Here is a 144,179-nt window from a genome sequence, read left to right as displayed (position 1 = left end):
TAGTGGACCTTTGAAGTACCTTTTTGGCCAAAAGGCTTTCTCAACTCCACAAGTGCTGGCTGCTGACCAACGCTTGCTGAGCTTGCTCAAAGCCCTTAGATTCAGAAACCGAATTCACGAAGCCTGGGCAAGTTTTGTTCGTTCATAGCCTGATGAAATTTTTAATAATAGTGCTTTTTTTAATTCCACGTCCTTTCAAAATTTGACGACCCTGCTGAGACCAGGTACCCAGAAAATTTTAATAAGGAAGTTGCTTGATACTACATGTACTCATTAACTAGCTTTGAGCTTACTGCCGTTCAATCTGCGCTCCCTTAAGGGCTGAAAAGGTGAATCATAAGTTAAGAAGAAAAAAATAGGGGGTTCCTCAGGCTGTGGCTCTCTCCCCGCTACTGTTTCTACATTTCAAAACTCTTTCAAGTAGCATAGGGAATTTTCATGACGTAGATAATTATACGATATTGACGTCAGGCAATGGACGATGACATGTAGTATTCTAAAGTGAACAGCAATCAATCATTCTCGCTTATTCACTGCTTGACACTTTCCATCACTAAAATCACAGCATCTATATGCAGTAATTGGGCGAAGGAGTACAGACTGTATCTTAAAGCTTAAGATTTTAGGTGTTAAACCTGACAGCCTGTGCTCGTTCAGTCCAATTTTCGCTGAAAGTATTCTCAAAGTGCTTGAAGCGTAGTCGCCCCTCAGGAGCATCCAGAGGTCTTTCCTTCATTAAGTTGACGACACGCACTGAATGCCACGTACAGTGAAGCCATTAACACCTTCATCGACTCCTTCTCAGTGAATGGGGTACTTGGAGTCAAACCACCACCAATAACAGACGAATAGCTCGAGTTCCCCCGATAATGTAGAGTGACTCTTGCGCAACTACGTTAAACTCCTAGTTATTCAGAATCGATTCCGAATTACCAAATATTTGTCCAATAAGCAATGAATCCTGGCATGATGCCAAACACCTCTTGGCATGCCCGCGAATGGTACGACCCGTCGAAACTGCCCGATTCCTAGAATATTTTTCAGTATTTACACGAAAAACGAATGCCCAACTTAGATGAGATATTCTTTTATGTCAAGGTACTGCTATAACTGGTTTCTCAGTAAAAATTTGGAATTAATTTAAGGAGTGTCTGACGCTGTAACATTTCGCTGTCCATAGTTGAACCTTTTTTTCATCCACAATAGTCGGTCTACCAGAAATTAGGTTAGGTTAGGTTAGGTTGCTAAATCCAAGAGAAGTAGTCATCCTTTAGGATACCTGCGCTTGACGCGAATTTTAATAGAATCTGCGGCCTCACTATCGATACCTCCTCTAGTGTATAATACCGTGAAGACCCCATGGTCTCCCTGGTGCCCTACTCAACACAAATCCTGCAGTCTACTCGTTCTGTCAGCCCCGTCCTACGGGCATGTGTCGCCACCAGTCAGTTGCCAGTTAGTATTCCCTTCATGTTCCTACAGTCTCTTCAATGGAGTGCCAATAGGAATTTTCTGTCCTTCCGATCTACTGTTTTGCACATGACTTAGCAGTTTTGCACCCAGATAGCTCGTTTCATCGGGTTTGGTTACAAGAAATCAACTCAAACACATCTTTTTCTTGCTCTTATCTAAAGAAATTGCTGTGACCAAAGTTAAAGTTATGACATTTCCTGCAAATCCATAATTCAAAGAAGAGAAAGAGAGACAAATGTCAATGAAAATATTGCTGAAATTTTGAATGTGAAACAAATTTGATGCCGCCTCCGAGCCACCTACTAGGTCACCAAATTTACGACCACTCACAAACACATATTTGGCTGTTGTTTGTATGTATTTTTAGCGATGTACATGTGTATGCACAAATATCTATGCTTGCATGACATGACCATTAAACTGTTTTGTGTTGCAAATAACATCAAATGCAACGAATGCTTACCGTAATCCTCGTACTTATTCGTTCAACAGCGAATTCGTGCGCAACCACTTCATACTGGGCCGTGAATGCGGCGACCTTAACCCTTTTATGTGTGTGTGTGTGTGCCTCTGAGTGTTTGTGGGAGTGTGTGTGTGTGTGTATTTTAGTGCACGGCGCTGTGTTATGTGTCTAAGGCCGCTGGTGTTGTCGCCGACGTTGATGACCAGCACCTCAGCGCAACAACAGCAATAAGACGTGTCCAACAAATGCTACGAAAACAACAGCAATAACAAGCAGCAGTCAGTATTCATCAGCAACGACACGAATGCCATCAAACTATATTACAGCTATTTGCGCCGCCAACAATACGGTATATACGGGCCTATATAATGCTGTTTGTGTGTGTATGGGTGTATGGCTTGATGTGCAAAGGCTGCCATGCCGCTGGAGAGACAAAAATGCTGTGTTGCTGATAAATGTGAAAATTGAAATTATAACGGCATCGCGCGGCACCCATGAAAAATAATGCTTACACACTGAGTACCGTTAGTTAAGAAGTGTTGAATAAAGATTTTACACGAAAAGTCAGCGGAAACTCCCGGCGTGTAATAAGCGTAAAAAATATGCTAAACAATTTTTGTTGTTGTTGTACCTTTTCGCGGCGAAAAAAGTCAAGTTTGACCCAATGCGGAAATGAAATCAAACCAAATTATACCATTATTGCATACATATGTATATGTACGTCTGTAGTTATATGTTTAAGTAGGGGTGTCCTTTTGAATATGAAACTTGAAACCGGCTGTTATTGAAATTATAACGGTTAATAAGCTTGGTTAAGCAGAATTCGGTAACTTAGCAGGATTTGGTAAGCAATAAAGCTCAGCATTGACTTCAACGCATGGCTTGTGACAGAACTGAAATTTAATTTTTTTATGATTTTGTCTATTATGGCTGATTCTTTAACCTATACCTATTTTCGAGCCGAATCAGGTATATTTTTGCCAATACATACTATCGACTCAGGTTTGATCATTTGGTTGCTATTGATATTGATATATTATATAAGAGGTTTCATTAGAGGAAACCACATAGATTTCCCTTGGTATATTAGTAAAAGGAGAAAAAGAGGAAATTGGGGGTTAACATTTCATTTCATGTAGTAAGAATAGTTTACCCAATAGAGGTAAAAAAAAATTGTAAATTATTATTTGAAAACATGGTACAATTTACTCATTGTTCGATCAGCATAAGATTTAGTGCGGATTAAAGTTCCACACAGACAAGGGGTTCAGGCTTTCCATACTTCCTGCTTGTAAATGGAAAACTCTCCAACAACATCTATAAAATCAGTTCATTTAATATAAATTTTCATACTTTTATACATGTACTCCTAAATACATCCCTAATGCAGTTTTCGGTGTAAACAAAATTGACTTGGCCAACTGTTGAAGGATTCGTAGCACCCACAAATGCCATAAAACACAGTGATAGTGTAAAAGCAACAATAACAAAGCCGCAATAGGCACTAACTTGGACGACGTCTAAGCAGTCATTGAAAAAGGTTACACAAATGCTCTTAAAGTTGATAGATAATGCGTAGTCGCTGTTGCTATTGCTTGTCAGTGTGAGTTGGCAATAAAACGGTGCTTTAAACTGGGCCAACAAAAATATCTACTTTAATACAAACCAAATAAGTTAAAAGACTTTGGTTTATGTAACAGACGTCTTGTTATGTTGTGGTATTATTCAAACAAAACAAAAAAGACTAAAGAGTCACTGAAGCTATAAACCATACATAAATAGACTCCATACAAGAATTTGATTTTGATGGCAGCTATATGCTAAAGTCGTACGTTCTGAGCAATTTCTTTGGAGTTTATTTGGTTGCCTTATTCAATATTTCATTCCAAATTGCGAGAAGATTTCTCTTCAAATAAAAAAGTTTTCCATACAAGGACTTAAACCTTTTAGCTTATATGGCAGCTAGTAAGAGTCTGATCTGAATATTTCTTCATACTCAATACTAAAGCGTTGCTCCAAGCACTAATCTCTACCAAATTTCAGGAAGATATCTTTTCAAATAAAAAGTTTTTCATATTAGAGCTTTATTTTGATCGATCAGTTTGTATGGCAACTGTATGTTATAGTGGTCCGATATCGGCGGTTCCGAGCAGTTTCCTGAGAGAATGAAGGACGCGTGTTTAGACACGTAGACGGGTGTACTGACAGAGAAACATAGCGGTCTCAACTGCTGATATTTTTTATATATAAAAATTACGTATCATATTGTTTGTCCGTGATGGACTCCTAAATTACTGAACCGATTTTAGAAAAATTTAGCACACTTTGTCCAGTTTGAGGCAATTTAGAAGATAGGATAGAGAAAGCAATACATAAATAAGAAATACAGAGAAAACTGTATTAAATGAAGGCTTTATTGAATGGAGGCTCTATTAAGTGGACATCTCCATTATCATATTCCACATTTGGTTGATATTTATTAAGTACAATCAATTAAGCGGACAACTCTGCACAGAAAGGCTGGTTCGTCAGTGTCTGTTTATGGGATATTTCACTGTATATATTTGTAAGCATACGCTGTGAATACATGCCTCCCCCCAAAAAATATAATACATTTGAACTTCCATTACTCAAACTTCTATAACTCGAAATTCCCCATAACTTAAACTCTTGAATTAGCAATATAAGTCAAATTCCACACAAATTTCCAGCCATAACTCGAAGCTTCTTTTGTGGATTATGTGATTCGAGTTATGAAAGTTCAACTGTAATTATAATTTTCAGTAAAATGCCAAATCTTAATGGCCATTTTCTCTATGTCTGGTTAGCAGCCATTTGTCAGTTAAGTTCTGGTAAACTTAACCAATATTCCTTCTTTCGGTAAAGAACCTTTTTTAACTAGAACTGTTAACTTTACTGAGACAATAGCCATAACTTCGTTGAACATATTCAAAATTAAACCTCAACTACAATACCCTGGATTCTTATACCATCAAGAAATGAAATTTTCACTGTATTGTATAGTTTGTTATTTGTGGTCTACGGAAAGGGGGCTTAGGTGTCAAAAACAGGAGAACAATTAATGATATAACGAGAAACTGACGATTATTTTTAACAGCTTTTCCCAGAAAACTAGTTTTCGCACGTTAGCTCCCTTTTCGTAGATCAGGTCACATATGAATAATAGTACAAAATGTATAAAAAAAAATTAACAAAACACACATACATTGTTACTGTTTCAAGCATTTTAAGCAGATAATATATAAAAAAAGTAAACCGAAACTTTTAACTTTAGAAATAAACCAAGAATATCATAAGAATATATTTCATACACATTGATACCAATTTTGCTACAACAAAGATAATGAAAAAGATAATATAATAATTTCTTAAATTTTTTATTCTCCATGAACATTTAACTGCACGCTCACTGTATATATGTGGTTTACAACATGGCTAAAGCTTATAGTCAAGTTGCGCACCAATAAGCTCAGCTTCCTGGAGAAACAGGGTGAATCAGCTACATTATTTTTTCGAGCCGGAATTAGTTGGGCAACGAACCTAAAACTCCGAAAAATTTAAAGTAAAACCAATGATGGTGTAAAATAATCGATTATATCGACATTTTTCTTTGAGCAATATTTAAATTATCGAAATTGGCTTAGCGGAGTTTTAGTTTGTCATTATTACCTTTTTAAATAAAATAGATAGAAGAAAAGATAATATTTTCTATATACATATATAGTACATTTGTAATGGGAAACAAACTCTATGAGGAAATTCTGAAATTTGCTCAGTTTAACATTCATATTGAGATATCGTGAAATTATTATCAGTCCTCTCTTTGATGACTAATCACTTTATGTTGATAACTTAAGAGTTTTCAACGCCGCACTATCTATTTTTATAAAAGCACTATACTAAAACTTTCAAAATGCTATTTTTTGCTTAGAGCCTAAATGTAGGCAACGCTTTTGAAAAATATAAGATATTTTTTTTATTTATTTATTAAAAGAAAAATACAATTATTATTTTACAGGATAAGAAGAACTAGCAGATAGAGCTTACGGCTTTCATATCAGATAATTTGAAAACAATTCTTAAAAAACTAAATTTGTATATGTACCTAAACTTAGGCAACATTTTCGATACATTTCCACCATAGTCAGAGGCACTTTAAAGACTTATAATTTCCGACATTTTAAAAATGTAAAACAATTGCTCAACTTCCTTGAATAGCAACCTAATTGCGCTTTCATCAGTTAGTAAGCACATTTAACATCGGGCTCATATACACCTTTGTATATACATACATAAGTACGTCCATTCACGAATACCGTTGGCAGGTGTGCAGGTGTGCAGGACAACTGAAATGCCAATGAAAGAGGGTTTCTGTTGTCGTAGTCCCTTTTATTGTTATTACCCTCACTTAATTATGCTTATAAAGCAACAAGAATAATGTGGTACAACAAGTGCGACGCGCGAAGCACAACAAAATCATAAAATAATGCAAAAAGTTAAAAGTGCGTAGAACAAAACAGTAGAAATATTAACAACAACCACTATAATTATGTTCGACACCGGAGCAATTCATTCAAATTAGCGTTAAAATAAATCACGACGGTCAGAAAGCCTGGCCGTGATGGCTAAATGCCTAAAAGTATGCTAAATGAAAGGCCAAAATGTAGCGGAATATTTATAAGAATGTTATTAAAGTCAAAAACAGAAAAAAATGAGAAAAGGAAAAGCAAAACTCATTGCAGCATGCAGCTGATTGAAGGCACAGTGGAGAGCTACAGCGCGAGAGAGCGAGAGGAATTTGAAATATTTCTGCTTTGCTGCCTTTTAATGGCTGCCGCTGTGGAGTAGAAAAGTTTTTTGTGTGTAGGCGAAATTAAGATTGAAAGGTGGCACATAAACTTAATCATAATGGGAAAATGAGCAATGCGCGACGTGTAACGAGCAGCGGTACGCCTCGCCACGCATAGTTAGCGCCCACGGCGATTGAGGTGTGTCGAGGCGTTGAAATGCTCGTACAACGCCACGCTACATTGCCTAGCGACTAAGTATGGCGTTGAAGTGCCGAGGCGTTGCGCATTGTCATCGTTGCAGGCTTTTCTTTTCAAAGTGAGCTGTGGCCAACGTCATCGATGAATATTAGACTGTTTCCCTGGAACTTGCAGCGTTTTCTTATTCTTTTGCTTTTTTGTTGAAAGTACTCCTACGGTGGCGTTTATGATGCGTTACAGGCAAGTGCGACAATAGTGACTTAATGAAGCATTGAAGTGTGTGCTTATTAAAGACGCTGTTGCTGGCGCGAATCGAACACGAACTTAGTAGCTGTTGTTATGAGTATTAGTATCTTTGTGTGTGTTTTTTTTTAATGTTATTGTAAATAGTTCGTTATTTATATAAAGGCAGACGCCTAGACGCCTGATTGCTATAGAAGATCCAGTCAGAAATATTTTTCAAAAAATATTTTTTTAAAAAATATAAAATAGAAACTTTGATCCTATCGGATCTGTAGAGCTGATAGCAGCTACACTTAAGCAAGCAAATTATAATTTATTATAGTCGCTGGAGAAGAGGCGTAGCGAACTTTTTCACGAATGGATCGAAGCTTAAGGAGAAGTTTGAAAGAGTAGTCTTCTCCGAGAACTCTCAATCAACTCTTCTTCTCAGAATGCCTGACCACTTTGATATCTTTCAAGTAGATGGACATTAAGATGTAGAGGTTAGGATATCCGATAGGATAACTGCTATAAAGACCTTGAGCTCACTGACAATGCGCTCAAAGAGTAAAGAAATGCAGGACTTTACTAGCAGTAGCATTTCCTATTAAACTTGTGTGGGTGGGTCCCTAATCGTATCGAAATTATCGGAAATTGATGAGTTTACAATAAAAGTAATTTATATCCAAATTGCATCAGGATGGGGACGAGCAGGTTTTTCCCTGTCTTTGGCATTCGCTGGACTTATGGGCTGTCGCGAGCTCAGCAAGTGGTCGTTTTTCTTTTGCAGTAAAATTTTCCACCGTGAGACTACCTCCAAGTGTGGTTTTCAGGTCCTTTATACTTGAAAAGCGAGGGCAATTATAGAGTACATGTTCAGAGTCTTCTACCCTGTATAAAATGGACTAAAGTCATGACGATAGGTAGCTTCTATAACACCCACGGCAACTGAGTGTTTGGGTCAGGTGGAAATCCAAGTCCCCTTGTTGTTTATCTATCCACGAATATATGTCGGGAATCTGTCTGTGGGTCCACCGTTCTTTGCATGAAGTTTGCCACCATTGCCGCCACATTGCAATGATTTTTTGATTCTCTCCTTTCTTTTTGCTGCGGTAGACGCCTCTGATAAGTTATATGTATATTCGTACGAACTCGTCTATCTGGATGTCAATCGACGCCATACTAACTAATACCTCAGCAGCGTCATTTGATATGCTTCGGAAAGCACTTATCACGCGTATTGCAGAAAGCCTATGCACTGTGTTAATTGGTCTAGCATATGATTTTATGTCCAGCGCTGGTATATTCAAGCGGCATATACATAGTATAACTGAACTCATTACCTTAGCTACTAAAAAATCGTCGGCCGGAACGAACACAGCCTTTATTTGTCATCATTCTAGATAAAGCATTATATATTTTATTTCTTTTACATGTTGTATTTTAGAAGTGTTCCTTGAATTTGAGCCTTAAGGCCGCTATTACACTAAGGTACTTCAACTGTGGCTATTAAGTAATTTCACACTCACCTATGCTGAGCGTTATCTTTTCTCCAATTTTCCTGGAGCTTAAGAGCTAGAACACTGTTTTCTGCTCAGCCTGCTCTAGACTCATGGTAGCAAAACTGTCTTTGCATTTGATCCGGAGCTCATACAGATTGGTAGCCACTTCTACCACTATGCGGTCATCTGCATATGCGATTGTTTTCACATTTTTTGGTTGCGGTATTCTTAGCACCCCGTCATACATCCGGTTTCATAGTAGTGAGCTTAAAATCGAGCCTTGCGGCACACACTGGAGATAGTGTAGCTCTAAGAGCACTGTGTCGGATAACAATTTGCCCACTTTGCGGTGTTGAACGCATTAACCACATCCATGGTTATTGGAGCGCAGTATTTAATTGTATCACCTCTTCATCTTTTCCCACTTATTGCACATTTCACAGTATCAACTACATCTCTTAAAAATATGAAATGTATCTTACTTTAATTTGACCCTTAACTTCGCTTCTAGTTACAACTAAATTTCACTCAAGGTGCCGTTATTGTTACACAAAAAAGTTTTTGTGAGCTAACCTTTTATAAGCGACTTTCTTTCCCTTCGACTCTTCAAAAAAAATAATTTCATCATATCGCTCCACTGTATAAGTATACTGTATGTATCAGTCAAAAAAATTAATATATATATGTTTATACTTCAACCGTACCTTCATTTTCAAAATTATGACTTTCACACTTGTTTCAAAATTAGTTTTTGATTTTCAATCCCAAATCAAAATCGAAATGCTTCCAATTCAATACATTCTTTCATTCATTCAGTTTTGTTTTCTTTTTGTTTTCACTTTTTCCATTCAAAAGTCTGCAGCAGCAATTAACCCAGTCACTGACCTGAAAATCCTTAAAACTCTGCTAATTTGTATAATTGGCCGCCTCACTTTCAAACTGACGAGCGCATTATTGTTTTGTGAACAATAAAGGCAACAATTGCGTATGTAAAACTTTCACATCCTGACTGACACTCAACCTCTCAGCAGCAGCCGAATTCGACAAACAGACGAAAATCTCCTCAAGTGGAAACAACAATTCATTTGCATGCCATACGCTTTGAATGGCAACTTTGAAGCACAAAAGACAAGCCAAAAAGACAAGCTAAGCGAAGGAGAACAAAAAGTAATCCCACAAAGGAAGAATTATGATGAGCGACCTTTTTTTTGGTTTGGAGTAAAGTGAGTCTTTGCCAATTGGACAGTCACAAAATGATACAGAAAATTTTGATGCTCCACATCGCTGCATTTTTTTTTTCACATTAATTGCTGATATAACCAGAAATCTTGTTTCAGTGAGTATTCCTTGCCACATTTGCTTAATTTTCGTACAAAAATTCCAGAAACTCTTTTCGAATGATCAATTCGACTTCTGTTTTGTAGGTACATTATACATATACATACATATGTATAACTTTGCGTTAAGTATTTATATACTGTATATGTGTTCATGCGCATTTCGCCGACTGTCATATAATTGAAAAAGTTTTCCAACTACGAGCGAAATTTAATGTATTTGTGTTTAAGGTCATCACTCGTATTTTCAGCTAAATCAATTTTGATTGCGCTCCTACATTTGATTTTCCAGCGCAAACTCTCGAAAAGTTTCATTCGTATTAATTTCAAAATGTTTACTCTTCATTGCTCATTTAGCTCTCCAATTGAGTGTATATGCCTGAGTGTGTGTGTGTATGTGACTATGTTTGCAGTTTCCACAACTAAAAGTCAAACACAGCATTTATACGACGCATTTGCGAACATAAATTTGTACATGCACACATACATACCTACATACAAACATATTTACATATATACTCATATAAACTCATACATATAAACAATTCTGGTAGTTGGGCGCGTTTGTATTTGAAAAGCCTGTTTTGAACTTTTGTGGCAATGAACTTGCGTTGCTGCAACATAAATGTGGCCAGTGAGAAAAAGTAATAATTTTATGTTTATCAATTTTTTAAGTTTAAGTAAAATTTTTGCTTGTTTGCTCTCTACCCATTCTGGACCTTTGTGAATGTATATGTACATATGATGGCAGGTAGGGCACAGTAGACCATTAATCGCGGTGTAAACCTCAATTAAATTTGTATTCTATTCTTGCTCTCTATGCCAAAGAGAAACCGCTGTAAAATATCTGTGAATTTAAATATAACCTGTATATAACCAGTATATGAGCAATATATAACCACTTTATAACCATTTTATAACCGTTTTATAAAAACTCAATATTTTTTGCAATATGAGTGGTTTCTATTATGTCGTTTTTCCTTCGCCTGTAAACTTATGAAAAATGATGTTACGTTATTTTGCATTTTCGGTGACGATATGTACGAATTCGTCAAAAGAGCTTTTCCCACAAACCATGCTTACCATATTCAGGGAATAAGATCATTAGAAAAAATTTTTTTTTGCTTCTTGTTCAACTGACCGATTTTTTGTCAAATCATATTTCATATCATATTTCATCATATTTTCATCATTTCTCACTTTCGATCAAATATATATCTCAAACCGAGCTTTTCAGAGCTCCAACTTGGAACTACTTGATCTGACTGTGTATCAATAATATGATATCGTTTGATCTATTGATTCCAATCAGCGTCAACCGTTGCAATTATCAAGATGAACCGGTACTAACAAATCTTAGACTTAGGCTTTATGCTTAGAATCCACGATTACCTACCATACCGTGTTAAGAGTTTTTTCCGTACTGAAAATGGATAATTCATGGCAGATCTTCTTTTAGATTTGCTGAATCGGAAATTATACATAAGTATTTGACTATACTCACTCTTTCACTATTTTCACACCTCAAGCAAAGAGATGTTTATTACTTATGACTTCACTGGAAGGTCTTTTATTATATGGTTTGTATGATGAAAGTCGATCGGAATCAAAAGCCGTTCGATTTACTTTGAATTATCAATTCAGAGAAAAATTTTGACTACTTTGATCTTCATTAATAAATTTTAATATAATAGAGATTTCTCTCAATTGAATTCTATCTGTAAATGCCTATTTCGAAGATAGGCGTGTAAATTTAGACTATCGCCGGGCAATCGAACCAATTGTTCAACTATTGCCTCACAGAAGACTCACACTTACTTTGTACCCTGATAGAGGAAAGCAAATTATAATAAATTTTATTAACTAAAACTAGGATAGAGAGTAATCGTAAGGGGTTACATGGGTTTGCCTTTTTTCAACCACTTTTTTTCATATAAAAAATTAAATATTTTAATAAAAATTTTTTATTGTCACAAATATACGCTATTAACAAAGAAATTCTGAAATTTTTGAAAAAAAAATAGTTTAAGCTCGGCCATCGCGACGACATTTCCGGTGACCCTTCGGAAAAAAGATGCACCCGTGTTGGCAGGATAACTCCTTACAGGATAATCTAAGGTGAAAACATGTATTTAGTTAAAAATCTTAATTAAAAACTTGGACAAACTGAAAATGTTTTTACATGAAGATTCTCGAAAAATTTCGCCAACCGACTTCAGAAACACAGTTTCGAGAAAAACACGTTTAAAGGCGGCGCACTTAGCCTAGCTAGCCTCGAGCGCACAAGTTCTCAAGGCTGTATCTCCGGAACCATTACTCGGATCAACTTGAAAATTTAGGACAACATTCTAGAGGTCTTGTAGAATTTAATAAGACAATAATTCAATTCGATTTTTTGAAACCCGTAAACCAATTTAACCCCATAATTTAAGTCTGTTTGTTTTAGATACTACTAATACCGTAGAAGTGCCTCTGGCAATGTCATTGCCTCACAGACATTGCATAGTTATCGCCTCAACATTCCATTACAACTCTTTACTGTTATATTTACTAACACTAGCTGTCATTTTCACTCTAAAGCTCTCAGGGTTACAATTCTTTTTTCTGGAGTCTTTTTTTTAATAATCTTATTTAACATTATTTTTCTGCTTTCCTCGCTTTCTAATCCCAATGGGGTTTTTTAAAATAACAGCCAAATAAACGTTTTATACACCAGTGTGTGCATAAAAACATAAATATAGCTGAGAGCTGAGTGTAAACCGTGTGTACAAATAACGGTAAACTAAAATAAACCCATACAAGGTAAACAACGTGGCTATTATTTTTTACTACGGCCTCCACAGTGTGCCACAGAAGTCTGGCAGCTCGGCGTAATTTCATAGAAACAAAGTTATATAAAAGAGTAAATACACACACATCCACACACATACATGTATGTATTTACAGGTTTCTGTGCATTGAATTGAGTTAGTTCAAGTTTTACTTCGGGCGTTTACCTTCAAATAACGCTCAATTGGTCAATTGGTTTAGTGTGCTTTTCGGCGCAAATGACTTTGTTTTCTCTAATTTACCGACATTTCAATTTGTTTTCGATTTCGAGTGGTTTGTGGGTGTGTGCCGTTTCACGCCGTTACGAGCAGAGTAAATAAATAAACGCTAGGTGTATGTATATATAAACAAATGTACTCAGTAGTTGTAAATATCACATGAGTAGTCTGTCCGAAATGTGCTTTTGATTGAGTTTTGAGAAATGTGGTTGTGTTTACTATAAATACAACTATTGTGTTTTGGAAGAGACACTTTTGATAATGTGTCTGTGAGTGTGAGGATTTTTAGACCAGGTACTAACCTCATATTCCAAATTCACACATACATATACATACATTGTAGAAGAAATACAGTGTCTACCAGTCACCTATTTATAATTATATACAGCGTCTACCAGTAAGGATGTCGTGTCAGTATATTCAGTAAGGTTTGCCATTTCATCATGTCACGCTTGGAAATTCTCCAAAAGTATTTACGACGTAAATTCTCGTTTTACGATGGCTACTGTAATAGCTCTTCAGGTAAAACATGGTTCTCATAAAGCTTTCTCTGAGCGCATTATTCAATACCTAACTGCAAAATTCGAAAACTATTATAATCTCAACGATAGTGTGTCACCATCCCCTAGGAAATATCACTGCGTTCAGACTAGTGTTGAGGCCGATTCGTATCAGTCGGTTCAACGTTGTTCTGCACAGTTGGGTCTTTCATGACAATATGGCGAATTTTGCGATTGTATTTGACGATTTCCTGCGAAAAATCATCTTCTCAGATGAACTCCATTACTGACATAATGGTTTTGCCAACAAAAAAATCGAAAGTTTACGCCAATCAACGTTCGAGGAGCTCAAAGAAAACATTTAGCGCACTATGGCGAAATGCCGTACCGGGTCATCGAAAATTTACGTAAACGGTTGAGTATTTTATTTCATTTTTATCTCATGTCGTTCTTGTTGGTAGACCCTTTATATTTACTTTTAGTTTCAAACCTCAGGGTTTTTGTCAAGTCACAACTTGATTCATTGACTTTGATTGCTTACTTTTACTATTTCGAATTGAGTGAAGTTTTATTGTTCGAAATGAGTTTGATTTACTCATTTGGTGAACTGAAAGGTGGTGTCATTAAGCATTGAACGCATTTAATGGTTTGTGAAATATTATAGTGTGCAAGTAGACCGTATTGTGAGGGGTTTGAAGGTGTTAAATGAACAGACTAAATTATCTTTGAAATAAAAAACAGATGTAAGGAAGGGCTAAGTTCATTATTTTGCAACTTGCAAGAATAAATGCTGGAATAACAAAAATCAATAAATAAAAATCAGTTATAATAGTAGTTATAATATAATAGTCTGTAGTTTTTTTATTAAGCTTATCGATACATAGAGATTTACTGATCCGGTCCAGCCATTTTTGACACAGTGTCATATTATTATCACATAAGAATTTCCTCTGACTATCTATAAAATATCTCACAGATTGATTTGCAATAGGAACTTGGATCAAACTACTCGGTACCTAGAAGCTCAACAGTTTTAGTCCGATTTGAATAAGTTTTTGTCATAAGCTGGAACTTATCAAAGGCAGTATTCGAGCAAAATTTTATCTAAATACATTCATTGTAAATTTATTTTTGTACTGAAAAGTGAAGGAACATGTGGAATTCGCAATTGTGTTATACGAGCAGTAGGCGGGCAATATAGTTCGATTTCGCCTATTTTCTCACTGCAACATTGGAATATCAATGTCACAACATATGTCAAATTTGGTCGATATCGATCGAGGTGGTTCTGAGATATGACTTTTCACCTAATGTGAACAGTGCCACGCTCACCACCGATTTTTGACTTCGGCTCCTATAAAGCTCTCTTATGCTATCTTGGACATAAAATTTAATTTCTCTGACGCATTTAGTTGTAATCGCGGTTTAAATAGTTTTTGACAAAAATGTTGTATCAACCGACTTCACTCATTTTTAGACTGACGATAAAGGGAATTGTTTTGAGTTATTTTGGTTGTTATAGCTTATAGCAGCTGACCGTTATTGGTTTTCGTCTCGTCAGCCAAATCACTTACACAAAGCTCTTAAAGTTGAGACTACTGGCTCCGAGTTTCGGTAGTAAATTTTAACAATTTCGTCTCGTTGTTGGATCGTATATCTTTTCACGATGAAATGGAAAACCTTACTGAAGAGAAATGTTAAGAGAACGGGAAAAATATGGCGTCGTTTATTGTCCCTATCGGTCTATTTTTGTAGCGCCCCTATTGAAAAATCCGTTAAACCCTGTCTAACTCGATTAGTTTGAGATGATATAAATAATCGTTAGGTGAATGAAGCTATAAAGTGCTATTTACTGATTTAATCCTAATGTCAATCCTTAAGCAATATTATAGCTTAATCTATAGTTGAATAATAGTTTTGGAGACACTTTAGAAGATTTTCTTTAAAATATAGTAAAAATGTATGTTATAAGTACACTGAGTTATCAATAAAATTGTTGTAGATGTTTTAAGAGGTATAGTAGGTAGAGTGTGGAGGCATCAACAAGAAAGTTGTAATGGACAAATAGACGGAGGGGCGGTAAAAATTAAGTTAAACTTAAAATTTAAACTTATGCAATGTATTATGCTTTTTCTGATGATAGTCAGGCACTCGAAGTGTAACCAACTTAATCGTAGTAAGTCATCGGCTGGCTACCAGGAGGCAGCACCCGCCACAAATAATGGTTTGGGCCGCTGTCACCGCAGATGGACGCTCTCCAATTGTTTTCATCGAGCCTGGCGTCAAAGCAAATGCGACATATTATCGGGAAAGTGTTCTGGAGGCTGCTTTGAAGCCGTGGGCAAACAAACATTTCGGTCGCAAACCATGGACGTTTCAACAAGGCTCAGCACCATCTCACAAACCGCGAGTGAACCAAGAATGGCTGAAAAACAAGGTTTCGAACTTCATTACGACCACACAATGGCTCTCAAATTCACCAGATGCGAATTCAATGGATTATTCTCTCTGGGCCATTTTGGAGAGCAAGGTCCGAAGTAAAAAATACACCAGTCTCGAGATGCTGAAGAAAACGTATGGCTGTTTTAAGTGTTAAGTGCCGGACCCTGTAGAATGAAATACAATAAACTGTTGAAAAACTTTTATTTAAAAAATTCAAAAGGGGCACTAAGACACAATTAAAAATTACTGCTTTATTTCAAATAAGCTCTAACTGAGCATTCTGCGAGGCAAAACAAAAGCAACGCTGTAAAACCAATAACCTCAAATGGCACAAAGCGCAAATAAAATCAAAATCCAATCAAAACATAAAAATATTTTGTCACTGATTCGTGGGGGTAAGGGAAAATTTATGACCCCACGCGGACACCACGATAAAAAGCACGCATAAGCAAAGCGCAAATACACAGACATACAAAACATACGCTACAAGTTATGTTGCGAAGGAAGCGGGCGTTATAAAAGAAGTCATTATAGCAACAATCGAATGATTATGCAATTCACACACACATACATATATATATTTATGTTTGTATATGAACATATCAAAGCGTACATAGAAACAAGTTGGGGCATTGGGGAAATGGCTGATAATGTAAACATGCTGCTTGGCGATAACGTGTCGGTAATGGCGTCAAAACAGCTTTGCTCGTTATAACTTTTTGTTGTGTTTCAATGTGGATAATAAAAATATATGACAACAACACAATCTAGTAGCTCAATAGAAGAATTTAATTGAAATTATGCATTCGCTGACATCAACAATAAATACGCATTTGGATATAAATTTAAGGATTACCATGAAGGGAGTGATAAGCAACTCTTCACAGCAGCGGTTAAGGCTCCAAAAAACCTTTAAAAAACCTTTTTTAGCATTTGACTGCAAATATGGTTTCAGATTATTCTGCTGAAAATGCGAATGCGTTTCAATACCATAATATTGTATTTACTGCCCCCTTCAATATAAATATTTATTTAGATCATTAGAAGAAGTTGTTAGTAATACGACATTTTCACCCCAGAGGCGTCTATGTAACGAAATACAAATAGCCTAATTAATAAAACCACACATCTACAATGAAATTACGCGCAACCGAATTTATGTTGCTCATATTGTCGCCTGCTAGTGAGCGCAAATTAATAAAAACCGCATTTGCCACAAGTGCAGCATATAATGCGAATAAATGCATGAAAGGTTATGTAGTAGTGTAAAAAACACTCTGTGGGAAATACTTAGCGAATATTATTAAGTTATTTTCTTTATGCCAGACAAACTCATATTCTCTAGTACAGACTATCCTATTCTATATAACAATTAGCGTCAAGATTGCAATTGAGCTATGGTGTTTACTGGCGAAACACTCACGAAAATCGAGGCTAAGTCGAGGTTTCCAAAAAATTTAATTCAAAATAAAGCTTTAGTACAGGTCCCTTGACATAAGCCACAAATAGGATAGAAACTTAGTCCTTACAGCATTAAGATGTTGATTTTACGTTTGAACGCATCATCTATACAATACATGTTTTAAATCAAAAGATGTTATGAGGATCTCCGAAGAAGGACACGCCGAAACTCCATTCTTGAAAACTTAGATCAATGCGTTGCTACTCGTGGCGGCTTTTTCTCTGCTTATATACTGACGAGGATATGTGGATAGGGAGGAGTCGCTGGAGAAGAGGTGCAGTGAGATTTTTCGCCGATGGGTAGAAGTTAGGATGGAAGATGGTAGGAGTTTTTTACAGACTGATCCATTCCGAGGTTCCCAAACGTTTATTATCATTCAAACAAATATACTTTGGCATTTATTTTTTGAGGATTATCTCTTTCAAATGTCAGCCATAGCTATGTCTGAGATGGTCCATCCATTGAGTCCATTTTTCGATGACTCGTTCGAGCATTTCGATTGGTAACTAGTGTGATGATTTGTTTCAAGGCCTGAATCGAAGTGGATTTGTTCGGATAGACTTTAGACTTTACATATTCCCACCAGTTAAAGTCTAATGGTGTCACATGATCTTGGTGGTCAATCGACCGGCTTAAAACGTGAAATTATCTGCTCACCTAAGTGTTATGTCAATAAATCCATTGACTGATGCGATGTGTGGGAAGTGACCCCAAATGTCGTCGAGATCACAAGTTTCAATTTCAGGAATCAAATAGTCGGTTTTCATGCCGTGATTGACAGTCGCCATTGACAGTTGCGATCTCAGCGGCATCAGTTTGAAAGAAATGTCTCCTGTACACTCTCAGCTACGGCTGCTATATTTTCTTCACTGCGTGCTGGACGTGGTCTTTTCGATCGAATATTATCCAATCCCAGCATTCATCGTCTCAAGATGGGTGATGATTTTGCGAATATTTCGCTCAGTAGGTCATAGTAGTAATAGAAATTTCCATAATAAAGTTTAACGATTTGTTAACGCTGTTTAGGCGTAGGTCTTTGCATGATAAAATGCTATACACCCGTTATAAGGAGCTCTTCATCCGTCTTAGCTTTAAACTACCTGATCAAAGTAGTGTCTTTCAGGTTAAAGGTGGCGATAGACGTACTGCTAGGAGTATAACCTCTTTCAGAGAGGTGAACATTAACTCTAACATCAGAGCGGTGATGTAAAACTAGCGCTGAGTTCGCTAACTATGCGCTCAAAGCTAGTTAAGGAGTATTTGTCCTCTTTAGAAATACCATCAAGCTATTTAATCATCAGACTCGAAGCCAAACTAGAAGACATAACTCAAACTGGCATTAGACGTCTCAACAAATTTATCGATTTGTAAAGCCCTTATGATCTATTATATAGGAGTTTTAGTTAACAGAACAAACCAGTAGCTTATGCTGTCCATCTGAACTCCCTGTTTGAATCAACCTATTAATCTAACCAAACTTACGATACCTTTGTCTTCTTTTGGAAGAGTACACAAAGCTCTTTATTCAAGTATATTAACTAATCTGTACCACCCGAAAACAGAAATAAGCCAATGACTTACCAAGTGAAGTCGTTTCGGGCATACAAAATTGTGTGATAATACCGGTTTCTCTATGGAAGGTGCTTAGGTGGAGTAATATAGAAGTTTTTCAGAAATCCATCTCTGAGCACGATTTACCTTTGATTCTTCTTTTTTTAAGAAAGGATTTTTCTGTACTAGGTATATTTACTATTCATACTGTGATTCAAAAAATATTAAATAAGTAAAGTAGAGCACTTGCAATCCACGAAAATTTCCTCCATGACCTCCACCAACAACAGCAACTGTATTGCAATACGAAAAGCAAATGAAAGAGCAAAGCAGCTGGCAAAATATGCACAATAACATTTGAGTACGTATGTATGTATGTATGTATATCCAGTTCGTCCTTGGTTGTGGTCGTAACTACTCGTATTATTAAATTTCATATTTCACTGCTTACGACTTCATCGACGAGACTCAATTTGGTGCTTTTGTGCTTTGGCGCACTTCATATTTGACTCAATATTTGCGAATGTCAAAAACCAATAAGCATAATTTTGTGCAAATACTCATTTGGGCGCATGCATTGAGTCAGTGTGGGGCGTTTCGAATTTCCATATATGCATATGTATGCGATCGAATATGTAAATGTGTATGTAAATGTAATAAACAAAGTTGGTCGATTTGCTGCACGTGCCAGAGCATGCATTTTTATTTGTGGCTTTCATTGTGTTTTTTGGGATGATGTGTGTGAGGGAGTTCGTGGAAATTATGAGGTCTGACTAAAATGTTTTTTTATAAAGAATTTCGTTGGTATTTAAGATATTTCTATTTTACGTATCGTCACTTAAAATATAAAATAACGTAACATCACTTTTCATAAGTTTACAGGTGAAGGAAAAACGATATAATAAAAACCTCTCATTTTGAAACAAAATTTGAGTTTGGGTTATAAAATGGTTATATATTGCTTGTGTATTGGTTATATATTGGTTATATCTGCCAGCGGAAGCTGAAAATATTATGCTACATATTTATGTGCAATTCTTTCATAACAAAATATTTCATATGCAAGTCGCTGTATAAGCACGTATTTCTAAGTTGCCACACTTATGAAAGAGCATGATTTATGTGCATACATAACAAAAGTACTATATCCATATATTTTCATACGTACATACATACATATGTATATGTGTTAGAATATTTGTATAATTTTTCTTTTTTTTTGCCAACGTCTCTTGCATTTGTTTTATTTTACGAGCAAAGTTAGCAAATAACCAAAATGAATGAGATATTTGTGACACACATACTCACGAATAAATAAGTACTTAGATCAGAAGTGTGTGCCCCATAGAACCTGCAATCCAGTTAGGATTATTGGATTTCCTTTGTTTTTCTTCTCTGCCTCACACTTGCAGGAAATCGGTTGATGATTTAACAAACTTTGCACTTTTCGGAATTCACAACTTTTCGCACACAATCAAATACGCTCGGCCTTGAATTGGGAGCAGACACGGTAATAACTTTCACACTTATGATTTCAAGTAGATATTTATGTATGTACCATAAAACAAACATATGAGTATGTACGGAAACCTCTTTTCATATGCACCTTAGTTCAAAAATTGAGGAAAATTTATTATTACGAGGAATACAAAAGACAGACAGTGTTTTAAAAAAGTCTTGAAAGCGATTTTTATTATTATTGTCTCAGGTAATAGTTTAAGTATTTGTTCACAGGGTAAATTGGTAATTTCTTAGCATTCTGAAAATATCTCTAATAAAGCTCAAAATACCGAAAATATTATATCAAACTCAAATTCGACCGATCATGTGCCAATACAAGATTTGTGTTGCTAGCAACATTCATTCATCCCTTTTAATGTTGCTAGCTACTCGCAACAAATAATTTCCCGCTTACAAATAAAATCTTTGCATATTTTCAGGAGACTGTAAATTTGTGCTCAACATTGAATCAGACATAAGCTGCGCCTTTATTGTAAGTGAATTCAGTGCATCGGGTTAATCGCAGCGAAAACAATGTGTGACGACGTGCTTGGCTTTTGTGTCGGTTCAAAAGAAAAGTGATCATAATTAATGTGTTTTAATGTTTTGATGTAGTTCGAAATCGCGCAGAAAACGAAAGTGTGTGTTAATTAGTAAAATTAATTATGATCTTGTGTGCAAAATGTGTTCTGTGCAAAATTTAAAGCGCCGCTGATGTTGCTTTGCACAATTAGTGTAAATAAGTGAGTTATTAATATAAGAAAGTGCTGCAGTGCTTCATTGAAATTCGCGAAATAGTTCATTATTGTTGTTTTTGCAATTTAAATGTTTTTTGATATAAAAATAGAATATATGTATGTATGTATGTACATAAGTATGTTGAAAAATCGAAGTGATCATTCATGTTTTTGCATGCATCGATTCGTTCGTTCACTTCAGCTCGTTTCGTTCGGTTCGTTGTCGATCGCCTTGTTACGTGTGTTTACATTTGCATGCGCGTGCATGTACGCGTTTGCACTAGTGCGGGTAGTGTTCTGTTCTTCGTGGTCGGTTTTGATTAAAGTGTGCTTGGGTATGAAAAAAATTAGTAAAATAAATGAAGTGAAATAAAATATATAGCAGAGTATAAAAAAAATAAAAATAAATAATGTGCGTAGTAAATTATAAATAAAAGTGATGTGGAAAATGTGTGTAGAAAATTAAAATAATTATAAAAAATATAAATTCGTTCGTTCGCTTTAGCTCGTTTCGTTCGGTTCGTTGTCGATCGCCTTGTTACGTGTGTTCATATTTGCATGCGCGTGCATGTACACGTTTGCACTAGTGCGGTTGGTGTTCTGTTCTTCGTGGTCGGTTTCGATTAAAGTGTGTTTGGGTATGAAAAAAATCAGTAAAATAAATGAAGTGAAGTGTAAATAAATAAAATATAAAGCAGAGTAATCAAAAATAAAAATAAATAATGTAAAAAATTTGTGTAGTAAATTCTAAATATAAAATTGATATGAAAAATATGTGTTAAAAATGAAGCAATTATATAAGATGACAATTTAGAACGATGTACCGAATTTAATGGGTAAGTCACAGCAAAACTTCTCCAATGTAGTACTTATATTAACAATTATTTAAATATATATGCATATATATATACATATTTACTTATGTATTTATTATCACCCTACTTCGGGAAGGATCTCTCCTATCAGTTTGACACCATGTCACTTTTGGCAGTCATAACTTCAAAGTTGTAGATAATTTCGTATATCCCTAATAACACCATCAGTAATGCCAGCCTTAAAATCCAACGCAGAATCACCCTTGACAACAGGTGCTACTATGGACTATAGATAGGTGGGTAAATGTCATCATGGGCTCAAAAAATGCTAGATGTATCGTTTTGATGCACTATCGTAGGTCCTTTTAATCTTGCTCTCACGGTAAATTTCTGCACTTAAACCATTTGGTGCTCTCAATGAAACTAATTACATATATCTTTTATGCATTTTGTAGACGGTTATTCTAGATTTGGTTCCTGATTAATTCCAAGTATTTTGTGTCGAGTTTGTAATAGAGCTTGACCTTGAAAGAGAAAGTGGTAAATAGTTTCCGTGTTTAATTCAAGTTTACTGCTACGAAAGATATTAATGTAAGGCAGGCCCTTTTGTAGCGCATGCTCTCAAAAAATCCAGTCACCTGAGCCTGTAAGTCTGTATATATGTACTATATACTATACCTATCATACTTGTACCATATCTATTTTGTTATCTTGCGGCTTGTTACTGATTTCCTTTTACTCTGAACCATTTGTTCAAAATTAATATAAAACTTCTCTTTGTGACGATACCTTCAGGTGTGGCATAACCTCCCGTTTGGATTAATCTAAAGAAGCTCCCAGCTCTACCAACCCGTCTGCCTTTTCGTTGCTGAAAATATTCATGAGACCGGGAACCCAAATTATGGGTGAGTTGAGTTGACACGCCCTAATCTGCAGTCCATTTAGAACCCATTTTTATAGATAAAGGTAGTAGCCACTTAGCCACCTTACGATTGAAATCTCACCTTGGGAAGATATATTCTGATTATATTGGGATTAGTTGGTTCAGCATTGCGCGATGTCCACAATTTTTCCAGTCTCAACCTGCTCATTCCTTCATTCTGATAGCGGAACTTGCTGCTACTTGCCGAGAATACACGTCTGTGAGAAGTTCACGCAGGAACATATTCAATGCATTATTGAGACATGACTTAAGCCCCGGTAAAACCCACACAGGCTAGAATACACCCATTCCACTTTGGTCTGAGTAAGCAATGGAAAAGTAAAGTGCTCTTAATGAAGAAAGATCAAGATCTTAAAGCACTCCTGTCCTGCTATATTGTGCGAAGGTATAGACAATTACAATATCTGATGAGTTGGTGTTAGGAGTTTACGAGAGAAAAATTTTCGACGTGCTATAAGGACATTTGTAAATTGGCAAGGACGAATACCTAGTCTATGGAACCATGAGTTGTACCTGATATCCGGCGATATTGGCATAGTTCAGCGAATCAATGGACAGTGGCTACGCTGGCTTTGTCATGATGTCCGGATGGATGAGCACCCTCCAGCTTTAAAAGTCTTCGATGCAGTACCTGCAGTGGAAGCAAAAAGGAGACCACCCCGTTGGTGAAAAGATCGAAAAGGCTCTGGCTGCACTTGGTATCTCCAATTGACGCCAAATATTCTTCTTCTTTATTGACGTATGTAGATACCGCTCACGCGGTTATACCCGAGTTTCTGCTTACAAGCTCAAGCTCTTCGTCCTCATGCATTTCGGCCCTCTTTCTTTTTTTGTCTGCAAATAAGTCTCCTTTTCCTCTTGAACACCACAATAGCGAAATAAAAACACAACTGCCCTTTTGATGTTTATATAGTCGCAAAAGTTGTATATACATACGTCAGTACAGTTATGAACACCTTTATTGATTATTGCCGAAAAAGTGTATTTTATACTCCCTAAAATAAGGAACAAAATCCCAACTTTAAAATTCCTGAGAATCAATGTCAAGAGGATCAATATATACTTCGATAGCTAGGCGGCAATTAACGCAATAATCCCAGGGCAACGAAGGAATTCCGGGAAATGAAATAGCTATGAAATTGTCAAAAGTGCCATCCGTCTGACTACCAAATAAGTACAGGAAGTACTAAAAACGATATATGAATGCAGTTTCCGAATAGGCTGACATGGGCGAGGTAGTATGACTTAAGGACATGCAGGTTCGCTATCATTATGTGCAAGAGTTTCGGGAATATTTATTAAAGCTGTATTGAAAGGACTTTAGGAGAGTTGTTTGCTTAATGACAGAGGTCACAACCTATTGGCTCAACATGCACGTCTGATGGGCATAAGTAACGACGATTCAAACAGACATGAACTCTTCTTAAATATCTAGGAGCTTCGCAGTGAAAGGGTATGTATGACGACACTTCAGTTAGAAACTCCATTTGACATTACTAAGTACCAGAAGGTATACATATATATGGCGTGAAAGTGGGCCTAACCTAACCTTTATTCACTATTAAATAATTGGCTTCAATGAAAACTTTTTATGAGTTGATAAGAAAGTAAAGAAATTATTTCGGATATATCATTTCTTGGAAATTAGGTTAGTTCTTGTAAATTTTTGAAAACTTTGACCCACTAACTATACCATTTTCAAATCTACTTTCTAATATTCAAATTAATAAAACCACAAAGCACTGCATACTTCCGCAATTGATGCAAACATGCAGTCTAGTAATACATGCCACACGTTCCAACAACACTTTGTTCAACAAAATTCTACCAAAAATATGCCTTCCTTGACAGCGGCAATAGCAAACTTGCCAAACTTGCCACTCAACTGAGTAATAAAAGCCAAAACAACTGACAACACAACAAACAAAAAATCTTGCAGACATAATAATAATAACAATGACAACAAACACATGACCGAAATGTGGAACCACCTCGAGCACAAAAGGCACTACGAAATTGCCCTGCCAGCCAGCCAGCCAGCTGAAGCGCATATGCTTTTTGCTGCCCAAATGTGTGATGCAACGCCGGCAGCGAGGCGGGCAAATATTGCCTATTTGGTAGACATTCAAATTGTACATTCCACCAGCTAAGGGACGGATGACACATACTTACACCCATACATATACCATATATGTATGTATGCGAAGCAATGTAGGCTAGTTACATGCTAGACGAATGGGTGAGGACGACAAAGAGGGAGAAGGCCAAAAGCAGACAGGACATAAGCATATGCTGCCCGGCGCTTGACACTCTGAAACAACAAAAGCAAAACAAAAAATTTGGTGAATGAGCAATCAGTGAATGATGCTCTGTAAAGGCGAAGAGCAACGACAACAATAATAACAACGATGATGCGAAAATATTGTCACAAATAAAATAGCTGTAGCGCCACACGGAGCAAAAACTACAAGTAGACGACTAGCTGACGAGGCTACTAAAAGTTTGAAAGTAAAAAGTTAGCTCGAGAGGCTGCTCTCATTGACAATGCTTGCAAACAAATAAATACACAGCCGCATATATCTATAAACGCTTACACACACACATACAAACACACATACCTCCATGTGTGGCTTCATTTAAGGCAACTGTGTTTGCTTCCCTTTCGTCGAAATTTCGTAAGAATATAAACAATTCTTTTTGCTCGTTTTTGTTTTTGTTGACTGCACTCTGCTGCTCTCGCAATATTGCATGTAAATTTTCGAAAGCAGGCAGCCAGCATATTGACGTGGGTAAGTGTGTGCTCATGCCTTTCGAATCGCGCGGGTGCATATGCTGCATTACTTTGGTTAATATACATATGTATATATTTCATATTATTTCATATATACTTATATTAGGGTGTTACTTTGGTATAAAAGTGAACCTTATGGAAGAATAAATTGGAAGGATTGTGCCAAGAAGTTTATCACCTTTCACGATATTTTATGTAATATAATGTTCATCGGGTGTTTTTGTAATAAGTGAATGTATTTTTTAATCCGGTCAATGTCAAAAATATCTATTAAGAGTTTACAAACAATTATTCCAAAAAAAAATATAAATGGTATATATTCTGTCCCAATTTCTACTCTGCTGCTCATCTTAAAACAAAAAAGGGTACGCTTTCAACAAATACAAAAATCATTGTTACTGGAAGCTTACATACTGAAGAAATTTCGGCCACTTACAAAACTTAAAGATTTTCCAGTAATTACATTCCCTATTTTCTTTATAAAAAAACTTCATTTCGAATTTGAAATAAATCGAATGAGTATATTCTTTTGAAAGAAAAATGCGCTAAAATTTCAGCAGACTTTTGTAAGGTTCATTCCGACCAAATTAGCTGAGTTATCTGCTTCTTCCTGGGCACCATAAACGTTGGTGTACCTGGACCGAAAGCACAAAACTTCGCCAGTTATCTCTATCCTTTGCAATGTAGCCAGTCTCAAGTGCAGAAAGGTGGCTATGCATTTGGTTCTTGCATTAGATATGTGGGCGTCCTTGCCTTGGTTGTCTACCAATGAGCCTCCAATGAAAGGAAATTTTCACTGGAGGACCATTTTTCATGCGAACGAGCGCTTAAAACTATACTCATGTTGCCGTAGAGCTCACAGAGTTCGTGGTTCCATCTTCTTCGATTTCTTTGCGAATTTACTGTGGTCGTCAACTTAGAAAGGCTATTATCCGAGGCTTTCGTTTTCTTTACATAGGGATTATATTTTTACTGGGCGAGTCCCAAACCCAGCGCACAACCCCTGTTGGAGAGAAAGTTTCATTGAACTTGTTTATACAGCGAGCCGCTTGCTACAAGACAGACGCGCCTGCTTGCAGCCACACCTCTTGGTAAGCAGATGCTGCAACCTTGTTGAGCTCTTAAACCGATTACCTCATCATTACCTTACTTTTTGTTCCACACAGGTTTGTTACCTCATTTCACTCAAAGTTGTTCACGATGACTGAGGTGTTCGATGCAGGAGTAGGGTCTCTTAACTATGGTTGGATACTCAGAGTAACTAGGATATAACATAAAAAGCCGAATATCTCCAAAAGAATTAATGATGTCGATTTTGACCTTGGACTTTTTTGTAGCAAATAAAATTTCCTACAAGTCTGGAATTTAAGTTTTTTCTATAGCTATATACGTGATATATGAACAACAAAAAGCGAATTTCGTAGAAAAATCGGGTTTAGAGCACCCTACTACCTCGCCGGTGTTCGACTTTGTTGCAATGACCACTTTTGTAGAGTGTTCAATTCTGAGGAATATGTGTTTAAAATCAAAGCGATGCCATAAAATGCCTCTAAGCTATAGAAATTTAAAGATAAAAAATCATTATTGTCGTGAATTTTCAATGGAAAAATTTTTACATACCTTGATCCAGTCCTTAATGTTAATATTAAGGGCTCAAATTTTCAGGAATTTTTTTTAGGGTATCTCCAAGGAAATTTCATAAGGGGATTGAAAAAATGAATTGGTGAAAAAAACACCCTAATGTACATATTTAAAAGCGTTCTAAGATTCTTAGAAAACTCAAAAAACAAAAAAAAAAACAGAGTGTCCTAGGGGCTCGGTAACCACCACTTTCAATCCTCATCGAATTACGGAATTTTCTATTTACATTGTCTGGATTTATCACAAAAAGAACGCCCTAATGATCCTTCCGCTGATTTGTAGATATGCACCGACAGTGTGTTGGCTAGCGGCTGCCATTGCGCTTCCCCAGCCAGGCACGTTTGCCAATATATTTATGCACGTCCTGTTCGCGCTGCAAAGTCAGCCAGCAGCATCAATTTTAATATTAAAAACATTTTGTCGAAAAAATTTCTTGCTAGTTGACAATTCAATTGAAATGTGATGGAAATTCATTTCTAGGCGAAAACGTGCCAAGTCGAGAGTTAGTAGTTAAGGCAGTGTGTACACACATCTTGCATGATCAAGAAATGTGCATATATAAGTTTTATAAAATATTACATATTTGTATTATGATTCCTGACAATTCTCGACAATATTCATAAGTGGGGTTTCTGCTAGCGATTTGACTAAAATATAGTTTCAAAATCCTTTCCGTTTTTTATAACTGAGATCGTATTAATTAAGGTATTTTTATGATCCTTATAAATTCCTCAAGGTAGTCGCCACACTCTAAAAACTTTTTTCATGAAGGTTCCAACCGAAAATCCTAATAATAGTAGGTGTATTTTTTTTTTGTTAGGCACTAAATCCACTGTGTAAAGCCAGCTTATGAAATTATAACTATTAGGCAACCTTCTTAGCAACTTTTTTAGCATCTCTCCAACCAAATGGATTTCTAAGTGTATAGTAAGAACTGTAGCACGTTTTATTTCAGTAATTTGTGCATTTAAGTGAGCAATTACATAATACATTTTTTCTCTCACTTACCCCAATCTCTTGATCCCGTTTTACTTTTCATAAGCAAACAAACTAATATCGCTTTAAATGCATCTATTCATGCATGTTTGTTTGTCAGTCTGCCTGCGTTTTAAAGTTAAGTGAACTTCTCAAGGGACATAAGAGCGCTTCGCCACTACAGTTACTACTTCAGTGGTGCCACCAACAAGATACGCATGTGTCTGTGCATTCTCTAGACGAGCATAAACCAGCACTTAAGCACTCAATTTGTGTCCAAAGTGTGGTGTATTTATGTGGTTTAGTTTTAATACTTAAATTGCTACTTATTTACTTAAATAACAGCTTTGAAGTGCATTCTAGGAAAACAAAAGCTTGAGGTTTTATTACTCCCTTAAGATGATGTTACTGAAATTATACAAAATTTAATGGCTACACCGAAACTATAATACCCAACACAGGTGTATTTTTTATAGCATGAAAGGGTACTGCAAGATATTTAGCCTGATCTGACTGGTGACTTGCAGTACTTGCAGTACTATATAATTCTAGTTCGATCTGAACAATATGTTTGCAGATCAAAGCGTTACCTTGGATAATAATCTATGCCAATTATCGCGAAAATTTCTTCTCAAATACAAAGTTTTTCATATACAGACTTAATTTTGATCGTTCAGTTTGTATCACAGCTAATTGCTATAGTGATCCGATATCGATGGTTTTGAGAAATAGGATCTCCCGACATTTCCTTCTGGATATTATGAACATTGTGGAAAACTTAATATGTCCTGTTTAGTATATAAACATTAATAATACTGGCACTTTTTTATTTTGAAATCTCAAATTTCCATATAATTAAAAAGTGTTGCCTACATTTTGGCGTAATTTCTAGCTAAGACGCATACCTTAAGCGACAATAAATTAAACAGGAATATACTATTTCTCTGCAGTAACACTTTTTAAAGCCTAGAGAGAATTTTCGCCATTATAGATGAAAAACTTGAGATTCAATTTTATTAAATAATAACAATAAATAGAATAAAATATGATAATCAAAAGGAAGACTGCCATAAATAAATATTTTTATAATAGTGCGTAATATAGTAAAAAAATATATATGCAGAGTCACTTTGCTACCATTATTTGCTACCCCAAGAAAATGAAAATACATCTTATTTCTCATATAAAAAGCGTAGTCGTTATATTCAGACCTACGTTCACCTGGTATGTCCACTAATAAATCTTATTTCTCTTTTCAAGCTCATATTTTGCAACTGTATTAAATTCCAGGCAATCTGGCTGAAAAATAAACAGACGAATGAAATGTGGAAAAGGCTTGGCGAAAAGTATGAAAAAGGAGCGTGCGAAAATTATAGGCCCAAAGACGTTGGCAGGCCAAAACGTAATGCGCAATTGCAATTGCAACAGCGCACGGCAAAAGCACACTGATTAATAAAAATAAAAATAAAATAAAAAATAAAAATGTAAAAGCGAATAAATCTACACTTTATGCCTTTTCCTCACTTCCACTTTCTTCTGCTCATACTTAAATGTTGATAAATTGAAACGAAACTGCTTTACAGAAATTAAATGCAACGCAATGAAATGAAATTAAAAGTGTTGCCAACCAGCTCAACGCTTCGCTCATTTCGCCTCCAGTAGCAGAGCAGAGCGATTAAATGCAAGTAAAGCAGGACGCTTTAAAAGGAATTTCAATTAAATTGTTATAAAAAAGATAAAAATTGAAGATACGTTGGATTTTCGAGTTGAGCACGGTTTAAGTGGTTACTTATGTGCGGATAAATGCTGAATACCATCATGCATTTAAGCGAAGGCCATCAATTTGAAACGAAAAATTACGCGTTGGCCAATGGTGACAGTGCGATGAAGGGGAAATTAAATATGAGTGCAATGCACTGTGAGTATTTGCGATTGCAGACGCTCTTTAATTGAAATAAGTACGCGGCAATGTTGAGTGATTATTATGGTATTATATATTTTCATGCATAATTTGTTTATATACCAAAATTTTGATGTGTGAGGGCATAATGTGCTTGTTTATGAGCGCTTGGGTAATTGCGATATTTTTTTACAGCAGACTTATTTTTAATTTGTTCTCAGATTATTTGCTCGATTACTTTTCAGATATATGAGTAAATATTTTAATTTCTTTTTATTTAATGCTATATTTTTCTAAAAAAGAAAAAAATATTTTTTATATACAAAGAACTTGCTTCAATTTCTTTTAATCTATTTTTTTTTATTTTGTTTTATTAATTGTATCTTGTTGAACATAATTTTAATACTTTTATTTTATTTTGTTTATCTTTTTTGATTAAATTTAAATGTTCTGTTTTTTATTTTTGTTATATTATTGTTTTTTTACTAAAATTATTATTTTATTATTCTATTTATTAAAAATATTTGAAACCATATTTTTTTAATTTTTAAATAAACAAAAATAACTTGTTTAACTCTCTTATTAACTTTTCGTATATATAATTTATTTAAATTTTTTATTGTTAAATTTCTTTCTAAAATTAAAATAAAATGTTATATGTGTTTTCTCCTTGCAAAGGAGTTGCCTAATTTTTTAATTTTATTTCATATTTGTAATTTACTTAATTTTATTTTGTTATAAAATTGAATAAAATACTTTTTTACTTATAAAATACAATTTATTTTATTTTATTATTTTATTTTGTTTTATTTTATTTTATTGTACTAATGCTATTTTCCAAATTAATTTTTTTTCTATTTACTTAATTTATTTATTTTTTTCAAATTATGTAAGCAAATATACTTAATTTTGTATTAATATATATTAATAAAATATTATTTTAATTATTGGATTTAGGTTAAAGCAATTTAAGTTACTTTAGTTTATTAAAGCGTTTTTCTTATATATTTTATTTTATCTTTACATTTTATATAATTTTTATTAACTTAATATTTAATTTATTTTCGTTTAATTTTTTTTTGTTTTGTTTTATTTCATTTTACTTACTTCTTTAATTTTAATTTTATTTTTTTATTTATTTAATTAATTTTTTTTTCAAATTATATAATTTAACTAATTCAATTTTTTATTTATTTTCATTTCGTTTAACTTTTTTGTTTGCATGTTTTTTACATATATAATTTATTCAATTCTTTTACTCCATTTATATTAATTTGTTTGGATATATATTTTTTTATCTAAGTGGTTGTTATTATATTTTATTTAATTTCATTATATTTTGTTGTTGTTTTATATATTTTATTTTATTTGAATTTTTCATTTTAGTAGTAATTACTATCTATTTGTTTGTTACTTATTTTTTTTTTTGTTAATTTAAATTTTTTTCATTTATTTTATTGTTATTTTGTTTTATGCTTCATCCTACTTGCTGCTGGGTAAGGGATTTCGTACTATTAAATGTCGCTGCAGAAATTTAATATTTCCTTTTTAATACCACATTTTTTTGTTTTATTATTTTTTTTTTTTGTAACTGCCAACCAAACTTTAACGGAAAACAAACAGCAATATGCAAATAACTCGCCTTAAATGCAATAAATGTTACAAATGTTACGTATACGCCAAGGTAACTGTGACATTAATTCACAAGCCGAAGGGGCGTAAGCAGAGAAATCACTTGCGGAATGTAAACAGTTTTGCTTGCAGCAACGACTCGCTTTAAGCAAAAATATGTGTGTGCATATGTGTTTGTGCACTCACCAATATTCATATAAAATGCATGTGGTAGCTGGTGCATATGCACACATATGTATGTATGTGGCGGCAGGTATGCTTGTGTGCAGTTTGTTCAGCATGCACGTGATGTATGTCACAGCACTTGCTTTGGTTAACAAGTTCACACCCCTTTGGACTAATTAAATTTTAATTACTTTTCATTACACATACACTCGTACAATGTCAACGATATGCTGTGTGGGCGATATGGTTTATATTGCATGTGTGTTTTTTTAATTTATTTTGGCTTTTGGGTTGTGTAATGAAAGTAGTAAGTTTGAAAATTAATACATGCACTTTAAATTACTTTCGATACGGTTGAATGTTCATGCGGGTGTTGTCACTTTTGGCATCGTAATTATAATAATATTGTGCAACCGTTTAACTTTGTGGTTTTCATTTGTGGTTTATATGTGCGGGTAGTGTTATTGTTACTGGATGCTCGTTTCCAATGCAAGCAAATGCATGTAACGATGTTAGTAGGCGCTTATATTTCGAAAGATATGGAAATATTGTGTAAAACATAAAAAAAATAAAATAAAATAACAAATTATAATAAAACACAACATAAAGTAGGTTTACTTAACATAACACAATACAACATACGCAACATAAGCAACAGAACATGACATACTATAACACAATATTATTTGGTTTAACTTAACTTAACATAACTTAAGGAACATAACTTAACGTAACATATCATAATAAACATTGACAACAAATTATGATATACGATAACATAGTATTACTTTGTTTAACTTAACTTACCATAACGTTACGTAACATAACATAACAAGACGCAATGTAATGCGTTATAACATAACACAATGAAGCATAGACAACAATGTGTGATACACCATAATATAAGATTACTTGGTTTAACTTAACTTAACATAAAGTTCGGTAACATAACTTAATTCAACATAACGTAATGCAACATGTACAACAAAGTATGAAATACGATAACAAAATATTACTTGGTTTGAATTAACTTAACATAACGTAACGCATCATAACTTAACGTAACATAACAAAACATAAAATATCTTGACATAACAAAACATGAGCAAAATAAATAAAAAATGCATACGGAAGTAATTGAAGAGAATAACATACTATTACTTAGCGTACCTTAACCAAACATAACGTAACGTAACAAAACATAACGTATATAGCATAATTTACTTTAAGTAAGTTAACTTAAAATTGCGTAAAATAAAGGAATATAACGTAACATACCATAACTTAACGTTATTTAAACTAAAATGCTTACGGAAGTAAGTAATATCAGCCGAATAGCCTTAAATTGATCTTCCTCTGTACCTTCACATGACATAATTTCAGCTAAACTGTATTAAAACGCACCACTGCCTTCAATCCCCTCGACTACTCGATACTTATTATAACAATTAAGTTGGTTGTTTTATTATTATTCTAGCAAATCCAATCAGACTCAAGGTTTCTCGCAAGAAACCGTCAAAAATATATATTTCGTTCACTTTGCGCACACACAATTAACTTAATTCTCACGCACACAAGTGCATTAAGAAAATAACCACAAAATGCAATATTTGTGGGTAGTCACTTAACGCTTGAAGAACGCGTGCGGCAGTTGCCGTCCAGGAGTGCAGGGTGCAGGCATTATTTGACACTTGAAATTGTACAAAAGTGTTGCCATTTTTATGGCTTCAACTTGACAATATTGCAAAGCGTTGCATAACAACGCGTCGTTCGAAAATATATAGTATAGCTGCAGCGCATTGAATTGAAAGTTTTCGCTGATTTCTTTTATAGCTCAGCAAATTTCCTTAAGAATACTTTGGTCATTTTTCACTAACGGTAGGGCCATAAAATGAGTGAAAAGTATGTGACACTAACAATTTGCATGTAATGAGCAAGGAAATTATACGGTAATGGCTTTGCGAATTTTCGTCTGCAAGTGTTTGACACTTTTAATGACATTGTAAGCTTCTTAGAGTGTGTAATTTAGTTGAGTGAGCTTAACAAGTAAAGACTTTAACGTAAAATATTTGATAAATATCTTTTAAATGCTTTCAAGAATATAAACCTGTGATATTTTTCTTGGGAAAGTCAAGCCGTAAGTCATTAAAGATTGAGCTTTTTATGAATAATTTGCTTTCAGAGTGATCTTCTTTTCATTAACTTTAAAATAATATAGTTTTATTAGGCATCTGAAGTGTTACTTCACATTTTTCCTAGAGTCATCCAACAATAGTAAGAGAAAGCGCAATGCGAGCAGTAAAGCAGAGGAAAAAATCAGTATGAAAAGTGGTATAAGTTTATATCTATAAATAGAAGCAACGTGCTGTTAGATCAAATTTGGCCCAGACTGCAACAAATACATTTTAATACAAATTTTTGTTATCGCTTATAAAACCAACACTCGCTTTTCAACGTTTAATTCAGTCTTCCATACACTTCTTATAAGCTTCAGCTGGAATTTAATTTGGTAATGGCAGCGCTAGCCAGTACCTCTTTTGCGACCTCTACTCAACGTTATTTTTCTAAAATATTCAGGTCTTTCGGTAGAGTTTAGTATTGGCTAGCTTTATACCCAATACATTAACCGAAATGTCTTGAGCCGGTCTATAAGAGATGTTTAGATTCTCTGATATCTTTCTTATGAGAACACAATGTTTTTCATGTTTTTCAAGAACTCTTTCTTTAGCTTCTTCGTTGTTATCGTCATTAATAGACGATTGCTGAAGCAAGTTTTCAATGAAATCACGATCTTCGCTGAATTTAAAACACAAAATTCCAATCAAACTCGTATCTTAAGTGAAGAAAGAAGTATTGCGTCATAAATACAAGAAGGATAGGGCTACTACAGTTTTTGTTATACAATGGGTTTCGTACAAGATTCCTATATGTATTCCTACAGCAATAACAACACCCAGAAAGTCACGGTTACTAAAACTCCTAAATAGATAAAAAGAATTAGCGTGGAAACTAACATATACAAGCCATGTAACTCATAAGGTATTTGCATAAGAAAGGATGGACGATCACTCGTATACAAAAGTTTCGGTTCGAATCGTAAAAAGGCCCCTAAGAAATTCATAGAAACATTTAACAGAAATCTTTGGTAGGGCTGTTGCTTAGTTAACCGCTAACTTAACCGCTAGGAATCTGTAGAATAAGGTAAGTTTCGGTTAGAATTGTCAATAAGCCCTTAAAAAACTCATAGAAACTTTAAAAGAAATCTTTGGTAGGGCTGATGATGAGGAAAAAGGGAGATCTGGTAGAAAAATCAAATCAAAAATGCTGATATCAATTATCTTTGGCAGTCAAAAAGAAGAAGCATTGTATTTGATGCATTTCATTTCCACTCTTCACATTCACCACTGGGTTAATAACCAACTACAATCATTGCACACACTAATGTTGCAATGGCAAAGTTCATATTATTGCATTGCGTGTTGTTGCTTTGCTTTATTGCTTGCACTCGTGTCCACAGGAAGTAAGCAAGTAAGTGTAGTAAGTGCAGAAACAACGGGATTAGTGTCTGTGTGCATTGTAATGATAGTGAGTGCTTGCCGTAAGTGTTGTTAGGGCTCTTACTGCTATTGATGGTGTGCTTTGTTGTCTTCTTGTATTCTGTATGTGCTTTAATGTGTTCATTTTTATTGCTGTTTGTGCTGCTGTTTCTATTGTTCAACATCAATTGCAAGCTGCTGCAAATGCAAATGACGAACTCACACCCACACATGCTCATGCACATGTGATGCCACAGAGTTGTATTGATGCGGTTAATATTTCCATATAAATGTGGTTATGTAGTGGCAGCAAAATGTTGCACCGAACACCATGCAATGTGGCAAGTGTATACGGTATTTGAGGCCTTCACGGTAACACAAATTAATATGTGCAAGTATTTTATGTGCTTCTTTGACTGTATATAAATTTTCATGTTATATTGGCTGAATTCAATTTCTTAATGCTCTAAAAAATATACCGTAAAGGCTAATTTAAGTCAGTGGTTTCGTTTCGAAATTAAGTTTTATTAAAGCTTACTATTTTCGAAAATTAATTCAAGATCTTTGAAGCTGGGATCACAGCATAAAGCTGCCATGTAAACTGATCAATCAAAATCTAGTCTTTGTGTGGAAAACCCATCTATCTGGCAATATATCCCTACGAAATTTAGCACAGGTTACTATTTCAAGTATAGCTACTACCTCTCAATATATTGTTAGGATCGGACCTCTATAGCATATAGCTGTCATACAAACTGATCGTTCAAATTCAAGTTCTTATATGGAAAGCTGTTTTATTTGACAAGTAATCCTGCCGAAAATTGGCACATGTTATTCCCTCTAAAATCGCTATAATCTTCGAAAATATGGTTCAGATCGGCCTACTATAACATATAGCTGCCAAGCAAACTCTCCGATTGAAATCAAAATTAATATTTCTTATACCCTTTTATGCTGTAAAAAATGCACCTTCGATAGGTAAATTTGACATCGTTTTTTGTTCGTTTTTTTATTCCTTTAAATTACTTCAAAATTGCTTAACCCCTCTCTGTACATTGTGAAATTAGGAAAACCGCAGTCAGGATAACTACAAATATTGCCAAAGGCCATTTTGCCGGCACATTAACGAGGTGTAAACGAGCATATTTATTACTACTAACAAGAAAGCGATTAGCACAGGCAAATAGGTACACCAATTGCTTAAGGCGTTATAGCAACTGTAAGCTAGTAGTTGTTGCAAATTGGCAATTTCGTAAGGATAACGCTAGCATGTTCATTACGCTTCAAGTTTATTAAAATCATCAGAAAATGGCATGCTTTTTTTTCAACGAAAAATAAAGTCGAAAAAAATTTGCTAGAAAAACCAAAATTCCATTAAGTTATTATTTAAGCAGTATATTTTACAGAATTTCAACCAAAAAGTAATTCAAAACTAGAAAAATTTATTCTTAATAACTCGTTTACATTCACTGTCTAACAGTTTCATTCAAAATAATTGCGAACGTGTGAATGAAATTCTCCAAAGCGTAATTTCTTATGCAGATATTTTAATACCTTTGCTAGTGCTGTGTTGTATACGATATTTTTATATACATACATATGTATGTGTACATATATCTACATGTTTATACATACTTATGTACCACCACTGCAAAGCTGCAAATAATAGTGCTGCTTAAAACAGCTGATGCTGTGCAGAACTGAAATAAAAAAGTAAACAAAAAAATCTGTTAAGTAACATATACAAATTACTCTCTGTTATGTTATATATTTAACATTAAAAAATTAAACCAAAATTTCGAAATAGTTTAATAAAAAGATGTGTTATTAAAAAATTGAATCAATGCTTGCGAAAAATTATTATTTTTTTCCTTAAAAAGCTGCTGATTTCGGACCACTGTCAAATATAAATAGCTGCCAAAAATCAAGTTCTTGAATGGAAAACTTTTTTATTTAACTAATTGCACCATAAACTCATTATAAATAATTAAGATCAGAGCAGTATGGCATCGAAATAAAGATCTTTGCATATACATTTATGCTACACAAAAAATCACCTCTGAAGTGTTTGAATTTGTTACAGCGAAGTAAACGTTTTTTTTTATTTTTGTACTAAATTTACACTGAAAAGTAAAATATAGTCCGTCATACTTAGCATTTTTTTATAATAATATAAATTTTCCAACATTTACTCAAAATTTGCTTACAAAGCACTATTATATCTACTAAATAATCATCAGTTCACTGCTTAACATAACATTAACACCGCACTGTTATAATAGATTCTGAATATCACATTTCGGCAGTGGTCACTCATACGCACTATACCGATTACAACAGACAGCTGTCTGCTATGAAAAGTAAAAGTGTTCCAACAGTCTGTTCACTGCTCAACATTACAGCGCACTGTTATAATCACTGCTGAATATCACATTTTGTCAGTGGTCACTCATACGCACGGTATCACTTTTAACAGACAGTACGATGCTATGAAAAGTAAAAGTGTTCCAACAGTCTGTTAACCACAGTAGCTTGTGCGCAGCTGCCAATGAATGCTGCAAAAACAAAAACAAAACATACTTGCATACAAAGCCATTAGCACAGCTGATATGTTGCGTACAAACAACCCCCCAGAAATACTAAACACACACGCAAGCTCCTATTAGTATGAGCGTATGTATGTCTGTGTATATATTTCAGTGGGCTGCATGTATTTCGGTTCACGTTCATATTGTTAATGGGCTGTCTGTGCAACGCGGTCTGTTAGTCTCACGTGTGCGGCCAAAGCGTCAACAACTCGAAACGGAAACAGTGAAAGCGCTCGCAGAGAAGTTAGTAAATTAGTAAAAAATCATAAGCGAACACCCACGCGTGAATAATTATTGTTGAGTTATTGTGTATGTAATATTGCTTGATTGAAAAGTTGAAAAGTGAAAAAAATTTTAGAAAAATTAACAAAATATATACAAATACATACATGCATATTGTAACGGCGCATAATTCGAAATCGCAATAGACGCCTAGCTCAGCTCTCCAAGCGGTAATTTTCACCTACTTATTATTATTTATTTATATATTCCTTTGTTATGTTATGTAGTCGTTCATGCAGACGACCTGTTGTGTTGACAAGTCTCCCATTTTTGTGGCACGTACACCCGAAATAAACAAGCAAATACACGCTGGTGTTAAATAAATATGAGCAAGCGCGCAAATTAAGTGTGGAAACATAAAAATAAAAGAAGATAAGTCGAACAACAACAATCAACTGTAGCACAAATGAAGCTATAAAAATCGGTGAGTGTGTGTGCGTGCATGTGACAAAATGAGTGGCGTATAATTTTTGCTGCCAGCAAGCGAGGGGCCAGCGGTGTGCGCTGTGCGTGACATTTCGTGTCTCTTCTGGCAAATTATCCACGTGAAGCCCCAACGCCGCAATGCCGCACATCATCTAGAAATAGATAAGCAGCAAAAAAGCAAAATGCATGTGTATATATGTGTATGTGAGCAAACATGTTGACAATACATACGGAAGCAGATACAGTTTCACCTACTGGTACTGCGTCAAAAACAAAAACGCCATTAAATAACAAAACGTGTAAGAAATAAAACTGTGTGCGCCGGAAATGTAACATAAATGAGACAGTTACCAAAGACAAAGCGTGGCGTAAAAGTACAAAAAAAAACAACAACTCAAAAGAATGTAAATAAAATGTATAAAAACAAAATACACACAAAGTGTCCTCAATATGTGAAAAAAAGAAATAAATTAAATGCGCAGCTCCTGCTGTTCAGGCGTCGACTTCCTGCCAGCACGTGCATGTCGTCTCCAGTGACATGTATACCTATGTCTACTATATATATACACAAACACACATGTATACATGATTAGAATGTTTTAAGCAGCTTCGCAAATAGTTAGCGCACATTTTTGGGCAAACTGCTAATTAAGTTGGCATAATTTGGTTTTGGAAATAATATACTTTCAGGGGCATTTTATGAAGAAGGAGGAAAGTAATTGGATAATTCAAGGAAAAACTTAATTAAGTTTAGTTTAAAAAAAAATATTAAAATGCTAAAAAATATGAAGAAAACCTTAAGAATAAATTAAACAGGGAATAAAGTAAAGTAGAATAATATTGAAAAAAACAGAAGCAACTCCTTATATCCTTCATAGTGTACATTTCTTATAGCACAAGAGGATGAAAATGATCTTTAACATGATTTGATCAGTCAGTTTGTATGGCAGCTATATGGTATAGTAGTCCCATCTGAACAATCTGAAGATTGTAGCGTTGCGTTCTCCAAATCTAGTTAAGATATCTTGTCAAATGAAAAAGTTTTCTTTACAAGAACTTGATTTTGATTACTCCTTTACATGGTAGTCCGATCTGAAAATTTTTTTCAAATATTTTCTAAAGAACAACTTGCTTCCGATCATTCAGTTTGCATGGTGATTGTCTGAAATGTGATGTGATGTGAGCATTTTTTTTTCGGAGTTTGCTTCATTGCCTCGGGCAATAACCCTTGTCAAATTTGCTGAAGACCTTTCGTCAAATAAAAACGTTTTCCTTACTAGATTCCGATCGTTCAGTTTGTATGACAGCTATATGCTGTAGTGGTCCGGTATCGGCGGTCTCAATAAATGAGCAGCTTCTTAGTGAGAGAAAGACCGTAACAAAACTTGAGATCGATATTTCAAAAACAAGTTCGAATATACATATACAGGCAGACAAAAGCACTCGGCTACATCGGCGTTGATCATATAAGTAAAAATACCTTAAACGGTATTCGATATTTCCTTTTGAGTATTCAAAACTATGTGGTATGCTCTCTGTTTAGGATATAAAAAATATAAATGGCGCTGACCTTCATTAAAAAACTTAATTCAGACATTTCAATAATTTATTTTCTTTGAGTAAAATCCTTGTTCTCGTGAGCAAATCCGTATTATGTAAAAATTATATACCACACAAATTGTTCAACTAGAATTACAAAAAAGGTGTCTGTCTTCGATAATTTAGTCTAATTGTAGGCAAGACTTTTGTTTGACCCCACTGTGTTGTTATTTCAATTATCTCAATAAACTTTTGTAAATTATACATTATAATTTTTTATATTGGACATAATTTATTGAAATAAGAATCTTATATTTTTATCTATCTTCACTAAAATTACAAAAAAAGGTGTGTGTCTTCGATAAAATCAGCCAAAATGTTGGCATCATATGAGTTTGGCTCTCATTTTCCTTATGCTGTTAATGGAATTATCTTAATAAACTTTAAAAAATTATGCGATATACTTCTATATATTGGAAATAATATATTGAAATAAGAATCTTATATTTATATTTAAATTATTCACTAATATTACAAAAAAGGTGTGTGTCTTCGATAAAAACAGCCTAAATGTAGGCATCATATGAGTTTTGTCTCTAAATGTCCCTATATTGTTATTTGAATTATCTCAGTTTGGTCCTTCTATATTATTATTTTAATTATATGAATACAATTTCGCAAAAATTTCACTCTTTTCGTGATATTAAAAAAAGTTAATTACAAAATTAATAACAACACAAACTTTATGTATAGATAATATTATAAGAATAGGAGAAATTTAAAAATATGTAGTACTTTAAGCCAAAATACTTTTTTTCGAATATTCTTTATTTTTCTGTTACTTTTTATATTAAGCCAACACTAAACGTATATTTCTGGTAAATATTCATTTTTATTTCTAAATCGAGTCAATTATTGTGTTTTCTCTCAAAGCGCCAAGCCCCAACTACCCACTAGCTACTGCATTCTACATAAAAATAAACTGATTTTGTTATTTTCCAGTTGCTTTATTTGCTCTGTGACCATGAGCAATTATTTTGTTTTTCAATTTCGTTTTATATTCCGTTTGCCAGCACCCTGTCCATGCATTTGTTTGCTCTGTTTGTTGCCAATTTGTTAGCTTGCATTGTCACAAGCGTTAATTTGTACAAGATTTTAATTTGCTTTTTTGTCCGTTTTCCCCACTTCTAAGCATATATGTATGTGGCATGTGCACGTATGTACTTAATATAGACATACAGATTATTTCATTTTGCCTTCACGCTTGCCTGCACAGCTATTAAGCGGTCAGCTCCTTCAGCTACCTTACCCACTCGCTCAGCCGTTGTCTAATGTTTGCTTAGCTCGCACCTCGTCGGCTATTTGCCATATTCTTAATGTGTCGTGGGTACCACCGTCAAGCTGCCAAGTAACTGAGATGCCCGTCACTGATAGTCTCTAGTGGGTCTTTCACTTTGGGGGCACGCTGTCGCCTGCGCCCATTACGCTGTGGTGACCGGCAGTGTCCTGCTATGTCAAGCTATGGCCTGCTTGGTTTATTGTTGTCATTTATTGTGCTGTAACTAAAACTAATTGAATCATTTCTTTGTTTGCTCGGCTGCATTATCTGTGTGCTTTGCTCAGTTTAACTGCTAGTTTGCTGTTGCCATTGCTGCTATTGTTGTTGTGTGTTATTTTCGTTCTGCTTTATTGCCATTTTGTAGCCATTCTATTGCTACCTAATTACACCAGCAACAATTCCGGCTGTCGTGCAAATGCGCGAGAAATTAAGACAACATTGCGTCGCAGGTTTTTATCGTTTTGCGCTGGTGTTGCATAAACAAAGGCGCTGCCATCGCGCCCACCACCGCCGCAAACATAGTAAATTGCTTTACGCATGCCTGGCTTCATATTTTAATCTTTATTTAATACCAAAATGCGTCTTAAGAGGCAAGGACAAATAAGAAAGTGTTGTCATGTGCGCCTTTGTTTGCACTCAACTCACTTGGGCGGGAAGGATATCAAGTAAAATGGCTGTAAATACGTAGCAGCGCTTATGCACAAACTAAAGCTGAGCAATTTTTAGCTCAACTTCCATGGACACAGGCACAATGTACGCTACTAAAGTTCAGTTCAAAAGGAAGGCAAATATTGAAGGAAAGTTTCTGAATTAATATTTTGAATGGAAAAAAGTTAAGTGTCATTAATACACGGCCATGAATAGAGCACTCGAACTGTTTGATTGTATTTTATATGATTTTAATAAGGACTTATTATAAGAAGAAGAAATTGTATAAGCAGAAACCCAATGAGTTGTCAGTTTGTGTTTAGAATTATATATTAGATTCGAAAATTGAGAAAACTGCCAGAAGCACCAATGGATGACTACTTCGAAGCCTAAGGACCGACGACATGAACACTAAAATGTATTCAGTCGAGGAATAAAAGCTAAGTAGGGATTTATGATTCCTAACTATAGTTTGCTCTTGTTTGTTCAAATATTTTGAAAGGATTTTGAAAACGTGGAAAAATAGAGAGATCATCATTATGTTTGTTTAGCGTGAGGAATGGGAGGTAAATAACAGGAAACAAACCGTGCACACACCTTTCACGTTCCAAAGTAAACAGGTCTTACAAAAAAAACAGAACTAAATCAATTTATTTAATTCAAATGTTCGGTCAAAATGCGATAAATCGATGTTTTGGAGATATTTAATTCCATTTCCATGAACTTCAATGATAATTTCGGCTGATTTTTGATGAATTCACCCAGAGTTTCGATGGAATTTACTGTGATCATGGATTTTGATTGGACCATATGTTGATCGTCATTTTTGTCCTCACGACCACTTTGAAAACGGGGAAACCACTCGTGCACTCTGCTACGGGATAGACAATCATCGCCATAAACTTGTTTCATCAATTGAAACGTTTCGGTAAAAGTTTTACCAATTTTAAAACAAAATTTAATGTTGGCTCTTTGTTCGATGCTCATTTTCGCACCGTTAACACAAACATATTGACACTTAAAAGGCAACAATTTCACTTCCAATTTATGAAATGTTATGAAATTCTCACTGGACAATCGATAAAGATAGCAGATTCTTACGCACCAGTCGACGTATACATAGATGGCGCCACCAGGGCGCTAGATTCAAAAAGTCCTGTTTACTTTGGAAGACACCTTGTATTATATAATATATCCTTTGTTCAACTCATTGCCCAAACGCGGGTGAAGTAAGCATTTACTTATAGCGTTTTCTTTTCTCACAAAAATGTTTCATTTATGCTGCCCTATGCTTGGGCTGTCAAAATTGCGTGCTCTTTTCTCAACATGTTTTCAAGTTCAATTGTTCTCTTCACAAAGTCTTTTCTCTAAACAAGCCAAAGTGCAATATTTTCTACCCGCTCAAAACGTAAGAGTCTCAGTTAACCCCTTGAATTATTTTTATTAATGGTGTCTGAAAGTTTCAAAGTATTTTAATTTTGCCCAAAGTAAAATGAATTTAATAAAAATCATTATTGTATATTACATATGAATTGGTCGATTCATCCTCAGCATCATTAGAGACCGAAATGAGGATCCAAGTTGTTGAAAGATATTCCCTACCTAGGATGTAAGATTCATAGAAGACGTTGTGAATGCTCAACCCAGTCTCAGATGTAAAAGGAAATGTGTTAAATGAGAAGCGTATTTTCATTAGTTTGTTGCCATTTTTTGTTCTTTTATCATTTAATAAATATAATATTTTCTCGTCTCGTGCAAATTGGTCTGCTTGATGACAGGAGAAAATAATCTCTTACTCCTAATTTCGAAAATGATGACAAAGTTGATACCAGAAAATATAGTTCAGTCTCTAGAGCATAGACATTTCTTTCTCAGTTGAAGGTATCAGTCTGTAAAGCTGATGGAGGCGATTAAACAGATTATATTCGTGAGGAGAATCAAGTCCGTTGCGATTGTAGTTTTTCAGTTTCATTAGGTTAAGTAGTAAATAAATATGCCTTATAAAAATCTGAACAAATGTATTAAATCATCAAAAAAAGAAATTATTCCATGATTTGACAATTGGATGACTCTATATTTGTACCTTGATTAATAAGTGTAGAAGTGAAGTCTCTTACCTCTGGCAACACTTTACACTGCTGCGCTGCTTCCTAAGACACTGCTGGCCAATATGCGATACAAGGACGATGCCTTGATTGGTGCCCAGTTGTCTACGTAGATATTGGCTCTGGAATTGTTATGTACTGCGTAGGTAGCCTCTGAACCCTTTCCATTGGCTTTCGTTAGGAAAAACTGATAAAAAGGAGACATTTAAAAAAAGTTGTATTTTACCCACCAAATTTTGGTTGTTTTTTGACCTACCAAAATTACATCTTTGATCGGATGAAAAACCGATTAGTATGTAAAATTATCCGAGGCTGGTTATACTTATTCACTGGGGGTGTTTTTTTAACGTGGCGGGTCCCAAACCCAGCGCACAACCCTATGCTGGGGATGTTTCGCCTTCTCACTTTAGCTCGCCTTCAAACGCTACCCAGAGGATACTTAGTCAAAGACCGGAAGTAGTGAGCTGCTTGAGCCATGTGTAAAAGAATCGTTTCTCTCCACTCCCAAGTGAATGGCGATCAGAGACTTTCCGCACTTGCGTGAACTTCTACACATGACTCCATCCTCCAATCCTAAAATTATAGACAGAACAAACAGAATCAGATTTCATTATGAATTATATTATTTATCTTGGAGTTATCACTGCAGCAAATTTGAAAAATGATTGGACTAAGCGGCTACACTTTAAATGGCTGTAACTAAAAATTTAATTGAGATATTAGTTTGAGTTTTTAGAACATTATTTTTAAAGGTATAGGCTATCGAAATATGAAAACACAATTCAATTTATTTTTTTAAATATTTTATACTATGTGTGCCCCTTTAAACTGTAATTTAATTTTTTCTCTTGTCCAAAATACATTTAGATTTAAATAATGTGGTAAACAATAAAGATAAAATGTTGTTTTAGGAATTTCTTTATTAAACGCTCTTTCAATTGCCCCCTTTAACTTGTATGCTCTTCTAAATTAACATGTTGCACACAATTTTCTCCGAACTGCACTCAAATCGATTTAGTTTTTCACCGACCACAATTAATTCTTGATAATTCTGTATAATAAATATTAACAAATAGTCTGTCTCTTTAAATTAAATGTATATATCCATTTGTTTATTATCACATCAAAGTTTTTGTTATTGTATTTCGATATGACTTCTGCAGCATAAATCCACGTGGTGTTAAGATGTCACAAAATGACTTTTGAGCTTGAAAATAAATATAATTTTATGTAGAAAACAAATTTAAAACGAAGCGAATGAATAATAAATCGTATCAATGCATTTCGAATGACAACATCAAATCTGCATATCTAACTGTACTCTATGTGAACGCATAATGCAATTGCATTGCATGCCACAAATAACAAAACACCCACATGGTTACATACATAGGTGTGTATGTATGTGTGCTGATATGCACAATACTTTTATGTGGTTGTATTTGTGGGTGTATATGTGTGTTTATTAATGTGATTATTTGCGTAGACCATGGATATCAATGATGAGAATAAAGCATATAAATTATTTTTATATGAATTAGAAAATGAAATGCCAGATTTCTGAATTTTTTTATATAAATAAACAATTTAATTAGAAATTGAACAAATTGACAATTCGCTTTATGCTGGCTATCAGTTTACGAAAAAATAATGAATACAAAATATAATTTTTTCCAACTATTTTTCTATTTATGTGTATTATGCATGCAAGTTTTTTGATGAATATTACAGTTCTGTACTGAATACTCAGTAAAAAAAATTAGTATTTAAATAAGTAAGGAGGAGTTTTGTTCGAAAGAAACCAAGACTTAAACACACAGGGAATATTAAGGTTTGTAGAGAGTGGACAATATCTGAAATGAAAAAAATATCATTCAAAACACTTTTCTAATATTTATCAATTGATTAAGTAAAAACCGATTGCACTTACTGTGGTACTAATTTGTTTTAGCTCAACGTCTATGAATCACTTTATATTTATGTACATAAATCCGATTTCACCTGTTTTCAAGCCTTTCATCCACCTAGTATCACTAAATATTTTTGCCAATCTTCGCTTTGATATCTCATTTTTATGTAATTTGAAAGTCCGTATAAAAAACCATAATATCCGTATCAACAAAGTAATTATATCCCGCTCAACATGTTGCGTGGTGTATAGCAATGCACGTAGCCTACACCGCGCAAATCATAATAAAAGTATCAAGCAAAGTGTGAATGAAATGCATTTTTTTATTTTTATAGCGGGTTTTTATTCCATTTACTGATTGGCAATTTTTTTTAAAGCCCCACAACTCACAGCGCTAATAATAATTTTGATTGCAACGCGTTTGATGTGCGAAGTGTTGAATGCAGTGTAGATTTATTGGATTTTTGCTGCTTAAAACCTTAAAGTAGCGCATATTTTCAGCAAAAATATGATTTCAAATTAAATGCTTCTGCATTTTTATGCATTTTGCAGACAATTGAAGTGATAGCGTAAAATGTGTTTATAAGCTTTGCGGAGATTAATGGTATTTTATAGCTCTTTTTAATTGATACCAAAATATAAACACATTAAAAGATTTATTGTAATAAATTTATTTGGTTGTAGTAATTGATTTTATTTATCACGAAAATATGTGCAAAATTTGGTTTTGTTTGATATTCAATAAGCTTGTTGGTCATGGCGTATACGTAACTTTTAGCTGCTTAATGTAATTACGTTCATGTTGTCACGGTTTCTACCTTTATTCTCATTTCAAAAATAAAATAACTGCCAGATTTCTAATTACTACAATTATCGATTTTTTTTACTAAATTTGGAACAATAAGAAAAGTTTTTGAAATATTACAAATTATAAACTTTTTTTTGATTTCTTGCAAAAAATGTTTATGTAATATTTGTGACAAATTGTAGGTAAATCGTCTAATTAGTACTTGAGATATCGTGAGGAAGGAACGGCTAAATTCGGTTGTAACCCAACATTTTATACTCCCGCACCTTGTAAGAAGAAATACTTTGAGGTGTTGATATTCAATTAGAGAAGTATTGCACTAATTTCTTCTACTTGTAGAAAGAGGTTATTTAAGAATAAGAATATGTACTTGACCGACAGATGCGGTATAAAATTAACCGAAAGTTCCAAAATATTTGTATTATGTATGTGGAGGCTGAGGAAAATATTGTCTCGATTTTAGCCGTAAAAATATTCTCCCTGAAGTTTAATGCTAGAGCCCACATATTGTTCGTTAAAAGTCTGTCGTGTTCACTGGGGTTAACAAATTTGATGCCTTGAAAAGTTATAGTCCGATTTTGACAACTTTTGGGCGTAAGGTTCCTTGAGAAAATTAAAAGTTTGTTACATGGAAAGAATGCCTGGTTATAATCCACATTATAAAATGCGAATGTTTAGATAACCACACACACTATAGTACTTGTTTGAAAGTGATTAAGTAGTACCTTAGGTATAGAATTTCACCTACAGGTGGTTGCTGCCACACCACACGTCCACTTTTTAAACCGGGTTCTATACGGCCTTTTCTTACCATCTTGGTTGTGCAATTTACTGCTTGGGGCGCATTTCTTCACTTATTTATCGCACTTATAATAGTTTTTAACTTAAGCGTTATTGGTGAATGGACATCGTTATCATCTGATTTTATCCATTTGCGTTTTATCAAAAAATTTTGTTGTCCCTTGCTACTGCAATCCCATGTACCAAATTATAGTTTCATATCATAATTTAGTGCTAAGTTACGAAACTTTATATTTAACGATGTTATTTCCATTGAATGCTAGCGAACACGCGTACTAAGTCTCATTAGATTAGATTAGATAAGTTAATGAGAATTGCACCGCGACCCACGGCCTATTGTGTCCTCCCCTCAGGCACAACGTCTCAACTAGCACCAGAAAATTGATAAATTCCAATATACTGCTAAGGGGTGTTGAGGAAATGTGATCCTTATTTTGAAACATGGATTCAAGGGCATTTATCCTGCGTCATACTACAAGTCGCAGAACCCGCAATTCGCACAAGAAGCTAGACCCATGTCAAATAAGTGCTTCTTGAACTTACAATGGCCAGTGCATAAGGCGACAAGTATCCTGAGTTTTACCCTTATGAGGTTGATTAGATATTTGAACCTTTCAAGCTTGTAACCACCCATTAGCAACTTGGCTTGGTGCATGCCTAGGAGTTGTTGTCAATGCTTCTCCCTTCCCACCGCTTTATTCTTGCGGATCAGCTCCTTTATGGTGTGGGGAGCAATCACAATGAAAGGTTCATACAGTCGTTCCATACACTCCTGCACCAATAGCGTTTGTTCTCGTATGCAGAAATCGCTTTCAGTGCTGCTTGACTATCGCTTAGTATAGCTACATATATGTTCATTGCGATAGCTGCGTTGGAGGTATAACTCTACAAACCGACTTATAACAAAGACCTCTGCTTGGAATATGCTCGGATAACTACTCATAGGTATAGAGAGTTTTGTGCATGCTCCTGTGACCTCTACGAAACTATTATTTTCTGTAGTAATATGTTGTAAGAGAATTAAAAATATTTTCAGAAAGATATTTTCGAAAACTTCAACTAACGAAATTTGGAAAAAAATAAATTATAATTTCTAGACCCGAATTGGGGGGTATTCTACCTATTTAAGAAAACTAAGATAATTATACTAATGATTTCGTGACAAATAGTATATTTAAAAAGTAACTATATCAATTGAACTGAACTGATTATAAGTGAGCACAATATAGACATTTTTTAACTAGTTTGCAAAAGCAAGTGAGACTTTCTCTATTATTTTTCAAAAATATCAGAATATTCGTTGGTTGACTTTCTTCTGTGAGCTCAGATTCTATTCTTATTAAAAGGGGTGGAGGAATTCAATAAGTTTGTTAGAAACGTAGTAGATAAAGATTCGAATTCTGACAATACATAAATATCCTCTATATGTTTAGCATCCTAGATGCTTTAAGGCCTCTGGGATTAAACGAAACAATGTAAAGGAATCAGAGGTCACAATAGACCTATGATCGGTGTGCATATCCTTCCAATTTATCTATCTATCCTACCTTTAAAATCAAAAAATATAGAAGGAGAAGTTCACTGCTCCCTTATTACGAATTGCGTAATCCTCTGAATCTGAATCGCTTTCACAAAAGTACTTGGTAGTCTGAAATTAACTCCAAGATCTTGTCAAACTTAAATGCCGTGAGATATTACCAAGCGTCATTGTGTATTCATAAATAAAGCAACTCTAGCCATACATGTATAAATTTGCTTTTATGCTTGACTAAAACTCTTGAAGAGATAGAAGAAGAATACAAAATTTGATTGAAGCTACAATGGACTACATAATCATAAATATCTATCTGCTGCTTCAAAAGCAAATACCTTAAGGTATTTGTAAATAATTTGTTGTAAACATTGAGAGCGCACACCCTCAAAACCTGCTCCATTACAATAACAAATATAATTACATGCTTAAAACTAAAATAATGCATTGTGCTGACCACAAGGAAGCAATGTGTAGCTAGAGTATTATTACTACTGTTGCCAAAAATATATACTGTTATGCTGCAAGTAACAATTAGTGTAGTGTTGGTGACATTACCAGCTATCTCATCTTTTTCTCTAACTAAAACACCTGCGTGTGGCTTGCAGCTCCCCTTTGTTTTATGTTAATAATTTAATTTACTAATTAAAAGAGAGAATATTGGTGCAACTTAACCGCAGGGAAACCGGTAACCAGTTACAGAGTCCATTAATGCTCAGCAACTTTGCTCCCGTGCCGAAGCTTAAAATGTTCCATGTCCGTATGTATGTATGTATGACTGTGTGTATATATGTTTATGGTTGTATGTTGTAGTTCAATGCCAGGTGAGGGAATTCGAAATAATGAAATATAAAAGAATTATTAATTCAACCACAAAATGACGCAGTGTGACCTTTTGCGACTGCATTGTTTCGCTGTGCGTATGAAAGGGCGCAAAAGCATTAAAATAATATGGAACGAAATAAAATATAAAAAGCGTGAACAAAAGAACTTCCGCTAAGAGAGTTGCTGAAATTTTAATGAGCACAATGGGAACAAAAAAACAACAACAAAAACGAAAAATGAGTAATATTTATATATGCGAATGCAAATATGGGTGCTTAATTATGATGGCCGCTGGGGAAAACACATATTCCTGTTCACTTCGAAAAAAATCTAACAAAGCAAACAATGAGTGTGTGCCAATTATACAGGGAGAGCGAAGGAAAATTGTTGCTAAAGGGCGTTCAAAGTCTTCAGTTAAAAACTAAATTTTTCATACAGAAATTTGGAAGAGACGCTGGAACCTTTGGATAATTATATAAATAATTTCAAAAAAATAAAATAAATTAGCTTCGGCTTCAGTGAAGTTAGTATACCCTTCACAGATGCATTTTTTTAACATAAAATGGTATAAAAATGTATTTATTTTGATTTGAATCGTTCAGTTTGTAGGGCAGGTATATTATATAATTGACCAATCTAAACAAGTTCCTCGAATATTGTAGCGATGTCTTAGTTTATTATCTGTGTGAAATTTCGTAAAGATATCTGGTCAAATAAAGAAGTTTTCCATATAAGGGCTTTAGCCGGATCGGTCAGTTTGTATGGCAGCTATGTACTATAGTGGTCCGATATCTACGGTTTGAGCAAATAGGCAGCCTCATTGGGAAAAATAAACGAATGCGAAAATTCAGAGCGATATATTCAAAACTGAGGGGTATATCGCATATATATATGCAGTCATACCGACGAAAAATTAACGTGACTGAATCGTTGATCATTTATATATATAATATATATGGTATCGGACGTTTACTTTCTACACACATCGTGAGAAACTTATTATATCGTGTTGAGGATATACATACATATACTTCATGTTAGACGTTAGCTTGTAAGGCTAACCTAATAAGCGGTTACCTAAGCTCTTTAAGGATCTCATATACTTAGTACTATATATGATTCTTTAAGATTTTTCATTTCATAAATGAAATCTCTATATTTTTTTTCGAGCCTGTAGACTAACGGTTGGCATTCTATGTTGTTGTTGTAGAGTTGTCAAATTTCTCCAAACAATTGTAAGGAATCCAGCCGATTTGGCAGTTCTTGGCCGGTTATAAATCCTGGTCCGTTCAGGTTACACAGATTAAACTGTTGTAAAACCTGATATTATAGTATCTTCAAGACTTCTAGGATAGCGTTAAGCATTTTTAAAAACCACAGATCATTCTGCGTGTCTCTCGACATCATTCTTGAAATATGCGTTATCTTCTAAAACTACTTGGAAACTTGAAGAAGATCGTTTGGTCCTTTTAGTTTTTAAAGGAAATTTGCTTTCACGGTTGGAGCGTACAGTTCATATCTATTTCACAGCTTACTACCGAATAAATCAAGGAAATTTTGGTGATAATCTTAAAGAGATAAATAATTAAAATTTTATGGCAACTTGCATCAAAAACCAAATAAATTTCCTCAAAATTCCCATTAAATGACAATAGATGCATATCTAGTAAGAGAGAAGCAGCAAAGAGAGGGGTTAAACCTTTAACTGATTTTATTGATTGAGGTTCGGCTCTAGTCATAGCTGTATGTCGCCTTTTTAAACATTTTCTTATATATTATTATATTAAAAGTTGAGCCTAAAGCCTCTGCCCTCCACTTTCTTTCTCTTCGCTTCATTTACGCTACGTACTGCAAATATTTGGAGTAGTGAATCCTCATTGTGCTTCGTTGCGCACGTTCAAATTCAATTATGTTGCGTCAATAAGTGAAATTATTATTATAGGTCTGTGTTCAGTTCAACATTCTAGGGTCACTTACTATACCCTCTCACAAGTAACAAACATATTCATGTAACTAGAATGGGGTTAATACAATATCAGCGGACTGGTGCGGGCCTGTGTGTGTTCTTTTCAACTATTTTATTTATTTGTAACAAAAATGCTGATATGCATACAGATTACAAATAACATTATTACACAGATTTCTGTCATACATATGTACATATAGCACGCATTAAGATTCAACAGAGTCGCACGCAGCCAATTCACCCAAAACGATTTCACTTTATTTTATTTCTCGTTTATTTTATGAGTTTATTGGCAGGGCAAATAATATTTATATATGTATAATTGTATAAATGTATAGAAACATGTATGTATGTATATATAGTGGAATTTATGTATAAAAAATATATATATGTACATACATGTGCATATAATAAACCAAACTTACATTCGAGCACCCTGTTGCCATAAGTACCGTTCTGTAGTATTGCTCAAATTCTTTCATGTACATATTTTACAGTACAATGCTCACAAACCTATTAAATTGGAGTTTTATTGATTACAGGAATTTTTACTATTTGTACGAAAATGTTCATCAGATATCCAATCCAGCTTAAGTATGTTTACCCGTACATTGCTTATTCTCATATAAAAAAAGGTGTCACTTTAGCATAATCGTTTTCATAATAAAATGTCTTCTTCTATTCTTCCCCAAAATAAATGCCTTTGTATTCATTACCTCGCAGGAATCCTCATCGTATTTCAATAATTCTGACCGACTATCAGTGGTTCTCTCATTATCTATCGTCCTTATTGGCTCTCAATGATTCTCACCAGCTGTCAGTGTTTCTCTTTTCTTTATTGACAGCGCGCTAGTCGTTCTTCCTTTTCGCTATTTGGCGCCAATTGGATGTTCCAAGTATAGTCAGGTCCTTCTCCATCTAGTCTTTCCAACAGAGTTGAGGTCTTCCTCTTCCCCTGCTTCCCCCGACGGGTACTGCGTCGAACACTCTCTGAGCAGGAGTGTTTTCATCCATTCGGACGACCTAGCCAGCGTCTCTTAATTTGCCGTTGCCAATGCGCAAAGGACCATAAACCTTTCTCACTAAAATTCGTAACGCCGACTGAACAGATGTTGTCATCGTCCATTCCTCTGCACTATACATATATCAGGACGGGAATAGTTAATATGTGATTTTTAGAGTTTGGCTTTTGTTCTCTGATAGAGGAATTTACTTCTCAATCGCCTACTCCGAAGTAACATTTGGTATGAGTTATTATGTGTTGGATTTCGAAGCTAACATTGTTGTTGATATTAATATTAGTCCCAAGATAGACAAAATTATAGATTAAGGCCAATGATACTATATATACATACATATGTCATCGGCGTACGCCAGCAGCTGTACACTCTTATAGATTGTATCTGCTCGATCAAGTTCTGTAGCTGGAATTATTTTCTCCAGCAATAGGGGGTCGCCTTGTCTGAAACATCGTTTGGTATCAAACAGCTCGGAGAAGCCCTTCCCATTCCTGACGGAGCTAAAAGTCAGTTTAAACATTCGTTTTAGTTTTGCGGGGATACCAAGTTCAAACATGGCGGCAGAAAGGCAGCTCCTTTTCGAGCTATCAAAAGCAGCTTTGAAATCGACGAAGAGGTGGGGTGTGTCGATACTCTTTTGAGCTGGATATTTTAAGCTTTTATTGGTTCTCACCATCTATGTATCGCTGTATTTCACTGACTCTCCTGAACACCTACTAGCTATAGTTTTCACAGCATTTAAGGTTCTTACTGGCTCTCAGTGGATTTCTCGGCCTCTTACCGGCTCTAATGTACTCTCACTCACTCTCATTGGTTCCCACTAACTCTCACATATTTTCATCGGCTATTGACGATTCTCACACGCTTTCAGAGCTTCTCTCCAGCTTTGAATGTATATTCCAGGCTTTCACTGGTTCCTATCAAGCTTGCACTGTTTCCTATCGGGCTTTAGTTGACTCTCGATAGTTTTGTGAGGTTTCCACAAGCTCGTGGGGAGGGTCAACGCTTATTTTTCACTAACTCGAACTCATTCTCACCCAAATTTACTGTTTCTTGCTCATTTTTTAAGACTACTGTCTTTCTGTTGGTATGAGAACATTGTACATTTTTCAAACTCTTAACGCATATACATAGCATCGACAATCTGTAATTTTGAATTTTCTATTTTAGTGGGTGGGAAGTGTGCAATTAAATGAACGTATAACTATTGGCATTGATCCACATCGCTCGCCTTCTCTCTGAACTCTGTTTAAAATAATTAACCGTTAACTTTTATGCTTGCACTCAGCTAACGACGACGTAAAACGAACCGAATAAGATATATATTTTCCCACAATTTTTGCATCTGCTCAATGCTATCTAATATTTTTTTTTTATTTCAGTATTTTACTGCTTTATTTCATCACAATTTTTTTGCATGATTTATTGTTGTTCATGTAAGTTCCGGCGTAGTAACTGTGCGTGGGCAGATTAGGTGTACTCGTATTTATAATACATGTGCATATTTATAGCCACACTTATACATATACATATATATGTGTGTACTGTTATGTGTATTAGTTTTTCAACAAATTGGCCATACTTTAGCTTCCGACAGTTTCCTGCTGCGTTTTGGGCTTTGACTTCGGCTTTCGCTAACGAACTGAGAATAGCATTGTCTCCACATGCGAAATGCTTAAATGCATACTTAACGGTATTAGGCAAGATTTATGCATACACCCCAAGCCCGAAGCTGCCGTGTAGCTTAGTTGGCTGCTCTAACAAATTTTTTTTTTGGTTTTTCCCTACGAAATTGTTGAGTGTGTGCAAATTCCTTGTAACGCCACACAGCCACAGTTGTAAATTAGCGAATGTGTTTGGGTTTAAGCGCGTTTGCGAGTGTGTGTGTGTGTGTGTGTGCGAATATGCCTGTTCGTGGGTGTTAGAATGGCATTCTCAAGTACTGTGGGTGCATGAGCAGCGCTTAAAAGCTGATATCTCTAGAGATATTTGCAGGCATCACCATGACATACATAAGTACATGCATGTGTGTGCGTATGTATGCAACTAAGCATTCATAGAAATTGTGTGCAAATCCATATAAATACTTACATATATTATATTTATAGCATATCTGTATTACTTCCGCCTTGCTAAGCGCTCGCTTTGTCTGTCTGCCTCTGTCTCTGCTCTATAGCACTTGCTGCCCACATTCGTTTTGCCACTTTCAACAAATACAAGTGAAATAAATTTCTTCGAGTCTCTTGTGGTAATACCCACTTGACACATTGAGTTTAGCGAAATTTCTGTATTTGCGGTTTTGCCACACAATATATTTATTTAGTTTCAAAAAAATAGGTATAAATATTTGTGTGTTGCAAAAATAGTATTGTTTCTATCTTTGTTATGTGCACCTATTTGGTATATCTGTATTAAGTTTGCATAGTTAAACTCTCGGTGGTTTTACACATGAATTTATTTGCTTTTTTCGAAACTCATAAATTTCAGATAACCAAAGCCGCTTGATTACCCATAACCAAAGCATAAACCAGGTGCTTTTTTATGGTTAAAAAGCAAAAGAGCCAGAGGTAAAAAGGTCAGACAATAACTTAAATTTGCATTTGCTTTGGGCAAGTTGAGTCAGGTCATAGATGTGGCTGCCTAATAAATCATTTTCATATTTTTAAAAACAATATTCAGGTGTTAACATAAACATGAAGTTTTTCAGAAATATTTTTTAAATTGACAATTATTAAAAGAACAGTTTAGAGAAGGTAATGGAAGAAAAAAAATCACAGGTGGGAAAAAATATCCCCTTCTGAGTAATATAACTCAAATAAGTCTCTAAAGTGCATATAAAATCTCAGAGCTTACCTCTGACGCACCTATTCTGAACATCATCCAAATAAATATTCATAATTCTTAAGTATTTAAAATTTTAAGTATTCTGAGTACTAGTTTCATTTCTCTAATACCATACATTAAGTTATAAAGTATATACATTTACGTGTATATAAGTTCAGCGTGAGTAACTGAGTAGATTTACCTGGCTTTGTACGTCTGTATACCAGCGAACTAGTCCACAGTTTCTGAGATATCAACCTGAAATTTCGCACACGCCCTTTTCTACCATAGAAAATTCTCATTTCTCGAAACCATCGTTATCGGACTACTATAACATATAGCTGTCATACAAACTGAACAATCAGAATCAAGTGCTTGTATGGAAACATTTTTCATTTGGCAAGATATCTTCTACAAATTCAGCAGGGATTATTGCATAAGCCAATAATGCAAACTGAAAAGAAATCATTTAGATCGCAACACTATAGCATATAGCTGTCATAGAAACTGACCAATCGTGCGCAAGTCCTTGTATGGAAAACTTTTTTTATTTGACACACTATCTTCACGAAATTCGACACAGATTATTATTTAGTATATCGCTATAACATCCAAAGGAATTGTTCAGATTGAACTACTTTAGCATATAGCTGCAATAAGATAATGTTATTTTTATACTCCTTAGTGCTCTAAATTATGCACCCGTGAAGGGTATTATTACTTCTATGCAGCTTAAATTAACGTTTTTTTTATAATAAATCCAAATCTAGGTAGATATTTGCCATGCCAATATTTTCAGCGATGTACTTGTAAATCTTATAGCTTATACTTGTATTGAGACCACATCATATATTACAACAATCTTCAAAATAGTAAAAGCTGTAAGATTCCATAATTATTCAGCCACATTTATTCAGTAAAACTATCATAAATTTTCAGTTGCTTTATCAAAGAATATTATAATAATTATTTATTGCCTACTCACCGATTTTTTAAATTATTGCTGAAAGCATAATTTTATCATATCTCCCATAATTTGTTGCCAACTTGAAAACACTACTGCGATCACAATTAAATAATTGGCCAATAACCACCTTAAACGCATTAAAAAATATCTACAATCAACATTACGCACTGAGCAGCTTACTGTGCATTCAGCAATTGGAATGGCCACCACTGCGTATGAGCAACCTTAATTAAGTATTATCCACTGTAAGCACTATTCATGCCCACAACTGCATTTATGCGCACATAATTGAATTATTTGCATATTTTTACACACACACATAAACACACGCGCATACATGCACACTCGTTAAACGCTCTAACAACTATAGTTTTATTATGAGTTTATAATGGCAATTGCGGTTTGCATTAAAAATAAGAGAACAAAAGCCCGCTCGCCTTTTCTGCATACAATTTATGTTCATGTGGCATGTGCATTTGTGCTGTGCGCTTGTGTTGCTGCATATAATAAGTTAATTTTCATTTAAATGGCTGTTATATGTACATATATGTGTACTGTGTGGTTAGTTTGTGTGTGTGTGTCCTTGAATGTGAGTAGATGCAATTTCTCTTTTATGCACACCTTTGTAATTATGGTAATGAATAGGTGTGCTTTAATTTTATGCTGGATATGCACGTTTTGATTATGACCACCACATACGTGTCCATGTGCGTGTGCGCTTGCCGAGGCATGAAAATATCACATAAATATTTGTATAGAAAGCAACTGGAAATTATGCGTGATATGTTGTAGAGACCACAGGTTTAATTTACTCGTTTGTTATGACGTTACTGCCCAAGTAATGAAGACTTGGATGAAAAGTGAAGGTTTATTTGTAGAAATTATAATTTTTTATATATCAAATAATAATTTGACAAATAACAAAAATATTAAAAAAATAATTAAATTTAAGGTTGAGGTCGAAGTTAATCTTAAGTATATCATCAATATCCTTTACGACAGAACGGGGAAGTTCTCAGTTAGACTTCGGAAAGTAAATAGGTTCAGACGCCCTTTGCTCTAGGTCCGAGTAGAAAATAGCCTTTTGAGGAAACTTGAGAAACGTTGCTACGAAGAGGTTGCCTAAGCATGAAACCGTAGTTAAGCCAATAACAATATATACTGATTTTGAGGTAGTCTTTGTCAGTTAGAATGCATTAAGGACCAAGACACTCAATGCTATAATACACCTTATATCTATAAATATTGCTGGTAGGCTGCTATTAGACTTAAAGAAAGTATGAGTTGCTCCGGGCAGCGACATACTGAAATTAATTGTATCGCAAACCTTCTCCTGGCGGTTCCTTCCGTGCTCAAATACCTGCTAGTGATTTGTGCAAAGCCGTTGGAGAAGATGTGTACTGAGATTATTTTGGTGTCTTTTATCGGAATCTCTCCATCATTTCTGGTATCAGACAAAATTGATGAGCTGGCTATGGATCCCCCCGAAATAAATGTCTTTGATTATGGTTTTCATTACCTCGCGGTAATCCTCATCGTATTTATTTCAATAATTCTCACCGGTTATCAGTGGTTCTCACCATCTCTATCAAGTTCTTATTTCATATCTCTGATTTTCACCGACTATGTATCGATGAACTTCACTGACTCTCCCAAATTCCCGCTAGCTATAATTTTCACTGCTTTTTTTATATAAAAAAAATCTACGGATATTTAATTTTGTTTATTTTTTTCTTTCTATTTTACCTAATAAATAACCTATAAAATTTTTGTGAGATGGCAACTCTGTTTCGTATACATAGTATGAAAACAACACTATTTGATAGATGACAAGACTATTTCAGTTTATTATAATTTTTCTTTAATTTCTTTGATTTCTTATCGTTTTTGCCAACATATTTTTGTTTACTTAAAATAACTTGGCAACTCTGTTATATACATATATACTGATGTATATCTTTTACTAAATTTTAACACGTTGATTTATGTGCTTAGTTATGTTATGTGTGTATGTAAAAATATCTTTTTCGGATTTTGAAACAAGTGTCGAAACATCTGGCAGCTCTAATTCGAAATAAGGCAGAGTTCAAACGCAATTGACGCAGAAATACTTGGAATTGTTATATTTGTAAAACATAAGTAGCAGCTTACCAAGCATTAATTTTTCTCGGCACTGTATGTGAATGGAATAACTGTAAATACCATATTGATGAAGCTGACTCGCTTAGTTAGGGCAATGGCGAAAACCAGTCGAATCGCGCAATGTGCAAGCATTTCGACAGTCATACCCACACACATACAAATCCACACAAAACCGCATTGGCGAGCGAACTGCAACGTATTTATAAGCACGCATACATTTATAGTATATAGTATATACTATATACATATATATATGTTATGACATTTCAATGTATGTGCATGTATGTATTTACAGTTGTGCTTAAATACTAGTGCCTTACAGCACATGTAACTGTCAGCATTGCGGTTGACAAGCGACCATTTATCGTTGACTCCTTGACATGCATGTGCTCGCCCCCTGCATACATGTTGCTCAAACGCGTACATATGTTATGTGTATGTGTGTGCATGCGTGCCACATGAAGTGCACTCGTCAGCTGCCGACATTTTGCCGCAAATAATTCAACAAAAACAAGCATTTATTATGTTTAGCTCGAATGCAACCGCTCTTTCATGTTATTTCATTTTATTCCATTTTGTTTTATCTTTTGCAGTGCATTTGCTGCTCGTGCCGGCATCGTGACTACGACCAGCGCATATGTGAGTGCGTGTGTGTGCGTGCAAGTGCAACGTTGCTGCCAGAATATCCGTTATGCTGACAATGCAATTTGCGCAAAGACTGTTTGTGCACAAATAAGCTCTAAAATCTTTGTTGTGATAAATAATAATAATATTATTATTACCCGATGCGAGATTATATGAAATATTTTGAGAGCTGTGTAAATAAAGTGAGAGTGTTGTGAGTTTTATTTACGAGTAAATAAATATAAAACGAGTGCTTTTTGGAATTGTTGTTGGCACACAACAACTGTACAACGTAAGCGGGTAGAAAAGCTCTTAGCAACATGTTGACAACACATCATTTGCCACATCTGCATCATCATCGTGGCAGCACAGCTGTGGAGTTTCATACAGTCACAAATCCGAGTACGGTGAGTACTGAGTGTAATTAATTTTTGTTTTTAATAAATATAAAATTTATTAGTTTTTATAACATTTTGTTTGACTTTGGGGAGATTTCGCATAGAGAGTAGGTCGGTTGAAGTAGATTTGATATGGAAATACTGGGCCATATATAACTTCAAAGCTTGAAAATCTGAACTGGACCAAAAAGTTTATCTTGACCGAAGCTATTGCCAGCTCGTAGTTGTATTATTGGTAGTTGTATGACTACGAATTGACAAGAGCTTCGATCAAACTAAAATTTTCGATTAAGTTCAGATTTTCAAGCCTTGAAATTTTTCAGATTTTTTAAATCATAAAAATTTTGTGTAACTAGACACAGGGAAATTAGTTTTAGTCAATATTTTGCCTGGTGTAGGCCGAAGTTTTCTTATTCAGTACTCAAGATAATTCCGGCCGAATGGCAGGATCATTCCATTAAACACTTTTTTATAACCGACGGACGGCTGTTTTTATTTACGGGAACTAGTCCCCCAATTATTGAGATATCGGTCCGAAATTTTGCACACATCTTTTCTCCCCGAGGGGCTGCTTAGTTGTCGGAACCGTCGAAATTGAACGACTATAGCATATAGCTGTCATACAAACTGAATAATTGGAATCAAGTGCTTGTATGGAAAACTTTTGCATTTAAAAATCTTCACGAAATTTACTACAAATTATGTGTGATCCATTTCGAAGATCCCTTTTTCTTAAAAAAAAAACACATAAACTTCAAATTTTATAAGAAATTTATTTTTTGAAAATTATCTTTTTCAGTTGTTGGCCGTGGTTAAGTCTCAGATGGTAACTAGCGAGTGACATGCGTGATGCTTTGCTCCAAGTCCTGAATCGAAGCGGAATTTTTTGCATTGACTTTAGACTTTACAAATCCCCACAGGAAGTCTAATGGGAAATGGCGTCGTCTTGTTGAAACCAAATGTCGCCGAGATAACGATCTCAATATTCGGTTACCCTGGCACGATGACGGTCGCCATTGCCTGTTACGTTCTCACCTTTATCATTTCTGAATAAATATGGACCAATGATTCCACCGGCTTACAACTCACACTAAAACGTTGTTTTTTTTTAATCACTTCAGGTTGCTCTTCGTCCCAAATACGGCAACTTTAATTGTTTACATACCCATTGATTGAGGCCTAATCGCTGAACAACATTTGGCTCAAAAATGTAGGATTTTCTTGGAACTTTTCAAAAGCTCATAGAGCGAAGCGATGTCACTTGTGACCGTCGAGCGACTTCAGCGTTAATAGTATTTGGGTTTCGGTTCACCCGAAGTTAAGGTTGTTTCTTGTTTGCTCTCTTTTTTACTCCTACTCCTCTTTAATCTACTCAGCAAAGCGTCAAATGTCGATCTTCAACTGATTAGATGAAATTGGCATAACAGCATAAACCACTGACACGAAACAAATATACAAAAAGCGGTTTTCAGAACCTTGGTTCAATAAAGTTGTGGGAGAAAACCTGGGAAGTATCTTTAAACTGCGACTATTCTTCCTATCTGTTTACCCGTCAAGCCGGAAGTATGTCTCACCGCTGAGTTTACGTTCTTCTTTTTCTTTTTTGGCACTAAATGCGTTGGTTCGTTGTAGGAATTCGCCTTTTGCCTCTCTCCTTTGAAAATTAACGCCTGTTTTACATCCGAAGGCCGGACAGATCCTTATGCACTTGGTCCTTCTATTTGATGCATGGGTTCTCTTGCTTCCGTTGTGTACCCATGCGTCTCGAATTGAAGAAGCTTTTCGCAGGAGCGTCATTTTCCTTGCGAACGACATGGGCCAAACCACCGCATCATAACATCACTTCTTCTTCTTTATTGGCGTAGACACCGCTTACGCGATTATAGCCGAGTTAACAACAGCGCGCCAGTCGTTTCTTCTTTTCGCTACGAGGCGCCAATTGGATATTCCAAGCGTCAAACATCACTTGGGTAAAAAAATTTTGATAATTTTACCTGTGGAATCTCTGCACTTTCGTCAAGTATGCTGAGCATAAATGTCAAACTCCTGGCATTGCTTTGCCAGCAAGTATAATAGACCTGCCTCCAAGAAATTATAATACCCCAAAGATTCGTTGTGATATCGAGATCTTTGTCGCAGCTTCAGTTGTTAATTAGAAAATCAAAAAGTGTAGCAAAACTCAAAACGGCTTACTTCAGAAAAGATGAAGTTGTAGTCCCAAAGTCCCTATTTTAAAGATGGATTTTGAGAAAATGTAAAATAGAGAAAATTTAAAGAAGGATTCTGCTAATCTCTCTTAATCTTACATATTCTTAGCAAACATGTAAAAGCTTCGAAAAAATTTTTGTGAAAAAAGAGCGGAAAAAGAAAGAGCCTAGAAAAGGGCTAAACTAATGTACTTCGGATGGAGCGTTCTTCTGAACAGATCTTCTCACAACGTACTGAGAAGAACTCCAAAGTGATCTTTATCGTTTGAGACAGTTGCAAAAGAACAAAATTTTATTCTATCACCGTGTACTAAAGAGAGCATGCACCACATATGACATGCTGCTTCCTTAACAATCGCAACTTCTGCCTCTGCTTGAGCCACACAAAAATAAACTTTCCGGCATATAATATCTTCACCAACACATTCTTGAAAGCACTTTTGTTTTTTATCATTCGTTCGCAATTCGTTTAATGAAAAAATCCATACCCCAGCATTCGAGTACATTGCAATCATTTTACATTTTTAATGGCGCATAGTAAAAATATTGAAAGGAACAATTTCGCTAAAAGCACCAACCGAAACACACTCACATATACGCCCACAGCACAACCGCAGCATACAAAATATCACAAAGTTATGACATATGCCACAACCATTGCCACATTCCCAGCCGCTTCCGCTGTGACTGCTGCTTCCTTTCACGCTCTCGCAAAACAATTCAAGTCAAGCGAAGTCGCGTTAAATTCGCTACTCAATTCAGATGCCATTACCGCACATGTACTCGTATGTGCTCGTAAGAAATGTTTACGCCGCACATTTGTCGCAATAAAAATTCAAGAATTCGCAAGTCTGCGGCAGTGGCAAGCATCCTAAGTGGAAGATCCACTGGGGCATGCGTTCATCATTGACATTTTAGCTGAGTAAATGGTAATCGATAAAGAGTCTTACAGTTGTCAGGCGTTGTGCTTCCTCAGCTTTGTGTTGATTGACAAGCCTTCAATTGAAATGACAGCTCTGAGTGCTGCAGTTGCTAACAAAAATCGAACAAAGTAAGCAATTCCAAAATGGAGAGAAGTACAAAAACTGCTCCATAAAATGGCGGCGAAACAATCGAATTGTAAATATTTGTATGTGGTAAAAAACCAAAAAAGCAAACATCAAAATAAAAAGGTAGGTGGTGGAGCCCACCAGAAAAAGCAAAAAGCGAACATGAAAAAATTTAAAATAAAAGTACCGAAATCTGTCGATAAACGCCTACATGCAAATAATGGCGTACAGTATGTCAGTGTTGTCATTAAACTCGGCATTCTTTCTTACAAATACACATAACATATGTATGTATGTATTTATTAAGTGTATATCATACTTTCATACATACATATGTACATATGTGTATCTAGACATTTTTGCTTTCTACTCAATTTGCACCGCACAGTGGTCTAAATAAAAGAAAATAAGGACATTAATATAAATTATTATTTATTATTATATTATTTCGTTTATTTTCTTATCCTTATCTGTATCCTTATCCTTATTCTTTTATCCTCTTCTATAACCTTAAACTCATACTTATCGTTTTTGTTATCCTTATCCTTGTCTTCATCTTTAGACTTGTCCTTATTCTTATCCTTAACCTTATCCTCATCCTTATTCTTATCCCTATCCTTATTCTTATCTTTATCCTTAACCGTATCCTCATTCTTATCCTTATCCTCATCCTCATCCTTATCCTTATCCATTCATTAGCCTTATCCTAATCCTTTTCCGTATCCTTAACCATATCCGTTTCTTTATCCTCATCCTTGTTTTTATTCTTAAACTTATACTTATCTTTTTCATTTTTATTTATCCTTATCCTTATTATTTTCCTTATCCTTAACCATATCCGTTTTGTTATCCTTATCCTTACAGTTATCATTATTATTATCCTTATCCATACCCTTATCCTTACTCTTATCTCTAACTATATTCGTATTCTTAATTTTTTCCTCATCCTTTTTCTTGCTTTATCTTACGCGTCATCCTTATTTGGATATCTATCCTTATCCGTTATCCTTGTTTCTATATTTATCTCACTCTATCTTTAACCTTACCTTAAGCCTTATCTTTATCCTTGTTCTTATCTTTATACATATCCTTATCCGTACCTTATTCGTGTCACTATCTTCATTCTCAGCCTCAACCTTTTCTTACTCTTTATCCTCATTCATTGTTTTATCCTTATTAGAAGGATACATACTTTCTCTTATTATCCTTATATCCTTATCCGTATCCATTAACTTATCTTTATCCCTAACCATATGCCTATTATTTTTTCATTCCTGCCTTTATTTTTATCCTTACCTTTATATAACCCTTATCCTTGTTCTTATCCTTATCCATAACCTTATTCCTATCCCATCATCAGCTTTATTCTTTCGTTTATTCTTGCCTCATCCATAATTTTATCCCTATCCCTGTCCACATTTTTAACCAGAACCCTTTTCGTTTTCGTATACTTATACTTTCCTTTTCCTTATCCTTATCCATAACCTTTTTCGTATTCCTAGCCCTATCTTAACTCTCAACTATATCCCTGCCATTGTCCTCATCCTTATCTTCATCTCTTTCTTTTTGTTTCAAAATTTTCGTATTTTATCCCACTGTTCGGCATATTTGCCAACATTGAAAACTTTTCATCTTTCATTGCTGCAATGTCTTCAATTTACTGCTGCAAACAAGCTACACGTCGTCACAGCATCCTAACGAACGAACGACGGATGAGCGAGCGCGTGCGACCAAAGCATTCAAAAGTCATTCAAAGCCCATAAAATAAGGGACCATACGCTAGGCAGCGCAACAAAATGGCAAATTCTACTGCCAAATGACAGGATGTACGATGAGTGGTTGGCAGCAGACAGCAAGCAGGACGTCGGCATTTGCGAATGTCGATGGCGGTGTGCATGGAGGGAGGCATTTTTGGCATTGATGGCTGCCAGGGCTGATGAAGCGCGTAATGGTGAAGTGTCAATGAAGCAAGGGCGAGGAGTATTCAAAGTGATATAAGGGTCGCTGAATGTGTACCTAACGGATAAGGAGCTGGCGGGTGGGCTCAGTGAAGTGCGTGTGTATTCTCATTCGCCACAATTACAGCCGAATCTTATAAGCGCGCGCTGAGTCTGCTTCGCACTGTCCTGTTTCTGGTGTATGACGTGGCGAGTGTGAGGCTAAAAGTGATGAATTATTTTCGATGCAGTTTTGTGTGTGTAACTATATATATGTATATATGTGCCACCAGTTTTGATTATATTTACGCAGTGTGTCGAAGGGTGCAGCATGGGGGAGGCTTTGTTGCAAAACGGCTTTCCACTTGAAATAAGTTCAAACAAAGGAATTCCTTCCACCAAAAAGTTCCACGGAACTCTGAAGAAAACAAATATACGAAAATCAGAATGCGCAAATCCCGTTACGATGGCGGAAATTGTTGAATTTTCAAACGGAAATCTGTGGAAAACACTCGCCAAAATGAATCGCCAGCTGGTACGAGCGCTGTCGATGCTACCGGACAGCATAAAAATTAATGAGCTCGATAATGCGGCGATTTTCAGCACGCAAAGCGCGAAAACTTTAAAATTCCAACAACACAACTGTGCTCATTCATTAATATGTCTTTTTTCTTGTTTTCATTTGTTTTCTTTTTGCATGCTCCTTTTGCTATCAAGTGCTCGCGAGCAGCTGCTAATCGCCTCGACGCTCATGAATGCCAACTGCGACGTTGAGCGCTTTCTAAATGATTGCTCATTAATTTGCTGCGATGTCGGACGCCATCGGCGGTACCGTTATGACGCGCGACGCGCATTTGCACTGTTATTATATAAAACAGTTGAAATCCTCTTAAGTTCAAGGTTGCGCGCAGTTACTTACGTAAGCGTTTGTTTACGATTTGTAATTTTGTTAATGCTTTCACTTACACGTAATTACAAATTAATTTAACGTTTCCCGCCCATACAATTGGAGAAACAGATTTACTTAGATTTATTGAATTATTTTGATGTAGAAAAAGTTGTCATTGGGACACTTGATGATTTCGATGATTTGTGGTATGTATCTAGGCTAAAGCATACTAAATTGAGCGATGATGCAAGTTCTTCACTCCCCTAAAGTTTTCTAAAATTTCTTAAAATGATAACATCCTCCTTTGATTCAAATTTCTGTCTGGTCAGAGAATTTTTCCAATTTTGAATAGAAGGACAAGTCACACGGAAACAAATCTTGAGATTACGGTCATAGGGACAGAAATTTGTAACTTAATTGACCATCAACGATGCAATTTGGCATCGACTCGGCCCAATAATTTACACCATTAGAGTTTTTTGACTGCTGACCGACGCTTGTTGAGCTCGTGCTCATAGATCCAGCCCCCGTAGGAACAGAGATAGGATAATCCCTGTTCGTTCCCCATCTGACCGAATTTAGGTATGGAAGCTCTTTTCTATACAATTCCTGATGATTACACTATGGCCAGGCTCCCTGTCAGCGTGCTCAACGCCTGTAGCAATTCTGCTAATGGAGTGGATACATACCTCCATAAAAGAAGCCGCCCTTCGGAGAAGTTCTTCTGTTGCTACCCTGACGGCTTCCACTTTTGCTTGAAAGAAAGTACAGTGGTCTGGTTGTATAAACAATGAGAGCTACCGACAGAAGACGCTCCCCTCCAACGTGTCCGTTGAGCTTCGATCTACCTGTAAATAGGCTCACATCGCCTCTTCTCCAGTGACCCTGCCCCAACCATCTATCTCCCGGAGATGTTAGATCCGCTAGACAGTTGTCGAATTTATAAGGTATGCAGTCGAAAGGAGATTTGGAATGTCTTTCTCTGGGTTCCTTTATGTGGTATCTGTTTACCGGGGTTCAATAGCAACATCAGCAGAAATACATCTGCTGTCTGTGTCCACAGGTGCTATATGCAGAATGGTATTAAGTGTCATCGTTGGTGTTGTATTTAGTGTATCATTGATGCATTGATCATTAATAAACCCTAGAACCCTTGACCGTTCCAGCCGATAAGATAGTCTATGCGTTCTTCGGAACAGGGAAGCCCAGTGGATCCATGTTTTGTCAGTGCTCATTGTAAATAATAGTACAAATAACCGGGCTTTTATTATAACTAGGGAGTCAGTTAACAGCGCCGGCGATTTTCTTTTGCCAATATTTTAATTATGGATTTTCCTCAATCAATAAAAAGTCTTTCATTCAAGCCCTTGCCCATTACATCTCTAAGATCTATGTAAAATTTCATTAAGACCAGTTTAGTGGTTCGCGAGAAATCTTGACAACCGACTTTGAAAACAAAGTTTCGAGAAAAACGCTTTTAAAGTTTAAAGTTACTTCATAGCTAACCTCGAGCGCGCAACTTTTCAAAGATATATCTTCAAAACTATTCCTCGGATCAACTTGAAAATTGAGGACAATATTTCTAAGAAAATAAAAAACGGATAAGGTCCATTGCCTAATACCACTTATACATTTGCAAGGTAACCCAATACTTAAACACTCCGAATACTTTTGCAAAATACCAATGTGTTTCTTTGGAAGCTTTAAGCTGTGAACGGCGAGCAATTTCGTGTTTGCATATGCTAGTATTTTCGTTAGTGCCACAATTTTGCTAAAAGCACGAAGCCAAATATATATGCCACCCACCAATAAGAGTGCCATACTGAGGTAAATTATATTTATTTGCATTGCAAGCATACACCTAAAGCCATATTTGCAGCAACTAACGCTGGCGGGTGTGGCTGGCAAATAATGGCGTCACATAGCACTTAGTTTGCTTTGACGCGCCAAGCGAAGGCGTTAAAAAGGCGCAACGAAGCCAGCGGATCAAAAATAAACAAGAATTTCTCTTTGTTCTGCACATAAATAAAACATTTACGTTCATGGTATATGTAATGCAATGAAAATGCAACGAATTGTAAATTAGAAAAAATACAAGTAACTGTTTGCTCAAGGAAACTCTGCAGACCCACTTTACGTATTGATAAGCACATAAAGGCTACGCCAGCCAGTGAGCTTTCGCACGCCAAACAATAGAGAACTCAGTTACAAAACAAAGAGTGTGAAAATTTCGCCGCGCTTGAGAGTTTCGCTAAAATGCCGGAAATATTGTATTAAATAAAATAAATCACAGCCAACGCAAACATTAAAAAATAAGCATTTCAATGCAACATTCCGTGGGCTGAGCGCCAGGAGCTTGCAACCGAACAGCTCCAGACATTTCGCAGCGCTTACGGCAACTATGCTTGAACGCCCGCAAAAGCTACAGTGGTGTTCACGAAAATAGCAGCACCTCATTACCAGGTTGTTCAATAAGTTTTGTTGTTTGATAAGAAAAATGCAATTTTATGATTCAAAATACACTTTATTATTCAGAATAATCTACCTGAACATTAATACACTTGCTCCAACGATCCTCCAATCTGTGGATCCCATCTCTGAAGTGAGAATCCGGAAGGTCTGCAAAATACGCTTTAGCAGCTTTTACGACCTCTTCATTTGATGAAAAACGCTTGCCACGCATAAATCTTTTGAATTCTGGAAACAAATGAAAGGCGCTGGGGGCCAAATCTGATGAATTTAGAATTAATTGTTTTACCAGTTTGCAAGTAATCCACATTCCAAAAAAGTGATGCCATAACCTTCTTGGCCTATTTCCGGACACGTACTCGTTTCGAAGCCGAACAACTTTTTAGCCTCTTGTTTTGATTCAGGATCATGGTCTCATCCATAGTGATGAATCGACGCACAAAATCCATTTTATTCTTTTTAAAACGCTCCAAATATTGCTGAGATAGTCGTTTTCGAATGTGTTTTTATTGCATTGTTTGCAAATGTGGCACCCATTGTGCACACAGCTTTCTAAGACCCAAAATTTCACTTAACATATGGCTCATACTGACTAATGAGATGTGAAGAGCCTCTACTAAATCTCCCTCAGTTAATCGACGATCTTCCAAAACCATATCCCGTATTTTGGCTAATCCTTCACGTGGATCGTCTTCAAGGCTTGTACGACCACGTTTAAATTCAGCAACTCATCTTTCTACTGTTCTAATTGTAGGTGAACAATCATTATATGGTATTCATCTCGGTCAAAAAATTTTATTAAATCCCGAATAAGTTCACAACTTTCGACGTGTATCGATGAATTTAATTAGTATGATGGTATGATGATAAAAATCAATTGTTGTTCCGGAAACTATAAATGCCGAGCGCAAACCGACATTGCAAGATCGTCATATAACGTATCGTGAGATTGAGACAACTATAGCTAAGTTAGACCAGCACACATCCAAGATTACATGAAAATTTGACTGTAAAAAGATTGCACCTTGGATTTTACACGATTTGTCAATCGCTCAAAAAAAGCTTGTGTCGATTGGTCGAGAGAATTGTTTAAAAAAACACGACAGCGATGCGGTGAAATGTGGATTTACGCGTTTGGGCCTGAAAGTAAACAGAAGGCGACTGTATGGATGTTTCCAGATGAGCCGAAATCAATAAAAGCGTTCCGCGCACGAAGCATTCCAAACAAATAGTTGCCTTTTTTTTTTAAATTGAACATGTCGCAACATTTGTTTGCAATTTGTCAGTAAATCAGATAAAGACAGAACACTCTTCACCACGATAATGCGAACTCTCAAACATCGACTGAAACAATTGCAATTTTGGACACTCTCACCGTCGATTTGATGAGTCATCCACCATATAGTTCTGACTTGGCACCCAATGACTTCTTTTTATTCCCGTGCGTTAAAGATAAACTTAAAGGTCAACGTTTTTCAATACCTGAAGAGGCGGCTGAGACGTTTAGAATGCATGTTTTTGATCAATCAGAGTGGCAAAAGTGCTATGACAATTGGTTCAAATGCTAGCAAAATTGTATAAATCTGAATAGTTTGTGGAAAACAATAAAGCGATTTTCAATAATCAATAAATATAAAAGGAATCCTCCTAACTTCCATCTTAAACTTATGTCGAAACGTAGTTATTTTGCTGCACAACACTGTATCTGCTATATATACAAGTATTTATCTTCCCACAAATAATGCTGAAAAATTGTTGCAGCGCTCGGCAAATATTCAATACACTCGTGTATACATAAATTTGCTGCTTGCATTTTATTATCATTTTTTATTTGTGTCCATTGTTTTGCACCCGTATTCCATTTTTTTAGCAATTTTTTATTTTTCAATATTTTCGTTCTAGTTTTATTTCTATTGTTTAGCAAATATTTCCTTTCGCGCTTTTGCTAACAGTAAACAAGGCCGTTGTAGCAGTGCTGTTTTTTTGTTGTTTTTTATTTTTTGAGTCCGACAATCTTCTTGCCACTCTGAGGCTTTGCCACTGGGCTCTGCGAAAACTTTTGTTTTACATATACCCATATATTTTATTTATAATAATTTTGCTTAGTTCGTGGAAGTCGTAATGCTACTTTTTAACTTGTGCACACTGACTGACCTCTGGCAGATACTTCGCACGCATAATTGAAGCACTTTGCTCTTACGAAATTTTCAACTTTGCGTATCTCTGATTTAGTGTGTAAACTTTGCAATTTTTAAGTTAACTAAATCATTTAAGATTAAGAGAGTGCCGCCTGTATAAAGAGTATATAATTTTGCGCCTTAAAGTTTGTCTTCTATATGGTATAGCGATAAAATAATATTCTTACCGGTATTGAGAGGGTTGAGCAAAATAACAACAGAAAAATTCGTTTCCATGAAATGCATTTTTACATTTCGCCTAATAGAGGGTTTGTAGGCTATATTACCAGCCTTGAACTCTGCTCCATGAGCTACTACATTTTTCATTCTTTTCCATACTATGCGATATTGTTGAGCTTCTTGTTTCTAAGTCTCTAAGCAGTATTTCGCTTTTGTCAAAAAAACTAATTATTTTACTTTATTTTTTGAGTTTTAATTCTTGTACTTGTTTGATTTTCTCTTCTAATGAAATATGTGCCCAATTCTCTAAAATTATACAAAAATATGGCTTTAATGCCGATTCTGACAAACTGACAAACTGTTGCTTTTATGTAGTGAGCAGCAGTACTCAGAAAAGAACAGATATCAAATTTGGGCACACAATTTCGAGTTACTGAGAAATACTGTATCAATATTAATACAAGAAAAGTCTAAAGCATTCATTATTAATTCCAAGTACCTTCAAAATAACCGCAGAATCCATGAAATGTGAGAAGCTTAGAATATTTGCGATGAATTCCACTTATCAATTCAGTGTAATTTATGATTAAATCTGCTTCAGTATTGTTGTTGTTGTGAGTGAGACGCCAATTCTTCCAACCAACGCGCGTACAAAGGCAGATTAAACAATAAATAGTACTAGGAAGGGTATAAAAAATTTTTACTGGTACTGAAACGTTAGATATTCGATAAAATATGGCGTAAAGCTTAATCAAGGTTTTAAACTGTATACACAACTTAGAATCGTGCTTGAGTACTCAAGCCCACAACGTTTGGTATACTTACACTGTAATCCACTTCCAAATGATCGTTGTTTTAAAAGTGATTTTGTGAGCTTTTTTGCAAAACAATTTAACAGGTTATTAAGTTTTGTTGCTTTAGGGTTCAAATAAATTTCTGTTTCTGTTATAGGTTTGAAAAAAATTTTGAAAGCTGTTTAGGAAAGGCTTTACGAGCTTATTAAGTTTTCTTGTTTCGAAGTCGAAATAAGTTACTGTTAATGATAAAGGTTGCAAAAACTTTTGAGAGCTTTTTAGGACAAACTTTATAAGCTTAAAATTTTTTGTAGTTTCGTGGTCGAATACAGTTTTTGATTACGTTTTAGGATTTAGTAATATTTTCAGAGTTTTTTCGAAAGCTTCTCGAGTTCGTTGTTTCATGGTTATAAACATGTTGATGTTTCTGATATAGGTTTAATAAATATTTAGAGAGCTTTTTAGACACAGCTTTATAAGCTTTTTTTTATTTTTTTTTTTTTTAAGAAAGAAGCTTCCGTTTCTGATCAAAGTTTTAAAAATGTTTTGGAAGCTTTCTGGGAAAAGCTTTATAAGTTTTAATTTTTTTGGGAGCTTTTTAAGAAAAACTTTATAAGCTTTTCAAGTTTTGTTGTTTCGAAGACGAAATCAGTTCTATTTCTTGTAAAAGTTTTAAAAATATTTAGAGAGTTTTTTAGGCTTAGACTTTAAGAGTTTTCAAATTATGTTGTATTAAGGATAGATTGTGTTTCAAAAATATATTTTTTAAAAGTGGTTGGAAAGCTTTTTGCGCATAACAAAGAGCTTATCATATTTTTTTAGTTTTAAAAACAAAATAGGTTCTAAGTAAGTATTGCTGATATTGACTTGAAAAGTGAAAAGAGAGGTTTTTAAGAAAAACTTCGAAGTCGAAATGAGTAAGGTTATGTACAATATCGTTCGGAGTAATTGCCTAAGTTATAATATAGATTTTGAAATGTTGCGAGGACGTTAACAAAATGTATGATTAGAGCTTTTCTTAAATGCTTTTTCGCTTGAAGTGCGATTTTTTAGAAGAACTCTACACTATAAGCCTTTTGTTCTTATATTCCTCTTCTTTATTGGCTAATAAAAAAACTAAAGGAAAAATATGCGTCTGATGTGCTTAAGGGTATTTGAAGATACCTGATTACGAATTTGAGTTCAAAAAATTTCCATCACATAGAGCTATTTTTGCCATTTTAGTAATTGGTGGTTTGAACGTTGCACCTCTTGACTACAATACAAGAATCCAACATTTTAGGAAATATTTACAAAATTATCAAGAAACAATCAAGCTCTTGATCAGAGCCTTCATTAGAAACACAAGCCTTTGAAGCCAACATGCGCTTAGCATGTTTGAAGACTTACGGATTACTCAACTTTATAGCTTTCTGAAACTATAATTACTCTCCGTTGTAAGCATTTAACTCTAATTATAACTCACTTAAAGTGAACTTGTTCAAAGTTTGTGAAAAAATATAATTGCGCCAAAAGCTAGTGCAAGACAAATAAAAGTTTTGCCAAAACGATTCTGCAAATATTTGCAAGGAAACCATAAATATCTATATATACATATATATACCGTAAAAAAGTACTTATCATTTAGTGCCGAAAAACCGCGTTTAATCCGCTGCGAAAGCCAGTAAGTACCACCACACAACAGCAAGGCTTGTTTCCCCCCCATTTTTTCCACGCATAAATCTCCATTAAAGCGAGCGTTGCCATGTACTTGAGAAACATTTCGCCTTCCGTTTGGGACAAAAACAAAAGCGTGGAAAAATGTGTAATGAAATGATATACAGCCAACAAATGAGCATATCCGGTTATGCCTGCACACACACACACACGAAGATAGCACGACGGGCAGAGATAAGGCGGACGCACCACTGTGATGATACACGCGCGTGCTTAAATGGACTCGTACTTGGACGAAAGGCACTTAAATGTTTGCTTTTATTTCGTTACTTTGCCATTCTCAGTACATTTGGTTTTTTGGTTATTTCTCTGCGTCACTTAGGACGGACGCGGTGCTTATGTCTACTGCAAACAATTTGTGAACGCTTCATTATGCACACTTCAAAAAAAGGAAAAAACAGCGCAGAAATACATAAAAAGAAATAACAAAAAGGAGAGCGAATTCGTAAATGAGAAAAATGTGAAAATAGAATTGGGCCTAGGCCTTTGGCAGCAATAAATATAAGGTAGACAGTTAATGCGGTATAAATAGCGCAATGCGGCTGCAGCTCTAGGCGTGAGAGCACAACAAACATTAGCAAACAAAAGACAAAAAAAAACCAAAGAAAAATAAACAATGAAAAAACGAAAGACAAACGTGAAATAAAATTACAACCAACCAAGCAAAAGTAAAAGCAATTTCTACAAATGGAAACACATTATCTATGAAACAGCAATTTCGTCTGCGGTCAGTAATAATGCCGTTGGCCCCACATTTGTAACACTGCCGCTCAGCTGCTTAGCTTGCCGCTTGTCAATACTCTTTGATATGCTCGGCGCGTTTCTTCTAGCGAAAAATCTAACGCTTTGTAACTACTTTTGTATGTATGTGTGTATGTATTAGACTCATTGACATTAAGTTTCGAAATACCGCCAGCAATGGCAATGAATTTACCACAATAGTGTTTACAATTTCGTAGCATATCCGCAGGCGCACGCAATGTGTTGGAACAGAAACAAATAAGGATAGACTAAACTCGCTGGAAGTGCGCATCAGTTACTTCCCGGTATATTTTGTATGCTGTCAAAAGAATAAATGAAGGTTGTTATCGTTTAGCGAAGCGTCATAAAGCTATTGAGTGACTGAAGATAGTCTTAACTGGGCAAATTACACTCGATCGCTAGTGGGTTCGAACTCGGCACATGGCAAAATCTACAATTTTTAAATACAAAATTATTGGTATCGACCATGGTGTGCTTTAGTTGCTTTAGCCATTTTCGCATCGCTTTATTATACGCTTGACGCATTCGTCGTAGGCAATACCTGAGCTTCTGCATCATGAAAAATCATAAGCTAACGAATTTGACCACTAAACTGTCTGAACAGTGAGATTTGTTAGTACTAACTGGTCACGGAGTTCTTTTTGTATTTGCCTTGTCGTTAGTTTTCCATTATACTCGTAAGTTTTGGTTGGTGTTGTTGATTTTTCACAAAAAGCTTTGACCAAACTTTGATGACGTTGCTTCGTTAAAGATACTTAAAGTTTCCAAAAAGACTTCTAAGGCCTTTAGTAGATGATTTTTACCACTTTGCTGAAGTTATTTTTTAACTAAGAGGATTTTGCAGCCTTCTTTTTCATCCCTAACAACCTAATTTTCGAATATGGGCTTAAACGGAATTCAACTAATAGGTAGGTAGTTGGGAGAGTGGATGTCTGACGACTCATCTAGGCCTTTAAAAGGTCCACTGTGAATATACAGGAACTAAAACTTCTTCACTCCATTTTGTCCTCTCAGAACCAAAAAGGGCTCTTGAAGTTCATTAGCATCAAAAGTTTTATTTGAGCAACCTCCGGGACATCGTCAAGAAATCATCCCCCAATAATTGCGATTCTTTTCTTGTACATAGCCTTGCATTTGCATGGAAGATATTCAATAGTATCTTTTTCTTGTACTTTCGGATGACTTCAACAATAGTCATAGTGCTGTGTGCCAATTGGGCGAATTCGAAGTTAACTATTTTTTCGAAAGTAATTGAAAAGAGCGACATCTAACGGATGAATGTTTCACACTCTTCGGGTTACCAAAGGAAATGAAAGTTTTTTGTTTTCCACGAAGTCAACAAAACAGCTCCGTTAAAATGTCTCTGCGCGTTATGGCTTGAAAGAGGTTTTCTACGACATAGAATAAAAGCTTAGCATTATATAGTTAACTTGAAACCAGACACACACTTCAAGGTTCCAAAAAAAAATTATATTGCGGGTTGATGACGATTTCTGCTAATGAGGGAATAGTAAAATGTTCTCAAGTTGTGAAATCCTTGCCAATTGCTTAGTAATACCTTACGGTCAATTAAGTATAAAGAAGGATTTTAGGCTTGGAGGCTATTTAGGTTCAAAATATCGGTATTGATTTAATTTTAAAAATAGAGAGGTCTACAGGGTTTGTCCGGAAATTAATAAGATTGATTTTTTTCCACCGCAACTATACTTCGGAGCGTGGGCGCAGTCAGTTGTCTCCGGGCACCTCGAGAGTCAGGACAAACATTTTCGGCGACGTGTTTCTGTGAGTGATGCAAGGCGAAAATGCAGCGTTCGTTAGAGCAGAGGTACGTGATTAAATTCTGTGTGAAACTCGATTAATCTGTGACAGAGACGCTTGATATGATCAAGCAGGCTTACTCAGATTTGGCTTTAGCAAGAAGTGTTTCGGTGACACCAGGCCTTTTTGGATGGCCGGGAAGAGGTAGCTGATGAAGGCTGAGCAAATTCAAAGTGAAACGATGCTCATTGTCTTTTTTGACATCAAAGGGCATCATCCACTATGAATTTGTTCCTCCTGGACAAACCGTCAGACAAACGAAGGGTCAATCGGGTCCGATAAGACCGTAAGTTGCACCACGACAACGCCCGGCTCACACCGCCTTTCGTATGAACAGCCACATATTCAAGGCCGGCATCGCAACGCTTCCGCAGCTGCCCTACAGCCCAGATGTGGCCTCCCGGACGTTTTTTTTTCCTTGCCTGAAAAGCGAAACGCAGGCATTTTGAGGCGACATAGGGAATTCAAGTAGCATCCGTCACGTCTTCAATGCTTGGAAATCGCGCTGGCAGCGCTACATCGAAGCAGAAGGAGCGTATTTTGAAAGTTTTTAAAGAATCGTAACGATTTTTTCAAAAAAATTTTTAAATCGACTCAGTCCTATTACTTTCCGGACAAACCCTGTATGGTGGAGCAAACGCTCACAATTTCAATCAGCTTTTGTATTCAGGACAGATTTAAAAACATATAAGTGGGGCAGTAAAAAAAGTAAATTTTGAGCCCATAATCTAGCTTTTATTCCCATCAAGTGTCCTTAGAACTTCGTAAATTTTAAAATTTCGTGAAGGACTTTAGTCATTAATCATTTCTTGTATAATTCCGAAACGATCGTTCACAATGTTCACCACATCAAATAATTTTTGTGTTCAGTACTTTTCAATTTCCACTAAAGCTCTCAAAAGCAAGCACAAAATACAAGAACAATAACATAGTCTATCAGCAACAGCCAAAATCAATTTCTCTTTATACTCCCCAATAGACTGTGCCTGACCACATGGAAGGCAGACAGACGACGGGTTATCAGCTTATGATTGAGCAACCCAATCTATAAGTTAACCTCATTGAATGACCATCAACTGGCCGGCCTTTCCATGCTTCCATGCTTTCCCGGACAATTTGGACATGATTAGAGGACGGCCTACACAAGCAACATGAGCACAAATAAAATAGCAGCATATACCGTATACTGCTTTGGTTGTATGTATGTGAGTGTGTGCATAGTTGAACTTGAGCAATGGAGGCTTTTGTGTATTCTGCATGACGAAGGATGAGTAGGGTTAATTTAATGTTTGCAAAGATACTTAGGCAGCTAAATGTGTACGTATGAGTGCTTGTGTTTGTGCGTGTGTAATAGGCTTGAGTATGCCCTGAGGGTATACTTTAGGTTGTAAATGATGCCAAACTTACTTAAAATGTCGGAAGGAAAATGCATGTTTGTTCTTGCATTAAGGCATATGTACGTGTGTGTGTTTGCGCTCACATATGAGTGCTTGTCCCTCAATGCGGGTGATTAATAATATATATGTATATACTCTCCTATTCATAACATTTTGTGCAGTCATAGATAGCAATACAAACGGCTCATTGAAAGCCTTAACTTCCACATATACGCTTATCAATGCTCATTGTGTATTTACTGTTATTGAAACCGCACTTATCTGCAAATCGAATGCGTAATCCCAACTCGCTGGTCCAAGCTATGGTAAAATATAATCGTCTACTAAATGACAATCGCACTTCGGGCCCTAACGGCAATAGCTTAAAGGCGGCTAACAGCGCTAAGCTTTAATAATACGCTATATATATGCCGTAAAGTACTTTTTAAGCTGCTGCAACAACAGTAAATACAACAAATTGTAATAAAATGGGCACAATTGAAACACACAGCGCTCTCCTATTCACCCATCTATCCCATCAACCCGAGGCATTCAGCGCTTGCTTTGTGCGCGCACTTTTGCTGGCCAAACAGGCGAGTGGTCAACGCCGCACGCAAGGATATACACGCTACCCACCCATTCTAACTTTCGGAAAACTAAACTAATGTAATTGTAGATTTGTGCATGCGCCATTGTGCGGCACTCGGCGTATGGCGGCGTTTCACTGCGAGTTTTAGAAAGGATATGAAAATATTGAAAGCGTGAGCCCTTGTGTCGTGTGTAGAATAATATATATTTGGCTTAGCTTGGTCCCCTGCCATTCACGCATTGTTTGCGCTTTCGATGTAATCACAACTTGTTGGAAGTTTTGCAAAATATTTTCAATTTCAATAAAGTTTCATTCGATTTTGTTTCAATGCAATGTGGGTCAGTACTATTGAAATATATGACTTTGCCTACTGTTGCCGTAAATAGTTTTTACAGGAAGTGTTGATAAGGAAGCTGTTAATGACTTTCAGATTTTAAATTCGGTTTTAAATATGTGGTGATGTGCTATTTACTGAGCTATACTGTTCTTTATGCCATAAATTTTTATTAGAAAGGCAACTCCACCATATATACAACATAGCATGATATAACCTAACATAAGGTAACGTTACATAACTTAACATAGCATACTGAATTGCTAAATATTGTAATATATCTCTAAATAGTTTTACTTATAACAAGTTTGACATACTTAACATAACGAATCATAACGTGGCAGAAAATAACATAACAGTCCAAAATATAAAATAAGTTACCACTGTATAATTAAAATAAAGTCACGAATTTAACATTACATAACATAAAATAACATAACGTAGTACATATGTAGTATAACATAAGAGAACATAACTAACGCAACTTATGTAACAACGTCTCGATATGACAAAGAGTTTAATTACTTTAAATTAATGACAAGTTTAACTTAACATAACGCAACATAACAGAACATAAAATAGCATAAGATAACATAACATAAAATCTCGAGGTTCTAAATACTATAATACTGCCTAATTTAATTAATAAAGTATTTAACATAACGTAGTATAGCATAACCCAACATAACATAACATAGAACTAACATAAAAATTATAAAACACTTTACTGTAAAAATTATTTAAAATTAAATTACATTTCTAACATAACATAACATAGCTTAACATAACATATAACTTCATGGCAGCTAGTATAGCTTAATTTTACATAAAATAGAAAAACATAACGTAAAAGTAAAAAATTTAACAGCATTTAAAACTGTATACATTACAAAACACAACAAGACATAGCAGAGCATAGCATATCTTAACACACCATGTCGCTTTAAAAAAAGTAAATAAACAGAACATAACTTAATAAAGTAACGAAACATAGCACAACATAATAAAGAAAAACGTAAGACAATAACTCAACGTACTATATACAATGGTATACCACTGCACAGTTTAATTTTTAAAAAGTTGAACATAAGGTAACGTAACACAATACAACGAAACTTAACATAGCAGAAAATAACATTACGAAATATAAAATAGGTTACCACTGCTTAAATTATTTAATATTATAACTTTAATATAACATAATATAACATAACATTACATAACATTACATAACATAGCATAGCATAATGTAACATAGCCTAACAAAACATAACACAACACAGCACATAACATAACATAGCATAGCATAATGTAACATAACCTAACAAAACATAACGCAACATAACACCACACAGCACAAATTAACATAACATAACATTACGGAACTTAGTTTTGACGTAACGTAACTTAGCATAACATAACATAACGTAACGTGAAAACATAGAATAACATAACATAACTTAAAAATTTTACATAAAATAACATAAGATGGGATATCATAACATATCCTGCCACTTTAATAAAATAAATTAACAGAACTTAACAATTCATAGCTTAGCACAACATAAATAACAGAAAACACATAACAACTGTATTTAATATGTACAGAGAAATATATGTATGTACCTAATTTGCCATATTTTTTACGATTGTTACGGACATCCAATCATTCTAAAATTCCAGCTTTATATTCACCACCTGCACTTGCTGGTATTGCATATTCTATGAAGACATAACCTCGCTGCTCTACAAATGCTCCCGCTGCAATAATCCACCTGCATTTGAATTTAAGCAGTGATGGCGATAATTTATGCACGACAACGCCACTTTTCAGCGGAAAATCTAATTTTCACTATTTCTCTTCGAAAGAGCGATAACAGCTGACAGCTACTCACCACGCTGTGGCACGGATGAAATGGCATGCAGCGCGGAAACATGACAACACGCACATAAATTGCACATACATATAACTTTTTAGCGACTAATGCTAATGCGTCGACGATAATCTGTGGCGCTGATACGGATGGCATTAAAGCAAACTCAAACTAATACACATACACTCATATGAATACTCATACGTACACATATACTTGTTTGTGTATGCAAGCGCTTTCAATGCCACGCGAAGCGTATAAAAAGCAGAGTCATAAAATTTACACCACCGTGTATGTGTGTGTTTGCCTGTGTAGTTGTGCACATATGTGGCTTTGTGTGTGTGTTGAAAAGCCAGAGATTTGCATTGATGATGATGGCATACAAACAGGCGCGAATGCCAACACACTGTCAACGGCAGCCAAAACCAGCGCCAACTTACTGCGGTGGCATGCAAATATGTTTGCGTGAGTTTGAGTGACGGACTAACGGACACACTGACTGACTGTGATCTAATGTTGCGCGTAGGTGTTGAATTTAGCGCGCTGCTTGCGCTGGCATATGCAAATCGCACATGATGCACATGAGAAAGTGTGTGTGTTTATGAGTGTAGGGCCGCATGTCACACGTACATACCGTACATATGCTCATCTAGCAGCTGAAATGTGCTCGTATGCATCCGTTGCTGCTGCGAGATTACCGATTTTTTGTGCTCGTATGTTATGAATTTTTAATTTTCTTTTGGAAAAAAGCCACGTAACGTCACGTAAGCTGCTTATATTGTAGCGGCAGGAGTACTGAGTGCAAAAACAAAAAAATCCAAAAATAAAGCAAAAAACAAATAAAAACAGCAAAAATAACAAAAAAACATTCAATTTGGTTTCACCGATACTCTAATACCCTTCACAAATACTAAAGATTCCACATAAGAACTTTATTTTAATCTGTCAATTTGCATGGCAGCTATAAGATATAGTGCTCCGATTTGGATAATTTTTTGAGATATTTCAGCTTTGCCTTTGACAATAATCGATGCCAAATTTCGTTATGATATCTTGTCAAATGAAAAAGTTTTCCATACAAGCACTTGATTCCAATCGTTCAGTTTGCATGGCAGCTATATGGTATAATGATCTGATCGAAACAATTTCTTCGGAGATTTTACCATGGTATTAAACAATAACACCAGCCAAATTTTACAAATATATCTTCTCAAACGAAAAGTTTTCCATACAAAAATTTGACCCTGCTCGTTCACTTTTTATGGCAGCTATATGATATAATGAACCGATATGAGCAAATTCTTCGGCTATTATAGGGTTGTCTTGGCTTATAATCCGTGCCAAATTTCGTTATGATATCTTGTCAAACGAAAAAGTTTTCCATACATGCCCTTGATTCCAATCGTTCAGTTTGTGTGGCAGCTATTTGATATAGTGGACCTATATCGGCGGTTTTGACAAATCGGCTGCTTCTTGAGGAGAAAATCACATGCGCAAAATTTCAGTTCCATATCTCAAAAACTGAGGGGCTAGTTTGCGTATAAACAGACAGGGGAGGGAGTCTCAGCTCTTCACTCTTATCATTTATATATATACTTTATAGTGTCTCTCACATTTCCTCTTGGGTTTACAAACTACTTGGCAAATGTAATATATCCCGTTCAGGGTATAAAAAAAAACAAAAAAAAACATAAATTGGAAGTAGAAGAAAGGGTGACAGCGGGAACTTTTGTTTACTAACTTTTGCTGCCGCTGCATTTTTATCCACTCGATTTTTACGAAACTTTACTCTCGACAAAAGACTTTTTTTACTCAGGCGCACGTACGTGCAGCGATATGGCAACACCAACGCCAACTGGCATAAAGTCGTATTTTCCCAAGGTTTAGCCAAGCACTTTCGCATATAAAATTTAAGCAACTCTTGCAGCATTTCGGAAATGAACTTCTTAGAAGTGGAATCCCATAAAATCCCCAAAGCAAGATGCATTTGCAACGAACTAAAGTATGTACATATATACTACATATGTGCGTATGAGCTTAGCAATTGTTTGCCATATTCTTCACACAGTTCGTTTTTTGCTTTTTTTTTTTGTTGTCGAACACGAGAAGAGCACATAAGCACACGACGAAAAGAGTGGTGGATATTGAAACTCGTACTTTCAATTTTCTACTTCAATTCCTTGCAACCGCCACAAAAGCTCTGCGCTTGTCATAGTGCACAGTTGCCTACACAATACACATACATTTATACAAGCAAAGTAATGTGTGCGTTTTGACAAAGCGTTGCACAAATGAAAAACGTGCAACACAAGCCGGCGCCCTCATGCCACAATGCAGGCAGGTCGTCTTCATTGTAGTGGCATGCCACCTGCTCGGAAAACAATATAATTATGTACACATACACACACACTAGCACAACGAAGCGCACAGCACAATTGTTGCATGCCACCCGTAGTATGTTTGCATTTTTATGCTTGTAATCGTAACTCGATTACACTTGCTGCATTTAGGTTTACTTTACTCTTCACTTACCCTATTGCCGTCAAGCATCTAGTACTCGCTTGCCACACTGCAGCGCACATCTATTTATCGGGTTTGCGGCGCCACTTCCCCCATTTGCAATCTATTCACATCATTCGTTTTATGCGGGCACCTTGCCACAATCAGCATAGCAGCCTTTGTTGTGGCTCTTCATGTGATCAGGTCTTACGCTTTTCAAGTGGAGCCGAGCATTGTTGATTACATTTGTGTTTGTATGACTGTTCTCGATGAAGAGACTTCGGTACAGGTAGTAACGGTGATGAGTTCATTATGACGCTTGGGCACATACGAGCTTCGGAAAATAGTGACGAGTCGAAGATTGCTACTTTCAGTTCTACTCATTCTTATTAACTCTTGAGAGCGCTCTTTTTCTACCATGCTTTTTTTAGAGATACCAAGCTACAAGAAAACAGCAAACTGATTTCGCCAAGAGTAGTTCGAAGGCCTTAGAGTTGAAGTTGAATACTTCACAAAACAATATTATTTGAAATAAAAATAAAGTTTGTTTGTCGTTGTTGTGCAATAAGAAGAAAGCCGTTGTCAGCTGCTTTGAAATTTTTAAAAATAATTTGGTGCACAACTGGTGTCTTTTGTTGGGTTGTAGAAATTTCACAATTAAATTGAATACATTTTTAGATAATTAAAGTTGTGTAGTTTCGTTAGCGCTTTCTTCAAGCCCACACTGCTACTATCGGTAACCAAGAGTACTGCCTCTACTATATTAATTTTTATAGATCAGGGGTCAGCTTTTAGCATAAAAAAGTCTGATTTCTAAAAAGAACAACTCGTTCCAGGCCGGAGTTAGTAATATTAACACCGTAGTTGCACCCCTCACAACAGTTTGCGGTTATTAATTTTAATTTGTATTTAATCATGGAATTAATTGTGAATGTCAGTCTATAATCAGCTGATCGCAGAATATATAAAAGATATATAAAGATTGCGATTTTTGAAAGTTTGGAATTTACTTTACTTGAGCAAAACCAGATTTCATACAAATATATATTACAGACGCACACTTGAGCACAGGTCTCAGCGTTGAACTTCTTGGCTAAGTGGCAGGTAAGAGTGCTGCCACATGGGCTCAATTAGCTCTGGATATGCCATTTTCATACACTATCGTAGGATCGTTCATCTTGTTGCGCTCTAATCATTTGGTGCTTTCAATGAAACTGCTTAATTCTATCATGCTTTTTGTGAATAGCCATGCAAGGTTTTGGCCTGTTGGGCTCCAAGTAGTTTGCGTCGAGTTTGTGTTAGAGCTGGATATACAGACGAGAAAGTGGAAAACAGTTTCCGTATTCCCTTCAGTCCTTCGTTATAGAAGCTCTATCTTTGAATATACTATTTCTTGAACTGTTTAATAAGTCCATGATTCTATTCCGTCATACTTGGGACATATCTGCTTTGTTAAAATACATATAATTATCACTTTGTGTCGCTCCTAGCATAATAATATATATTCCTGTTGCCGGGAACACAAATTATAGACAAATAAACTTGACCTGCTAGTGAGCTTGAAGCTTTCCTGCAAATGCTTACTATATTGAAATTAATCTGTTGGGTCGACGAGACCAATAATGCCACCTGACTATCGGTGTATATGGTTGCTATCTTTATCACCTCATATTTATTCAATAGAAATCCACAGGCTTTCTATATACGCAGTGCTTTTGCTTAGAATATGCTGGCTGAGTTTAATACGAGTATACGGATAGAAAGATAGATCTTAAGATCATTGGAGTATGACCCAATCTACTCCGCAGTCCATTTTGGACCCGTCGGTATAGATAGAGATAGTGTCCTCCTCTCCAACTAAACTTCTTCTCCAATTCTCACCCGAAAATAACTATTGAAATCTAACCCTAGGAGAATGATGTCTGATTTACTTAGGTTTAGCTGATTAATGAAAGCGCTCTGTCCATAATCTTTCGGGTTCCAACGTCCTCATTCCTTTATTCTGCAAGCAGCTCGATGTTACTTTCCTGGTAAACACGTCTATGAGCGCCTGATGCAGGAGCATATTAAACACTCCATCGGATATAACTTAATATTCCCGGTGTTCTCTGCACGACCAGCTCTTTTTGCTCCATTTAGTTTCATAATCTTTAACTATTTCTTTAACGCTGGTCACCCAACCAGTGCTCCATAATCTGGATTGGCTAATAGGTACTTTAAAAAATACTGTATTTCGAACGAAGGCTCTCCAGTCGCTCTTTCATCTAGAAAAAGCTGCCATAGAGTGTAATTTGTGTAACGAATACTTTATACTCCTATGATTTTTGAGACTGAGCGTCAAATGACTAGCAAATTGTTGGTTCTATCAGTTATATAGGTACTAAATGATCCATCTTCGTAGTAATTTTTTTTCAAAATTAATCAAAGTTATTTTTAATGGAAAAGAGCATAGAGTTCTATTACCATTTTTGATCGTTGTAGTATAATAACTTAAAGTTCAGAAATTCTACTGTATAAAATATCGATTAGTTTTCTTGATCATATTTATTAATCAAATAAGTCAACATTTACACACACCCACGTCGATTTTGCCAACAACGTCCATTTAATAGATAGTCGGCTGAATGCAAAACCAACGCACGAATAGTTACCCTTTTAGCCAGCTCATGAACAGGGGAAAGCAACTCCCTTGTGAGGAGCAGACACGCTTTCTTAGTCTATTTCCGTTTTTGCGCAAGCTGCGTAGGTGTGTTTGTGTGTGTGTGACCAGGACTAAAACCTCAAAAGTACTCCAACAGCCAGCTACTTAATCACTAACCTCACTCTGTTACTTAGTTATGCAAACTACCGACTACAGCGGCACTGCTCAAGTTGCCCGGCGACACGACACGACCTCCACGCCCGGCATTGGCTTAATGAAAAATGTTTGCAATGCTGCAAAGCGAAAGTAATAAATGTTGGAAATGTCAGTGCGTAAATGGCAAATGCTATATCACTACAAATCCACACATATATACCCATCTAGACAGATACTTACATAGCTACTTGGGGACACACACATACACAGTGGCCACCACGTGCGCGCTCAAGTGTCTTCTTCAAAGGCCGCAAACCCTTTGGGAGGCGACGGCGGCAAGCGCTTGAAAAATTAAAATGTTACGCTTATCTAGCTGCTACTCCGAGAAAATGTAATTACAAGCATGCGCACGCGCCGCCCTTTGCCGACAATTAAGTGTTGCTTGGTGCGCCGGCGGTGGGCGGTTGCGTTTCATGTTGCAGCGCAATAAAGTCTCGCAATGTCGCGAAGTAATTACACATTCTCAGCTTTATTTTGGCAATCAAATTTTTATATTCATATTTTAGTAGGCAATTATTGTGAACGATTGCAGACGAAATAAATTTGAAATGCAGACACTCTAAGTAGAAATATTAGCGGTACTGGCTTTTCTGAATTAGCTGAGATATATTGCTAATTTGTAGCGATAAAGGACTATAATTTGTAGTGGTGTGTTGATAAGATGGTTCAACTACGAAATAGCAGTGTATATCTTAAAGAATTTTATCTTGATTCCTTAATTCTAGCAATCACAAAATATCCTGAAATTTCTTAGACAGTAAACATAAACAATGGTGGTTAAAATATAATTTTCCCTTAGAAAATTTACTTTAAGCGTTAGTTGGTATGTTGAAAAATGAGGCGCAACAGCACGATCGCACAGGAGAGGGCACATTATACTGCCAGCTGTTGGAACATAGCGAGCCGTGCCAGATAATCCGTCCTAATCGACTAACATCTGGAGAAAAGTAGAAGCTTTTTGGTCAGCCCGCCCTTAACCAAAGTTCTTTTGCGCTACGCTCTCTGTAGCTAGTGTTCCAAGCTTGAGGTTTTCCTCGAAAGATCATTGCTTTAAGCAATCCATTAAGAAGCGGAACAGTCTGGGAGACTTCCAAGCAGGACAACTCTTTTGCATTTCCATTTACTTCTTTTTCTATACAAGTGTATAACCAATTGGTATCGAGTGATCTTCATATGGATTGCTAGAGTAGAAGCTACAGTTTCTGTTGCATCTTTTTTGATCGTTATTGGTACCACCAAGAATGAGTATTTAATCTGATATGAAGCTAAGCAAGTCTGCAATGACTTAGAATTTTGAGCCGACTTGCCGTAAGCACTTCACTAAAATCCGGACGAGCCTCTCTCCTCTTTCAGAGGCTCACGGACTCAAGCTGTAGATCTGGTGGAATACCTAGGTTTATTCTTAAGAGAAAGCTTACATTTCTCAGGTATGCTAGCCATATGATGAGGCACGCCAAAACTCCCTCCTCCTTCAACTGCATTCTGGAAATCTTGTATCACTACAAAGCAGAGGCTACACGTTACGTCTTTTTCTCTGCGCAGCGACCTACGAGGAATATATGGAGGGGAGGAAGTAGATGAAGAAACGCGTTGCGAGCTTTTTCACATATGGATCGAAGCTAGGAGGGGGAGTTTTCTGTTAGGAGCTCTCATATCAGATATATAGATCGATAATCATGCGCTCAAAGCTATTCAAGGAGTGTGGGTCTTCACTATAATTAGCATCAAGCTACTTTATTATTAGACTTGATTGGGTGCGTTTTCATAGCGTACTTACTGGCGACTGCACAGCCGACGAATTAGCTGGAGGTGGCGCCGTCACCCAGCTCAAATCGGAATGGGACCTAGTTGGTATCGTGGGTTCTAGTCCTATACCAATGTATCTCGGGTACGCTTAGTAGACTCTTGTCGACGACCAACTTTTTGACCCAGAGTAGAACGTCGGAGGTCTTCTGAACCACTTGCTCTAGCAAAGTTTATCTTGCTGCAATAGTATGGGTTCTTACTGGACATTGCGGTAAGGCTAAACTTCTTTACGGACGCAAGATGTCAAAGTTATATAAAGAGGATAAGGTGGAAATATACATGCACTCTTCTCCATTGTCCAGTCTTTCGGTGGTCAATTCGGTGAATCAAGAAACATAAACAAAACTGACATTAGTCATCTCAAAAAATTTTTGATCGGTTTTGTCGTTTTGTAAGGGCCCACAATCTATTATATACGCGGTTTAAGTAACAAAACGGAGCGATGTTATAAGCTGTCCAAGTGAGATTCCGGTTAGAGTCGATTTCTTAACATTACCTTCCGCAAAATTTTACGTTAGAGTTTTTATACTGGCACGAGTTATTTACTGATCCATCTCTTGTTGGTTCGATGGTGATAATCTTTGATTCTAAATTACCTGAACTACGGCTATAGAGAGTCAAAAATCTTCTATGCTACTATCAGGTTATCACTTATGTAAGAAATAAATATATACACATGTAATAGAAGAGGAGAGCTGAACATTTTTTCACTAAAAGCACTAAAAAATTACAAATTTCAAAAGCACTAATGTCTACATTACCTCAAGACCAAATTAATTAGTCAAAAGTAATATTTCCCAAATTAATATTTCAAATTTTAATCAAAATTCGTAACGGTACCAGCTCAAAAGTTTCAATTTACATGCCGGAATATATTCTGCATTAAATTAGCAAATAATTTGCCGACTTAACCCAAATATTGCTTTTTCCTCTCTGTTTCTCTCTCTGCCGCGCCCACAAACGGCCCACTGGGCTATGAGATTGTCATAAAAACTCGCACACAACGCATATATATTTTGCTCTTTGTCTAGGTCGAAATTAAGTTTTTGTCGTTTAAGCGCAAATAATTGCAGGCCGAATGAAGGAATGAATGTAAATATTAAAACCACTCGGTTGGCACAGAAACAACAAGCCCGCCACAAAAGCGCCTAACCTTTGGGTGCTGCCACCCAAACCCTTGCACCGCTTGGCCTTTCTGTTGTGGTGTTGTTGTTGCTGTTGTTGACATTTACCCTTTTTTGTCATTCCGAGAGTCCTGGCCACAGCCAGCATCTCTGGGGCACATTGTGGTCGCACCAATACACTTGCAATTTGTGTGCGCCAGCCGATTGTGTCGAGCTCGTTGTCGTGGTTGTTGCTTTTATTATTGTTGTTGTTATGTTTATTTTAGTTGGTAGTAGTTTCGGTAGCAAAACTACTACTTTGGAATGCTAATTTAGCAGGTAGCAGCGCCCAGGCAATTTCAAAAGCCAATTTAATTAATATTTAAATGACTTTAATGTTGGGCCTAATGCTGGAATTTACGAGTTCAATTTTGTGTTTGTTTAACTATTTATATGTCATGAACTCCTTTACGCCTCTTCATTCGCTTTGGCACCTCTCATTTATATTCTTCTTCTTCTTGTTCTGTGCTCGTGTCAATTTCATTGCAGCTCATTGTGGAAATCAACAGCCAAGTGGCGCTCTTCCGTGATATGCTAATACATGTGGGCCAAGCAAGGGACTGCCCCGAATTGCGGGAGAAAATTCGTAAATTGCGCCGAACCTGCGTGGAGGCGTGCAAGCACACGGGTCAGATAATCATACCGCAGGTGAAAAGGTGAGTGTTGCTCAAAATAAAATAATACTCTGAGGCGATGGGGGAATCTAGTAAATCAACTTGTTTGTGTGAAAAGTGGAAGTGGGAAGTTGGCAGTGGAATTGGTAGATGGTAGCAATAACTTGAAATGAAATTTCTTGTTGACTTTTATAAATATTGAATTATTCATGGCGCTGATGTTGCCTGTTTATAGTTTACAGTTAATACAACAGCACTGGTAACGTTATCTGTATTCTAATCATTTAAGTCTGTCATTGTATGCAATCCCGAAATTTTTTTATATATGTAATCCCGAAATTTCGGGATTCTGAAAATTATACTCGATTTTGATGAATTTTCCAACCACGTGTTTATGACAATTTTATCATGTACGTACACCGCGATATTCGGTCCCGACATTTTTGATATAGTCCCGAAATCTCGGGATTCGGAAAATTATTCTCGATTTTGATAAATTTTGTAAATGGCAGGGATATGATTTAAGTTTTGGAAACAAAATTTATGTGTCTCAAAAAAAATTTTTATAATTTTTTTTATGAATGTATGTACATATGTATTTTATTGATATTGACATATATGTATGTACTTACATATTTTCCATATACTCGTCATGTACACGCATCAAAGTGAGTACCATGGAGCTCTTTCAATAAAAAAGTATTGCAGTTTCAGATTCCTTACACTTAAAAAGTCTTTCGAATTGGAAATCGTCTAGTGTCACTAAATTAAAATAATAATTTCCAAAATATGCTTTCGGGTTCGAAACATTACTGTATCATCGGGCCTAAGTAACAATCGCGAAAAAAGCCTGTCGAGACGCAAATATGTAGTTAATCACTACCTCCCGAAAATACTTTAAATTTGGAAATATTCCAGTACCACTTTTTCAAAGCGATAATCCCGATTGGGCATTTCGAGTTGGAATTACTCAACGATCACCAGTTTAAAATAATAATCCCGAAAATATTATTTCAAATTCGAATTAATATTATGTCTTCAATCAAAAAAAAGTCCCGAAAAGGAATTTCGAGTTGTAAATATTTAAGTATCACCAGTCTCGAAATTTCGGGATTTAATTTTGGGATTAAAATTATAATGATTAGGAACTTGTAGATATTTCTCAAGTAAGCGGCCAATGTCAATGCTGCAATTTCGGGATAGTATTTTGGGATTAAAATTGTAACGGTTTGGGAACTTTTCACATTTTTTTCTCTTCACTGCATTTTTTTCATCTCTGATTTAATCACTTTAAAATCATCAATATTATCAAAATTACTCTTTCATTTCTGTTCTCGTTATCTAAGTATGCCGGTTGCTGCTTTCCGTCCCCCTTTCCTTTGCAACGGTATTGATTTCTTTGTTGTCCTCCAATTCTATAATAATATGGGTAACGGTTTGTTTCGGTTGCCTGCATCAAAAATATTCATACCTAATTGCCGTAATAACGTTGTGTCCGGGCAACCATCAAATAAACAGTGCTTGAAATTTAATCCCTTAAAAGGGGTTATTGCAACTCAAATAATTCGAAGTATTACACAGCTGCAATATACTTGCGTACACACTCAAATGCTTAAGCATAGCTATTTTTCATTTAATATTTCTGCTTGACATCAAAAGTTTAAACCATCAAGCATTTTTTTCCACTTATTTCCCGTAATCTACATGTAATTACATAACCAAGTTGACCGTTGTAGCAAACATGTAATCAATATGCGAAAGTTTGAGAATTTTTTTTTTTTGTGGTTTGGGGTTTGAAATATCAGCAATTAAAAATTTTCCAACACTTTTTAACATAAACTCACATACACACACGGAGAATGAACAGATTTTGTTTTTATAGAAAAGTTGAGGAGGTTTGAGGTTATGTTTTTTGGTTAATTTTATTGTAATTTTTTGTTTTTAAAGCAAGTATAAAACATTTTAATTGATTGCCATTTGAAGCAATACATTAAAAGTTGAGTCAAGCGAGTTATGATAATATGCAATCGAACACTGCCACTTCAAGAGATCAAAGTAGTACAGTAGTTTAACGAAATGAATGCTTTTCTGAATACTCACGCGGAGCTGCTTGTGAATATAATTCTGTGTACAAAAAGAACCCATTTTTATTTCCTTTTTTTGATGATGCCTTAAATGTCCAGCCAACTTTTACGCATTCTATTATAGCACGCCTAAGTGTATGCTTTGGCATTCTTCTATAAAAACAACTATATCAACTAACTTACTCTCCACAAAAATGAAGAGCCCCAATCATACTAATCAACACATAAAAATTGTTGATTTTAAGCTGAGCGTTAATAAATCGCAGCTCATATGTTTTGCAGTTGCATTAAAAACCTTTACATACACTTCCTGCTATCAATTCATTAATTTCCCTGCATTGCTGCAGTGCAGAATTTTGATTAAACTTTCCGCGTCAATAATATTCCATGCAAGTTGTACGCATGAATAATTGTATTTGTGCATTGAGTTTTCACTTTAAGCGCTGGCAACGCGCCGCCATTATTAAATCACGTTTTAATCAACACCTCCACGCAGCAACGCTCATGAAATACATACTCGTACAGCTGATTGAATTTAATAATTAATATGCATGAGCCCAAAGCGGGAGGAAAGCAGAGCTCGCCCTCCGTACTTATAGTATCTGCTAGAAGTGGCATTAATTCTGCATAAAGCATGGAGAAGACCGCGCGGAAAGCTTGCATGTAAGCGCAGTGCGCACTCGAAACCACAGTCATGCTGAGTGGACATAAAATTATTAAATTGAAATTTAAATAAGCACGCGGTGCGGCCAAATAATTACTTTCAATGAAATGTGATTAAAAGCGCTTAATGGATTGAAAGAGCTGTGGATGTTTAATAAAATTATGCAGATAATTATCAATTCCAACTTTCCTATAAAATTTATTTGTTCATATAATCTATAGTTTTTTAAACCTGTGTCACATCATAACATGTGATGTGAGATCACTTTGTAATGGATTACATGGTACAGTAAACAAATTCATGAAATTCCATCATTTTGCATGGATTGCAGCATATCTAATATATCACATCACATATCAAATATATCATATGAAAGATCAAATGATATCAAACTCATTGAATAAATTCATTCCTTATGATAATATTATCACCGAACCACCATTGCTAGTTGGATATAAAATCAAAAAATTTCAAACGCATGTAACTCTTTCATGTGAGATCAGTAGAGTTTAATAATACTATTTGATTTTACATCACATCATATCTCAACAAATCGTTCATATAATATCCCATCAAATGATACCAGATCACATCGTACAATATGATGATATGATCACATGTTACATGATAAGCTGTTGTCAGAGCTCTTTACACAAATTAGATTACTTTATAGTATATCATATAACCATCTCATATGAAATCACTCACTTCATATAATATAGTATCGCATGATATCAGATCACTTCATATAATATAATATCGCATGATATCAGATATCATATCGCATGATATCAGATCACTTCATATAATATAATATCGCATGATATCAGATCACTTCATATAATATAATATCGCATGATATCAGATCACATCATATAATATAATATCGCATGATATCAGATCACTTCATATAATATAATATCGCATCAGATCACTTCATACATTACACGTCATACCATACCATATCACATAAATTCACCTCACATCTTATCGCGACAGATCGCATCATAGAATATCATGTATCATGATATCAGATCATATGTTATCAGATTACTTCATACAATCTCTCCTGATCTACTAGATCAGATTAGGGAACAATTTTAAAAATTTACATCATATTAAATAACGCCTTACAATATCACACCATATGATATCAGATGAAATCAAATGATATATAACAAACCCAAAAAATAAATATTTCGATTCAAATTCAGAAGAATTTACGAAGTAACATAAATATTACCATAAAAATCGCAAAAAGCGCACCAGAAAGAAATTCTGGATCCACCACAGATATCAAGTAAGATAGTAAAGTAAGTCGGATGGAAGCTCTTACCCATCGAACAAGCAGTCAAACTGAAATTATCAAATGCAAATGAATATAATTTCTTTATTTTTTCTCCTGATTTTACCAGCGCTGCTCTCTTCCTTTCACTGTACTGCTTTACCCAATCTACGCATATGCCGAATAAAGTTCATTAATTTCATGAAAAATGAGAGTATGAAAAAATACGAGTATGTAAGTGCGGAAACTTTCGTAAGACATATAGCTTACAATGTCGTTAATGATAATAGCATATGTGAATATACATACATACATATGTATGTATATGTGTACGCTGACAACTGATAAGCACATTTTTACGCATTGAATTACCAATAATGCTAAAGGCAACAAAAAATTTTTATAAATACTTCTGCAGCCATCTCCTGCCTGACAGTATCCTCAGTAAATACGCTTTCAGCACTTAACTTCCTCTGTCCTCGATTTGACTGCCGATACTTCGAATCGTTTTAATATAAAATCTCAGCCACAGTGACAAGAAAATCCCGAACGCAAGTGCTACAAGCATTACTTACAGCCATATATGAATATATGTGTATAGATGTGTGTGTTTGTGAGTAGCAAGTTTTTCCACTTCATATGCCATCCTTTATTCCGCACCCAGCTGACACACTCAACTTTCAATGTGATTTATCATTTTCCAACAACAATAAATTGCTCATAAATGCATTGTGTATGTGTACAAATATGCGAGCGCATACACATACACACACACGCAGGCAAGTTGCCTGTTCATACTTTGGCAGTGTTTGTCAACAGGAAATGAATGATGCTCGAATTGACGAAGTTTATTTATTTATTTTCGTCGTCGCGCTGATTTCAATGCGATTTTTTGTCAACAGCACGGCATACATATACATACACAAGTACACTAGCAAACATATATACATTTTAATGCGCCAAATATTGCTGCTACGAGTATCAGGTATGCACAGTTTATATTTACGCCGGATATTCCCAGTATCCCCACTTTTTATGCGCGGCGTATTTGTTTTTGGAGTGCTGCGTGTGTGTGTGTGTGCCTAACTGTCTCTTAACGCACGTTTTATGTATAAATATTGAATTTTGCGCCATCACTGACATGACACTGACACGAAAGAGTTAAAAACGTTGGATTTCTATTCAATTATTTTTAATTTTTTCCAATACACGTATGGCTGATATCTTCTTTTTCTTGTTGGCGCTAACTTGCAATCAATCATTGTTTGTCGGCTGCGCATTTTAGATTCGTTTTTAATTTCTACGATTGGAAATATTTATGAAATATAGGATTGCGGAGTATGATTTTCAAATAAAAAATTCAACAAATTTATAGTTTTTTCTAGACAAATTCTGTTAGTTATTTTAATAATATTTTTCCTGGAAATTATTCTCTGATAAAAAAGGATAAAATTTGGCAATAAATCATATACAGTTTTTCACACCGGCTTTGGTCTCAGTGTTAAAACAAGCGTTTTAGATAAACAAACATAAATGTGTGATTTAAATAAATTAAATATTTGCGCTGAGAGAAAGATACCAATCGATACATAGAGAGGAGGTTCGAAATGTAGATCTACAGAGAGAGAGAGAGAGTCATATAGACAGAACGAGAGATATGGAAAGACGAAGAGAGATAATTAGATAATTAGAGACAAACAAAGAGAAATATTAAGGAGAAAAAGAGATAAATCTCGTTACAAATTGAAATAATCACGTTAAGCGCAAGACAGGAATAAATAGATAGGGAGAAAGATAAGAATAGAGATATGTATATACATATACATATGTATATACAGAGCTAGAAATACGCAAAGAACGAAAGTTATCGCGGAAGACTAATTAAGAGATAGAAAACGAGACGGCGAGAGAGGAAGAGAGATAGAAGTGGTTAGAAAACAAATAAATTATTATTCTCTGATCATAAATGAATAGACAAAGTGATTATAAGAGGGAAAGTGATAGATAGTTATATAGAGATAAACAGAGTGCATGCTTCAAAATAACTCATAAAGGCCTCAATGTCACGTCAAATAACCGATGATTTAATATTTTGTGATCAGAAAACAAATTGCAACGGAAAAATGACGCTGCTGCCTCTGCTAATATTTCAATTCTGAAAATGAATATCTTCGTATTCTCGAGAATATATCACACCTTTAAATATAAAAAGTACGTCTCACGTTGTTTGTCCGCGATGGACTCCTAAACTACTGAACCGATTTTAGTAAAATTGAGCACACTGTGTCCAGTTCGAACCAACTTAGAAGATAGGATAGTTAAAACAATTCATAAATAATGAAAACAGTGAAAGCTCTTTTAAATGGACGACCTATAAAGCGGACATCTCCATTAACCATGCACATTATTGATGTTTATTAAGTACAATCTATTAAGCAGACAACTCTATTAACTGGACAAAAGAGTTGGTAACCAGACATTGAGAAAGCAGCCTTAAATTCGTAATTTTTTCCAACTTCTTGGATTCTTATACCGTCAATCGCCTTGATTTATAAATAAACTTTTCACTGTACTTATTATATGAATAATAGTATAAAATGTATACCACAGCAAGGCGTGGCCGGATCCTCTAGTATTTGGGTAGTCGAAAAAGTCTTTTCGTATTTATAATTAAACTTCAACCTATTTTTTTATATTTATAAGGAACTTTAATGAACCAACTCTGGTCGACCACTTTTTCCGCTAAAAACATTATTCCATCAGTGTAAAACTTTTCTGGTTTCTCGGCGAAAAACTGCGACAAGTAATTTTCACAGGCTTCTCTTGAAGCCAACTTTACTCCATTAAAGGAGTTCTACATTGAACGAAACAAATGGCAGTCCGATGGTACAAGGTCAGGGCTATAATGGATGCATCAACACCCAGCCAAGTTCTCCCAGTTTTTGCCGAGTCATCAAAGATGTTTTTGGTCTAGCGTTGTCTTGATGGAAGACGAAGCCCTTTCTGTTGGTCAGTTCTGGCCTTTGTTTCGATTACTTGCTTCAATCTCATCAGTTGTTGATAGTAAAACGTAGAATCAATCGTTCGATCAGGCTGAAACAGCTCATAGTGGATGATTCCTTTCCAATCCCAACAAACACTCAACTTAATCTTTTGAAGCGGCAATCTCGGCTTTGCGACCGTTTGTTGAGCTTCACCACGCTTGGACCATGATGCTTTTCGCACATTATTGTCGTATTTGATCCGCTTTTCGTCTCCTGTTACCATTCGCTTCAGATGTGTTTCAATTTCATTTCGTTTCAGCAAAGAATCGCAGAGGTTAATGCGGTCCATTAAATTTTTGACAATTCATGTGGTACCCAAACATTGAACTTCTTTTTGTAGCCAGCCTTTTTTAAATGGTTCAAAACCGTTTGATGATGAATGTTAAGTTCCTTAGCGATGTCATGGGTGCTTATGTGACCGCCCTGGTAAACTTTTTCCATAATTTCACCAACTTTTTCAACGATAGTGGAAGCGAGCGAACCATTGTTGCGATACCCGAAGTGATAAAAGCATCGTCTCCGTAAACTTCACAAGTTTAATTGGTGGCTTGCGTGGCATTATTCCTTTTTTTATATCTATAACAATCACAAGATACCATAAATATGCTATGCTGCTACCCCAGTCGCTCATAATTTCCATCTACATGACTTGTCGACTTCAATTAAATTACCCTTTAATGCAGTAATAAATTTTTGGATACAAAAAGTAAATAAAATGAAAATGAATGCAGTTTTTCTCTCAACTTTTCCCGAAAAAACCGTAATGCATTTAGATTTTATACTTCCTTCTTTTGACTGGTTGCCAAACTGCAGCGTGCTACTCAATCCAGCCGCTCAACCAAATTTATCTACTTAATTACCAACTTAATTTATCAAAGCCAGTTTGGCATGCATTTGGCGCGAAGCTAAAGTTGCTGCCACAAAACAGCACCAATGCGTTGCAATGCGACGCAATACGTTGGCATAGATTCCGCAAAAGTTTGCAGCAACCAATGTGGCACCGCAGCAATGACATTGTCAGAGATTACTCTTTTTGCGCTCGAGAAACCATATAATGTATGTATGTTATGCGGCAGCAAGATTGGCGCTCGCTTGGGGTTGCAAGTGGCAAAATAGTTTGATATAAAAAAAATGCGAAAAGAGACATGAAGGCAAATCGCTAACTAACCGGAAAACTTTCAAGGCGACCGACAAGTTCAATAGCAACAAGAGAAAGTGGTGAAAGTCACCAAGGCGATGGTGATTCGTTGCAAGCGCACAGCAACCAGTAGCGAGTGTGGTGAGCGCAATGAAGATATGTCGATGTTTAAGTTGCGAACTTTTTAAGACGTCCAAGTAAAGTAAAGGAATTTCTAAATCAAAGTATTTTAGAAATTTAAATTGAACTGCGGCAAATGCAAGTCCATTGAAGTTTATAAAACTTTAAAGTAAATTAGTAGTATACCACTTTTATACTAAGGACTTTTCAATTTATGTGATAAAATAAATAGAAAAAATATTCTGGTTAGGAAAAATTTTAGCTGAGGTTTAAAAAATGACGGTTTGTATTCAAAATTTCTCTTATAAATAACATGCAAAAAATCTATTTTCATTAAAAAAAAGTTATAAGCTTTAGTTCTCTCTTTTACTATAGGTCTTTAAAAGAATAAATTTTTACTTCTATGAATTAAGTTTCTTATACTTTTCCCAATGCATTTCATGTAAAACTGGCTATCTAACATAGATTACTTGGATAGATTCGGATGGGCTTTGAAATGGTTTCAAGATTTCTAGGCATCATATTGTATTTTTTTTGTAGTTGAAAAAGTAGGATGAGACATCAGACCTCGGTCGTTTGGGCCTCTTATTTGTTATCTGACTTGCAGCCATCTTCCTAACTTGTTGCCTCTCTTTTTAGTTTTTATGTGCTTCCTCCACAGTTCCTTCGCTTGCGCGGGTCTTCCTTGCATTTTTAAGCAAAACTTTTTGCCACATGGCCGTCGTTTTCATTTCGTGGTCGCACTGTTTCTCGAGGCTCCACAGGGCATGTCGCACGCCGTTTCGAGGTTATTGACTCGGGGGTCATAATGCATCTGCTTAGATGTCTCCGCCTTTTCTCATTTTCTGCAGTGAGCCAGTTTCTGCGGTAACTCTTGATGACGTCGCAGAGTTCGTCTAGCTGTGCCGTTCCGTTCTTGACGTCCATGCTGACGTTCTTCTTTTGTTTTGCCATCTCTATTTTCATTTTTTTGCATGACGCCCTTGCATTTTTCTAGGGATTCTTCTTCTGTTCGTCTCATCGACGAGTTCTGAGGTCCTTCTTTAGTGGCAACTGGCGTGCTCTTCCCTTCTCCTTGTTTAGCCGCTGGTACTGGTGTGGTCAAAATTTCCTTTGAGGCTGTCTTCTCTCCAGTTTTGTCTGGTTATTTTTGTGGCGGTCTAGTGACTGTTTCTCCGCCTTGGTCATCCTTGTTTTGTTGTATTTTCTGTTTTTTGTTGTTGTCGCGGTGTATCGGTTTTTTCTAGTGAGACTCCGCTTCAAGCCGCTATCTCTGCACATTGCAGCTCTCTTTATTAGATGGTTATCTAGGCACGCAGGGAGGCCACGCGAAGGTTAACACAAGTTCTTATGGGAGCTTTTGTTAAGAGCCACATTCGGGCACGAGTCAGGAGGTCGTCGACGGAGGTGAGAACAGTATTAGCCTGCCAGCCATTTCGGTAAGATGTCTCTCTTATCTACTGAGGTGTCAGAATACTGCCCTCACCAGCCCTTTGTCAAACTGATCCGTTTCGGGTTTCCAGTACTCCATAATCAGAATCTTACTAGTCTCAATTCTGATGGACGTAAGTTCTCCTTCGGCACAACCACGGTGGGGTCGTGGACGTTTATTTAAAGGCGGCATTGGGCGGATGAGGCGTTTTGAGTCAAGCTCTCCTCTCCTGCAGCTCTTGGTCGTATTGGCAACTAACCTATTTAGCGTAGGCCTTCCATTATCCCCCAGCTCTGACCCCGGTAGTAGCCTGAGCTCAGCCTCAGCTAGTTCTTTGTTTGCATTAATAAAGCGCAAAATATTTTCACCAATTAAAAGATGATCCAGCGCATCATTCTACCTTATAAGCCTTCGCCATTATCTCTTATTGGTCCAAATATTTTTCTTAGGATCTTTCTTTCAAAGACTTGCAGTTTGGTTTTGTCCTTTTTTAGCAGAGTCCATGTTTCTGTTCCGTAGGAAAAAACTGGTATAATAATGGTTTTACTATATATAAGGCCAGTTTACATTGCCTATTGATTAGCTTTGATTTGAAGAGTTTCATTAGGGACGCGTTTGATCTTTTTGGCGGCTTGTATGCTATGCTCGATACTCAGGTTTGTTGAATCTTCGCCACACAGTTCGCAACCCAGGTGAAGGATTTCACAGTTTCAAATGCGTGTGGGTCACTTTTTCTCTCTTGGTGCTCTTTGCTTTGGACATCGTCATATTCGTTTTGTCTTCATTGATTTTATCAGCGAAAGATTTTGGACTGGGTATGGCTGCGTATGTGAGTATTTGCGTAGTTCTACTTAACATGTGTTCAATTCCTTTTTGCCACTTATTTACTCAATGGCACAGCAAAGCTTTATGTTGAATACAGTGAGTGATAGCGCATCTCTTTGTCTTACTCCTGACTTAATTAAGTTTTTGAATATCGGCCTGAAAGTCTTATTCTCCCTAATGAACTGCTCATTTTTCGAAACCGACAAATGTTGCACAGATTTTTTATTTGACAAGTTATCTTCACGAAATTTTATAAAGATAATTTTTAAAGAATCATCCCATATTTGTACCAATCCACATCTATATATGTATATATATATAGACATATATCGTTTTACGCCAACAATGAACACGTTGGCTTTGAGAAATCATACATGCGTGCTTAAAAATTTTACTTCCCTTCTTTCGTACTACCCATTGCATTCACTCGTTGTATATAGCAATATATACTCAAAAGTGCGTTAACTGAACACTTTTACCAGGATTATTTAAGCACGCTACTACGCACAAACTTACATCTACAGACATACCACTGCAAAACTAAAAAATAGTCCAAGCAAAAGAAACTTTTCACACTCAATGCTTTCTGCTTCACATAATCACATTGTATGCAAGCGCAATAAATATAATATATACATATACATATATATATATATATATATATATATATATATATATATAACTATTTAGGTAACTAACTATACACATATACATACAAACTTTCTTCTACAAACGTCTTCACAATACGTACTTTTTGGGACAATTCCTGCCAGCTCGTGTGTGCATTTGCCATATTTATTGTTAAATACGCTCACTTCAGACTATCGAATAACGGCAACTGCTTGTGTGCGTGTTTGCTGGCCATGCGGCTGCTTGAAAGGTACACGACTTCGATATATTTTCACTTGAGAACGACAAAAAAAGAATAAAAATTTCCGCCATTTGTCGGCTCACTGTGAGCGTTACTCATAAATATGTGATTTTTACCAGACCTTTCTTCACAGCCAGCACAAACTAGCGAAGCACAAGATGCGAGTGGCAAGTGAGCAAGCGAGCGGGGTGTGGTGTGAGGCTGGCGCATTGCAGTGTTTTATGTTGAATATTAATGCCAAAGGCCCATATGAGACTGAGAAATTTACAACAATGCACACACACCCATAGGCATTTGCTCACGTACCTATGTGCAAGCCAGCTGAGACTGTCGAAAGTCGCAACTTATTACCTTTGTTGTTGTCGTGTGTACCTAAAATTTCCTTTTGTTTATGCTTTTGTGCCATCATAAACACAAACTTCGCTTCAATCATCTCAAGTTCGCTGTCATTTGGTTGTCTGCGTTCTTTTTTCACTAGACTATGGACACACACATGACAACCATATATACATGTACGTTTGTGTTGGTACTCATTTACAGAGCTGTGAGTGCAGCTTAGCTAAGTTGTAATGCTAGCGATTTTAATTTCATTAACATATTGCCATCACAGTACACACATATTTGTGTGTATGTATGTGCATGTCTCATAATAGCAAGCTCATAATAGCATGACACAACAACTATACACTTAACCGTATATTTATGCATCTTTGATATGAGTTATACACGCTCAGGCGCAGCATATTTCATTTTATGCGTTTCACAGGTAAATTAGTTATTTCTTAATTGGAATTGGGCTAGAGCATAGACGCAGTGTATTACCTTAGCTCATTTGCTTTATACTGCCATTTGTCCTTCACATATCCTTAATCCTTCCGTATGTGTATGGGTGAGTGCTTTCATCATCGTGACTAGACATGTCGAAGCAACAACAACAATAACAGAGTGGGTCTACGAGCCTAATATTGTACTTGAAAGTAAATTACCTTTGCTTATCTTTGCTTACTTGTGTGTTTTATCGCTTAAATATTAATTTTCGTAATTTATTATGTAAAAATTTTCTGATTAAATTTTGTACTTCAAAATGTTTGTATGTGAGCTATGGCATGATTCCAGTGCTCTATCAGTGGTGAGGTGAATTAGCCAGTCTGATTATAACTTTCATGGTAGGCAGTTTTATAGCTGATGATAGACTAGATTTGCTTATAGTATTTCGAAATTTGGTTGATTGAGCGATAAATATTATTATATAAAAAATACTCTCTCGCTCCTTTAGTCGACTATACATATTGGTCTATAACTTTGCTTCCGCCGTTTTTTTGTAAATTTAAGGCTTTATTGTATAAAAACGGTTACAAAAATGTTATTCAAAATATTGGCAGTCGCTAGCTACTTCTTCTGACCACCGTTCTGGCAGTCTTTCCGAGTCGATCCAAGTATCAATCCAATTTTTGACTTCTTCATAAGAAGTGTAGTGCTCGTTAGCTTGACCGTGTGCCATCGTTGTAGTCAGATGGAGCAACGTCTGGAGAATACGGCGGGTGGGGTAAGATCTCCAATTTCAGCGTCTCCAAATATATTTTGACCATCTTTGCGACGTGAGGCCGAGCATTGTCATGCTGGAGAATGACTTTATCGTGTATTTCCTCGTACTGTGGCCGTTTTTCTTTTAGTGCTCGGCTCAATCACATCAATTGCATTCAGTATCGATCTCCTGTGATGGTTTCACTTGGCTTTAGCAGCTCATAATATATCACCGCCAGCTGGTCCCACCAAATGCAGAGCATGACCTTGACGCCGTGATTGTTCGGTTTTGCCGTCGCCGTGGAGTCATGTCCAGGCTTTCCCCATGACTTTCTTCGCTTAGGATTATCGTAGTGGACCCATTTTTCGACGCCAGTTACAATGCGATGTAAAAATCCCTTTCGGTTGTGCCTTTGAAGCAGCTGTTCACATGCAAAGAAGTCCCGTTCGACATCTCTTGGTTTCAAGTCGTAAGATACCCAGTTTCCTTATTTCTGAATGATCCCCATGGCTTTGAGGCATTTTGATACGACTTGCTGTGTCACTTGTAACGATTCGGCCAATTCCTCTTGGGTTTGAAACGCATCTTGGTCGAGTAATGCTTCCAATTCAGCATCTTCGAAAATCTTCTCCCTTCCACCACCATGCCGGTCTTCGACTTCATAATCACCATTCTTAAAACGTTAAAACCATTCGCGAAATGTTCTTTCACTAGGGACAGCGTCACCGTACGTATCCGAAAGCATTCGATGAGCCTCAGTCGCACTTTTCTTGGAATTAAAGAAGAAAAGCAAAACTTCCCGCAAATGTCGAAAATTCGGCTCAAAAAGTGACATTTTCAGTTGAGAATAAATTTTGGATGCAAACATATCTCTACAAATATTTTGTTGGTTAGTGTTGACACAAATGTCCAAGATCGATATAAAACGATTTAATCGATTTAATCGACCAGTGCTTGACCCTAGAGGCATCTATTTTAAAACGGCGGAAGCAAAGTTGTATTTCTAGCTTATCTTGCGTCTTTAATTTATAGTTCATTCATGTTTGAGATATCGCACCGCAATTATGCAAACGTTTCTTCCTCTCCTAAAAGATTCTTATTTGCCAAAACTTCTGATATCAGATCAATATATCATGTAGTTGTCATACAAACCGATTGATCAAAATCAAGTCTTTGTATGGGAATTTTTTTTTTACTTTATAAGATATCTTCATGAAATTTGACATGGAATATTATTTAAGGCAACGATATATTATCTGAACGAATTGTTCAGATCGGATCAGTATAGCATATAACGGGGTTTTCAATAAGTGCGCTATAAAACTGTTCGGGATGTCTATGAAATTCTTTATTCCTGTAAAAGTACTTGCATGGCCACCACGCATCACCGCCACAGGCACGCTTGCAGAAGTTTACACGCTAAACCCAATTTTCGAAGGTTTTTAGGCACAAATCGCCCGAACTTGTTTTTTAAATAAATTGATTGTGATACTTTTGTGTGGCTTCTGGCGCGGTCCTGTTAGAACCACATATTGCCCATATCATCCGATCCAAAAATATACGGTATACTGTTATATATCATTGAGCGGTAGATATTCGCATTTACAGTAACGTGACTGTCTTGATCATAACGGAAGAAGTACGACCCAATGACACCGTCGGCCGATAAATTGCACCAAAATCATGGAGTACGTGTAGATTATTTCCTGACCAATGGCTCATGTTTTGCTTATTGACAAAGCCATTCAGCCAGAAATGAGACTCATCGCTGAAGGTGATTTCTCGATGAAAATCCGGATGTTTTTCAAGTTGTTGCTCAGCCCAATTCTCGAACATACGACGATTCTGGCGATGAAGCGGCTTCTTGCGTCAATTTGGTCCTGTAAGGATGTAGGTCAAGATCTATTCGCAAAACTAGACCACGACGTCACAAAGACTCGCAACGCTTGAGAACGACGTGTGAGAGACTGATTTGGGTCTTCCTCAATTGATGCAGGAATATTCTTGACACTACGGGCACTTCTTTGTCTCACTGGCACGGGAACTTTTTGTACTGTGCTACTGTGCCAGTGGACAAATTTTTCCACTATGCGCTCAATGGTTGATCTGACAGGCCGATTATGACGACCATAAATTGGACGTAGCGCTCTTAAAATTGAGGCCACTGACTCCGAATTTCGGTAGTAAATTTTAATAATTTCGACTATCTTTTTATTATGAAATGGCAAACCTTACTAAAGAGAAAAATGTCAAAAGAGTGGGAAAATATGACGTCGTTTGCTGTCCCCATTGCTCTACTTATGTACCGTCGTTTGTGTAGCGTGAAAACCATTTATGCAGAAACATTTTCAAGAAATTTGGCATAGATTATTATATAAGACATCGCTGGATAAAGATCATGTGCGCACTTTTCTATAATAGTGATAAATTTCCTTTCCTTTCCTCTTCTCTTGTTTATTTAACCGTTTATGACAGTTGGAGAGTTTCTTCTTTGTTATTTAATATTTAATTCGATTTTACCCTTTTTTCGCCATTCATATAATTAATAGTCGTTAGTCATTCTTATAATTTTAATACTTCAGATTTACTCAACAATTTCAAAGCATAATATCGCATGCTACAAATGTTAGCTGCAAACATTTTCTGCCAATTATTTTTTTCCTTCTGGCATATAAGAGTAAAAATATACTTTTCTCTCGCCCTCAGCACTTAAAACCGCATAAATATTCCATTCGGTGTAAATAATTTATAATACACGGTTTAAGGATAATTAAAGTGGAGTATTTCATGAGCTCAATAATTCATGCAAATCACTTGATTAAGTGTGCGAAGCCAAAATATGCGGTTTAACACAGCAATAAACCCAAAAGAACACACACACAAACGTAGACTCAGCAAAGTATCAAAAGTCAGGGAACATAATATTTTTTACAAGAGGGAAGTTATATAAAATTCAAATTTGTGGCATATTTCCATAATTGAATTGAAGGCAGATATGTTGTAAAAAGTGTATAAGTATATGTGTGTATGTATATATTTAAGAACGTATTTGAAAATGTGACTGTTGAAGCATGAAAATGTCAAAGGGAGTCAGGTTATTGAAAACAGAAGGAATGACTGAGCTTTTAAAAGGAAAATTTAAGTCTCTTTTGTAGAATAAAAAGCTTGTGTGTGACAGCAAACATGCAACGAACCAATGTGTGACAAGCAGAGTACTGTAGGCGGTACAGCTAATCAAGCTTGTATGATATAATGTAGTCTTGTATGTATGTATAATCCTATTACCAACGACCATGGAAGCAATTATATCAAGTGCTTTTCATATTTATATACTTTTGGGTATACGCTAACCAACATACCACATACTTTTAGTTAGCGTATACCACATACTTTTGATTAGCGAATACCCAAAAATATGCTGGAGTGAAGAACCCTTATTATTACTGTTTTTCTGTCTTTTTCGACTTCTACACCATTGTGTCACGTATGCACTGAGTAATTTGTGTCATTTTATTATTTTATTTCAACAATTTACATATCTTTTCAAAAACCGGAAATTCAATTGCTTGAAATGCTAGAAACATGCTGGAAATTATGCGAGAAAAGCAACAACTACAACAACAGAAAATCCAGCAAATAGCTAAAGCATGTCAGTATAGTGAGCAAAGTCTGCTTCGCAGCCAAAAATTGTCAACTCAAAAGAGCCGCAAAGTATCTAAGCCGGCTCGCGCTCTTGTTTATGCGTGCTACGTGGCGTATGAGCAACACAAATTGCATGGCATTAGCATAATGACACGCTAATATACGCTAACTGCTTGCGAGGGCGCGCGGTTTATTAAACGGCGAAAATGTGTGCGACATATTACACTCAAATTTATTGTTGCAACTTTATGTGTTAGCCACTCTTTTTTGGCAAAAGAAAAAATTAAAACAAAAACTGCGGCTGATTTGTTGCTTAAGCCATTAGCATATAATTGTATGTATGTTTCAATTTAATGGGCATCGTAAATTCGCAGAAATGACCTTATTATTTATATTATTTTAAGCTTAAATTATTTTTCTCAATTATTTGGTGAATCAGAGCCCAGCAGCCTTCTCAATGAGTTGTTTTATTTTCTTTAGTGATTTTTTCTACTAAACGCCATTGCAGCATTTAAATAAAGTGTATTTTCTGTTTGCCTTTTTGCTATGATTTTTTGTATGGGCTGCTGTTGCTTCAGTGAGCCAAAATGTCAATGCCAATGTCGAAGCTCAGCCTCGGACTGCAAACCGTTGTCTCGTCCGTAGTCTCTGTGCTGGTGTCCTTATAATATTTCGGCGTCTGAATTATTGCACATCATCATAAGGATAAAAAGGGCCGAAAGCCTTAAACAACGAGTAGACAAAAAGTAATAAAAATTCGTTAAAGTGCTGTAGAATTTTGTCAGATGTACAAGTACTGTTGAAATATGACCATAATAGCTATTGGCAGCAGCTGCGAAAAACTTTTTCTCTGCACAATTTTCTTGACTTGGCGAGTTTTTACTTGCGTTTTTGTTTTACATTTTCTGGCCATTCTGCGTTCTTGTTTATTTTGTATTTATATATGCATGCGAGACCGTTGTTTTTGCCGCTTAAATGACATATTTCTTGTCTCAAATATATTCGACATCTTTTGGCTAGGCGTCTAGCTGACCAGCGGATAGACAAAAGCAAGACAAATGTGCTTCTTGAATGTCCTTGCAAATGTGCAATATTTGTATTTAAGCAGGTTTTTTTTGCAGCAATAAATTTCTGAAAAAGAATTCTAAAAGAAAAGAGATGCAGCTCGTTGCAGGCAAATAATTGCATAATAATTGGCTCAAGAAAAATTTATTTTGCTAAAGTTACTCTTTTTGACGAACATCTGAAAATGTTGTATTTTTGTTGAATTTATATATTTTGGAACAATTATTTCGTTTTAACTGTATGATATAAAATTGCAAAGAGCTACAAAGATTTGAATATTTCATGTTTATTTTACAAATATGAACGTTAGGAATTTACCTAAATAATGGCAGAAATTTTTAGTCTCCTGAAATACACAGAAAACATTGCATAGCTTAAGGCGAAAATTCAGCCAAGTCATATACCTGTTTCTCCTAAATGTAGGCAGTAAATTCTTAGTCCCTAAATATAAATATACAGAAAACATTGCATACCTTAAGGCGAAATTTAGCCACGTCATACACCTGGTTGTCATAAATGTGACGATAATTTCATAGTGCTTTTATAAAATTCAATGAAATCATTGGCCACAATTCTTGACTATATTCACGTTTTTCGATAGTCGCCTTGAGCTCTCTAACTTGCGTTCAAGACTAGTTAAGGAATGAATAACCTCGACATCATTTGTATCAAGTCATTTTGTGATAAGACTAATCGGATAAGACTAAAGCGGAATCATAGACAACTGTAAAGCTAAGCTGGCAAGAGAGGGTGCCCTAGCTCCACTCTCAGTAGCTGGACTACAATCGACTGATGCGCTGTTAAAAGATCTTTCTGGCCCAAGATTGGCCGCAAGAGATATTTTCCCTCAGTAAACTTAGCATCTCTCTAGTTATGGGCGTTCTATCCGGCCGTAGTCCTATCAACATTCATGCTGTCAGGTTGAGAATCTTAACGGACGCCAGATGCTGCAACTGCGTGGAAGAAGAGAGGCGGAAACAACTCAACACTTCTTTCCTGATTGTTTCGCGTTCAAAGATTAATCGCCAAACACTTGAGTGTAGAAGTTAAACGCCTAGACAAATTGGTTTCAAGGCGTTTGAACTGGTTAAAGTTACTGTTTTTATGGCTTCACAAAGCACTGCGATATTTGGGTCAGCCATCATACCTAACCTAATCTAACCTAACCTAGCCTATTGCCTACAATCAGGCACAAACAAAGCAAAGTCACAAACCCGTTAAGGTAATTGAAAATATCTCAATCAAATGACAAGAAATAGCTGGTATTCTCTCAATCTTTATATATCATAAAAAGTGTCTGTGGAGCGTGCTGATCATTTCACTGTATCACAAATCTTTGAAAACAATTGAAAATTGCATTTTTCGTCAAAATTTTGCAACGTTTTCCAGAATCTATTTTCTAAAAATTTTTCAGTTCTTAGAACTTAAGAGAATTATTATTGAAAAGTAATCCACGAGTTTTGGATATATTTCGAAGCAAATGATCCAATTTACCAATATCCTAACATTTGTTGCACATAGCTAAATCGTATCAGTTCTCCATGCTGATCATTTATTTGTATATTATAAAGGGTCTCAGACATTTCCAGTTACAATTTTTGTGACAACTTTAATTTACTCTGTTCAGGGTATAAATATCAGAGAAATTGCATACCATTCATAAATATTAAATCGGAGTTCAGTTCAATAAATCAAAGAGTCTATTAAATTCTCACCTCGCATTAAGGAATGCAATTTATCGTCGAACACGTGCCATAACATACCGCACATAAGTATTTATAAGTCACAGCAGCACTATAACATTTTCCTTGAAGCTCATAAATTTCCACAGCATTGATCCCATTACAGCGAATACTTACTTACTAATTAACTGTATACACTCATACTATAAACCACTTCAACTTTTATGTTTGTGGCTAAACTCCCAGGCGTGGAATGCATAACAGAACCGAACTGCTGACCTTGGGAAAATCGTCCAATTTTACCTGATGCTAAGCAGCGGCAACGCCACTACACAAATCCCAGTGCTGCGCGGCCGAGTAAATGCACTGATTTAATTTCAGCCAAAGCAGAAGATGAAAAAAAAATTTAACGAAAATCGGAAAGGCAAGGAGGACAGAAAGTAGTAAGGGCGCTAAGAAAAATTGTATAAAACTTTCGCCGTATGCTTGTGTGTGTGTGTGCGCCTGTAGGAAGCCGAGCCGGCAGTGGGTCGCCTCAAGAAGCGCTCGTTGTGGCGGCGAGCAAAAAAGAGATTAATTTGCAATTTGTATGCCTCAATGCGGCAGACGCGGAAGGCATCAGCAAGGACGAGCATGAAATGAAGCAGAAAACAAAAAAAAATGATGAAAAAATTACACAAAATATATATGAACGGTATATAGTATGTGTTCGGCATATGTGTTGAAGGCAAATCGGTGTGAAAATAAAAAATTAATGTACCGTTTTACAAGTGCAATATGCCGTTATGCCGCATACAAGCATAGCTTGTCTGTGCGCTTGTAGGTTGTTTTTGTGCTTGTTTATACATATATATTTTATATGTATATTTTATGTATGTATGTATGTCTATCTTGTTTGTATGTTTGTATGTGGCTTGCGAAAATTTCATTTGTTTACAAATCCACAACTTTTGATTGCTTTACGAGCGATATTATGAATATCTTATTGGGTTCTCGTGGAATTTCTGTGCATGTGCGCGCTTGTGTGCGTGAAATGAGTTTTCGTGGCAGTTGCAAGTTGAAATATGTTTGTGTGTGTGCATAATTGGGGTATTTCGTGTTATACACTTATACTCTAGTATTAATTTCACTTTGGGTTACATTGAGGCTGCTGGTGCAATAGGGTATTATAACGGTATCGAGCAGAAACTGTAAATATTCATAACGTTATTAGGTCAAGCTATGCAAGTTTTTAGCTCTATTTCCCATTTTCCAGGCAAAAGTGTCGGAACCACGCAATTTCAGTTTTCTCTTCTCTTTCTCTCTCTCTCTCTCTATATACATATAAATCTAAAAATGTCAAATGTCAAGATGAGTAGTATAGTTTTATGGCTTCTTAGCTTCTAAAAACGTATTCAAATAGATAGAAATTCTCTTTTAAAAATAGATTTACAGATATGATCTTAAATGCATTAGGAGTTAACTAGCCAGACCAATAACAAGAAACAAGAAAAACGATGACGTTCCCATGACAGTCTGGTCTTACTAACCGAAACGGACCTGGACTTTTTTTCCGACCAAAGACTGTCATCTCGGTACCATGCCTCGAAATTACTTCAGGAATGTTTTCTGCCGCTACAACAACAACAACAACAAAAACGATGATCTTAATCAGAGTCTGAATTCTTTAAACTTTTATGACCGACTCCGCACCGTCAAGTTCGTGTTAACTCTTAAGGATATCAAGTGCTTCTCCTTTCGCTCTTTCTATGCAAGAGAGGCTTTCTCTAACTCTTCTACTACTAGCTGTTACCAAATTATATACTTTTCGAAATAAAGCGTGTTCAACCACTCGGTCGATCTGGTTTGGTTTCACTAAACCCCTTCTTTAGTAGCAACTTATATTTGTTTTTGTATTAAAAAGTTTCATGAACTACATGAACTCAATTCAGCTTTAGTTCAGCGCCTTTATTCGCACAATTTTTTTTTATATTCTCTCTAATTCACAATGATTATTTTCGTTTTAATTCTGTGAGATTTATTTGATTTGATTGTCGAAGGTCGCGCGTAATGCTTTCAAAGCTATTGTTTACAAAATTTGTTTATTTCTTGTTTATATCTATACTACTTGCTAATTGGTTTTTGTACCTTGTCTTCGTTGTTTATTATTTTTTCTCATTTGTTATATTGTTTCTTTGTCGTCCATCTTTGCGTTGACGAAGCAATCAATTCCGCTACTCACTCTCTTCGCGCCTTTGACCTTGTAATGTTCTCCTACACTCTATGTTGAGTTACAACAATTAATTATGTTGGCATAAATACCAAAACGCAGTGTATTCGGAAGATGTTGTGAAAGGGTTGTGGTGTTCAATTTAATATTAAAGGGGCTTAGAGTTTAAAATATCTAACTATGCAGTTCTAGTTTATAGGGTCCCATAAAAACAATATTAAATGTTGAAAAAATTGTCCGATGTTACCAAATTTGCAAAATAAGTTAAGATACCTGTGATAGAAAAGACATCACTCACGAGTCAGAGCTAAAATATCGTTATCACTGAATTGGCTTAGCGAATGAAGGTAATAAAGGTAGGAAAAATAATGTGTAAGTGCTAATATTAAGTAATTTAAAACACACACTAATGACGGAGAGTGACAAATATAAAACTTTCGGTAGAAAATCGCGAAACCATTAACAACAAGCAGGGAAGGGTTAAGTTCGGGTGCAACTGAACATTTTATACTCTTGCAACTTGCAAGGATCAAAGCCAGGGAATTACTTTAAAGAGTAAAACGCCAACCTGAGGATCGAACTCCAAGCATTTTTATATATATGTACATATACTATATATAACTCCTATACTGACATACACATAAAGCTTGTTGTTGTAAAACAAAAACCATTGTATGTAGTATATCGAAGTTGGGGTACTATCGCCCAGATTTTATCTATTTTTCCCAAAATCACATACTGTTAAAATGTCACATACTAAAAGACTAATAATTTAGAGCCAAGTCAGCCGGATGTTCCTAAATCCTAATATATTATTAGTTATATGGGGGGTAAGTCAAGTTTTCGCTTAAATTTATCTATTTTAGGCACAAAGATACACTGTTATAAGTGAAACACTCTAGCACATTTTCATAGAGATAACCCAGTTATTGCCCGATATATACGGTACAAAGTCAGCTGGAAGTTCGATGTATATTAGGTAATGGAAGAAGGGTCCGATTCAATTCATTTATGACATACAGACATATCATTGTGAGAGAAGTACCTGAATTTCAATTATATATCTCAGGCATTGGCAAATATTTTCTAACAAAAGTCAACTATAGGTACAGGGGTCCATATATTCGGTACCTAAGGGCTTAAATAGTTTTAGAGGGATGTGAATAATTTGTAGTCATATGGTGGCATATTTTGAAGGCATTATTAGAGCGAAGTTTAGTTCTGCTATATTTATTGCTTCTTGATTTGTGTATTGGAAGGTAAAAGAATCAAGTGGAATTTAAAAGTCTGCTATATGAGAAGTAAAGCCTTGTCATACCATACCGGCGATAAATTTTAATGTCTCCGACGCATTTAGTTAATGATTCATCGCGCGTTTAGTACTTATATGGGGAGTGAGCAGGGTTGTCCTCCGATTTCATCCGTTTTCACACTATCGGTAAAAGTTCTCAACTTAAGTGGTTAAGGAGATATGTACATTAAATTTGTTAGAAGCCGGGGCCACGCCCACTTTTTCAAAAAAGTTCTGCCCCCAAGTGCCCTAGCTATTCCGATTCCCTATACAAAATTACAGCCTTATCTCTTGATTAAGTGTTTAGTTATGGCACTATGTATACATGTTTTTGGTTAATGGCGATTAGTGGGCGTGATCAGACGATTACGCCCATCTACGAACTCGAAAATTTTTGGTATTAAGGAACCCATATACCAAGTTTCATGGAGATATCTTAAGTTTTAACCAAGTTATCAGTCCACCGGATTTTAACTTTTCTCGTCATCCTGATCATTTATATATGTATACTATATATAACTTATTTTTAGGTGATACGAACAACCAATAGGTGAACAAAACTATTATACTCTATAGCAACTGGTTGCAAAAGTGTAATAAAACTTGGCATCGAAAATATATTAATCGTGAGCGAAAATATAAGACTCACGAGAAAAATATAGCGAATAGCGATATAGATAGTTTCGTGAGAAGCAATACAACGCGTGAGGAAAGATATAGCACTCCCTAGTAAAAATACGATTTCTTGAAGGTATATTAGATACACATATCGACTTAATACAGCCATGAGAACAAATAATTAAAAAAGAGAAATTTTTATACATGTATCTAATAAGTTTCACGATTTCTACATAAAATATAAATATATATTCAACTATATTTTCAATTTTTAAGTATTATTTTTCCTTTCTCTCCCTTTCCTTTCATATAGCGCTGTCAGCGAAGGCGTGCTCACCGATAATCCACATCTTGTGCTGCTCTTTTATCTGGCGCAACGTTTCCTACACGAACTAATAAAAAGTTATCGCCTCATACAGGTGGTGCCAATGGACATGTCCGGTTATTATGGTAAGTGGTTACGTGAATACAACACCATACACAAACACACATCACACACACACACACACAGTTTTGTAATTGCATACGTCAAGTTGCGCTTATCCACAATTCACACTTCATATGAGGATATGCCTGCGTAGTTGTCTCAAAGCGCATCGAAACTTCGCTTAACACCTACTTTTGAGGTTATACTCTGCTTTCCTTTTTCCAGTTTTATAGCTGTCAGCGGAAATCTCAAACGCTTTCGGTGCTTACTTTTATTACCGCTGACAGCAATTGAAGCGCCACTTTCACACACACTTCCCCCCACATATACACACACATACACGCACTCAAAGTCAAACAAAATTTCATCCACACATGCCATCTGGTTGCACATTAGGAGAAATGAAAAATTCTTGTGAAATTTGGTCAGCTCGTTGCATTGAAAACACAAAAACAAAAACAAGAAAAACAGCAAAATTTTTCATTGAAAACGGGCGCTTGAATTACAGCAACACATCGTGCAGCATACGATTATTACGATAGTGTGAATCGGAGATCTCATTTCAACTTGTTATTTGAAGTGTTCTTGCCATTGCAAGCGCTTTTACTTATTTTACACTGGCTAAGCGCAATGTGCAACTGCTTTAGGGTTATTACTTTGCAAACTGGGGTTTCTTCTTAGGAAACAATTACTTCACGTTGCATGAAATAACGAATTTACAGCATTTTCACTGCAAAAAGTGAACAACTTCCATAACATATTTTTTGCGAAATGTCACATGTAACTGGAGGAGAAAGTTCGAACTGAGTAGCCAAAAATATAGCCTGGTGTGAGAATTTTGTCGCTACGAGTTTCGAGTTCGACGGTTTGGTTTTTGAGTTTAATTTTTAACTTTGAGAATTTTTTTCGACTTATAAGCCCTCAAAATGAGTACTTTCAGAGAGGCATTCAAATTAAGATTTTTGAACTTAGATGTACATATACTTCTCCTAAGCTTCTCCTAAGCCTTCTGGCTTGCTACATAAGACACCACAGGCCTTGGCTGGTAGCACCTTAATGGAAGTTTCCAGGTGTCGTTCAAAAGCGATAGTTTCGACGAGGTTTTATGGTGATAGAGAATACAGGATTATTTGCTCTCCTCTCTTGACTCTAGATTATATATAATAATTTTTTGCATGTATAAACGATGATTTCCACCATAGGGCAGTCAAGAAAGAATGAGTCAAAGCTTTGGTTCTCAGTCAAACAGTAGGAAAGCGGCTGGGTGAACAGGGACAAAGGGATAAGCATATAACATACGTTTGAATCCAAACTAGAAAAGTGAGTGAGAGATAGTGTCTTTTCAGCAAAATTAGATAACGAATTCGTCTCCTTTCTACCTGACTACTGCAGTGTCTTCTTTTCTTTTCTTTTTCTACCAAGTAGTGTGCTCACAACAAGGCATATATTTATATATATAGATAACCAAGCGGCTTTGAAATTCCAAAATTCGCTTAGGTTTTCGTCAAAGTTAGTGAAAAAATGTCGTGAATTTCTTGTTTCACTATAAACCTGCAATGGGTTTCAGAACATTCTGATATCCCTGGAGAAGCAGATGAACTAGCGAGAGCAAGTACTACTCTAAAATTAAACTCCGGAGAAGAGGAAATGTATACGCTTTTGGCTACTTCTCCGCGAATGCAAGACTTTTCAAGGTTTTTCGACGATGCTTCGGCGCTGCACATTAAACTTTTTTTACTGATGAACTTCATCAGAAGAGTGAGTTGGTTCAGAGAGAAGACAATAGAGTGAGGGATTTTCTCAGTCTCGGTGGTATCACAATAGGCCTCCTTAAGGTCAAGGTATGCCATCAGACAGCCACTCTAACTACCTACCTCAGTCCAAACGGTGATCTATTTATAGCTGACGAAAGCTCATATTTCATGTACTCAGAAGTCCTTTATAAGGAAATTTCAATACTCAACGTTCACACCTGTTCTCTGGGCACAATGTTTGGGCCAAATTCTTAACTAACGGCATAATGAGGTCGCTAATTACAGTGAGAAAATTAAGAATTGTTTTTAGCGTAATTTGGAAAACACGTGACATGGTTTTGTTAGCATTTTTTCTTTTCAAAAACTGCATTCAATTCAAAAAATCACTGTCACAGCCAACTGACCTCGTACCAAAAACTTTTGTTTACCATTCGAATCGGTGCATGTGTATGCCTAGCTGCGAATATGGCTGTGAGTATCATCCGACTTGCTATTTAGTTGAATTGCTTGTCGCGCTGCAAGCATTATAGTAAACTGCTTCAAGTTCATTGCGCATTGCGTCCCCCTCGCCTGCCCTCGCACTCGCTTCTACGCCAAGCAATATAATGCACTCAGCGCCATATTCCCGCGATGCTCATTTTAAGTTAACAGTGCATTGGCGCACACAAACATTCTCAAGCAGTTATTTGCAAGTAACGCTGTGTGTGTGAATGTGTGTGTGCAGTGGCGTTGAAAACTTTGCTTTTCTTGCCATTTAAATGCTTTGCACGCGCACAGATTGCACTCGCGTAAACTTATTCTGCTACATTTAATGCCGAAACTATTTCAGCACAACTACACACACACACATACGCGCGCACACTTAAATATTCACACACAATCGAGTTACTTGCAATAATTTGGATTTTTGTGCAGCGCTCTTTGCATAGTTGGCAAATGTTGGCTCGTAAAAATTCAATTTTGGTTAGATTTGAGTGGATATCTCTCGAGCAAAGTATTTACAATTATTGGTTGGTGTACGAGCATTCGCTCAGAAAGTGTTGGAATTTCGTACGCTTTTGTGTTAAAGATTATTACGAGTTAAATGCGTTGACATTTGGTAGCGTTAAGTGAAAAGTTGGCATAAAATATTAGTAAACTGTTTGTAAAATTTTGAAGATTATTTTGGAAATTTATATCAGAAATGAAGTTTTCGTTTGAGGCACCGCTTAGTGCAGAGTTTCGTTCACCGCTAGATAATGACTACAATGGAGTCACATGTTTAAAGAACTTATTTTTTTGAAATTTTATCTTAGGAGAATATTTGTTATATTTTAAGGGGCTATACCAGTATGACACTTTCAAAAAATATTTTTAAAAATATTCTGTGAAATCGGCAAGGTCGTATCTTGAATAGTTTTTGAATGGCATCGTATAAATAAATAGAATAGTTGATACTTTAAACGCATTTTCCTCGAAACGACATTTTTCAAAATTGCTGACATCATAAGTCAACGAGAAATTTACCAAATTGAAACTGAGTATTCTTGAATATATTTACCATACAATGACCTGTGACCAATCCTTTTGATGGGTTGAAAATTATCAATTTGATATTAAGAAAACGACCATCTTTTTTCACAACCACACCATTTTGTTAATTTTTGATATTTTTCAAAAATTATATGTCTTGCTATTTGCCTTTATGAGCATTCAATATTTATCTCTATAAATTTGCTACAAATCCCGAAACAGGCAAATATTTATCAAAACTCTATGGCTCAAATAAGGTTCAGAGTATTCAGGTATTAATGACATTATAGGGAAGCTTACATGTTCCCTCTTTGTTCTCGTTCCATACAACTTGGTCTAGTTTTAGTCCGATCTGTCATCATGTGATGTATTTTTGAGTCTCAAATTAAAGAAATCTGATTGTAGCGTAGGCATTAAAGTTTTCGACAAGTTACAATAGACTATTCCAGTTAGTAGGAGAGTGTTTTATACCGGTATCTACCATGCATCGCCGTTATGTTTTCAGACGCTCGCTATTCCTAGACACTGAGGGTGCCAATAAAGAGCAGCTCATCAATATTTTTGCGTAGTGTAAGGCCTAGCAAGCCAAATCGTCTAAGTTTGATTGTTAACTCTATAGCTTTGCATGTCACATGCCTTTCTCTGCCTACTCCTTCTTCCTTGCGGAGCAGCTCCTTGCACCCGACATGCAGATACATGCGAGTCATTGCAGCTTCGATAGTTGGTGTTCGAATTTTGCGAAGCTTTTGTGGCCTGGGCCACCGCCTCGCACGATATAAAAAGACTGCTTTCACGCTGGGGTTAAACGTACGAAGTTTAATGCTGACTGAGATTAATTTAGAGGACCACGTGACATTTAACTAAGCAAATTTACCACACGCTTTATTTATGCGGTTGACAATGTCTTCAGCAGAACCTCCAGTGGTGGTAATTTTGGACTCAAGACAGTAGAATTCTGCTTTCTGCGATATGTCTCTGTCGTGCACAGTGAATGGTACAGATTCGGTGTCATTGTGCCCAGAGATAAATTCGGTTTATTCCATGTAAAATTTTTGGCCAACCGCACCATCATACTCGCCAAGTTTATTTAGATTTATCCGCATGTCTGATTTTTTTCTACTACGAGAGCAATATCATCCGCGTAACATAGTTCTTCGAGAAGTTTCAGAAATTAGCAAGGCACGCCGACTTTGCCCAATAACGCTTTGTTCAATACATCGTGCAAACAATAAGGAAGAGTACAGGTGGTGTACCAATAAAATAGCCCTGCTTTACATTAGTTTTCGGATAAATTGGGTCTGATAGCTGTTTGTTGTGTAAGACAATGCAGTTAAAGTCAACGTAGTAAGCTTCGATGATGTTCATGAGCTAACTGTATAATATTATGTATATTAGTAACTACTTGACCACTTAGATTTAAATTTGGCGCATAACATTATTTTGATACCTTCATGCACAGTAAAATCAGGTAGTCCGTCTACTTCCATATAATATTATTTTAAATGCCAAATGAGTCTTTCACCATACAATATTTAAATCGAGCATCAGAAACTACAAGATGTGACTCTTCCCATTCAAAAATATTAGAAATTTGTTAAAAACCTTTATCCCCGCCAGGTACGGAGTATTGGTGCCAAAAATTTTTGAAACTTGTACAGTTTGGTTCCTAAGGTGGTACAAATCCGCCCATATGCAACTTCAAACTACTCAGAATACCAGGGAGTATATTTGCAAAGTTTGATCAGAATTTTTAAGTTTTTAGTTTAAATTTCACTTGCCTAGACCGACAGGTAGATAGAACGATGGACAATTGAAGATACAGATAGATATCCCCTAATCTTAAAATGAATCCCTGCCGATAATTATGACAATTTTTTCTTATATTGATACAGTTTTTATATTCTAGTGAAGTTTGATCGCCATATATTACGAGACTAAAAGAAATTGAAATGAAAAAAATTTTATTAAATTATATTTTTAACGAAATTGTGGCTATAAAGTGATTTAAAATGTTGAACAAATATTTTACGTAGTCTACTTTATCACGTACACAAGTATTTGAGTGGCACAAAGTATTGAGTGAAAGTAGTGAGCTAATCGAGTGTCACCAATCCAAAACTGCTAATTACGATAACATCGAACAAGTTACAAAAACAGTGCTTGAAAATCATTGTGTTGAGATCAGTGAGATAGAATTTTGAAATCTCTTTGAAGTCAATTGAAAGCATTTTGATTAGTATTTCGGGTATGAAGCGTTTCAGTGCTAGACTCGTACTAAAAGATTTGAACCTATTGCAAAAATGCCGTCAAGTAAAGGCTACAAAAGAGGTGCTTAACATCATAGCTGAGGACCCTGTATTCATCAAACGCATTACTTATTGCTGATAAGATGTGGATTTATGAATATGACACCGAAACTGTCCAACAACATACCAGCGAATGGCGCTCCAAAAAGCCAAAACCGAAAAGAACCAAAATTCGTTAAAGGCACTGAATCCATCCTAGCCAAGACTTGGAACATGTATAAGGAAAATTTGATTAAAATTTGGTATGCTGCAAATAACTTAGAAACCTATTTTGAAGACGATAACAATAATTTTGTTATATGAAATTATTATCAGTCCGGATCAATTTCGATTGTATTTACTCCACATCTAATTGTGTCCGGATCAAATTTGATAAGACTTTATCTACTCTATATTTATAGCATCACGCTCAGTTTTGAGAGTTACAACAACCATTAGGAGTCCAAACTCCCCTGCGCTGTGTAACTTATTGCTTATAAGAACACTTACTGTATATTTTCTTTTAAATAAAACTACTAAATTGACTAAAATAATCGAAAATAATAACAATGGACTGCTAATGATTCGCATTGTAAACATATTTAATATTTACTGCCTACGAACACAAACACAAGCACGGTTGACTTAATACATAACTGCTGTTTAACATTTAATATGCTGTCAAGCGGGTTAAAAAGAAATTGTAAACAAGCAAAAACAACAACGAAAACACATTATTTGCTGCGCAATTAATGCGAAAAGCGCGCTTGTAAACAAGCACGGCGCTGGCAAATAGTGAAACAATGCAAATAAACACAATGAAAATATTACTCATACGCCATGTCAGCGAAATAATTTAAAATTACACACACAATCACTTCCCTACAATTACATAACGCCATTAATATTCATTTTATTTACCAATTGAAGCGCCTCATACAATATGCCTTTAATAAAATAATATTTTAATTACTACTTGCGTGTGTGTTTGTGTGTCACTCACTCTCTCTCCCTGCCTCTTGCCTTTCACAGAGAACCGTGCTGGGCCCTCGAATCTCGGCAATGTCATCAGTCAAATACTGCTTTGCAAACAAATAACACCCGACTTCAATCAAGAGGAATTATGCAGCATTACGAAGGATTCGCAGGAGATAGCTGTGCTGCTGGCCGAAATGCAGGAGTACATGCCGCAGCACGACACATATCTCGGTGAGTACTCTTACACTTACATGTAATTACATGGCAAACACATTAAAATAACGCAAACAAATTGCATTAATAATGCTTAATAGTGACATAATAATTATTCTGTGCTACACATCCATACATACATATGTGTGCCTGTGAGTTTGATGTGAAGCGTATTGCCTGCTTTGGTTAGCGTATAAATCATTTGTGCAATATGGTAGAGACAGCATACGCAGTTGTAAGGTTCAGTTACAATTACTTTGCGAAGATATGCTTTTATATATAGCGTTCTATAAATACTATATATGAGTATATGTCATATGTAAAAACAACTTTCTCTGTTGAGTTTTCCTGTAATGGCTTGAAAACCATACTTTATGGACAGACATGTTTTGAGAACTGTCGCAATAATCACATTTTCGAGTTACACATAAGCAATTTAGTCACTCCCGCGATGCATTCCAATAATGTGTACCAATTATCGATAATTTAGCTCAAATAAGCAAGAACTTTCTAAGAAATTATTATTTTTTGCCTTAGAATGTCAAAATTTTATAGAACCGCCAGCTATGATTTGGGGTCAAATTGGCCCTAATACTAAAAAAAGCAGTATTTTTTGGGTCAGGTTATATGTATTAGGCAGGTATGACTTATGCGCCACGCATAGAACAGTTTAGATCCTTTGCGATATCAATTTAAGTTCCGTTTAGAAGTACATTTCCTACAATTTTATCGATCTGGTAGCCAGATCGGCGCCGGCAAGCAGTATGTGTTCCATTCATGTTGTTACAGTGAGTAGAATTAGGCCGTGACTTTTGCCGTTTTGCACACAGGTAACTCGTTCATTCGCATTTTGATTTTCCTTGCCATGCTCCTATATAGATCGGATCGTCCACTATCTCATTGCCCTTGGATGCCTTTGTGACCTTTGGTAAAATCATTTGTTTCTGGCTATACTCTCCACTGCTGCTGGTGTTCTCTGCTGATGTATTAGTGCCTAGCTCCGCGACTATTGGAGCTGCATTTCTAGTGTCAATTCTACTTTCCTTTATTTTTAGTATTAAACCTTAGCTTGTACATATATCTCCAAAGTATTGCTGTCGAAAATGTATGAAATTTGTACATTTTGGTTCCTAAGGTGATCCAAATCCACCCAAATGCAGCTCCGAACCCTTGAGATTACCAAGGAGTACATTTTCAGTACTTTTCGAATCAACGTAGGCCTTTTGGTGTGTGTTATTTTTAATAAATAGGTCTGATAATTTGAGCCTTTAGACCATATACACTAATAAAAATATACGAAATTAAAAATCGAATATTCAAGTGAAAAAATCGAAATTTGTATTAAGAATGAAAAATGAAAGTTTTACTTTGAAAGTTCTTCGTTAAATTCTTCCTTAATTTGTTAGTAGTTCAGTTTTATTTTGGAAATTGCAGCCTGTTATTCTCACGGTGGCCCAAACTCCCTGCTTTCGTGTGACTTTCCAAAATTGAAAACTTGAGCCATCTTCAAGACCCATCAGTATTGATCAATAGCAAATCAGAAGATTTATTCAGTAAATCTCTAGAAAGCTACATTATCAACAATTATTGATTTTATACTATAAATATCAAAATATGTATATTTCCATGACACGTTCTATTATTTTCTACCTTGTAGCAGCCACCGTACTATTCTCAACTGTGCATATAAAAGATTATCAGAAGACAAGTCAATCCAAAATGTCCTCGGACGTCACCTTCTTGGTCATTGTGCTGTAATTTAGCATACTGTTAAAACCTTTACAGGCTTATGCCTTTCAGACTTGCACATATTTTTGTCATTGATGAATGTGCGTAATTGTGAAAATAGCAAGAGTAGCTTTACTAGACAACAGTTATCAGCTAACAGTCATCAGGCAATGCAAGAAGCGTAAAATTTCAAATTACTACTCTTACTTGGTATATATGTATGTGTGCTGGGCTGGAAATACTCCGCATGCATTATGTGGCGATTAAACTCACAAACGTTTGTTATAAGCCCACATTTGCCTTTGCACAATGGCTGCATTATAATTGCGTTTTAGCTGCATAATTGAATTATTATCTAATAACGTGCATGCAAACGCCAGTGAACATATGTATATAAAAAGTATATATACTATATATATATATATCTATATATATAATATATATAAAGGTAGATATAGGTATATACCCGTATATAATAATTTATGCGCTTTTCGATATTATTTCTGCATTATATTTATACAATGCAATAGAGATCAATCATACGCCCTGTTGAGCTGCAATTAATATCTGTCATTCATTGGTAGTTACAGTATGGAATTAAGTAACATTAATTCGTTTTGAATTATATTAAATTTTGTAATTTAATATTTTGTTCATAGTTTTGATTTTTGGTGAATATGATGTATTAGTTGGCTTATTATTAAATTTTATAATCAAAACTTATAAATTAGATGGCGCTGAGGTCAACGTTTTTATTAAGTTGAGTTTATTTATGGGATACATGCAAATTTTTAAATGCTTATGGAATATTTTGTTCTAAACTTTCGTTGAAGAGGATTTTGATTTCAGTTTGCTCTAAAATAATGGTTGGGCAGCATGTTGGAATTTTATTTGAACTTTGGCAAACAGTTCTTAATACCTGTTTATACGAAAAAGAGTATGCTTATAAATGATTTTTGAATGTGACACTTTTAAGAGTGAACTTTTTTGAATTTTTTTCTACTCGCAAATCATTCAGAAATTCTTCAGAAATCTGTTTTTTATATTCTAAATTCTGAAATCATACCATTCAGATATTCGATTTAAGACAGAAGAACTCTGGATATTGTCGGTCACTTAGTTTTCAAGATATCGAACTAAAACTTTGCACACTTCTTTTTCTTCTCGAAAAGTTTCTTATGCGCCGGAACCGCTGATATCGAACCACTATAGCATGTAGTTGCCATACAAACTGAACTCTCAAAATGAAGTCCTTGTATAGAAAACTTTTTCGTTTGACGAGATATCTTCACAAAATTTGGTATGAGTTAATGTCTAAGGTAAAAATGCAATGTCCGAAGCAATTGTTCAGGTCAGATGACTATTGCATATGGCTGTCATACAACCTGATCGATCTAAATCAAGTTCTACTATGAACAACTTTTTTGTTTGGAAGGATATCTTCATGAAATATGGCATAGATTAATGTCTAAGGCAATGGTGCAATCTCTGAAGACAATGTTTAGTTCATGTATCTATAACATATGTATATCCACCATACAAACTATCGAATCCTTTGAGGAATCTTTTGTACTTATGAAATATATTATAGCTTCGGTGCAACCGAAATTAACTTTTCTTCTTGTTACTTGCCTAATTGGCCAAACCTTTAAGCAAAAGCCTGAAAAATTTGGAAAACAGTTTCTTCAAATCTGTAGTTTTTTGCTTAGTAGGGTTTCGAGAGTCAACGTCAGATATTTGTTCAATTCGGCTTTTCAACTTAACGAGTTTATTTCGAAAGGATCCAAACGTTTTTTAAACTAATTTTTTTTTCTAGTTTAGGAAAAATTTCAGAACAAAAGCCCAAAATTCTTGAAAATATCAGCAGGAGGCATAAACCTATTTTAAACTAAATGAGTCACATCATGAAAATCACAAATATTTTCTGAAAAATATGAATATTTGAAATAACAAGAAATTTTCAGCAATAATACGAAACAACATGAAAAAAAAATATAATAAAAAAATATTTTTTAATAAAAATATTTTCTATTATTTTTCAATAATCTGCAATGCAAACAAATTTAAATTTCTTTGAAAATGAAAAGAGTACACAGAAACTACTTCAATTAAGATTATTAATTGTTTTAAAAACAAATAATAAATACGAAGTATATAACTACATGTTTCCATTTTCATCAAAAATTTCACAAGAAATATTCGTGCATTCAAAATAAACACAAATCGAAGAAATAGAAAAATAAATGAAGTTAACTAACGAGAAGTTTGATTTCCAAACATAAAGTTACGCAAATTTATGTGTTGTACATGTATGTGTGTGGGTGCGTGCGTGTGCGTGCGTAAAAATATTTTTCAATATAATTTCCATTTCAACATCATCATCAATCGGCACAACAAACACCAACCAAAACACATTTCGCACTTTTCATCACAGCAATTTAATAAATGGCAAATCTACTTACTTTTCTCTCTCTCTCTCTTCTTGCCTGACTGCGAACTTGTTTTCTTGCCTGCCAACGTAGAACGCAGCGCCGCGCTTGACTCGGCGAAGAGCAGTCACAACTTCATTTACAAGAATATGAGTTTGCTCTGTTGTATGTCACGTCCGAAATATCTCTGAGAGGAAACCTAGGGTCTGGTGCGGGGCCAGTGCCCCGTTGTGATAACAACGACACAACCAGCAGTCACAACAGCAACAACAGCAATAGCGGCTGAAACGGCAAAAGCTACAGCAGCAACAACAACACCTGCTGCACCAATGTCAGCTGCCAACACTGTCGTCGCAATGACAACAACAACAACAACAGCGACGTCATCGTCAGCAACAACAAACCCAACATTAAGCAAATGGACGGACACACTGTGTCAATTGTGTCGAACAAAAAATAATGCAAATAATACTTCATAGTAGGCAATTAAGATGCAGGCGTACATTAAGTAGATAAATAGAAAGTAAATAGCAATTAACAATTATTGTGGTTGGGCATATATACTTATACTATATATTGTATATACATATGTATGTGCATATGAGTTGACTAGTTCGTACGCGTAGTAGTAAAGACACCAAGCAAGCAAGCACCTAAGCGAGTAAGTAAATCCTTAGCCGTTAGCTAATTATAGGCAAACCAACAAACAAGCAAAGTAAAAGTCAATAAATATAATGATAAATGCGGAAATTACTTTTTTGTTAATAACGCACACTCGCATACATACAAACATACATACAACTTTTTGGTTCACACATCTGTATATATGCCTTAACTTCCGTACCTTTGTCCATTCCCAATTGAGTTACTAAATATAATTGCGGTGCACTTAGTTAAATATAGATTCATAAATACACATACACATATGTATTATAAACGCACACTCACCCACACCCACACACGTGCATGTACACCTACATACATTAAAAGCTTTCAGCATTTTCAAAATAACTGTATTTAATAGCGACTAAGTAAAGTAATTAATTTATAGGTTAGCATTAAAATGAATTAGTAAAATCAGATATTAGCATGTGGCAAGTCCGTGCTCTTGTCGTTATTGGCTGCATTAATGAAATTAAATTTGATTTTAGTTATGCGGTGGCGTGCAGAATAAACTTAAATGCCAAACAATAATAACAGTAACTTTTGAAAGCGAAATTGTAGCAAAAATTTCTAATATTATGTGATAATTTTTTAATTTATTCAATTTGTTCCATTAATTTGATATTGTTTCTTAAATATGCGAATCTGAATTGTGAAAATGAAATTCAACACCTAAATTTGATTAATAGGTTTTTTATGTTTACATTGCTCTGAAGAGAAGAGTTTAATGATATTTAATATTCAAAATAAACATAGAATTTGTCATACAAATATTCATTTCATGAGCACCAGATAGCTAAACTCCAAACTTCATTCTTAGAATAATTGTAATTTATTCATAAACTCAAAATTTTAACGTGAGTTTGTCGAGAGATGTTTTTTAAGGTTGCTTTTTCTCAATTTTATAATTTTTGTTTATAAAAACTTTCTTTAAAAAACTTAAAAAATTTCTTATTATTTTTTCAAGCGATTTCTTTCACTTCATTTATGCATAGTAGTAAGGGATTGTTCTTATACTTTAGCATTTTTACCCTATTAAGCCAGCCCGTACCATCGAAAGTCGGCATGGACGTGCATGGGTCTCCATTTAATTTTGTGAAGAGTGCATACAAAAGTTTCAGCTCTACCACTTTCCATATGTCCTGAGTAATATGCTCAAAGGATTGCTTGTTCAATGAGTATCACGATTAAATGCCTCTTCACTACCTTACTGGCCGTCGCTGCTCCTAGTTGAAGGTTTTTCCCGATCGAGCATGACGTTTGGCTGTATGGTGTCGCAATCATTCCTCGGTCGATTAGCCTGCCTTTCCAGCAGATAGCTACGTTTTGCCTGCAATTTCTAGCTTAATCCGTTTTGCGAAATAAAAATTGCTGCCGCAACCTTTCCGTAATTGGCAGTTAAGTCCAGACTTTCACCGTCGGTTTATAGAACGCTTGCATTTTAAACCTTTCCTTACTGGATTTGGCCTTCGACCTTGTTTTTATCGCCGATATAGCACCCTTGTTGTACCCGGGAGAACATAACAGAGGCTTCCCTTTACGCAATGTTGACGCTTTCGTGGTATTCGAGTGTTGTAGTACCTCTATGTTTTTTTTTAACTTTAGTCCGCTAAACCTAGCCGCCTCCTAACTCAAGACTCTCCCGTGGAACCTTGGGTTAAGTATTATATCGTAGGGGTCACAAGATAGTTAAGTTTGCTCTATTCTGAGGACTGACGAATGCTTAATCTGTTGAAAAAGTCTCAGTTTCGTCGTTATGAATGCTAACGTCTCTCTAACAGCTTTCCATAATACATATTCAAAGTGTCCTATATACCCTTTACACGTCGGACAGTTCGGACAAATGTTATTGTGGAATCTGTAAAAGTAGCTTCTAAAGCATCCATGTCCACTAAGTATTTGGGTCAGTTGGAAATCCAAGTCTTCATGTCATCTATCCACAAGTGAATGTCCGGTATAGGCTGTGGGTCCAGCGCCCATTGGATGAGGAATGCCATCGCTGCTGCGACAGTTTGGTGCTCTTGTTGCTCTCTACTGTCTTTGCCGATACTTTTGTAGGCGCTGATAACTGATATAATCGCTCGAGTTCATCTTTTTGGAGGTGGTATTTTGGCTCTCATTGCTTTTTCTATTAAAAATCAGCTTTGGTAGCAGCACTACTTCCTTCTTTGATAGTAGAAGTATACAGCAGTAAACGCGCAATTCACTCATTGACGTTTGGACTGATATCACAGCACGATTTTACTCTTTAACCCCCCTCCCCCTTATTATGTTTTAGTTTCAGAGGACCTCTACTCCTAGCGTTTTATTCCTACCGCCAGGTACCTAATTACAAATGACAAAACCAGTGTCGTATACAAAGAAAATTACCAGGTATATCAAGACCTACTCTAAAAACTTGTCCAAATGCAATTCTCTAAATATTAAGTTCTCCTGCTAAATAATTTGTTCGAGATATTGACAATACGGCTAGAAGTAGAACAGTTTTCAAGCTCGGCTTTTTTGAGTCATAATTGTTGCCTACATTTAGGGTGTTATTCCAAGACAATATTTTTTACAACACGTACCTGAAGGAAATTTTTTTACCGAAAGGTTCTAATAAATTGAATTGTTGAAGGAAATGCGGAACAAAAATCATTGCCACCTTAATTTTTTAAATTGTAGACCTCTTCGAACGATGACAATATGGCTTTCAGTATATCAGTTTGGCAATTCTTATTGAATCAAAAATCGCTTTATATGTATACATAGGAATGATTGTAAATTTGACATTTTAAACTAGCTCCATTATTAACCTTTATTTGCTCTTATGACTAGACACTGTCTTACCACTACTTGCCGTTCACATAAATTACTCCAAGTTCGTTAAGCACGTCGCCCATTTTCCATACTAACTACTTTCCCGTTAATTACTGATGTCAATGCAGAATTAGCTGCTGTCAATTACTTTATGCTCTCTTGCTGCTCTTCGAAAGGAAAGTTTATTTAGTTTGAACTGTTTGCACTCAAACAACAACGCTTCGCAGAAAAAAAGTCAGCATTATGACCATAAATGGCAGTGAAAGCGCTTTTCATGTCTCCCCGTTGACACACTTTGTTAGCCAGTTAACTGCCAGTGGCACATTTTTACCATTGAGCTACTCGAAAAAAATATCAGGCTAATTGAGTAGAGTGATTACTTAGTAAGTGTAATTATGGGGTTTTGTGGATCAATACACGTGTTTATTTTTAGTTGCCGAAATTGATATCTAGATAAAAAAAATCAATATTTTTTAATGAAGTAAAGAGAGTTTGCTTTATAAAAAATGTGGGCTATTAAATATAAATTATCTTCCTTTCATTAGTGGTAATAGACGCTTTAGTTAACGCTATCTCGGTGGATGACTCTACTAAATAATATCGCTCCTAAGTGTAGGCAAAGTTTTCCACTTTTAAAGCTAAGATAGATATGATTTTAATAGAAGGAAGCTTTCCTTTTAAAAACAAAGGAATTTTTTAAATATTCCTCATGTTCATTTAATTTATTTTAATTTAATTTAAATTTATTTAATTTAATTTTATTTTATTTTATTTAATTTAATTTTATTTTATTTTATTTTATTTTATTTTATTTTATTTTATTTTATTTTATTTTATTTTATTTTATTTTGTTTTATTTTATTTTATTTTATTTTATTTTACTTTATTTTATTTTATTTTATTTAATTCAATTTAATTAAATTCATTTCAATTTACTTCAACTTAAATCAGAGTCAACAGCTTCAATGCAGCCAATTAGTAAAAAAATTCAGTCAAAACATGTACATTTTTAATAAAAAATTAAAATTTCACAATCACATAAAAGAATTTGTGCACGTCACTTTTACATACATACATATAACAGCAACCTAGTTCAAAGCAGTCAATTTGAGTGTACAAATAATCTGTATATGTATTTGTATTGTCGAGCATAAAATTTCTAAAATAAATATAAGCTTAGCTATATCAAATTTAAATAAAAAAGTATATATGTCTGTACTTTCAATATAACTGTACATAGTTTCGCTACAAAACTCACACATATAGAGAAAAATATCTATAAAATCAAAACAATGCATTCAAAATCTGCAACAAAGCAAATCTATATTCAATTCAATTATAAATATTACAAAAAAACAAAAACAAATACATGCATTTGCTGGTGCTAACAAAGAAAATCACACATAAATATCCACATACCGCTCATAATTTGCAGCAGTTATACCATGTATCCGTGCATTTGCCAATAATTAATTACATTGTTCGAGTTTTGGCTGAGCGACCATGCCTTTTGTATAAACAAACCGCAAATGCAGAAATATATAAACAATTACAAAAGCATGTGTCCTATAATACTGCTATAATAGCTGTGCTGTGGCCAGCAATGCCAGCATTAGATGCTGCTGGATGCTACGGGGCCTATGAGTAACATCAAACTAATGCAGCAATTCGTGCCAGCAGTTGCTGCATTTACCTTGACAATTTAGAGCTTTTGTTTTATGTAATCATTAAATTTACAATTATAATGTTTCCCAATGTGTCAATTGAAAATCACAAATATTGAAACTTTTGGTTGGTCAAATTTATTACTGATACGATCTAAGCTAAGCTAAGCTAGTATTAAAATCCATTTGCCTATTAATTTCAGTAGTAAAACTAGTAATTCCGAAAGGGTTTTGGCATAACAAATAAATATTTTGAAATCGGTAACAGTCAAAGAACCTGAGTGCTTTGTGTTTATATATTATATTGGTAAACGGCTTATGTATATTTCACAAAAGTCGCATTAAATCATGAAATAATAAAACAAAATATTGACTATTTTGGTTTTAGTGCTAAAAAGCTTATTTAATGGGTATGTATCTCCTCAAAAGCCCTATGTGGAAATTTTAAGCACAATTGCAGTGTTTTGTTACTAACAAATTGGATCTTTTTTCGTTTGTTTTGAATTGCTAATTAACATACCTCCTTGTAGTTTATCTATCAATCAAATTATTTACCCAAGTGTCATTTTAATTTTTATGTTAAAAAATAAAAAATCGAAAAATTTTATTTTTAATTTCAGTGTTAATAATATAATAATTTTATTATTAAAAAAACTACATGCTCTGCTAAAAATCCTACCAGCGCTTGGCTTATTTAATCAGTAATGTTTCTACACCAATTTAAGCCCATATGTGGAAATCTTCAGCACAATTGCAGTGTTTAATTACTAACAAATATTGATCTTTTTTCGTTTGTTTTCGAACATTTTTATGCTAATTATTTAATTGCGTTTTTTATAGCTCTTCTCACCTCCTTGTAGTTTATACATAGTACATATCAAAAATTATTTACCTTCTACCGATTTTGAATTCTTATTTTACTTTGATTTTTATGTTAATTTTAGCCTTACTTTTATCTTATTTTTAATTTTAATTTGTATGCTAATTTTATAATAATTTAATTTTTAAATTTATTTTTAATTTCAGTGTTAATTAAAGTTTATATTTATTTGTATTTTTAATATTAGTTTTGATTTTAATTTTTAAGTTAATTTTAATCACAGTAGTTATACTAATTTTAATTCAATTTTAATTTTATTTTGGTTTTGATTTCAATTTCACAATTAATTTAAATTTTATAATTTATTGCATTGGTCGAATTTATTTTAGTTTTAGTTTTAATTTAAATTTTAATTAATTAAATTTTATTTACATTATTTATTAAATTTTAATTACATTCATTAAATTTTAATTTAAATTTAGTTTTAATTTAATTTTACTTGTAATTTTAAATTTATTTTTTATTTTAATTTTAGTTTTATATTTATTTTTTATTTTTATGGTTTTTTTAGTTTAAATTTTAATGTTAATTTTAATTTAATTTCTTTTCATTTCAATTTTAATCGTAATTTTTATTTTAATATTAGTTAGTTTTCAATTTACTTATTTTTGAAATAAAATTTTAATTTTAATTCAATACTAAAATTGATTTGATTTTAGTTTTAAATTTTATTTTGATTTAAATTTTTTTATAGCAGTTATTAATTTTAATTTCAAATTCAGTTTTTATCTTAGTTCAAATTTTATGTTAAATTTTAGACATAATTTAAATTAAATTTGATTTTAACTTCATTTTAATTTAATTTAATTTAATTTTAATTAATTTTAATTTTAATTATAATAAATTTTTTACTTTCCTTTTAATTTAAATTTTATTCCTTTTTTATTTTTAGTTTACATTTTAATTTTAATATAAGTCTTAATTTCAATTTGAATTCCAAGTTATAAAAATAAAGGTATTTAAAATCCCTTTTTTTCTGTATGTGCGAAGTTCCAACTTTCTTCCTACTAATTTCCAATTAAGTCATGTTTAAAATAAATTATGTATAGTTTAATTTGATTAGCGAAATTATATTACCACGTTCGGATAATTAAATTATTTTTACAATGTCGTTACTCATACGCCATGCCATATCTCAATTAACGCGACAACTGCGAGCAAAAAGTATCAAATTAAATATTGACCAAATCAAAAGCAAAACAAAAATATGCAAAAACAAAAAATACCAAAAAATGTACTAATGTAACTGAGATCATAATTAAACATAAGCCAATTAAATTGTTTACAAAAAACTAGTAAAATGGTGCAAAAACAAATCTACACAATTTAAAGGTATTAATTACATTAATTGAGCAATTAAAGTTTCGAACGCCAAAAAAACACACAATTCAATTATTTATTTACAAATATTTATTATTATACACGTACATATGTATATTATGGATAAATTTAAAGTTATGTAGAGCAAGTGAATGATTATGTTTACAAATGTAATGTTACTGTTAAACTGTTTAAGTGTATGCGTAGTTATGTAAGTACCAAGTAACTGAGCACATTATTATATGATATTCATATAATTTCTAGGGAATTGTTAAAAAGTTAAGTGGCGAAAGCTGAGGAGAAGGCAGTGTAAAGCAAAAAATTAAACAAACCATAAAAACAGAAATTAATGATGAAATAAAATGCAAAGGAGCAATGAATAAAAGACGATAAAAAATGGGAAAAATTTTCAAATGAAGTTTCTTTATTGCGTTTACGTGCGCGAGCAGGTACAAGTGCGTCTATGTGAGGGTGCAAAGATTAATGAGCTAATGAGGTAATGAGGCTGAAATGGCGAAAATTTCGCGCACACAAGAGAAAGTGTAACGCTTTTATGTTACTTAATAGAGTTAAAAAAGAGTTGGGTGCTGAAAGCAGCAACGCTGAGCATACTAAATCACTTCAAGTGGCTAGTTGCAGTGAAAATAAGTGGTTACGATGTGAATGTGTGTGTGTTTATAAAATGTTTGCGCAAGTAATAACATAAAATATTAAAATGGCATTCCTAGTTAAACACAAATAATGCCATTTTGAGTGGATTTGTGTGTCTCTAAGTGTAAATAAATAACCAGCAAACACGCACACGAAAATAATCTGAAAAATATACGCAAATGGAATGCAAAAGTCAACGGCGAGCTTTCTATGCGGCGGGTGAATGGGCTAATCGCGCCACAAAGCGAGCGAAAGCCTCTGGGAAATGTGTAGGAGAAATAATCGCAAAAAAGCTGAAAAGGTGGGCATATGCGTGCGAGTACCTTTATAATCATATATACACACTTACATATACACACATACAATTAAACACACACACTTGCACTTGTATAGCTGTAAAGGTATGCGCATACTACCTTTGTATTAATAAAAATGCTTTTCATGCCAAAGCATAGCTTAGCACACATTCAAATATCAAAGCAACGGTGCGTGCATACCGCTATTTTAGCTGCCTTTGATTGTGGCATAAAATATATACGTTTGCGCTTTTGATTCCTTTTGCTTTTCTTTCGTTTATTTATTTTGTTTTGCTGCATATATTTTACTAGTTTTTAGCAGTATTTTTCCACCGCAATGAATTCCGCGTTGCATTCCCAGCTTTGCTTTTGCCACGGCACGGACATTTATTGAAATGTGTTTTTTATGCTTTTTCATTTACACTACATATATATACAAGTATATATATATTTACCATATATGCTCATTTTTTCTGAAAACCACGCTTAATATTTGCTGGCTTCAGCAATTAGCTGCAGCGGCTGTGTCACTGCCTGCCTGTTGCATGCATCACTTAAACTCAATTAACATTTGTGGTGACCTCACTCACACACACGTACACGCGCATAATTATGAGATATTCAGCTTAACCGCAACTGTGCGTGTCACAAATGAATCTATAGCACTTAAGCGCTTTTAAATCATAACATGCAATGCACAGGAAAATATATATATGCCAGAATCGGAATATTATATTAACAAAATTAACAGAACTAAATGCGCATTGAAGCCTTTTGGAGGTCACTTACTTAACACTGAAATGATGGTGTGAGATTTTAATTCGAGTTAAGTATAGGGTCATATGCAGCTAAAGAGTCAGAAGGGCTAGCTGAAGACTTAGAGGCAATCTGTCTGTCCTTTCATTCGTTGTAGCGTAGACCAGCCTGAGATAATTTTTAATTTGGATATTTTTATTCAACTTGGCGCCGATGCTCCTTGGTGTTATAAATTTCGAACACTATAGTATTGGGTAGTCGAAAAAATATTGTCGTATTTTTAATCAAACTTCAACTTTTTTTATATTTGTAATGAATTTTAATGAACCAAGTATGTACCATTTTGGTCGATCACTTTATGCCATATTTCCGCTAGAGACTTATTCCATCAGTGTAAAACTTTTCTGGTTTCTCGGCGAAAAACTGCGATAAGTACGAGTAATGTTCACAGGCTTCTCTTCGACCAAGCTGGAGCAACTCATAGCGGATGATTCCTTTCGCATCATCAATTCATCAGTGCTGTTGTCAACTCTACTCCATTAAGAGAGTTCTGCATTGACCGAAACAAATGGTAGTCCGATGATGCAAGGTCAGGACTATATGGTGGATGTATCAAAACTTCCCAGCCAAGCTCTCATAGTTTTTACCGAGTCTTCGAAATTGTGTGTGGTCTATCGTTTGCTTGCTTCAATCTCTTCAGTTGTTGCCAGTAAAATGTAAAATCATTCGCTCGACCAAGCTGGAGCAACTCATAGCGGATGATTCCTTTCGCATCATCAATTCATCAGTGCTGTCGTCACAGCAGAGGTATGTACCACTTGCAGGTCACTAAGGCACCGTCGCCTACCCTGGAAATACATTTGCATTACTTCATAATGGAATTCCTTGTTTGTAAGTTAAGATCTTTTATTACTCTGGCTGTCCATCAGTCGCAACTCTCATTCTCCCCTCTTCGTTGCCATGTTGTTATTGTTTCTTTCTTTATTTGTTCAGTTGGGGTCTTGTTATTTTCGGATGTTTTCTTTAGCTCCTACAGCTTTTTCATATGCCAAAAGGTCGATTGGATTGGGGCATTACCGCTTATAACTTATAACGCCTAACACTGTTTGGTAGGCTGATGCAACTCTGAGGACTGCGCTGCGGTGTGCTCTGGCCACTACCTTATGCCGGTTCTCCTTTTTAAGCACATCTGCACAGATCTCAGTTCCGTGTATTAGGACGCTAATTGTCGTCGATATGAGGAGCTTTCTCTTTTCTTGGCTGGGGCCTCCTATGTTCGCCATTCGTCTGCTGAGTTGGGAGATGATTTTCGCTGCCTTTTCTGTGGCCTGCTGGATTTGTACCAGAAGGTTAGTCTGCGGTCCAGTCTTACGCGTGGGTAGTTTACTGCTTTTTGTGTCCTAAGCATATACGTAGTCGTTTACATACTTATTTCGAATGGTATGTGCATATTTGTTAGTAGTAGTAGCTCTATTTTTTCGGTAGCGAGCTGGAGGTTTTGTGTGTCAAGCCATGTTTGCGTCCGTTTCATGACCTGATTAAGCTTTCTTCGTACTTCTTCTGTATATCTTGCTGTAATTACAGCTGCAATGTCGTCCGCGTAGCCAATTCAGTACAATTCGTTAGGCATTTCGAGTTTTAGTATAGCGTCGTAGTTGCTATTCCACAAGTCTAGGCTTCTTGTGCAGCTCCCGACGTGACCGCTATCTGTAGTGATCGCTCTCAAATTTAGTACAACAGTTTTCTGTTACAAAGGTATCTCCACACCACACTCTCTGAGGTAGTCGGAGATTTTAAAGATTTTTTTGAGAACTTCGATCATATCCACTCATCTAGCGCTGTTGATGGCATTTCGGTATCCAAAGTCGCCAACAACACTATTCTTTTGTATTTATGCCTTCGACGCTGTGCGGCTTCTACACTTTCAATGACGCATTTTACAGCTCCTAGAGTTGATCTGCTGGGTCTAAAGCCGCGCTGCCTAGGGGAGAGTCCTTCAGCTTATTTAATAGCAGCTTCGAGTTTAGGGTTAAGTATCTCAAACGAGTTGATGTTATATTATGTAGATCTTAATGTGATGCGATTATATTTCAAATGATGATCTCAAACAAAACAAGTTTGCAATACATATATGATAATTTTTATTAATTTTTTATTCTTTCTCTTAATTTATCTTCCAAAATTATCAAAACCATAAGTAGACGAAAGCTTTCTAATACTTAACCTACAAAATATAATTCTTTTAAGATAATTCTTTATGAAACTCGTGTGTTTGTTTATTGCTACAAACCAACTCAACTTTTTTAATTAAGTTTGTCTATGGAAAACTTTGAAAAACGTGAACACAAAACAAAAGCTCATCACAATGGTGAAATATGCAAAGTGCAAATCAAATTATAATCATGCACCCTGTAGAAAAATTGATTAAGCGCTGTACTAGTTAGGGTTTTTACTTTGAATGAAAAACAAGAAATAACTTTACTTCGGTTGTAACCATAAAACACTTTGCAAATACATACGTTAAAAAAGAACTTAAGTGATCAGTTTGTATGGCAGCTATGTATATGCTATAGTGGTCCGATCCAAACAATTTCTTCACAGATTATAAGATTGTCTTGAAAAATAATCCTTATAAAATTTCGTGGAGATATATCGGCAAATAAAAAACTTTTTCATACAAGGGAAAGATTTTGATCATTCACTTTGTACTACAGCCATACGCTATAGTAGTCCGATCTAAAAAATTTCTTCGGAGTTTGTATATTAGCTTCAACAGTACTAATATGTGTCAAATTTCAAGAAGATTTCTCAACAAATAAAAAACTTCTCCATACAAAAATATGATTTTCAAGTTTCAGTTTGAATAGCAACTGTATACTATGTGGTCCAATATCGGTAGTCCTGACAATTAAGCGAAAAAAGCTTATTTAAATACATTAGCACTAGGCTCCTTGCAGTTTCGAGAAGACTAAGACTCTTGGTATATAAGCTGCAATAGTCCTCGATTTGTTTTATAAAATTTGAATGGCATACTGAAGAATTGAATGTCGTGTTTGAAAAAAAGTGTAAACTAATCTTATGGCTTTCGGAGAATAATACTCAAAGTGTGTTATACCTTTCTATAATTTTCAACAAAATACCATAAGTAGCCAACCTCCGGTTCATATACTCGATATAAGTGTCCAATATTTTCATTTCAGCTTCCCAAAATTTCCTACAGGGCACTTAAACACCTCCAGCACTTAGGTGCACTTTGCCAGAGCGATAACAAAAAACAGAAGTTTCAAAGTAAAAAAAACATAGAAACAGCAAAAACAATTGTCTTCACATTGCGCTCGCCAATTCGTTTACATTTCAATCCACTCGACGCGTATTTGATGCTGTTCTCCGTCACTTATTGTGCATGCCTTCTGTTATTTTCCAGCTGTCTGACAGGATCAGCCAGTAACCTTCTCAACACTGGTGCTTAAGCTCTACAAGCCAACAATAGCACTCAACAACTTACCCTGCCGTGCATAATCTCACTGTCGGCCGGAATGCTCGTCGCTCACGGCGTTGTCTTTGCAAATTGACGTGTTACTGCTTGCTTAGCTTAAATGCCGACGCGCTGAGCGGATAAAGCGATTGGCTATAGCGACTAGAGGCACGATAGAGTATGTATTTGCTAATGCCACACATTGCAATGTTGTTTGCGCTGCACACAGCTGATGTACAACTGTGGGTGGTCGCGCTTGTTTTTGTTTTTTTTTTTGTCTTATTGCTTTCTTTGCGTAATTCTCACACACACATATGCAAACACAAGTTCTTATGAACCTGTACCCTTTTGCCAACTTTCGCTTACGTTTTGAAGCTGAATGCCTGTGAATCGCAGCGGCTGAAACAAGTTGTGGCACACATGCAACAGCCATACATTTGCACATCCTTATTTTCAAAGTCACACAAACACACAGATGTGTCTTCATATACCACATATTATTTCAAATTTTTTGTAATTGCTTTTAACTTTTTTTTTTTAATTTTTCTTCGTTGCTTTATTTGTCGCGCTCTCCAACTTGAAATGCTAATTTCTCCTCAACAAGCATAATAAGGATGCGCCGTTTTTTTCTTTTTCGCATTTGTTTGCTGACTGGCGGGCTGACTGTCGATTTGTTTACGCTCTGCAGCCGCCACTGTTTCATTTTAATTTTGCATTTTTACAATTTTGGTTTTTGCTTTCGTTTGCGCGGCGAGTTTTTCCTTTGCTGGTTTATGCTTTGACATGAATGAATACATTAAAGTTATATACTTGCCGGAAGTGCGGCAGGCACAACATAAACTTTGTTATCTTCTTCATGTCGCGGATGGATATAGCGTTGAGATAGAGTTGTTAAGAGCTGAGAAAGGCAGCAGAGAATCCAATAACATTTTTTAGTGAATATGTCTGTTGTTTAATTTTGGAAATGAGAGTATATTCTACTGTGGGCAATAAACAGTAAGACTTTTTAATTTAAATATCCTGCGAAAAGGCATTTGTCGATATATATATTTTTTGGTTGATATGACTATTAGTGAAATCTGTGTCAAATGTCACATCAAAATAATCATTAGTGTTAAGTATACGGTTGTCTATCTGAAGTACCTAAAGTGCATTCGACGATTTTTACGATGAGTGAAATTATTCAGGAAGAGGTTCCATTAAATTTTCTGTGCGGAATAAAATTTCTGGTGCCGAAACGTTCAAAATGTTAGAAAAAGCTTTCGATGATAATTGTTTGTCGCGAGCAATTGTTTTCATTGGTACAAAATATTCAAAGAAGGTCATGAACGCGTTGACGACGAACACCGTCCAAGACAGTCATCGACATCAACTGATGATCAACACGTCAATAAAATAAAACAATTGGTGCTTGAGAGTCGAAATTATTTTGAAAGCACATTTGAGTTTAAGAAAAATGATAGGTTGTTTCCAAAATCACTAAATTTTTTTCGAAACGACTGTGAAAAAATGCTTTCCAACTACCAGGATGTCATGAAGCGTATTATTACTGGCGATGAGTCTTCGAGCTATGCTTATGACCCAGAAACAGACGATCAATCGACCGAATATCTTGGCAAAGGTGAGCCGAAGCAGAAAAAAACGTCAGAGCAAGTCAAAAATCAATGTTATTTTAACAGTTTTCGCCGATTATCGAGGTGTGGTGCACTCCGAATTCCTTCTGACCGACCAAACTCTCAACAAGGAATACTATTTGAGTGCTGTGCGTGTTTTGCCGAAAGCTGCTTGTAAAAAGAGCCACAATTACGAGCCGCCAAGTCTTCGTTTTTCCACCACGATAATGCACCGTCGGATACTACATTGATTCTTCGTGAGTTTTTCGCCAAATTTTCAACCACTATCGTGCCGGGGAAACCGTCTTGAGTCAATTGAAGAAATTAAACGGGAATCGCTACGTGCACTGAAGGATATTCCGGAAATTGACTTTAACAACTGCTTCGAGGATTGGAAGAAACGTTGGCACATGACTAGCGCGACTAGATGAGCTGAAATAGCCACGTCTTTCTGATCATCTGTATATACGAGAACTAGAGTCTTAGGTTTTGATATATCGATCTGAAAATTTTCCTTTTCCCCATTAACATGCTGCTAATTTGACGGAACTACCGCTGTTGGATCATATTATAACACACAGCTACCATACAAACGGATCGATCGAACTCAAGTTCTTGTATGAAAAACTCTTTGTTTTGGCATCACTACCTTCATCGAACATATTGTTCAGATATAGAATATACAAAAAAAAATATTTTAGAATATTCTTCGCAGGTTTGAAGTTGATATGTACGTCGAATACTAATCGGCTCCCGAAACTTTGAATCCATCTTTCTTAAAACGCTGTTTTCAGAGTCGGTGAGAAAATTTTCTTCGCAACGGCTGGAATGAAATTTTCGCAAGACCTTCTTAGCTATATCTTAATATAATAATATAATATCTTACGCTAATTATTATCGGAAGAATATGATATTTTATGTAATTCTCTAAAATTGTTTTGGGAAGCCGCCATATCGTTAAAAATCAAAAATTTTACTGTTGTTCCGCCATTATCTGTATTTATCTAATGTGGTGATAACTTGTTTTGGTTTATGGATTTTAAATAATTTTAAGTGGAAAAATATTCATCACCGTCGAAAACCTTTTTCAGAGATCGCATACAGAATCAAGCGAATCCAAGATTTTTGAAATGAATCACAGTTTATTAAGGTAGACTAAATCTTGTAAATCCAGAGATATGTATTTATTAAATAAAATGCCTAATACAATGTTTAGAAATTTAGAGGTTATGAAAAAACTTTCAACAACTTGATTAGTTCACATGAGCATTTTTTGCTGGTTCTAGTTAGCAGACTTTAAAACCATAAGTTCACATGTCCTTCCTACATACGCCGAGTTTTTTGAGCATCTATCTGTCTAAGAAAAGACTGTGGGAGTCTTAGGCATAAGTCTTGACATTTCGATAACTTTAGACTTGACAGCCTCTTTTAACACTATAGGAACTAACACAGTAGCACGTCGAGTAAGCGCAAAACTCACCTGCATCGGCTGGGTGACCGGAGATATTGAAGGGTCAAAGTAATATAGCCACATAAAGGTTTAGTTATTGCTACGCTTCTGACTCAAAACAGAATTTAACAAAATAAAACGTATACAATTATATGAGCTCGCTAATATTACGCGCCAGTATCAGCACTAACTCTTTAAAAATAAAAATTACGTTTTTCCTTTTGGATTTACAGGCTGTCACAACAGTCTATGCCTCAAAAATATAAGTGCGTTCCTTCTAAACGAAGCCAAATTTACTCTAAATTCACAGCAAATATTAAATCCATTATTAAATTAAATTTTAATTTTTAATTTGCTCTGTATTTGAAGTTGAAAATTCCGCTTTCACAATAAATCAAATCAGAGTAATTAGGCCAAGCGCTTTGCACAAAACAAATATTATACAAGCATGTCAAACATTACTCATACGCCATGGCATACAAAGCAGCACGGCACACAAGCAAAGCGGAAATAAAATTCTCGACTGAAGTCATTTTTGGGCGCTCACCAATTATGAGGTCACACAACTACAATGATACATCGAAATACATGTACAACGGTATTATTTAACTGCTTCAGCAACAAAATAGCCTCTTATGCGTCAATATTCCACTGTTTGCACAATTGATTGACATATCCATTTAGTGTTGCCACAGCAGGCCGCATAGTAGCGCTGCCTAATGAAATGGCAAATATTTACTTAATTTACGTATGCGTGTGTATGTATGCATGTGTACGTTAAGGCGATTTAAAGGCACTTAAAGCTAGAGATAGCCTGCCTCGGCAGCAATTTAATATTTTAGGCAGATTATTTTAAGCTTTAAAAGTGTGCATGCTAAGTTGCTTACTTTTATGTGGCACCTGTCGGTTCGCAAGTAAAAAGTTATTTATATACAGATATATCAGATTATATGCGTATATGTAGAAGTGTGGGGAATTGTACGCTTTTTGTTGTTATTGCGATTTTATTTTATTTTTCCCATGAAAGTGACAGGAAATTTTCTTAAACTCATAAATAAACCATTCAACAAACTTCGATGGCTCCCATCTTGTTGTTGCTGTGTTGCTGTTGTTTTTGTTGTTGTTGTTTGTTGCTACTGCCAAGTTGTAAAATTTATTTCGTTATAAAACGCAAAAGATGTTGTTAATAAAATTTCTACATTGCCACTCTTGCCAGCGGTGGCATTTATTGTTGTCTCTGTTGCTGTTGTTGTTGTTTTCTGTCAATGATTCTCAAGTGAAACAGCGCGCTCACTCACCAGCCGCTTTCTTAAAGTTTCAAATCTCTGTTGAGTCGCAGTTGGCCTTAACTTTTGCTCGCCGTGTAGGCTGTTGAGTTATTGGAGGTTGTTTGTGTGTGTGTGTGTGTTTGTGTGTGTCTGTAGATGTGCACACAAAGCAATAGAGATGTTGTAGGCTGTGCTTATAGGTCATACTATTAGCCTGGAGTAGAGATGTTAACTTAGTTTACTTATTCAAAGTATACATATTTGTTTGAAATTCCGTTTTCAGAGAGGTTTTGTAAAGAGTCGTAGCATATGTGCCAGATTTATCGATATATTTAATACCGATATTCAGCTTCAGAATTTTCCTAATTCCATATATTGATAAAACAACAGTGAATTTGAAACGTTTATAGAATTTTTTCGAATCTTATTGGGATGTAAGAAACTTATCGTTCGATTAATCGATTTTTTGTTATCGAGTTCAGAAATTTACTATCATTTATTGAAATTTTTTTTAGAAATACCATCTTCGCAGTACTTTTGTGAACAATCTTGATATATTTGCGAGATTTATCGATATATTTAAATACGAAATTATCTTAAATTCCTATACTGAACTCCAGTGAAAATGTGAAACATACAGAATTTTTTCTCATATCTATATATCGACTTTTTGTTGTTATCGAATTCAGAAATTTCTGTGCCTACATTCAAAATTTTATTAAAATTCCGCTTTCAGAGAACATTTATGAATAACCGTAAAATATTTTTGAGATTTATCGATAGATTTATTACCGAGAGTCAACTTCAAAATTTTCGGAAATTGAATTGTGAGATATCTTATAATGCAGCCTTCTACATATTGACAAATTAATCGATAAATTTTTGTTTGTGTGAGATAATAAAATCCGATTTTGTTGTTGTTGTTAATTTTTTTTTTGTAATGTGCTTTGCTACGTTTGAATTAGAGTTTAAAAATTCTCTGTTAGTTTTTATTTAATATTTCTAGGCAAACCGTTATCGATATATTTGTAACTGGTAATAATATTGTTTAAAAAAACTATGTTATATAATATAACAAATCTTCATTATTATTCCATTTATTATTGCATTCTTAAAAAATAATCGATAAATATCATAATCGATAAAATCGATTTTAATCGATAAAATTCATAATCGGTAATATTTCATCAACTGCAATTAAATTAGTGTTCCTAACGATATTTCAAATATTCTTTCGTCTTCTACGAAAGATATGTATATGTATTTCGATATTTCTTACGACTTAACTTCGTGCATCCCTAATACTCTTACATACTTTAAATACATAAATATACACAATATTTGTAGTACTTACTATGAAAAATGGCGTGAGCTGTTGCAAATTGCCAAGGATGAATGAATGTGTCGAGACTTTTATGTTGCCGTCTACTAACATCAGAAATGCCTAACAAAGTAGCCATAAAATTGGGAATGTAGATTTGAAATCGGCAACAAAACTGAACGCATATCTATGTTAGAGTGTTTGCCTATATACATATATAAATGTATATAAATTGCACTGTATACCTTCTCTATGACTGTTTTGTAGAAAAATGTAAAATAAATGTTTATGTTTACGATCTGGCCTAGTATGCCTTACGCCTTTGTTTGTTTGTAGATGTCTACTTTTGCTCTTGTCGTAAAGGAAATTGTCGTTTGATGGACCATATATGAGGCCTCGTCTGCATTTCGTTAAGAAACTCGTTATTTTTACAACTTGACATAAATCACACTTTACCTAAACTAAAATAGAGTATACCTAAGCATACATGTGTAGGTAAATATGTATATAACGTGATATCTGCTACACGAATGAATAAGATCTTTATCTGTGCAACCAAATATATTTCCAATAAAAATGCCATTACATGCCTGATTAGTTTAAAATTTTGAAGCGCACTATTGCTTTAAGAAAATTTTTACTTGCCCTTACTAAGCAGTAGTACTTTTGAAGTGGAAGCATACATATTTACTCGTACATTTGCTTTCCTTTTGACGCGAACCCGAAATCGTAGTCGCTATAAGTTTATATATGTACATTTATGTATGTACTTGCAGCATGTATAATATATGTATGTATATGGCCACTTTCATTTCCGATGCCGCAAGTGTGAACTGTTCTTAATGAAATTGTTTCATGTCTCATGCTTCTCCAGCGTTCCTTTCGCTACAACCTACTTCGAAATCAAACACTATTTGCACAGAGCTGACCTTACTCTCGACAACCAATTGCAATTTAATTCCTACATAACCACAAAAGTTTGCCCATATGCTGTTGCAAGTTTGCCCTACAGCCAAATATAAATATCGCAACTTCTATTCAGTATGTCGACACTATCTTAGTTCTACGAATAGCAGATGCAGCCTAAATTATACCACAATCACACGCGCTTCAATTGAAGTTAGCTTAGTTCGGACTTTAAGCTATCGTTTTTCTTAAAACTTCGTAGCTTTTGCCTTTCTGTTCGCAAGTTCGTGCAGGTAGGTTTAGTTTATGAATAATGGGTTCCATTAACTATATTCAGTGTGCCAATGATTGTACCTTTTAGGCTAATTACAGCACTTTTGCATTCAATACATCCCTAAATGTATGTATTGCCTACCTTTAGGCTTTGTTTAGTCAAGTCGTACTCCAGATACTTTATTTAAAGGTGATGCCTATATGATCTAAGCCAATGAAAATATCTTGAACAGTAAAGCTGCCCATAATTGATTGTATATTTTTTGAAATAACTCTACGCGATAAGCCATTCTATAAACTTTGCCTACATTTAGGCTTGTTTTAGTTAAGTCGCACACCAAGAAAAAAGTATTTTTTTGAGATATACGTAGATATCTGGAACAGCAGTGCCTTCCATAATTGTTTACATATTTTTGAAACTAGTTGAACTGTACTGTACTTTTTTTAGTTTTTCGTACTATAAAGCTATTATACCATCATCCTACGTATAGGCAACTTTTTCAATGTGTATCACTTTTATAAAAATTGGA

General features: G+C 35.3%; 1 protein-coding gene across 1 annotated transcript; it reads left to right on the top strand.

Moving 5' to 3' along the window:
* The first annotated feature begins 38,439 nt into the window (after positions 1–38,439).
* Positions 38,440–129,510, top strand: LOC126753865 (uncharacterized). The gene is made up of 6 exons (XM_050465602.1): positions 38,440–38,683; positions 59,955–60,392; positions 89,369–89,535; positions 113,302–113,438; positions 119,999–120,175; positions 124,408–129,510. Exons 2-6 carry the CDS (start codon positions 60,306–60,308, stop codon positions 124,503–124,505), a joined length of 666 nt encoding a protein of 221 aa, XP_050321559.1. The 5' UTR covers positions 38,440–38,683; positions 59,955–60,305; the 3' UTR covers positions 124,506–129,510.
* Positions 129,511–144,179: the final 14,669 nt, after the last annotated feature.

The sequence above is a fragment of the Bactrocera neohumeralis genome, chromosome 3 (genome assembly GCF_024586455.1).
Source record: "Bactrocera neohumeralis isolate Rockhampton chromosome 3, APGP_CSIRO_Bneo_wtdbg2-racon-allhic-juicebox.fasta_v2, whole genome shotgun sequence".
Lineage (NCBI taxonomy): Eukaryota > Metazoa > Arthropoda > Insecta > Diptera > Tephritidae > Bactrocera > Bactrocera neohumeralis.
Note: the sequence above shows the minus strand (reverse complement) of the source record. Positions and strands in the feature narration are given on the sequence as shown.

Excerpts from the sequence above, each read along its gene's own strand:
- LOC126753865 (XM_050465602.1), top strand. The coding sequence starts at position 60,306 with ATGTTGACAACACATCATTTGCCACATCTGCATCATCATCGTGGCAGC. Across the intron at positions 89,536-113,301 it reads ATCATACCGCAGGTGAAAAG|CGCTGTCAGCGAAGGCGTGC; the intron begins GTGAGTGTTGCT and ends CCTTTCATATAG. Across the intron at positions 113,439-119,998 it reads GGACATGTCCGGTTATTATG|AGAACCGTGCTGGGCCCTCG; the intron begins GTAAGTGGTTAC and ends TGCCTTTCACAG.